The 142,996-nt window shown below is 35.9% G+C and overlaps 8 protein-coding genes, 2 long non-coding RNA genes, 1 other non-coding gene and 1 pseudogene across 23 annotated transcripts in view; 6 read left to right on the forward strand and 6 right to left on the reverse strand.

Annotated features, from left to right (window-relative positions):
• Positions 1 to 14,538: 14,538 nt before the first annotated feature.
• On the reverse strand, positions 14,539 to 19,122 carry LOC142610897 (putative E3 ubiquitin-protein ligase BAH1-like). 3 transcript variants are annotated; one of them, XR_012839897.1, is made up of 7 exons: positions 18,721 to 19,122; positions 16,790 to 17,034; positions 16,437 to 16,685; positions 16,200 to 16,337; positions 15,550 to 15,691; positions 15,125 to 15,183; positions 14,977 to 15,052 (listed from the first exon to the last, which is right to left on the reverse strand). XR_012839897.1 is itself a non-coding variant. In XM_075782872.1 (6 exons), exons 1-6 carry the CDS (start codon positions 18,899 to 18,901, stop codon positions 14,956 to 14,958), a joined length of 969 nt encoding a protein of 322 aa, XP_075638987.1. In that variant the 5' UTR covers positions 18,902 to 19,122; the 3' UTR covers positions 14,539 to 14,955. The 3 variants fall into 3 exon arrangements, 2 of the variants coding, with proteins under 2 accessions (XP_075638987.1, XP_075638989.1); XM_075782872.1 differs by lacking the exon at positions 15,550 to 15,691 and having other exon boundaries at positions 14,539 to 15,052; XM_075782874.1 differs by lacking the exons at positions 15,550 to 15,691; positions 16,200 to 16,337 and having other exon boundaries at positions 14,539 to 15,052.
• Positions 19,123 to 27,485: 8,363 nt separating this feature from the next.
• Positions 27,486 to 30,306, reverse strand: LOC142609481 (putative E3 ubiquitin-protein ligase BAH1-like; annotated as a pseudogene).
• A 1,904-nt stretch (positions 30,307 to 32,210) lies between these two features.
• Positions 32,211 to 39,811, forward strand: LOC142609371 (uncharacterized). Its single transcript, XR_012839590.1, has 2 exons — positions 32,211 to 32,460; positions 38,713 to 39,811. It is a non-coding gene; the product is annotated as an uncharacterized LOC142609371 (long non-coding RNA).
• Positions 39,812 to 42,385: 2,574 nt separating this feature from the next.
• On the forward strand, positions 42,386 to 46,790 carry LOC142610952 (amino acid transporter ANT1). Its single transcript, XM_075782940.1, has 3 exons — positions 42,386 to 42,880; positions 43,394 to 44,041; positions 46,337 to 46,790. Exons 1-3 carry the CDS (start codon positions 42,647 to 42,649, stop codon positions 46,739 to 46,741), a joined length of 1,287 nt encoding a protein of 428 aa, XP_075639055.1. The 5' UTR covers positions 42,386 to 42,646; the 3' UTR covers positions 46,742 to 46,790.
• A 14,373-nt stretch (positions 46,791 to 61,163) lies between these two features.
• Positions 61,164 to 68,130, forward strand: LOC142609664 (putative glutamate carboxypeptidase AMP1). 2 transcript variants are annotated; one of them, XM_075781319.1, is made up of 10 exons: positions 61,164 to 62,304; positions 63,132 to 63,374; positions 63,456 to 63,608; positions 63,802 to 63,870; positions 64,869 to 64,956; positions 65,465 to 65,548; positions 65,662 to 65,750; positions 66,633 to 66,782; positions 66,936 to 67,070; positions 67,775 to 68,130. In XM_075781319.1, exons 1-10 carry the CDS (start codon positions 61,378 to 61,380, stop codon positions 67,955 to 67,957), a joined length of 2,121 nt encoding a protein of 706 aa, XP_075637434.1. In that variant the 5' UTR covers positions 61,164 to 61,377; the 3' UTR covers positions 67,958 to 68,130. The 2 variants fall into 2 exon arrangements, with proteins under 2 accessions (XP_075637434.1, XP_075637435.1); XM_075781320.1 differs by lacking the exon at positions 67,775 to 68,130 and having other exon boundaries at positions 61,236 to 62,304; positions 66,931 to 67,039.
• Positions 68,131 to 72,539: 4,409 nt separating this feature from the next.
• Positions 72,540 to 72,612, reverse strand: TRNAR-CCU (transfer RNA arginine (anticodon CCU)). Its single transcript has one exon. It is a non-coding gene; the product is annotated as a tRNA-Arg (tRNA).
• A 92-nt stretch (positions 72,613 to 72,704) lies between these two features.
• LOC142611004 (uncharacterized) lies at positions 72,705 to 76,991 on the forward strand. Of its 3 annotated transcripts, none has more exons than XM_075782996.1 (8): positions 72,705 to 72,943; positions 73,028 to 73,228; positions 73,346 to 73,508; positions 73,739 to 73,809; positions 73,977 to 74,027; positions 74,115 to 74,227; positions 76,182 to 76,287; positions 76,688 to 76,991. In XM_075782996.1, the coding sequence occupies exons 1-8, from the start codon at positions 72,832 to 72,834 to the stop codon at positions 76,780 to 76,782; spliced, it is 912 nt and encodes a 303-aa protein (XP_075639111.1). In that variant the 5' UTR covers positions 72,705 to 72,831; the 3' UTR covers positions 76,783 to 76,991. The 3 variants fall into 3 exon arrangements, with proteins under 3 accessions (XP_075639111.1, XP_075639110.1, XP_075639109.1); XM_075782995.1 differs by having other exon boundaries at positions 72,726 to 72,943; positions 74,115 to 74,167; XM_075782994.1 differs by having other exon boundaries at positions 72,726 to 72,943; positions 73,349 to 73,508.
• A 1,161-nt stretch (positions 76,992 to 78,152) lies between these two features.
• Positions 78,153 to 92,598, reverse strand: LOC142609669 (ubiquitin C-terminal hydrolase 12). Of its 2 annotated transcripts, none has more exons than XM_075781325.1 (32): positions 92,400 to 92,598; positions 92,003 to 92,069; positions 91,643 to 91,793; positions 91,372 to 91,529; positions 90,280 to 90,545; positions 89,971 to 90,189; positions 89,785 to 89,893; positions 89,574 to 89,689; positions 88,718 to 88,816; positions 88,267 to 88,376; positions 86,967 to 87,041; positions 86,665 to 86,743; positions 86,404 to 86,550; positions 86,217 to 86,297; positions 85,991 to 86,110; positions 85,601 to 85,723; positions 84,390 to 84,467; positions 84,160 to 84,248; positions 83,955 to 84,063; positions 83,766 to 83,834; positions 83,543 to 83,653; positions 81,226 to 81,281; positions 80,943 to 81,120; positions 80,751 to 80,852; positions 80,568 to 80,639; positions 80,143 to 80,208; positions 79,942 to 80,007; positions 79,643 to 79,729; positions 79,397 to 79,513; positions 79,165 to 79,239; positions 78,931 to 79,017; positions 78,153 to 78,674 (listed from the first exon to the last, which is right to left on the reverse strand). In XM_075781325.1, exons 1-32 carry the CDS (start codon positions 92,427 to 92,429, stop codon positions 78,633 to 78,635), a joined length of 3,354 nt encoding a protein of 1,117 aa, XP_075637440.1. In that variant the 5' UTR covers positions 92,430 to 92,598; the 3' UTR covers positions 78,153 to 78,632. The 2 variants fall into 2 exon arrangements, with proteins under 2 accessions (XP_075637440.1, XP_075637441.1); XM_075781326.1 differs by having other exon boundaries at positions 91,643 to 91,790; positions 92,400 to 92,561.
• A 14,308-nt stretch (positions 92,599 to 106,906) lies between these two features.
• LOC142611163 (uncharacterized) lies at positions 106,907 to 114,670 on the forward strand. Of its 6 annotated transcripts, XR_012839966.1 has the most exons (7): positions 106,918 to 107,702; positions 108,060 to 108,471; positions 108,903 to 109,050; positions 113,058 to 113,130; positions 113,581 to 113,716; positions 114,058 to 114,178; positions 114,318 to 114,670. It is a non-coding gene; the product is annotated as an uncharacterized LOC142611163 (long non-coding RNA). The 6 variants fall into 6 exon arrangements; XR_012839962.1 differs by lacking the exons at positions 113,058 to 113,130; positions 113,581 to 113,716; positions 114,058 to 114,178; positions 114,318 to 114,670 and adding an exon at positions 109,861 to 110,869 and having other exon boundaries at positions 106,907 to 107,702; positions 108,060 to 108,154; positions 108,903 to 109,612; XR_012839961.1 differs by lacking the exons at positions 113,058 to 113,130; positions 113,581 to 113,716; positions 114,058 to 114,178; positions 114,318 to 114,670 and adding an exon at positions 109,861 to 110,081 and having other exon boundaries at positions 107,100 to 107,702.
• A 9,438-nt stretch (positions 114,671 to 124,108) lies between these two features.
• LOC142608931 (uncharacterized) lies at positions 124,109 to 125,728 on the reverse strand. Its single transcript, XM_075780586.1, has 3 exons — positions 125,591 to 125,728; positions 125,021 to 125,398; positions 124,109 to 124,855 (listed from the first exon to the last, which is right to left on the reverse strand). Exons 1-3 carry the CDS (start codon positions 125,726 to 125,728, stop codon positions 124,109 to 124,111), a joined length of 1,263 nt encoding a protein of 420 aa, XP_075636701.1.
• A 4,911-nt stretch (positions 125,729 to 130,639) lies between these two features.
• Positions 130,640 to 133,830, forward strand: LOC142611398 (uncharacterized). Its single transcript, XM_075783515.1, has 4 exons — positions 130,640 to 131,030; positions 132,125 to 132,228; positions 132,887 to 133,005; positions 133,488 to 133,830. Exons 1-4 carry the CDS (start codon positions 130,757 to 130,759, stop codon positions 133,576 to 133,578), a joined length of 588 nt encoding a protein of 195 aa, XP_075639630.1. The 5' UTR covers positions 130,640 to 130,756; the 3' UTR covers positions 133,579 to 133,830.
• A 1,896-nt stretch (positions 133,831 to 135,726) lies between these two features.
• LOC142611306 (rhomboid-like protein 15) overlaps positions 135,727 to 142,996 on the reverse strand; it is a 12,126-nt gene continuing 4,856 nt past the window's right edge. The window contains exons 3-13 of one of the 2 annotated variants that reach the window (XM_075783414.1): positions 142,715 to 142,996; positions 142,452 to 142,484; positions 142,265 to 142,356; positions 142,076 to 142,149; positions 139,643 to 139,737; positions 139,500 to 139,569; positions 137,701 to 137,879; positions 136,995 to 137,043; positions 136,841 to 136,897; positions 136,177 to 136,251; positions 135,727 to 136,058 (exon numbers count right to left, since the gene is read on the reverse strand). The exon at positions 142,715 to 142,996 is cut by the window's right edge and continues 22 nt beyond it. In XM_075783414.1, coding sequence (XP_075639529.1) covers positions 136,053 to 136,058; positions 136,177 to 136,251; positions 136,841 to 136,897; positions 136,995 to 137,043; positions 137,701 to 137,879; positions 139,500 to 139,569; positions 139,643 to 139,737; positions 142,076 to 142,149; positions 142,265 to 142,356; positions 142,452 to 142,484; positions 142,715 to 142,996 — 1,012 coding nt within the window. In that variant the 3' untranslated portion in view covers positions 135,727 to 136,052. Of the gene's footprint in view, positions 136,059 to 136,167; positions 136,252 to 136,840; positions 136,898 to 136,994; positions 137,044 to 137,700; positions 137,880 to 139,499; positions 139,570 to 139,642; positions 139,738 to 142,075; positions 142,150 to 142,264; positions 142,357 to 142,451; positions 142,485 to 142,714 lie in introns of those variants that run through there. The other variant, XM_075783413.1, reaches the window with a different exon arrangement.

The raw sequence follows: 142,996 nt of genomic DNA on the forward strand, positions 1-142,996 counted from the left end.
TATAGTATAATTTTGCACCATATGTCCCATCTAATATAAGTTTTTAAGTCTTTGTGTCATATGAGTTAATTTAATGTAAAAATCGGATTTCAATTAGAGTTTAATTTTGCAACATGTGTCCCATCTAATCTAAGTTTTTTAATTTTTGTACCAAATGAGTTAATTTAGTGTAGAAAACAATAAGTCCAATATAAATAAACCATAAAAAAAAAACATAATTTTTGAATGATTTTATATTTATGAGCTTTTTTTTTTGTAGAACTAAAAACAATTCAAGTTTATAAGTAATCTATATATATACTTATATATATAGATATTAATAAGTAAAACTGAGAGAAAATCTAATTAGATTTTAAATTGGAATTCAATTAGAGTCAAATTTTATGTCACATGTCCCATCTAATCAAAATTTTTAAATTTTTGAACCAAGTTAGTTAGTTCAATGTAAAAATTGGATTTTAATTAGAGTTTAATTTTACAGCATGTATTCTGTGGGGAGTAAAAAGACCCTGATGGGAATGTGGGCCTTTGGGCCATCCTAAGGAAGGCCGACCTGCTCTTGGGTTTGGAATTTGTTAGTACTATGGGTTAGCCCATACACCGAGGATCCGAGAGTACAGCCGAGGGTGAATTTATCCTCGGACGGACATTGGAGAACCAGGGACTTCATGGTAAAGGTTGGGGAATGACACGGCCAAGACCAATGGTTAAAAGGGGTGAACCCTTGAATGTCCTGGAAGCACCGATGTTAGGGAAATACCAAGGATAAAGGCTGCCACCTCCACATTAAAGACCCTGCACCTACCACCCTGGCCGCATTAATGGGGAAGTGACACCTGAACAGTGGAAGGGAAACTTCTGATTACTATTCAAAGGCACTGAGAAAAGAAATATCTAGGCTAAGGGGGAGTTAGGGCAACACGTGTACAAAGTATCAAAAAGAAGAGTATTTAAGGAGCAACCTAGAACAGAAAAGGGGGACTGACTCTTTTGTAATCAAAAAGAAAAAGAAAAAGAGGGTAAGAGATAATATAAGAACAACTCTCGGCTTACGTCCGAGGAGGTGGATTTACAATATTCCTTGTTGTTTTCAAGTGTTAGTAATCTTTGACTTGTCATTTGATCCTTAGTCACTTCTAACCTGGGTTTCAAGCCCACACTCTACAAATTCATATTGTTTAAGGCTCATTGGGCCTGAGCCCGTAACTGTTCTTGGGGCCAGGTGCAATTGTGCGCTTACAATTGGCGCCGTCTGTGGGGAATCTAGTCTAGAAGAGGTAGGGATATTATGGCAGGCTTAGGCCCTTACCATACAGAGTCATAGGGATCACAACCGGAGGACCATTTCGAACGTCTTGAACATCGAAGGGATCGTGAGGGGAGTGTCCATACTGAGTACCCAGACGCCAGCCATACTCATGGTGGGAGTAGCACCACCCACGATGAGGGTTCTAAATCCATGCAGAAGGAAATTAACCGTTTAAAGAGAAAGCTACGCCGCGCCAAGCGTAGGTTTTCACCGTCCTCATCTAATTCTTCCTCAGAGGAGGATAAGGGAGCTGGCTATGGCTCAAGGTCGCGCTCTCCCACCAATGCAACATCCTCCGGTGAGGAGGACGACCGGCTAACTCGCAGACGTAAGAAGCCTCATTCTAGGGGCTTAGGCAACGATGCTATGAGTAGGGCGTTACACCAGCTCTCCAAATCTCCATTTGCACGGAGGATTGAGAAAGGAAGGCTTCCCAGAAGGTTTACCCAGCCCTCTTTCACCATCTATAATGCCCGGACTGATCCGGTGGAGCATGTGAGTCACTTTAACCAGAGGATGGCGGTGCACTCTCACAATGAGACCCTGATGTGTAAAGTTTTCCCCTCTAGCCTGGGACCTGTTGCTATGAGGTGGTTCAACGGCCTTAAATCAGGGTCTATAAGTTCGTTTGGGGAGCTCACTAGAGCATTCGCATCACGGTTCATTACGTGTAGTAGAGTACCTCGGCCATTAGACTCGCTGTTGTCCATGACCATGAGGGAAGGGGAGACGTTGAAAGCATACTCCGATCGTTATTGGGAGATGTTTAATGAAATAGATGGCGACTTTGATGAGGTGGCGCTTAATACCTTTAAGGTAGGCCTCCCTACAGATCATGACCTGAGAAAGTCTTTGACCAAAAAGCCTGTTCGCAGTGTACGTCGCCTCATGGACCGTATTGACGAGTATAAGAGAGTGGAGGAAGACCAACAACAAGGAAAGGGAAAGGAGAAGGTTATCCCGCAGGAGAGAAGGGATTTCAGGTCGGACAGATACCACAATAATAGGCCGAGGAGAGATTACGTTGGGCAGTCCGCCTCGGCAGCACCTCAGGCCGTGAATACTGTATTTCGGGAACCAGTACATCAGCTGCTGGAGAAAGTTCGTAAGGAACCCTTTTTTAAATGGCCTGATAAGATGGCAGGAGACCCTGCGAAGAGGAATCGTAACCTCTTTTGCCAGTACCACCGGGATGTGGGCCACACTACCGAGAACTGTCGGACCCTATGGAACCATCTGGAGCAGCTCGTCAGTGAGGGAAAGTTAAAGCAGCACTTGTGTCAGCCCACTGGGCAGGTCAGTCAAGTTGGCTCAAATAACCAGAGGAACAATACATCTCGGCCAGCATTGGGAACAATTAATGTTATCTTCGCTGCCCCTGGTAGGACCGGCTCAGGTCCCACTAGGGTAATGGCAGTTTCCCATCCTTCGGCCGAAGATGTGGGTCGCAGGCCGAAGAGATTGAAGGGCACTTTGCCCGTCTTAGATTTCTCCGAGGAGGATAAGGTGGGAACTATCCAGCCCCATGACGATGCTCTTGTGGTCACCCTCAGAATAGGGAACTATGATGTGAGGAGGGTGATGATAGATCAGGGCAGCGGTGCAGATATCATGTACCCTGATCTGTTTAAGGGGTTAAGGTTGAAGTTGGAAGACCTTACTCCTTATGATTCGCCGCTTATAAGCTTCGAAGGTAGAGCCGTTGTGCCGAAGGGACAGATCCGTTTGCCCGTTCAATCCGGCTCAAAAACGGTTGAGGTGGATTTCATTGTGGTTGACGCGTACTCTCCATATACAGCCATCCTCGCCAGGCCTTGGCTACACGCGCTTGGAGCCGTCTCCTCTACCTTACATGTTAAAGTTAAGTTCCCCTCGGGGGAATGTGTTGAGGAAATCCTCGGCAGCCAATCGGTAGCTAGGCAGTGCATATCGGCTGCAGTATTGCATCAGACAGAAGCCGAGACTTCAGCTTTAATCACCAAAGACTTGTAGCAGTTAACGGCTCCTGATTCATCTGGAGTGGTGACAGGAGATGAGACACATTGCGAGGGGTTAGAGAAGTTTCCAGTAGCCGATGACCCAGAGAGATTCTTCCAAGTCGGTGTACTTTTGCCACGCCAAGAGAAGATGGAATTGTTAGAATTTTTGAAGGATAATGTTGATGTTTTTGCGTGGGATCCTTATGAAGCTCCAGGCGTGGATCCGAGCTTCATTTGTCATCACTTAAACGTCAACCCAGCTATCGTTCCGAGAAGGCAGCCACCTCGGCGATCTTCCAGGGAACATTCCGAGGCTGTGAAGGAAGAGGTTCTTAAACTTAAGAGGGCTGGTGCTATCAAAGAGGTTTTCTACCCCGAGTGGTTAGCCCATACTGTTGTTGTCAAAAAGAAGAATGGAACGTGGAGGGTATGTGTGGACTTCACTGATCTGAACAAGGCCTGTCCTAAAGATTCGTTCCCAATGCCACGTATTGATCAACTGGTGGATGCCACTATCGGACATCCTCGGATGAGTTTTTTGGACGCCTTCCAGGGTTACCACCAGATTCCCTTGGCATTTGAGGATCAGGAGAAGACTGCCTTCATTACACCGACGGGGAATTATCATTATAAGGTTATGCCATTCAGCTTGAAGAATGCTGGGGCTACCTATCAAAGGATGATGACCAGAATGTTCGAACAGCAAATGGGGAAAACCATTGAAGTATATGTCGACGATATGGTGATGAAAAGCAAAACAATACCCTCACATGTGAAGGATTTGGCCGACACTTTCCAGATATTGAGAAAGTACAAGTTACGCCTCAACGCCTCAAAGTGCTCTTTCGGCGTGGGGTCTGGAAAATTTTTGGGATACATGATTACTCATAGAGGCATAGAGGTAAACCCGGTGCAGGTCAAGGCTATTCAGGACTTGCAGTCTCCTCGGAACCCAAAAGAAATCCAGAAGCTAACGGGAATGATTGCTGCCTTGAATAGATTCATATCTCGGTCAGCCGACCGGTGTCGTCCTTTCTTCCAACTATTGAATAAGTGGAAAGGGTTTCAATGGACCGAGGACTGCGAGTTAGCTTTTCAACAGCTCAAGCAATATCTTTCTCGGCCACCCATTTTGTCTCGTCCGGAGGCACATGAGATTTTGTTTGCTTATCTGGCAGTGGCCGTCCACGCGGTCAGCTTGGTCCTAATAAGAGATGATAACGGGGTGCAAAGACCGGTATATTATGTTAGTAAGTCTTTAGGTGAAGCCGAGGTGCGTTATCAACCCTTAAAGAAAGCGCTCCTAGCCGTGGTTCATGCCACGCGAAAGCTTCCCCATTATTTTCAGTCTCACACAGTGGTTGTTCTGACCCAATTGCCCCTCAAGGCAGTGCTACGTAGTGCCGACTACTCGGGCAGGATAGCAAAGTGGGGGACCATCCTGGGGGCTTTTGGTGTTAAATACAAGCCTCGCACCTCGGTGAAGGGCCAGGTCCTCGCTGACTTGGTGGCGGAATTTGCCGAGCCATTGCTGGAAGAAACTCTGAAAGAGGCCCACATGGGTGAAAAATCAGCTGGTGTGATCACAGCTGCGGTGTCTCCGATTTGGGAAGTGTATGTGGATGGGGCTGCTAATCAGAGAGGGTCTGGTATTGGACTTGTTCTAATGTCCCCTGTGGGAATTGTCTTGGAAAAATCTTTAAGATTGGCCTTCTCGGCTACTAACAATGAGGCCGAGTATGAAGCAGTCTTGGTAGGTATGCAGATGGTACGTAAGATGGGTGGAAAGGAAGTCCATGTCTTCTCGGACTCTCAACTGGTGGTCGGCCAGGTCACGGGGACCATGGAGGCTAGAGACCCCAGAATGCAGGAATATTTGGCCCAGATCAAGCGCCAACAACCTGAATTTGACTCCTTCGCCATAACTCATATCTCTCGGAGCGGAAACACCCATGCAGACTCCTTAGCTACGCTGGCAACTACCTCGGCTCAAGGTTTACCTAGGGTCATCCTCGTTGAGGATTTACTAGAACCCTCTGTTGTCATTGCCAACGCGCCTCGCATCCATCTAATAAGGCCGGGACCTAGTTGGATTGACCTGGTCATATCTTTTCTTAGGAATGATGTCCTTCCTGAGGACAAATCTGAAGCAGATAAGATACGCCGAAAGGCGCCGCGTTTCTGGTTGTCCGAGGACCAGAAACTGTACAAACGATCCTTTTCAGGACCGTACTTGTTGTGTGTACACCCTGATTCAACGGAAGGGCTTCTGGAAGAATTGCATGAAGGAATTTGTGGCAGCCACACTGGGGGAAGATCCTTAGCCCACAGAGCTCTAACTCAGGGTTATTGGTGGCCCAATATGCAAAGGGAGGCTCAAGACTATGCCAGGAAATGCGATCAGTGTCAGAGGTTCGCCCTTAATATTCATCAACCTGGAGGAGTTCTTAACCCCATTTCTAGTCCTTGGCCCTTCGCACAGTGGGGACTAGACATAGTTGGGCCATTCCCGAGGGCAACAGGTAACAAAAGATGGCTTCTCGTGAGAACGGACTATTTCACTAAATGGGTTGAGGCTGAGCCCTTAGCAAACATTAGAGATGTTGACTCCAAGAAGTTCGTCTGGAAAAACATCGTCACTAGATTTGGTATACCGCATACACTCATCTTAGACAATGGTGTTCAGTTCGATAGTAAGGCTTTTAGGAAGTATTGTGGTGACATGGGTATCATAAATAGATATTCCACTCCAGTTTATCCTCAAGGAAATGGGCAAGCCGAGGCCGTTAACAAGGTCATTGTCAGTGGGCTGAAGAAAAGGTTGGACGATGCGAAAGGCAGATGGGTAGAAGAGCTCCCTCATGTTCTGTGGACGTATCGGACCACACCGCGCAGGTCCACTGGAGAGACGCCATTCTCTATGACTTATAGGGCCGAGGCGGTGATACCTTTGGAATACGGTTTTCCTACCCTAAAGACAAGTTCTTTTAACCCGGAAAACAACGATGGACTCCTGGAGAAAGGTCTCGATCTACTTGAGGAACGACGCGAGGCAGCTATGGTTCAGATGGCTTACTATCAACAGAAGCTAAAACGAGGATATGATGCCCACGTGAGGCTAAGGCCACTTACACCTAGTGATCTTGTGCTAAGAAAAGTTGTTGGCACCTCTAAAAACCCAGCATGGGGTAAGCTAGGACCCAACTGGGAAGGCCCCTATCGCATTGTGTCAGTAGCAGGCATAGGGTCATATCGGCTAGCTGACCTAGATGAAAGAGTTGTACCACGCCCATGGAATGTAAATAATCTTAGAAGATATTATCATTAATGAAATGTGCTTTTGTCAATTAATATTTCAAAGTTATGACTACCTCTGATGCTTGCAGCTACTATCTTTAAGAATCAAACAGAAACTTGGTTAAGTGCAGTCCTCGGACCACGAACCTTGTGGAAATTGATGTCTTGTCATTTGTTAAACAGAACCTTAGTTATGCCGGGTCCTCGGACCTCCTACTTTGGGGAAATTAACATTTGAAGCTACTATCTTTAAGAATCAAACAGAAACTTGGTTAAGTGCAGTCCTCGGACCACGAACCTTGTGGAAATTGATGTCTTGTCATTTGTTAAACAGAACCTTAGTTATGCCGGGTCCTCGGACCTCCTACTTTGGGGAAATTAACATTTGAAGCTACTATCTTTAAGAATCAAACAGAAACTTGGTTAAGTGCAGTCCTCGGACCACGAACCTTGTGGAAATTGATGTCTTGTCATTTGTTAAACAGAACCTTAGTTATGCCGGGTCCTCGGACCTCCTACTTTGCGGAAATTAACATTTGAAGCCACTATCTTTAAGAATCGAACAGAAGCTTGGTTAAGTGCAGTCCTCGGACCACGAACCTTGTGGAAATTGATGTCTTGTCATTTGTTAAACAGAACCTTAGTTATGCCGGGTCCTCGGACCTCCTACTTTGCGAAAATTAACATTTGAAGCTACTATCTTTAAGAATCGAATAGAAGCTTGGTTAAGTGCAGTCCTCGGACCACGAACCTTGTGGAAATTGATGTCTTGTCATTTGTTAAACAGAACCTTAGTTATGCCGGGTCCTCGGACCTCCTACTTTGCGGAAATTAACATTTGAAGCTACTATCTTTAAGAATCGAACAGAAGCTTGGTTAAGTGCAGTCCTCGGACCACGAACCTTGTGGAAATTGATGTCTTGTCATTTGTTAAACAGAACCTTAGTTATGCCGGGTCCTCGGACCTCCTAGGATCACAAATCTTGTTGGTGTCCTTACCCTTATCACACATGTTAAGGAAATCATTACTTCTCCATTTGTTAAAATTGGATCTTCGGTTCTTTATTTTTGACTGTCAAATCTGTTCAGATTATAAAAGTTTGATCTTTATGTGAGTTATTTGTACGGTGACACTTTTTAATATCTAAAGTTATATGATAATTTTTGAAGTCATGATGGTTTGCATGGTAGAGTGACATTCCCTGTAATTACTTGTTGTTACAAACTTTCATGGCAAACACGAAGAAAATAAAGTAAAGTAAAGGCAACAATAATGAAGGCCGAATAAAATGTTTTTCATTAAACGTATACAAAAAAGGGGAATACAAAAATTCCTAGACTAGGCCCTAAGCTAGGGAAAGAGAGCTTCATGGGAGCTGCTGCCAGCCTCAGTACTCTTCAATTCCATTTCAAAGGTTGATAATGCTTGTTTTCCTTTGTCCGTTGAAGGCATGAGGGGCTCCATGCTTAGGGTTTCCTCCTTCTCGGCACCATCACGCTTGTCCTCCTCTTTAAGGGAACCTTCAGGTTCTGTAGGAGTAGGAACAAGCTCTTGTACCACTGGAGGAAGAGCAGGAGAGGCAGGGACAGGAGGGTCTTCAATTTCTTGAATGTCTAAAGGAAGCCAAATATTTTCGGGCTTCCTCATTTCGGAAACTTTAGGAACCCCTGCCATATTCATGGCCTCCCCCCAGACTTGCTGACAGTATTCACGGCACAAGGCCGCGAAGGCTTCTGTCAACTCCTCTTGGGTTTTGGTGACCCCCTCCTGGTAACTGGCCTTCTTCGCGGCCTCCACGGCGTGCTTGTGGGCGTGAGCTTCCTCTTTAGCCAGCGCAAGATCCTTTTCGAGGTCGGAGCGTGCCTGTTGGGTTTGGGCAAGCTCGTCCTCCTTTTGACGGAGGAGCTTACACTGCGCCTCCACTTGACTCTCCATTGTCTTCAAGCTGGCCTTGTCACCGTCTCTCTCTCTCTTCAGATCGGCCAGCTGTGAAGTGAGCCTTCCTTTCTCTGCCAGGGCCTAGCCCAGAGACTTTTCTGTTTCTTGCCTCAACTCCTGCTCCATCCCAGCACGCCTCCGAGAGTCCTCTACGAACTTCTCGGCCGCAAAAACTTCTTGGATGGACTGAGAAAGGGTTAAAAAGGTTAAATGCAACGAAATGCTTATAAATAAGTGTAGAAAACAAAGTGTACGATTGGAGTTTACCAGAGCTAAAACCTTTTTTAATGAGAGGAATAGCTGCGGATGGCCCATCTTCTCCAAAGACTCCATGTCCTTGGGCAGCAGAAGAAGACGCTCCAGCACCTCGGCTAAGTGGTGGGCGTGGCCTTGTTGCACGGCTCTTATGCTGGAGTGGCAGGGAATAGGGGCGCCGTCCAGTCTCAAATCAGGAGACCAAGTGACTGGCGCTCGTCTCACCTCAGCCACTTCTCTGATCTCCCCACTCTCAACCGAGCGGGCGCGCCCTTTGCCTTTGTCTGGCTTCTGCTGCTGGGCCAGAGGCGGTTGTTGTTTTATTTTCTTTGCCCTCTCCCCACCAGCCACCTCGGCGTCCACCTTTCTCTTCTTCTTAGGTTCGTCGGTAGGAGGCTTAGTGTCGGCTGGAGGAGGAGGAGGTGGTGGCAAGGAAGGATGAGCCTGGGACCCCCTTGCACCCTTCTTTGCCACCCGGGCACCTCTGTCGGACATGAGATCCTTAAGCGTGTCCATTTCTTCTTCGGTTGTACTATCGTCTGGACGCGCTATCACTAGACCTGCAATTCCTGAGGCCTCGGCTTCTTCTTCTTCCTCCTCGTCGGAGAGGATAACAAATGGGTTTCCGCGAGGTCGTGGAGAGCCCTCGAACTGAAATTGCTCTATCTCCTCGTCCAAAGTGTTGGAAGAAGACACTCGCTCCTCCAGGATGGCAACGCCCTGAGAATGTACGGCGAGGGGAACTGCCGCTATGGGCTGGTTGTACAACACGGTGTGGGGGGCGTCGGGGAGATCGCGGTCGTCCAAAAAGTTGGGCCGGGCTACGTTTATTTTCCTTCGCCTTCGGTCACCTGCGATTATAGCGTTTTCTATCTCCTGGAAGTCCGAAGAGATGGGAGTGTACCCTAGAATCAGATGAGCGGCTCTGAGTTGTAAGTCCTCGCTGACAAACACCTCAGAGCGAAGGACTCGGTTTAGATCGGCAACACTGCAGTGGCTCAAGCGTGGACGCACGTGTTGTTTATCTGCAAAGAAGGATGTGAAAGTGAACGACATGGTCAGATTCACATGGCAAGTGATAAAGTTAAACAAATATAAACACATGTTAGTGTGCATGTTTGTGAATATTAAGGGAAGTTGTGAGGTGGGGAGGTTAATCCTAAGGTGTCGCACCTGGATCTCCCCACTCAACTGGGCAGTGGAGGCCGTCGTGCCAGTTCCCAGAGACGATCAGGTAGTCGTCCTTCATGCCTTTTTTGGATTTGGGCAGACAGGAGATTAGCCTAACGACACTGGAGCGAGACTTAATGTAATAACCTACATTGGAAAGTTTATGTGACTCGTACAAAAAGACGACGTCGTGCCAGGTGAGGTTTAAACCCATTTGCTCGTTTAGAGCATCGATACTACCCAAAACTCTAAAAACGTTTGGGAGGCACTGATCGGGACACAACCGGTGGTTGCGAAGGTATTCCCTAGTGACAGGTCTCATTGGGAGGGTCATCCCACCCTCTATAAAGGCTATCATTGGGATGATCACTTCTCCCTCTTTTCTAGAACCGGCCACGGCTTCTGCCGGGCAATATTTTAACCCCACATCACCAGGAATGTGGTACTTGGCTCTGAAGCCTTCCATTCCGGCGGCGGTATCAACTAGACACTTAAACCTACCCATTAGAAAAGAACAAAAAGCTAAACTCTAAAGGGGAGAATATCTACGAAGGCAGCCGAGGACTTTAGCCGAGGAGAAAGGGTTAAGAATAGAGAGAGCAAGAACTTACAAAAGTTGAAGGTATGCAAATTTCCACGGTTTTGTGCAGGTAAAGTATGATTACTGATGTTTTGATGGGATTAGCCCCTGAGGAATTAAATGAAGGCGCAGGTTCCCGAAGCGCCACGGCGTGCGGAAAAGCGGCCTCGAAATTATATTTATCCCGCCCAAATTTTCGTGGAGTAACGAGGGCCGTTGGATGCCCATCTTGCCGTTGAACGTGGGGGACAAAGGGTAACTGGCGGTAATAAATGCGCGCGTTTTGAAAATAAAACCGCCAAGTGGCATCTCCCGGGACGCGAAACGGTTTCCACACGTGCAATTATTCGCAAAGTGTGTGGAGTAAGTTCTTGTCGGATCAAAACCCTATTTTTCTCCTCGGACGTCGAAAATTAGAGTTCTGAGGGGCTATTGTGGGGAGTAAAAAGACCCTGATGGGAATGTGGGCCTTTGGGCCATCCTAAGGAAGGCCGACCTGCTCTTGGGTTTGGAATTTGTTAGTACTACGGGTTAGCCCATACGCCGAGGATCCGAGAGTACAGCCGAGGGTGAATTTATCCTCGGACGGACACTAGAGAACCAGGGACTTCATGGTAAAGGTTGGGGAATGACACGGCCAAGACCAATGGTTAAAAGGGGTGAACCCTTGAATGTCCTGGAAGTACCGATGTTAGGGAAATACCAAGGATAAAGGCTGCCACCTCCACATTAAAGACCCTACACCTACCACCCTGGCCGCATTAATGGGGAAGTGACACCTGAACAGTGGAAGGGAAACTTCTGGTTACTATTCAAAAGTACTGAGAAAAGAAATATCTAGGCTAAGGGGGAGTTAGGGCAACACGTGTACAAAGTATCAAAAAGAAGAGTATTTAAGGAGCAACCTAGAACAGAAAAGGGGGACTGACTCTTTTGTAATCAAAAAGAAAAAGAAAAAGAGGGTAAGAGATAATATAAGAACAACTCTCGGCTTACGTCCGAGGAGGTGGATTTACAATATTCCTTGTTGTTTTCAAGTGTTAGTAATCTTTGACTTGTCATTTGATCCTTAGTCACTTCTAACCTGGGTTTCAAGCCCACACTCTACAAATTCATATTGTTTAAGGCTCATTGGGCCTGAGCCCGTAACTGTTCTTGGGCCAGGTGCAATTGTGCGCTTACATATTCTATCTAATCATTTTTTTTGTGCCAAGTAGTTTAATTTTGTCACATGTGTCCCATCTAATCTAAGTTTTTAAATTTTTGTACCAAATGAGTTAATTTAGTGTACAAAATGAGGAATCCAATATAAGTAAACTATAAAAAAAAAACATAATTTTTGAATGATTTTATATTTATGAGCTTTTTTTTTGTAGAACTAAAAATAATTCAAGTTTATATGTCATCTATATATATATATATATATATATATATATATATATATATATATTAATAAGTAAAATTAAGAGAAAATTCAATTAGATTTTAAATTGAAATTTAATTAGAGTCTAATTTTGCGCCACATGTCCCATCTAATTAATATTATACCTAATAATATTCTTACAAATTTTTTTAAAGAGTTAACAAAATATAAAAAAGACTATCAATAGTATTTAAATTGTATATATAGGAATTATATTATGCATTTTATTATATATCTTTAAGTGTCCATGCATATGCATGAAGTTACATTCTAGTACATATTAATAGGCAAAGCTGAGAGAAAATCTAATTAGATTTTAAATTGTAATGCAATTAGAGTCTAATTTTGTGCCACATATCCCATCTAATCTAAGTTTTTAATTTTTTGTGCCAAATAAGTTAATTTAGTGTAGAAAACGATGAGCCCAATATAAATAAACCATAAAAAAATCTAATAATATAGCTAACTTTATATATAAAATTAGAGGAAGAAAGAGTTTGAATAATTTTATATTTATGAGCCTTTTTTTGTATAATTAAAACAATTCAAATTTATAAGTTATTTATATAATATACCATGATTATGTATAGTCCATTACTAACTAGGTAGTATATATATATATATATTTTTTTTTCTAAACAAAAGTCTAGAGAAAATTCAATTATAATCAAAATTGGATGTTGGTTTTGTTAGATTTCTATACAAATTAAGTTGTTTAGATTTTTGCTGTTATTTTTCCTCTGAACTAATAAGCATATTTTTTATTTTTTATTCTATTCAAATATTTTGTATGCGAAGTATTAAACATAACAAACTGTAATTGAGCTGAACAATTCCATACACCTATCCTCATTCAAATTAAGAGATACTATTTCACAAATTTATTATTTAATTTTGTGTTGTATTTTGTAGAATTTCACAAACAATAACTGTGAATTGATATTGTATATGTAATATCCAACAGTGATTTTCGAAATTATATACATAATAGCAATGTAATGAGAAATTTGGTATAACTAATATCATAAAAATTTTAAGGAAAAATTATATTAGTACGTCCAAATGTCCTGGTCGAACTATATCCTATATATTTAATAATCCAAACTAATATCTATAGCACCACTTCAATTCATCATTCCTGTGCGTAAACATGTGTTAGATACTACTACTCTAATAATGCAATACATTAGTGTAATCTATTATAATGTAAGAGAATGGAGTACAACATTATGGTACTTTTTAGAGTATTGTATAATTACTGACATTCATAATCCCTCGTCACTAGAATATTGAAGTCCAAATCTCCTATTTCTTTCTTCTCAAAGAAAAAAAAAAAAAAAAAAAAACTCCTATTTCTAACCTAAATATATTGATGTCACTTAAGTTAAGCTCAAAGTTAATGCTTCCACTTGTTTGTTATCTCGCCTCTCTTGTGCATCCCTTCGATTGTCAATTATTGAAATTCAAATAAAACACTAGTTATAAGAAAAATAAAACACGTTTTCATCCCCAAAATTTTCTCTAACTAGTTTCTCTTTCCAATTATTAATGTTTTCATCTTTTAGCTTCTTGAACATGCTAGATGTGATGTACATTTGGGCGTGCTAATGGATTTGGAAGTATGTAGTTGTGGCGGCCAAGGATCTTTTCCAAAATCCAAATTCTAAATTGAACTCCCTTAATTAAGCTAAAAGGTCACGGGTTTAGTCTTCAATCCGTCCTTGTTTATCATGACAACGCTAAAGTCAATATCATATTTGCCTTTTTCTCTGTGAGTAAATAGTGTCCCCCTTTTCAATGAATGTAACTTTACTTTTTCACTTTTTGGCTCTACCATAAAAATTCACTTATTTTACTATTTAGTTTATTTTTGCTATTATTTATGGTCTTACGGCACTTTTTAATACTATTCATGAATTTTATTGTACTATTTCAACTAACTTTTACATTTATCTATAGTAATTTTAGCAAAAAAATTTTAATTTTAACAAAATAAACGTATTCCAAACAAACTTTAAGTATAGTTTTGGAGTCGATTATAAGATTCAAAATTGCTCCCACTTCCTTTAAATAAAAAGCAAAAAAGACCTCAACCCACAAACTTTATGAGTTATAAACTTATGATCCTTGTCGCCAAGAAAAGAAAGAATTCCAATAAGAAATTAATGATAAGATTATAAGGTTACACTCCTCAGATCAAACATACCTCAAATCTCATATGATAAAAAAGGTGTACAATTTTTGTTACAACTCTCCCACTTGATTGATTATTATTGGGGAATAAAAAATAATGGGTCCTTGTAAAAGTGTCAGTCGTCTCAATTTGCCAAGTTGCGGCAAAATTTGTAAATTTATCTATGGTGGTAGAAGAATTCTATATACCTACTCATGTAAAGCACCAAAATTTGCACCGGCATGTTGATCACAACACATTGCACTCTTTTTTTTAAGAAACAAACGCATACACACCTTAGGAAGAAAGAATGAGATTATGATAACGTATTCTACTATGATCGCATATTAAATAAGCACATTTCTTTGAAAGGACCGAGGGGAAACAAACCAAGAAAACCATGCTCACACCAAATCTTTTTATTTATTTCTTTTTAATTTTTTATGAATACCTGAAATATTTGTATTAAGAAGAACTTAAAGGAACAGAGTGAGATGAAGAAGCCCCTTCTCCTCCAGTAGGATTCAAAACAAAATCCGGGATGGTGGAGATGGAGTGCCTTCATCAGATTACACCAAATCATTATTACATGTCAGATACACTCAAAATCATATATCGAGCAACCATTCGATCGCAGTGTTTTCATACCATATCAATTTGGTAACCAGGAAAAAATAGACGTCTTCCTCAAATGTTAAAGTAAAGCAATTTCACAAGCTGCTCACAAGTAAACCTAACTGAAGATGCTGCTAGGCTCCAAGCTACAGCCAAATCCGCCACAATTGTTTAGGACTACATGAATTTTCTTGTTTTATCAGATAAACACACAGTCAATACCCATATGCATACTTGGCCCAATGCAACTTAGATTGAGCCAACATCTCAGCACGTTCTGCAGTTAGTCTCTCCTTCCAATAGTCTTTGCACCTGTAAGAACTTTCAAGGGTCAATAATGATAACGTTTTCTTATACAAAGAAAGGAGGCTTACATCTCTTTACCTTCTTTTTAAGAGCATATCCAGTTCTAACATGTGCACTGCTTTTGAATATACTCCAACCTACACAGAGCATTTTAAGAAAGAGATCAAGTAAATAACTTAAATGTTAAATCTTCGTTTTGTTTAGATCAAACAATTTGCATATCAAAATAAACATTAGAGGTTAACAGCGACATAAATTTTATATTTTTTTGAGAGAGAGAGAGAGAGAGAGAGAGAGAGAGAGAGAGAGAGAGAGAGAGAGATTCAAAAGCAAATTTAGCATCAGAACTCAACTAGTTTGCTACAGAAAATTAACTCAAGAAAGATTGTAAGGATGATATTTTATCAAATCCATGTAAGTTAAACTTCAGCGTGTTTAAGTACAGAATATAAACTTGCACCACAAAGAAAAATCCACCACATAATGCAAATTTCACAACTCACTTTTGGAGATCATCAATAAATTTTCACATGTAGGCTATTCAACACCTGCTCTGGAACTCTGCTCCTTTACTAGAAATATACTTTGTTTTAAAAAGAGGAAATCATGAATTATAGGTAGGAAAGCATCCAATGATTAAAACAGCTGCAGAAAGATAGGAGAAAGTTAAAGGACAAGGCTCTATCAATTTGTATAACAAAGTGATTATGTTTATTAACATGTTTTTTTAAAACACAAACTTGCACCAGCCAACTGGCATGTCTGAGCATACCAGAATTACCTAACTACAATTTCGTATTTCAATTGGTTATTAGCTTGAAAAAAATTAGAAACCAATTGTTTAAATTTCAACATGTGCTATGGAACTTTGCTCATTTACTACAAATGTAATTTTAAGAAAGTAAATCGCAAACTTGAACCAAGAAAGCATCTGTTATTAAAATGGAGAAAGCAAGTGAGAAGGCCCTACCAATTGTCTAATAAGATCAAGTTTATATTTTTGCATAAAGTGGAATGCCAAATTGTAATTGAAAATATCAATTTTTTTCATTTCCTAGAAAAAATAAAAATAAAAGACAAGAAATGACATAGAAAGGGGTGTTTTTTTATATCAATTAGTGCTGCCCAATTTCTTCATATGCTAAATACAAACCTCTCTGCATATTGGACACTTCGACTTTGGACTAGCTGCTCTGAGGCCTTCAAAGAGAAACACAGAAGCAGATGAACAAGCACAGGACTTACAGAAAAGATGACCACAACTCAAAGCATATGGATTAAAAACAATATCCTGTAAAAGTGTAATGAAATAGATATAAGACTATAAGAGAACACATATAAAATCCAAAATTTTGTTTTGTTTGCAGTATGACTGAAAGTAAGATCTCACCAAGCAAATAGCACAAGTCAGATCAAATTCTAGCTTTATCAGATGTGGAAGCATCAATGTCATTACAGGTGGGTTCACATTGAAATCACAGGAAAAGTTACTAGAAAACTCCTTAAAGTCCCCATCATCTGATCCATTAGAATTTAAATAAAAGGCGCCCAATTCTATAAGCCAAGGTGATTGCAAAAGCTCAACATGTTCAGCCCGCAACTTGGATTTGAAATTCCTTCCGTTTACAGATCCATGAATCTAAAATAGAACATTAAAATCACCGAAATCATTGTTTGATACAGAAAAAATATCAACAAAATCAGTAAGTCTAATTAGTAGATACAGACAAATTGGGGGCATACTTTATCATACTTCTTAAGAATCTTTCTGATTGCAATCGCATTCATGAGAGCGTATTCAATCAGCATCCATCCTTCTAGTACCATGGCTTGCTGATCATTCCTGAAACAACGACGCAAGTTCAATACATATCTTTGCATTCCAGTAGCAACATGAAGATGAAGGAGATGCCTGACTCTTGAGCTAAAGCATCCAGCTATTTGTGAAGCTTCCTTCATCAACTCAGAAAAGAACTTCTGATCACACACTACAAATTCCACAAAGCTTCATAACTTTTAGAGTATGTCAAAGAAGCAAAAAATCAATCATGGCACAAACAAAAATTTTATATGTATATATTATAGGTCTCAATAAAGCCTTATGCACATGGTTGTCAAAATCGCGATCTGAATCATAGTATCGCATGATTTTACGATCCCACCTTACCAAAATATTTAGAATCGCACAAGGGTCGTAAAAATTATAAGATCACATGTAGGATCGTATGTGATCCTATCGATCCTACCAAAATGTAAAAATCAGTTTTTTTTTAATTTTATTTTTTATTTTTTAAGTTTATCTTTATAAGTTGTAATTTGTAACCTCAAGACTAAGACATTGTACTTTATAAATGTATCAACTAAGTGGTGGGACTCATATGGAGATGACTTTCTTGAATTTAAAATTTTTGCTATAAGAATATTGAGCTTAATGCTCTTTAGGTTGTGAAAGTAATTGGAGTACATTTGGAATAATAAGACCAAATAACTTTGGTATATTATCCCCCAGTTGAGAATTCTCTATTAAAATTGGTACAACTTTAAGTACAATAAAAAAGAAGAAAATTATTTAAACCAATAAAAAAAATGAATGAGTTGGTATTTGTTATGTAAAACTTGAAGATAAAAGAGAAAATACCTAAACCATTAGGTGCAAAAGAAGAAATTGTGCAAAAGAAGAAATTGGTTTGAAGAACTTGTCTTTGGATGATGAGTGGATAGCAAAGGGTGTTGGCCATAAAATGATTATACAAATTTTGATGAAGATAATGAAGTAACAATTCTAATGCCTTCCTTTATAGATTAAAAAAAAAAAAAAAAGTTACATGTGTATAGTGTGAATATGTGATCACTGTTGTATCATTTAGTTATTAATGTTAGGTAATGATGAGGGTTCAAGAGCTGCTACTAAAGGAAAAAGTGTGCTAGTATTTTGGTACTTGGTTAGTTTCTAATTAAATATTCACCAAACTTTTTAAATACAAATATATTTGTTTCATTAGTATAGATGTAACGATGTAGGACATGCAAATTATATCATATTATCAAAATCTTTATTTTTTTTATGGAAAATTTATAATTTACGTGATTATTTAATATACAAAGTCACTATCAATGTGTTTTTTGCTTCAAATCTGAAAATAGATAGGATCTTATGATCCACGATCCTACCTCCTACGTAGGATCCCAATTTTGACAATCTTGCTTATGCAGAATTCTCACAAATGGGAATGTAATAATCCTACAAAAAATTCCTCTTCCTTCATCCTTCAGATACTCTTAAGCAGAAATTATTTCACATTTAGTACATTTAAAAAAAAAATTAAATAAGACAATAACATAAACTTTTCAAATACTTAAGAATGTCCTATAACGGTTGACTCCATTTAAAACTGACATTTCTTAGTCCTTTCCTCAAAAACTAAAAACTCAACTTGGATTGGAACTTACCCATGATTCTTATAATTATTTAGAATACAGAATTGACCTTTCACTGTTATTTGCTTCATCAAAAGAAACTTTTCATCATCATTTCCCTATCTCTTAGATTGGAGAGCTAACCCATTATTGAACAAGGATTTTTCTATAAGAAAAACAAAAAAGCTAAACTATCATCAAAATCATCATCCCCATAGCTGAAAAAATAATTCTGGGTAAAAAAAAAAAAAACTTACATGGGCAAGATTGGCATTGACAGCCAGAAGAATCAGAATTGCAAGAGTCACGTAAAGCGTTGCAGCTCCGACAGGTGTTGAGTACTTTCTTGAGAGAGTTATATTCGACATGCCCACATTTTTCCAAGAACCTGTCCTGTTCTCCATGCAGGTACTCCGTGAACGCCTCTCCAAATTTCATATTTTTTTTTTCCCAACTTTTTTTCTATTTTTTTTTTTTCAATAATTAGATTTTGTACAGCTTGAATGATTTTAATATTTTCACCAGTACTTGGTTTTCTTTTTTCTTTTTCTTTTTTAAAACCAGTTGGTTGATGAAGAAGGGCGAGAAATTTTTGAAAACTTCTTTTTTACCTTCCTCAGTTCTTTCTGTTTTTTTTCACTGAGCCTTCCTCGGTTCTCTCAACGATCAAAAACGCGGTTCGGGTGTGAATATATATATATATATATATATATAGCCAACTCAACCACGCGTTTACTATCCTAAAAATATTGACTATATATGTAAACGCGTGGTTGAGTTGGACCAAAATTACGATTTCTCTAGATTTTAGGGCATTGGCAATATATATATACGCGAGCCATGAGACTTTTCTTTTTTAGTGGTTCTTGTTAAAAAAAACTGTATTTAATTATTTTATATATATATATGATTTTTATTTTAAAAATCTAATTTATAAGTGAATAAATCAATTTAAAAATTAATAGGAGAGTGATCCTATTTTTTAGGCAATATCTTAGTAAGAGTTGGAGTTGCATTTTTACCAGATTGTCCTTTAATTTTGTCTCTACTTAAACATAAGACTGTAGGGGCATTTTTGAACTAAAAAAATGAGTTTTTACCGGATTGTCCTTTAGTCTTGTCTCTACTTAAACATAAAACTGTAAGGGTATTTTTGAACTAAAAAATGTGGAATCCAAACAGAAAAAGCCTCTTAAATAGTAGTATAGATATATATATATATATATATATATATATATATTTTTTTTTAATAAACACGCATAGAAGTAAGAGAATACGTTCGCCTGCGAACACTAAAATTGTATATTGCAGTTAGTGTCGCAATATCCTATTTTATTATATCAAAAAGTTATTTTATCAATTATATTATATTATTTTATAACACATTCAACATTTTTATTTTTATTTTTCTATTCTACTCATTAAAATAATATATTATATTCCAATACAACTCTCTCTCTTCTCCCCATCCCTCTTCCACCTTATATTTAATTTAAGATGGCACTGTAGCACAATTGCTAAAAAATTTGCAATTCTGGCATTTTTCAAATCCGATTGCCAACACCTTTTTGTGTCTTGATTGTATTTTTCCTCTACACTTCTCATTTGCAATTACCAATGAAAATGCTCTTAGAGTATGTGCTTGCTCTTCTTTCTCAAAGATAAAAATAAAAATAGTATTCGGTTGCTCGTGCAATTTTTTTTTCTTTTTTTAGAATGGACAAAGTTTGATTCCAAAAATAATTAGAACCATCTTTTCTAATTATTACATGATACTTTATAAAATTATCAATGTATATATATTATTTAAACTATCCTCATCATACACCTTTTACCCTACAATGAGGCTCTTTTAGTGTAATTTTCATTGGGCAAATTACAATTTAACTGTTGGATATTTTTATTCAAATATCATATTTTATTTTAATTCCCGTTTAAGTGAATTGAAGAAATCTCTTTTTTACATAACGCCAAATACATTCTTTGCTAAATTTAGAATTCAAATATAAATTAAAATTTGAAAAGCAGCTGTCAATATTTTTAGTTATGGAAATTTCTAAACATTAACCCGATGTTTAATACCAGGATTTTTAGTTTTATTGCAATATATACTTTCTATTATAATCTTTTTACTTTCAAACGTGCTTAATTGAATTATTAAGATGGTAACGTTAGTAGATGGAACGTTTTCAACCACTTAAGTGTACAACTATTTTCTAAATTATTTATATGCTATAATAAGTTACCATTTATATAGACATTTACTATTTGGTTTAATGAAAAGTCATCGGGCTAAGTAATTCAATCCAAGTCTCTAGGGTCAAGATTTTGAAATAGTGTGCTCTTGTGAGAGGTTTTGTTTAGGGAGAGTGTTTGATTTGTTTTATGTTTTGTTTTTGGTTTAAAAGGTGTTAGTCTGACAACAAATGCGGAGCTAGGTTAAGGACCCCTAATGAAAACGGTCTCAGATACGTAAAGTGTCAAAATTCAACAAACAGGTAGGTAAATTGAATTTCAGGCAAACCACAAGTAGATAAATTGTAATTTTCCCTTTTCTATTTATCCAATTTTGAAGTTTATAAAGTTACTCACTTAAGAGTGTCATGAGGCTACCTTAAAAAATGAACAAATTAAGATGAGGAAAATCTATAATATGAGATATTTAAAGATGCAATGCCTACTTTTATGAAGGCGATGGATAGTGTCGGAGCTAGGAATTTATCTTTAGGTGGGCCATGTATAATTTTTTTTTTTTTTTTTTGTGTATGAAATCTAAAATAGTAATATACAATACTTCATAACTCAATATGTACTATAAACAACAACTAAATACATGTTAATATAGCAGTATGTATGTATATTTTAATCATACTAACCAAGTACATTTATAAATTATAATGCCATACGGTATATAATATATTGATTATTATAATAACAAATAATATATTATAAGGAAATCAAAACAAAGCAAATGAAAAATAAAGTAACACAAGAGCACTGTATAGGGGTGAGGGGCCTACAGTCTTTTACTCTTTCTTGTCTAGTCTAGCAGCAACTATAAAAAAAAAAAGGAACTAAAAGGATAAAAGAAGAAGAAGGCTAACGCCAACATAGACAGAGAGAGTCACTTATGAGAGCACTAAGAGCAAAATGTTCTGCAATTGTGTGGAGAACTTGGTGGTGCGACGAATCAACAAAGCTTCTGACCTTTCAATTTATCTATTGTTGTAGTACAAGTAAGTCCTATATGTGTTAGGATGAAAATTAGAATTTTTTCCCTTTTATTTGTTGAGGTAATTGTTAAATTTCCTATGTGTTCATTTTAAAGATGCTAAATGTTTAATTATTATAATTTTTTGACATATATATTTATGAATTGTATTCTATTTAAATGAGAGTTATGTTTATTTTTAGACTTTCTTATATATATATATGTATGTATGTATGTATGTATGTGTGTGTGTGTGTGTGTGTGTATTATCAGGTATGGGGGGCCAAAATGATAAAGTTCATTTAAAAAATTTCAAATTATTTAAGATTTAAAAATTTTGGGGGAGCCAAGGCCCCCCTTGGTCCCACTAATCATCCGCCATTGGCGATGGAGTAGTTAGAGAAATAAAGACAAAGAGACAAAGAAAGAAATATAACAAAATTTATTAAAAACAAATGATATGTTCATACCTTCTTAATTGAGTTTTGAGTGATTGACTTCCTTTGAAATTAGTGGGAACGTGGGAATAGATGTTCAAGATTAAATTTGTTTTTTAGAAATTGAAGAAGAAATATAAAGGATGCTAAAGATGGAGAGACATGTAGAATGAAGTAACTACATGTTATTGGGAGTATAAAGTTAGTGTAAATGTGGGAGTAGGTATGTTCAAGAGAACAAAAAAAAAAAAAAAACTATATGTAACTTTTTATAAAAAGAAAAATTGTTTATTGGTAAGCTGTTTTTTTAAATTTATCTAAAATTTAGGAGTTTTGAAATAAGTAATTTTACATGTCTAAAATGTTAAAACTTTCTAAACATGTGAATTTGAGAGTATTTATGGCATCAAAAAATAGGAATTCAAACAAGAAAAACCTCTTAAATATTAGTATAGACAAGTCACATAATTCATTAAAAAAAGTCATATGACCAAATATACACATGAATTGTGTCTTCAATTGCTACATAATGGGTTAGAGGAAGATAGCTTCAAACATGTTTAAACCAAACTTTTTTTCTTTTAGCATAAGAACCTACTTTTTTTCTACTTTACATGACCACTTTTCAAAAACACTCACATTAGATTATCTATTTATATTGTCTTTTGAGTAAAAATATCAATTTTCCTTGGGGTTTTAATTGTTTCTCTCTCTTCACGCATCATAATCACTATCCATTCTCTTCATTCATTCTCAAGAAATGCAAAAAATGAATAAAAATGCATATACACAACTATAGTAGTTAGAGAACTCACATCAATGAGTGCATAGTAGAAAAAGATGTAGAATTTACACAGTTTTCCTTAAAATTGACCCATATCAACTTATTTAAAATTGTGCAATTTACAAAAGAGCTACAATAATTGTGTATACATTATTTAATTAATTTCCTTTTATCACTCTTCTTACTAGAGTCCTCCTATCTCTTGGTTAGTTGGTCTCTTTCCCCTTTTTTTTTCTCTCTCTCTTCGTACTAGACTTCCCTTCTCCCTTGGTTTCTTACCAAAAAAAAAATTTCTCTTTTCGTACAAGACTCCTCTTCTCCTTTGATCCCTCTTTTTCTCAATCTTTGTTTTCCTTCCTTGTTTATTTCTCTTCCCCTTCATTCTAGAATATCACCCTAAACCAACCACAAAACCATTGCCTGACCCAACCTCTTTTATTGCCTAACTAAAAACAAAAACCAAACAAATAGGTCACATAGTCAATCAAGGGTGTGTTGATGGAGGCTGGTTACTTGATAAAGGGTAGGTTGATGATGGTTACTTGGAGATAAGTGGGTTGATGATAGGTGTGGGGTTAATCAATTGATGGTGGTTGGGTGGGCTGATTGTGGCTAGTTGCTTGATGATGGTGGGTTGATAATGGGTGTGGTTAATCTGTTGATGATGGCTGGTTGCTTGGTGATTTTGGTTATGTTAGATCTCTAAGAGAGAAAGAGCAATGAGAGGATTCTAGAAAGAAGGAGAGAGTGTGAAGGAAATAATAAAAAATGGAGGCAAATGAATATTTTATTGAAATAAATTTTTAGAATAAATTATCTGTTATGGTTGTTTTTTCAAAAGTAATTATGTAAAATAGAAAAGTATGTTCTTTTTGTTAAATAGATAGAAATTTTTAGAAGAGCTAATGCGAATGCTCTTAAAATAAAAAATGAACCATAAATGCATGACTTTACACAGACTGATATGGGTGATTTTTAAGGTTGATTGGCCAAAATTTTGCATTTAGGCCATTTTGCATGGACTGATGCAAGTTGTCTCTTACTTGCTTGGCACATGTAATTCTTTTCTTTTTTTTTATTACTTAAAAAAAAAGTTTATGTTCAAACTTTAGAGTTATTTTCCTCCAAAACAATATGTGACAATTAAAGAAATTATCCATGTGTAGTTTAATCACATAACTTTTTTATATAATACACATAAATAGTCCTATAAATGAGCATGTATTGGGTTGGAGGAAATCCTCCAAAAACCGAGAACAACAACCAAATTGACAGTTCTACACTTGATTGATAGCTTTTGATGGCTTTTGACTACCTTGATGGTGTTGGGTTATCGATTGCCGTTTATATGGACAAAGTTTTCATCCAAATCAATTTGAAATAATCTCCTTTTAACTCGCTATGTGGTGATTTTATAAGATTATCTACGTGTATTATTTAAACAAGTCACATGGCTTGTTAAAAATGTCACATGACTAAAAATACACATGGATAGTTTTTTCAATTGTCACGTAGTGGGTTGGAGGAAAATTCCTTCAAATCAATTTAGAGGTAAACTTTTTTCCATTTATTTATTCCTCTCTCCCTAAATCAATTTGTCAAAATGTTTATTTTCCCTTTGTTGGTTGTTCTCAACATCTGGGGTTTTGGCCAATTTGTCAAAACATTACTTAGATCTAATACTAAAAAATATGCATAATATTTTCTACAACTCTCCCACTTGATTGATTATGATTGGTGAACAAAAAGTAGTGGCCTGTATAAAAGTGTTAGACAGCCGTCACAATTTGTTGTGTAGGAGAGTTGTGATAAAAGTTGTGAATTTGTTTGTGGTGTTAGAAGAACACTACATATCTACTCATGTCAAGCACCAAAATCTACAAGGGCATGTTGATCACAGCACATTGTAAACTTTTTTTAAAGGCAAGACTTAGATACAATACTTAAATGTTGTTCCTTAGGTTATCATCTTAAGATCAATCATAGTAGCCTTTGTAAAACTTTGCAAAATACAAATAGCAACAAATTTTACACATTTTTCCCAAAAAAATCTTCCGCATCAGTCAAGCCAAAGTTGTCTAAATATCCAAAGTTGCTGCAGTAACCACTGTTACTATTCATTTGCATTTTATATTTTATTATTTCTTTCTCTCTCCACAGATCCGATCTCTCTCTCTCTCTCTTCCCCTCACTCTCTTCTCTATCTACCTTATAAGACATGCTCTCTTCTAAACACAAAGGGTCTGTTTAGTAGCAGTGTTTAAGCATTGTTGTTCAGTTTTTAGTGTTGTGGAGATACATGTTTGAGTGTTATAGAAATAGGTGTTAGAAGTGTTATTATTGTTTAAACATGAAAAACTGTTGTTTAAAAGCCACTACCAAACAGGCCCAAAATCTCCACACATGTCCATCATTAAATACTTCAGCTACAGAAATCTGTCCCTCTAAACATAAAATTCCCACACAATCTTAACATCAAATACTTCACCTACACACACACCCATAATCAAGACCCACACAATCTAAGTTTTTCCTCTTATTTGGCTTCAAGGTTGGTGGACTTTTGTGGGTTTGTTGGAATTGATGTTCAAGTTTGGGGAATTTTGTGGGTTTGTTGGAATTGATGATAGAATGTGTGGGTTTTGTTTTGGTATTGATTTGGGCCTCTGCCTTTAATTGGGTGTGGTTGATGGGGGCGGTGAATTGAGGAAGATTGATTGAGGGAACTGGGAAGATAGAGAGAGAGAGAGAGAGAGAGAGAGAGAGAGAGAATGATAAAGAAGAAGAAGGAGAACAAAGAAAAAGACGAAAAAAGAAAGAAGAAGAATGAGAAAAAGAAAGGGAAAGTGTTAAGAGAAAATGAAGTTGGCGTGTGTGTTAAAGTTGGTGGGCCATGGCTATGTGTGAAATAATAAAAAAATGTGAGAAAAATTTTATTTAAATAAAAAATGGTGTAAAATAGACAAACTGATGTGGGTGTGTAAAATATAAAATGTATGTTTTTTTGCAAAATAGACAAAAATTTTACATCCATAAATGTAGATGCTCTAAGATTTTGCCATGTGGATTTTTTCTCATGCGATTCAAGTATATTTTTTAATTAAGTATTCACATGGTTGAATCTTAAAAAAAGAACCTAAGTAACAACAATTAAGATATTGTATTTAAATTTTATCATTGTTTTAAAGTAAACACATATACACACATAAGGGAGAGTTAAAGAGGCTCTAATAGCGTATTGCACTATAATTGGGGTAAAATTGGCATTTGCTCCAAATTTTAAAACTATGTAGTAAAATACCCAAATTTTGAAACTATTTAGCAAAATGCTCTTATTTTTTAAACTCGATTTTAACAAAATCGAGTTTTATATAAAACTCAATATCCTCAAAATCAAGTTTTGTGTATATTTTTTAGTGTAATTCGACATTAGCAATGTCGAGTTCCACTTAAATTTTTTTTTAAAATTAAGTGATTGAACTTACCTAAAACTTGATTTTCTAAAAATCAAGTTTCATTGAAACTCAATTTTTAGAAAATCAAGTTTTAAACCAACTCATTTATTATACGGGTTAGTTATGTCGACCTGTTTATTAGATTTTCTCAAAATGAAAAAAAAAATTAGTATTAACCAAATTGATATGAATTATGAAAAACCAAACAAATAAATATTTTTAATATAATTTAGAAATAACGAGTAACTGTATCACAAATAATCATTCAAAACTAAAGTATTTCTCAATATCATATATAATCAATCATAATATGTCAAAGAAAATAAACAACAACAACTAATAAGTTTATATACCTAGGGTTTGAAGGGTATATTAGTAAAATGTCATTTAATTAAACGGATCAAACAGGTTAAACGAGTTTCATGTGATGGACATTGATCCAACCCCATTTAACGAGTTAGTCATGTCAACCCAAATATGACACGAACCCAATAAGTCTCAATCAATATCTTACTAATTTCGTGTCGTGTCGTGTCGTGTCGAGTTCGTGAGTTGTGTCCAATTTTGTCACCCTTACAGAGACACGTTGCTTAATAGTTTCAAAACAGAGACATTATGCTAGATATTTTAAAAAAACAAGGGTGAAAACTCATTTTCCCCCTATAATTGCATATTACGCATATTTCTTTGAAATGACCGATGGGAAACAAACCAAGAAAACCATGCTCACACCAAATCTTTTTAAATTTATTTATTTATAAATACCTGAAATATCTGTATTAAGAAGAACAACTTAAAAGGAGCAGAGCGAGAGGAAGAAGCCCCTTCTCCTCCAGTAGGATTCAAAACAAAATCCGGGATGGTGGAGATGGAGTGTCTTCCTCTTAGATTATACCAAATCACTATTACATGTCAAATACACACAAAATCATGCATCGAACACCAAATCATTATTACATGTCAGATACACATAAAATAGATGTCTTCCTCAAATGTTAAGAGTAAGGCATTTTCACGAGCTGCTCACAAGTAAACCTGTCTGAAGATGCCGCCAGGCTCCAAAGCTAGAGCCAAATCCACCACAATTGTTTAGTTACCATTTGAATTTTATTGTTTTATCAGATAAACCACACTGTCAATACCCAATTGCATTCCTGGCATGTGTACCCCAATACAACTTAGATTGAGTCAACATCTCAGCATGTTCTTCAGTTAGTCTCTCCTTCCAATAGTCTTTGCACCTGTAAGAACTTTCAAGGGTCAATAATGATAACGTTTTCTTATACAAAGAATGGAGGCTTACGATTCTTTACCTTCTTTTCAAGAGCATATCCAGTTCTAACATGTGCACTGCTTTTGTATATACTCCAACTTGCACCAGAGTATTTTAAGAAAGAGACCTAGTAAATGACTTAAATGTTAAATCTCCATTCTGTTTAGATCTTACAATTTGCATAGCAAAATAAGCATTAGAGGATAACAGCGACATAATTTTTTTTAAATCTTTATTTTTTTTTTCAAAGGTGAGAGAGATATTCAAAAGCAAATTTGTCATCAGAAGAACTTTCAACTAGTTTGCTAAAGAAGATAAACTCAAAAAAGATTGTAAGGAATATATTTAATCAAATCCATGTAAGTTAAACTTCAGCATGTTTAAGTATTGAATATAAACTTGCACCAGTAAGAAAAATCCACCACTTATAATGCAAAATTCACAACTCACTTTGGGATATCTTCAATAAATTTTCACATGTAGGTTATTCAACACCTGCTCTAGAACTCTGCTTCTTTACTAAAAAATGTACTCTTAAAAAAAAAAAAAAAAGGAAATCATGAATTGTTGGTAGGAAAGCATCCGATGATTAACGGACAAGGCTCTATCAATTTGTATGACAAGGTGATTATGTTTATTAATATGTTTTTTCAAAACAAAAACTTGCATGTCTGAGCGTTGGGATTACCTAACTACAGTTTCATATTTCAATTGCTTATTAGCTAGAAAAAAAATTAGAAACCAATTGTTTAAATTTCAAAATGTGCTATGGAACTTTGCTCATTTTCTACAAATGTAATTTTTAAGAAAGGAAATCGCTTATTTTAATTGAGAAAGCATCTGTTATTAAAATGGAGAAAGCAAGTGAGAAGGCCATACTAATTGTATAATAATAAGATCAAGTTAATATGTTTGTATAGAGTGGAATGTCAAATTGCAATTTAAAATATCAATTTGTTTCATTTCCTAGAAAAAATAAATAAATACAAGACAAGACAAGAATCACATAGAAAGGGGTGTTTTTTATATCAATTAGTGCTGCCCAATTTCTTCATATACTAAATACAAACCTCTCTGCATGTTGGACACTTCGACTTTGGACTTGCTGCTCTAACGCCTTCCAAGAGAAATACAGAAGCAATTGAACAAGCACAGGACTTACAGAAAAGATGACCACAACTCAAAGCACACAGATTAAAAGCAGTATCCTGTGAAAGCATAATGAAATAGACATAAGAGAATGCACACAAAATCCAAATTTTCTTTTTCTTTGCAGTATACTGAAAGTAAGATCTCACCAAGCAAACAGCACAAGTCAGATCAAATTCTAGCTTTATCAGATGTGGAAGCATCAATGTCATTACAGGTGGGTTTGCATTGAAGTCACAGGAAAAGTTACTAGAAGCCTCCTTAAAGCCTCCATCATCTGATCCATTAGAATTCAAATTAAAAGGCACCCAAAGCCAAGGTGATTGCAAAAGCTCAACATGTTCAGCCCGCAACTTGGATTTGAATTTCCTCCCATTTACAGAGCCATGAATCTAAAATAGAACATTAAAATCACTGAAATCATTGTTTGATACAGAAGAATTTCAACAAAATCAGTAAGTCTAATTAGTAGATATAGACGAATTGGGGGCATACTTTATCATACTTCTTAAGAATTTTTCTGATTGCAATTGCATTCGTGAGAGCATATTCAATCAGCATCCATCCTTCTAGTACCATGGTTTTCTGATCATCCTTGAAACAATGACGCAAGCTCAATACACATATTTGCATTCCAGTAGCAACATGAAGATGAAGGAGATGCCTGACTCTCGAGCTAAAGCATCCAGCTATTTGTGAAGCTTCCTTCATCAACTCAGAAAAGAACCTCTGATCACACACTACAAATTCCACAAAGCTTAATAAGAAGAACTACAAACGACCCACATATAAATATACACAAACAAACACATGAAGAATGTATAGTATGGCAAAGAAGTAAAATCAATCAGGGCACAAACCAAAATGATTGCGTTTGACTGACATCAAGCTTAAAGTTTTAATTTTTTTTTTTGCCTAACCATAGAAAGCCATATGCTGAATTCTCACATAAATGGGAATGATAATGATCCTACAAACATTCCTCTTCCTTCATCCTTCAGATACTCTTACAAAGAAATTTAACATTCACATTTAGTACAATTTAAAATAAACTAATTAAATACAAAGGACAATTGAAAAAAAAGATACAATACTATAAACTTTTCAAATACTTTTACTTGTGTCCTATTACAGTTTACTCCATTTGCGAGACCACAACTCTTGTGGCCAACATTCATAGTACCTCAAAAACAAAAACTCAACTTAGATTGGAGCTAACCCATGATTCTTATAATTATTTAGAATACGTAATTGACCATTTCTTAAATAAAAAAATAAAATAAAATAAAACTAAACTATTATTAATACCATCATCCCCATAGCTGAAAAACTAAAAAAACACTTACATGGGCAAGAATGGCATTGGCATTCAGAAGACTCAGAGGAGCAAGAGTGACGTAAAGTGTTGCAGCTCCGACAGGTGTTGAGTACTTGCCTGAGAGTCTTGTAAGTTGTAATTGACATGCCCACAGTTTTCCAAGAACTTGTCCTGTTCTCCATGCAGCTACTCCGTGAACGCCTCTCCAAAATTCATTTTTCCCAATACAAATTTCATTATTTGGTTTTAAATAATTAGATTTTGCACAAGTTGAATGGTATTTATATGAGAAATTTTTTGAAAACTCTTCTACCTTCCTCAATTCTCTCAACGATCAAAAATGGTTCGAATGTGAATATACTTATTCTTTTTTTTTTTTTTTTCAAATACCGATCGAATCGAATATGAAGGAATAAAAAATCAACATTTTCAGACTTGGGGTTGTAACTTGTAACTTGTTGACCAAACAGGCGATTTCCTTGGGGTAAATAAAACTGTGTGCCACTTGAAAATTGTAAGCCGGGATAATTACAGTAGTTTTAGAGTATCCGGATATGCTCATGCATTTTATTCTTCTTTCTTCTTTCTATTTTAGCGGGATAAAGTTTGGTTTTAAACTTATTTAGAAATATTTTTTCCAACTTATTACGTGACAATTTATAAGGCTATTCATGTATATTATTTAAACTAATCTCATTACATACGTTTCGAATCATGCATTGAGGCCTTTTTTGGGGGGAGGGGGTTTAGTGCTATAATTTTTCATTTATCCTGATTTAAAGTTTACACATTTGCTCACTCAAGAGTGTCATGAGATTAGCTTAAAAAATGAACATATTAAGATCAGAGAAACCTGTGTACGAGAGATTTAAAGATGCAATGCCTAAGGTGGTGTAACAATTAGAGAAAGAAAAAGAAAGAGAAAGAGAAAGCAATATAATAAAATTTATTAAAAACAAATGATATGTTCATCTTTATATATTATCTCTATATATTAAAATGATTCATCTCTATATATTAAAATCTCTATATATTAAGAGGATTATGAGAGTTAGTTATTTCTGCCTCTATTGACTAAAACACCTTTAATATAATATCCCTTAACATAATATATATATATATATATATATATTTTTTTTTTTTTGAAAGAGAGAGTTTCAACTTATGGTTTTTAGATTTCTTATTCAACTATTAGAAATTTTATCAGTTGAGCTAATTAGAACCCACTTAATATATAATATTATCATTACACTTAAGAAATAAAAAAAATGGGGCATATAAGGAAATTCAATAGCTAAATTCAAAAATAAATTTAAAAAAACAAAAATCAACTCCTACATATAACCCCACTACCAAGTAGTTACACAATCCTATATTAAGAGAGAAAGTAATAAGGTTGCTCATAGTCTAACTAGATTTGCTATTAATGTTCCAAACCTTCTTATATGAATAAATGATATTTCACCGCAGTTTATTTATTTACTTCAGGCTAATTTTGCTAGTTTTATAAACCAGTTACACAATCTATTAGCGAAGCTTTAGGATTTTGTTTTTTAAACTCATCTATAATGTACATATCATTATCTTTTCCTTTAAAAAAAAAAACACTTTTTACGGGATCTTTATCCATAAATACGTGATGAACACTTCCCATATCTATCTATTTATTTATACTACTAATAATATGATTTTTTGTTTAGGTTTCATTATTTTGCACACTAAAATATCCTTACACAGGTCTTAAATTCTCTAAAAATACTTCTATTTCTTAATTTAAAAACATAAACCGGTTAAAAGAGTAATTATCATATTTTTAAAAAGTTTTTAAATTTTAGAAAAAAAATTACTAAATTTTATTTTAAATTCAAATGTTCAAAAACTTATCAACTCTTGTATGAAGAAACATCTTATTATAATTTACACAATATTTTCATAACAAATTATAAATAAATAGTTGCTATTGATTCACTTAACATTGAAATTACATTTTTACCCTAATAATAATAATTAATAATAACTTACCGCTTAGTATTTATTGTAAAAATGTTATAAATATTTCGCTTTAATTTATGATAGTATCTCCGGCACATTTTTTAACAATACAGGTATGCGCTCAAAATAGGGAAAAGTGGAAGACTGTAAAATATGAAAGGGCATATTTAGAAGAAAAAGAAAAAGAAGAAGAAGAGGGAAGAAGATCGGCTGATCAGCTCTCCCAAAGAAGAAGAGGAGGAGATCGGCATTAGAATAAAAAAGAAGAAGAAGAGCCAGAGGAGATAGGCGTGAGGGATTGAGACTGGGAGAAGGAGAGAGATCGATTGAGAGGAAAACGAAGGTGCCAAGGGATACTCTCAAAACGCAGCGTTTCAGGTTAGGATTTTTACTTCTCTTTTTTTCCTCTCCTCGCCGTGTCCGATTATCTATAAAAAAAAAAAAAAAGAGGAAGGACACGCTTGTAGCCGTGTCCGGTACTCGCACGGCAGGCAAATTGCCGTGTCCGTGCTTTCTTGAGCACTAATGCCATGTTCAAGTTCAACTAAGCAGATGGCCAAGCTAGATAGGTTGGAAAGGCAACAATTGCTAATATCTAATATCTAATATCTAATATCTAATATTTGTGTCTTCCAAGGTCTTGTTTGTCGTATGACTGAGCAATGTATATACTTAAGCTGAATGATTAACTATGTAAAGATGGTTTTAAAAAAGGCAGTATGGTCTTTTGCCAATTCATAGGGAGATACATGTATTATACTATTAGTGGACCCACAACTTATGTTAGGAAGAGTTTGCTTTTCTCTGGATGAGTTGATTGTAGGGATGCTGGCATTTTTTTTTTTTTAATTCAGCCAAGAGCAAGTTTATCAGGAAGGCATTGTCTTCACAAATTCTTTCAGGGTGCAATACAAATGGTTTATGCGAAGTAGATCATGAGCAGTCTCTTCCATCCAAACAACAACTTCTTTTTTTTTTTTTTTGGGTGAAATTCACAGAAGCAAAAGGAGGATTCCAGTTTTAGTTTAGGACCATTTGATTTTTGGGCAAAGCAAATTACAATAACAGAATACACCTTCTATTGTTGGGTTTGATACATAAGAGTATACATAATTTGGTAATCAAGTGATGGGAATATAAGGATACTACTAAAAGAAGAGGTAGGGGTCTTTTCTTGCAATTGTCATGAAAATTAAAATTACTATCCTGGAATGTATGTGGTTTGAACAATGGGGAAAAGTGGCAGAGGATCAGAAATTTATCGAGGGACTGGAAGGTAGACATTGTGTGTTTCTAGGAAACCAAGATGGAGTACATAACTAGGGAAATTGTGAGGATTTCAAAAGGTAAACATTCTGTAGACTGGACCTGTTTGCACTTTGTAATGTGGTATTCTGGTGCCCCGGGACAAAAGAATGGTTAATATTTGGGAATTGGCAGTGGCAACTACTCTGTTACCTGTAAATTCAGAGACATTGATGATGGCTTCCTTTGGGTTTTTCTGGGTATTTGGCCCCAATTGTGGTTGGAAATGGCAGAGGTTTATAGTTGGAGCCTTGGAGGGGAGTCCCATGATGCACGGGGGAACTTTAACGTCACTCATTTCACTAGTGAAAGAGTGGGAGCAGAAATGGTTGCCACTGCCATGTGGGATTTTAAAAAAAAAAAAAAAAAATTTAAGATCTTGGGTTTTTATTTTATTATAATTATTATTTTTTATAAGTAACGAAAATTTTATTAAAAAAAACTGCAAATAAGTACACCAGGGGTGGTCCAAGGTTTATAGAGATAAAGCTTCAAGCCTAGATGGCCTTCATTCAATCATGCTGGCATATTCTAAAGCTGGAAATTATGGAGTTACTTTCAGAATTTTCATGCCCAAGCTATTTTCAAGAATTGCCTTAATGCTTCTTTTCTGGTTCTTATTCTAAAAAAAGTGGATGCTATGGATGCAAGAGATTTTTGGCCCATTATTCTGGTTTTGGGGGGGGGGGGGGGGTGGAGTTTACAAAATCATTTCTAAGGTTTTGGCTAATAGGCTTAAAAGGGTCTTGCACAGAATTATTTTGGAATTGCAGAATGCCTTTGTCGTAGATAGGCACATCTTGGATTCCATTTTAATTGCTAACAAGTGCTTAGATAGTAGATTGAAGGCAGAGATTCCAGGAGTGTTGTGTGAATTGGATTCGGAGAAAGCTTTCGATCACATGTCTTGGGACTTTCTTATGTATATGCTTCAGAGATGCGGGTTTTCAGAAAGATGGATGAAGTGGATTATATTTTCTGTATTTCTATTGTTCGATTTTCCATTTTGATAAATGGCAATCCTAGTGATTTTTTCAGGAGCTCTAGAGGTTTACAGCAAGGAGATCCCTGATGTTGTCTGGCATTGTGATGGAAGCTTTGAGGTGTTTGTTGGCGGTAGCAATTAATGATGGGCTTATCTCTGGCTTCACAATTGGTACCACAGACTATAGGTCTTTGATCATCTACTAATTGTAGATGACACCTTGATCTTTTGTGATGCTGCTTTGAGTCAAATAGAAAAATTATGGGATATTCTCTTGTCATTTGAAGTGGTATCGGGTCTAAAGATTAACTTGGGAAAATCATAGTTGGTCCAGGTAGGGGAAGTGATCAATTTGGGAGAAATTGTGGCTTTGTTAGGATGTAGACAGTCTTCTTTTCTGATGAAATATTTGGGTTTTCCTTTGGGTGATAAATTCAAGGAGAGGACAGTTTGGAATTAAAGTCTTGAGAGGTTGGAAAGGAGGTTAGCAGGGTGGAAGCAGCTTTATTTATAGTAGGGTTACTCTGATTAAAAGCACGTTCTCAAGTCTACATACCTACTTTCTTTCTCTCTTCCCTATTCCAGCGAAGGTGGCCAAACATATTGAAAAACTTCAGAGAGATTTTGATGGGGAACGTAAGTGGCAGCCCACTTTGAAGACCTATAAGAGACGAAAAGCTGGTTCTAATGCTCAAGCCTTAATTTGGGACGTTTCAGATGATGGGACGCTCCCATGGGACCTTGCTTAGTCTTATTTTATTGTTTAGTTGCTGCTGAATTAGTTTTAATTAAGTTTATTAGAATAATGGCAATTTGGTAATTTCCAGAAATTTGGAATGGGCTGTCCTTGGCCGTACCAAAGGCCCATGAGTCTTATTTTATGTTTACGTATTATTAAGTCTTTTATTTAATTATTATTAGTATTTCTATTCATTCTAGGAATAGGTTATTTAGAGTCCAAGTCCTACTAGGAAAAGGATAACTATAGCCTCTATATAAAGGCTCTTTTATAGTCATGTTATTTTAGAATATTTTGATTAATAAAATTCAGCTGCTTATTTCAAGCTTTGTTTGTGTGATGCAAACTTCTCCGAGGTGTGATGGCAAGGAACCCTAGGTGCGATGCTTAGGAAGACCTAGGTGTGATTGCCTAGTGTTTTATTTATGCTATTTTCTGTTTATCGCCTGTTTCAGCCCCAAACAGCTGTCAACATTCATACTTTTCTAACCTAAACTCTTAAACAATAATGCTTATTCAAGAATTCATCAAGAAACCTAGTATAGTGCTGAACTTCTTAATGGTCCTGCATCAGATTTTAAATGGATTGGGATTGGCGAGGAGCATAAATTTCACCTAGTTAATTGGACTCAGATTTGAAAACCAGTTCGAAATTGGGGGATTGGGTATAAGTAACTCTTGGCTTAATGAACTTACCCTTATAAGGTGGATCTTTATGTGGTCTAACAATCACAAGTACATTTCTATGTCCAGATTGGACAGGTTCTTTATCACATCAGATTAGGAGGAGCATTTCTACAATTTAGCTTTGAGTATACTCCAACAAATGTTATAAGACCACTTTCTTATATTGCTTGATGTGAATGGGATTAGCAGAGGGAAAGGATCCTTAAAATTTGAAATATGTGGATTAAATAGGAGGGAGGGGTTTGTGGAGCAAGTGAAACAATGGTGGAGTTAGTTTATGGGATACCTAGCAAAGCCTTAAAAAATGATTGAGGAATCTAGATCAAGCAAGTGTTCAAGGATGTGAGGAGAACGAATAAGATATTAGTGGAAGATATACAGGATTTATTGTTTAGAAGAAGTGAGAATATTGTCCATGAAGGAAAAAATCAGATGGGAAAATGCCAAAGCTTTTTTGATAGGTAAGAATTCAATTTTATTGATAAAGAAAGAAAAACCTTGTGCTCACGATGATGAACACAAAGGATCATAAGAATACAAATAAATCAAATGCTAGATCTAAGAGAATCTAGAAACTCAGAAAAAGCATAACAATGTGTAGAACCCCAAGCCTTGGACCAATCAAAAAGAGTACGAACAAACAAAGATTTTAATTGATTTAGGTTTTTTCATAATTTTGTAGGAGACTAGCTTTAGACGGAACTCTCATGCATTATTGTTGAAGGAAGAAGATAGAAATACAGGATTTTTCCACAGGTTGGCTAATTCTCATAGGTGCAACAATTTCATTGGGAGGTTAAAAACAAGGTGATGCAGAAACCTCCAGTCATGAAGAAGTCTGGGATAACATTGTACAATTTTATGGCGATTTGCTCCACAAATCTGTATTATTGCGTCCCATTGGTGGTTTACTTTTGCCTAGCTTGGAAGCTACAGATGCTGCCCTGTTGGAGTAGCCAAATACCCCTACCTCAACATGACACTCTATCCCAAATTGAGATCCTAGCTCAACTATTAGCAGGCTCCATCCATGAGGTCATATGTTGGGCTGTCTTCTCTACTTTCTTTGGGATGGCATAGAAGATGATCACAAAAATCCATCTAGTAAATTGGCAAACAATATGTCCTCTGCTTTAAACTGGAGGTTTGGGGATTAAAAGCTTTTGCTTTTTAACTAAGTTCTACTTGGCAAATGGCTGTGGAGGTATGCGGTAGGGAGGGATGCTCTTTGGAGGCAGGTAATAGAAAAAAAAAAATATGGCTCCACTAGGGGCTCCCATGGAATTCTCTTATGGAAACACATTGGAGGGGGTTGGAATAAATTTACTAGTTTTATGAGATTTGATGTGGGAGATGGTACTAGGGTTTGTTGTTGGCACGGAGATTCTTCATTCTTGGAGAAGTATCCTGAGCTTTTCTAATTCCTAGAGACAGATGCAAGAGTGGTATATAATATATTACATATAGAGGGCAAATGTAAGTTTTCATTGGAATCCTTTTTTCCGAAGTGCGGTTCAAGATTGGGAGGTTAAATCATTAGATAATTTCTTGGAGGACTTATATTCTATCAAACTCAGACAAGTGGGAGAAGATAGAATGGTTTGGCTTCCTTCAAAAACAAAGGGTTTTCATGTCAAAAGCTATAGTTTTTGCGATCAGGGGATGACCATTCTTTTCCCTGGAAAACTACATGGAAGGTAAAAGTTCTGTCTTGGGTTGTGTTCTTCACTTGGGCCATGGCTTTGGGGAAAATTCTAAAAAACAGATAATTTACAGAAACGAGGCATATTTTTGATGGATTGGTATTGTATGCGTAAATCCGATGGGGGAGTCTGAACCATCTGTTTCTTCATTATTCAATGGCTTGAGAGATGCAAACGCTAGTGCTAAGCCTCTTTGGGGTAAGCCGGGTAATGCCAGGATTTGTAGTGGATCAATTTTCATGTTGGAAGTGGAGTTTTATTAATCATATTCGTACAGTAATTTTGGGGTCAATTCCTTTTTGCTTTATGTAGACTATTTGGAGAGAGTGGAATAGATTGTAGGAAAAGAGACATTGACAGTTAATTGAAAATTTATTTCTTAAATCTCTGTATGAGTGGACATCAACTTCAACTACTTTTTCCATCTAGAACCTGGTGGATTTTTTTTGGATAGGTAGAACCTGGTTGATTATCTAGTGGACATGAATTTAGATAATACTCTTAAACCATCTCTTATCTTTCTTCTTTTTTCTTTCTTTTTGGCTCTTCCTTTTGTATACTTATTGTGTACTAGGGTTGCACCCCTTTCTGAACCTTTAATGGAATGCTTTTAAAAAAAAACTTGGAGCCTCTGTAGCATTTCTGGGTGCAAAACCTCAGACATAAAAACTTGATAGCACCTTTGTAGTTCACAGGAACTCTCACTTGGATCGACTCTTCTCATGTTTTGTCAAACTTTGTTATATTTGTGCCTTAAGATTAAGTAGATGGAGTGGACCGCTCAATCTGGTTCCTAGATAATACAAGGATTTAGGAAAAGATCTTGTTTCCTCCCCAGTATGTTTTGCATGTATTTAAATTGTTATATTTTGAACAAAGCAATTCTTGTTTGGTCCATCAGCTACTATGTCAAAGTTGTATTTGTTGATTTGTTCCACTGTCAAATAAGAGACTATCTAGGACTACAAGTTTTTGTGCCACAACTTTGATGTGGCAGATTATGAGGGTGGAGAAAAATAGTGGGTCCATGTGAAAGTAATAGGCAACTTCTCACAGTCTCTCCAGCACTCATAGTCCGCCACATTTGAGTTGTGGCAAAAGTTGTGATCCTAGAAGAACTCTTTAGATAATGTCATTATTATGGATATCGCTGCTTGAAATCAAATGAATGTATTGAATTCTAAGTCTATTGCACAATTTATGACTAGCAGATTCTCTACCGATGGTGAGATCAAAGCAAAGACAGCTTACGGCAATCCGTAAAAAAAAGAATAACACTCCAAATGGCCACATTGATTCGTCAAACTTTAATAATGATCTGGACTGGCTGGGAGAAGATAGTTGGGTGATTGTGAAAAGGCAGAGAATCACCATTTTGGTGCCTCCTCTACCAGCTGCTAAAAATTTGACAACTCAAAACCAGGGACCAAGTCAGCTACAAGCTGTACCCAGAAAAACAGTGAGTAACCAAATACAATCTCCCATTGATATATGTCCCAGAATGCCATCAGTTGACGAACATGAGAAATTCATATATAAAAAGGGTACTCGGTTTACAAGAAAAGCTCCTGCCCAAGGCATGCCAACATTAGCCAAGGCACCAAGGCTAGATTTAAGAAGGGATCCAGAAAATCCAGATCAAGCTGATACTCCAATGATTTATAAAAGATTTGGGGTATCTAACACCCCAGGAGTTATCAAGCGGCAAAGATTATTACATTGCCCCATTAGCTTTCTTGATGGGGGAAAGTTGCTGAATCAAAGGCTGAGGGCGTCAAATCTTGAGAGGAATCTTCAAAAAGCAGGTGGGTTGAGCAGGTGGTTAGCCTCACTTGGACTAGCTCAGTTTGTGAGGATTTTTCAGAGGAAGAGTGTGAATAAATTTCAGTTAGTGAATTTGACAATGAAGAAGCTCAAGGATATGGGAGCAAATGCTGTAGGTCCTAGGAGGAAACTGATTCATGCTATTGACTGTGTTTGCCAGCCCTATAGTTTTCAGACCATCTGAATGTTCCTGGGATCTTGCAACAATTGAAAATAGGGAAGAAAGAAATCGTAAAAATGAGCAGCGTAATTGTGTTAGCCTGAGACATGTCTCAACAATTAGATATGTTATGACTTATGACAAACTAGTTGGGAGAGAATAGAAAGCACGCTTTGCTTTCAGGAAAAAAATTGGTAATGGGCATGACCATTCTTGCTGTATAACTTATGAAAAATGTATGCAAAATCATGACAGTTTTTCATACATTAGCATGAGCTGTGTTCTTGGTATAATTGATCATTGAAGTAGAATCCTTTATGCATTGAGTTATAATCTGGCTATTACTGAGCATTATATTGCAAGATGCTGAAATGCAGTCATTTCAGTTGTGTTTTACCCCAGCTGAAATTTCCTAAATCTCTGAACCAAAGACCCAAGTTTTGTTGGCCCAAAGCCTGTCCACTAGACCACCTGCCACACTGATGAAAGTTATGAATATTGTAAAGAGAATTGTTCGCCTTAATATGTACATGTGGTAACAACAATTTTACGTTTGCACTAATAACCTAGAACCAAGAACCTATTATGAGCTGTAAAAAAGCAAGCCGTGCCTTTAGACTTTTAAGAGATCCATTCCCACCCCTCATAGCAACTTTCTCAGAATTTGTGGGTCTTTATAGGTCAGTGGAGTCTACACATTGTGAGAAAGATGATACATCTATAGGATACATAGATCATTTTTCTCTTGTGGGACCTGCAATTCCAGCGTCTTTGGAATGGGTTGTGAGATGAGATCCAAGTGGTGGGATGGTAAGTTACAGAAATAGAAGGCCGACTGGGGCCATTTAATTATAAAGGTAAAGGTCGACTGAGGCCATCTGGTTACAAATGTAAGAACCGACTGGAGTAATACAAGTGTAAATTGGGGTTGCCATCTGATTACAAGACTAAGGGTTGTAATGAGAAGGGAGGATGTTTTTGCTAAAACTAGCCTTAAAAACTGGATCGGCTTCAGAATGGAGTCTTGGCTGCCTTATATAGCTGGAGGGAGCCTTGGATTCTTCTGAAGATTGCTGAAATTTCGGAAGGTGAAATACTTTCACTTGAGGGTGAAAACCTTTTCCTCCGAAAGCAAACAATGCTTCTGGAACATAGTGCTGGATACTGTTCATGAATAGTGACTTGTCTTCGTCTTTATACGGCTTCTTTTGTCCAGAATTGTTCATCAAACAGTGACTGGTGCTGTAGACTTGGCTATATATATATATATATATATATATATATAAATAGCCAAATTTGAGAGAAAATCTAATTAGATTTTAAATTGGAATTAAATGTGCAATGTGTCTCATCTAATCTAAGCTTTTAAATTTTTGTGCTAAGTAAGTTAATTTAGTGTAAAAATTAGAATTTAATTTTGCGCCACATGTCCCATTTAATCTAAATTTTTTTAATTTTTATGCCAAGTGAATTAATTCAGTGTGTAGAAAACGATGAGTCTAATATAAATAAACCTAGGTAATGTATGTATGTATGTATGTATGTATGTATGTACAAAGCTTAGAGAAAATTTGATTAGAATCAAAATTAGATTTCGCATTTGTTAGCTTTTCATACAAATTAAATTGTTTAGATTTTTGCTGTTATATATTTATTTATTTATTTTTGCTGAACTAATTAGTATTTTTTTTTTATATTGTTTCTATTTAAATATTTTGTATGTGAAGATCTTGAACATAACAAACTGTAACTGAGCTAAACGATTTCATGCATCTATTCTCATTCAATTCAGGAGATATTATTGAACCAATTTATTCTTTAATTTTGTGTTATATTTAGTATAATTTCACAGACATTGATATTGAATTGATATTGTATTTGTAGTGTCTAATAATGATTTTTAAAATTATAAACATAAAAGTAATGTAATAAGAAACTTAGTGTTATCAATATCATATAGAACGCAAGGAAAAATCATTTTAGTACCTCCAAATTTCCTAGTCGAACTAATGTCCTACGTATTTAATAACCTAAACTAACATCAACATAGCACCACTACAATTCATCATTCCTATGCGTAAGTACGAGTTACATACTAGTAACCAATAACTCTAAAACAACAACAATTTTGACAAAATATTTCACAATTGTTGAGGTAAAAAATTGTTAACTATAGCTAATAAATTGATATCAATGGTAGTCCTATAGTTCGATAAGTATCAATAAAAATTTGTTAAAAAATGTTTTGAAAATTACTCATCTATCTATATGGTTTTTTTTTTTTCCCTGAAAACTTTTTAGGGGCGTTTTTCATGCTACCACCAACCATCCAAAATTGGAGTATTTTTTTTTAGCTAAAACGGCTTCCTAAATTGTGCCGGTGGGCTATAATTGAATGGATTGAGATTAGGTGCAATACTTAGGGCATTGCACCTGATGCAATTGTAATCAATGGCTGAGATTGAAAATTAAAAAAACAGTTTTCAATCTCAACCATTAAATAAAATATATTAAAGGAAAGTTAAAATGTAAAAAATGTATAAAAAAAAAATTTAAGAGAAAGTGGGTGAATTGCATCAAGTGCAATACCCTAGGAATAGAGACTAGAGTGTCACCTTAGGAAGAAGTCAATCTCATTCCAAACTTGCTTTGGCTTGCGTGGGATGATTGGGATCTATATTTTATCAAAATTCCTTCAAATGCATAAAAAGAATAATTTTTATCACAATTATCTACATAATAAATGGTAAATTGTGAGTGATAGAGAAAAAATGATTGGTCTATAAGAAAGTGACAGATAATCAATTACAGTTTGCAAAAAAAATAAGAAATTTATATATATATATATATTTTTTTTTTTTCATGCGATTACAGAATTACTAGTCAAATATTCTATACACACCAAACAAAACAACCACAGAAAGAGGCAAATTGGTTCACGACTCAAACGGTGAATCCAAATCCCACCACAAACTTTTCTCAAAAAAGAATCCCACAACAACCAAAATCAGATCCCTCCTACCAAAACGAATACAGCACTAATGAAACTACCTTTGATGCCTTAGCAGAAGTCGAGTAGTCCTATAAAACACAAGTAGATAAGAGTGAGCAAAACATAGCAGTTGGGATTTTTTTTTTTTTTTTTTAATTTATTTTTGACTATGGATTACGAGCAACAAAGAAAGGCTGGCTCTTCTTCTTGTTCGGTTCCTTTGCTTGAATCTTCTTCGAAAGGAACAGCTTCAATAGCTCAAACACTTGGAAATATTATAGTGTCTGTTATTGGTACCGGTGTGTTGGGCCTCCCTTTCGCTTTCAGAATTGCCGGTTGGCTTGCTGGATTGTTTGGCGTTATCATTGTTGGGCTCTGCAGCTACTATTGCATGCTCCTTCTTGTCAGTTCATTCATCTCTCTCTCTCTCTTTGTTTTTGCACCAACTTTTTCTTCCTTTTAATCTTTCTTTCTTTTGCTAGTCATAGATAGATTGAGATTTGGACTACAGGCTCTTGAAATTGACTCACGGATGATTATTCTGTGAAAGACTATGTTTTTACTCCCGAAGTTATTTCTTTAAATGTTTTATCTTTTGTTGTTTGTTGAGCAAAAAGATGTTCATATAAGTTATTTGATTTTCAAAGTTGGAATTGAACGGAGCCGAATTCTCATTGTACATCATTATTAATGTTGATTCTGTCTTTTTTGCTACAAGTTCTTTAATTTATAAGTTGTATGAATCTACAACACTCTTTTAAGTCTTAAAAGCCAGAATCAACAAGTTAGCTGGTGAGTTTAGATCCAACTTTTCACTAAAAACTTATTTGCTTATTTGTTGAAAATTGGTTAAAAGTGCTATGAAAAGCTGCAACTTTTGAAAATTCTTATTCAAATGTTACATTTACTTCAACAGGTTCAATGCAGACGAAAGTTGGCATCAGAAGAAGAATCAATACATCTGAACAGCTATGGCGACCTGGGCTATAAATGTTTGGGAAGGACAGGTCGATATGTAACAGAATTCCTTATTTTGATTGCCCAATGTGGAGGTTCAGTGGCATATCTGGTATTCATTGGACAAAACCTTTCATCAATATTCAAAGGCTATGGCCTCAACTTGGCGTCTTACATATTTTTGTTAGTGCCAATTGAAATTGGCTTGTCATGGATAGGCAGTCTATCAGCTCTATCACCTTTCAGCATCTTTGCCGATATTTGTAATTTGTTAGCTATGGCAATTGTGGTGAAGCAGGATATACAAAAAGTGGTAGGAGGTGAATTTGCATTTAGAGATAGGACGGCGATCACATCCAACATAGGAGGATTGCCATTTGCAGGAGGGATGGCAGTGTTCTGCTTTGAGGGGTTTGGGATGACATTGGCATTGGAAGCCTCTATGAAAGACAAATCCAGTTTCCCAAAGTTGCTAGCTACGGCTTTCACAGGGATTACCCTTTTGTATGCTTCCTTTGGATTCTTTGGTTACATGGCTTACGGTGATCAAACAAAAGACATCATAACTCTTAATCTCCCCCATAATTGGACATCTATAGCAGTTCAGGTAATGTGTTACCACCTTGTATATTGTGTATATGAGTCCTCATTCTACATGCTTTTTATTTTTTCTTGGCATATATTCTATATCTTTGGCATACGCTTGCTATGTATGGTGCCCTGCCCTTTGCTGTTTCAGGGTTTCTTGTAGAATTAAGAATTGTGAGGTGATGATTCCCAAACCCCCAATTCTTTCAGCTATGCACTCCATGCTTTGAGTTTAAGCAGAATGCTTACGTCACAGTATGGAATGAATAAGTGAAAGATGGTGTGAACATAGGACTAACTTAGAAGAGTAAGATCCAACTTCATTCACCTACTACTGTAATGACTAAATATATGAATGCAATGACTAGATGTTTATCTTTTGTCTAATGATGTCTTGTCATTTGCATACAATTTATATGCATTCAAGTTGTCTTATAAAAATTTATTGGACACGTGCACATGCTTGGCTAAGTAACGACACTTTTTTAATTTTATAAATAATGCACTTAACTCTGCAATCTATATCAATTAATAATAAAAAATGTGCCTACCCATGTGCCAATAAAAAAAAATGTGTCTACCCATGTACTCATTAGTCATTATACTGTGTTTTATCGAACTAAAGAACTTTTTAAAGTATTGCTAAAAGGATCTCCTAGTATCATTTTTCCATACAATATTAATAGTTTGGTAAAGTTTAAACTATCACTTCAGATATGTTTTCCTCTCTGAAATTAAATTTGAGTAATCAACTTCTTATTATCACTCAAAATTTCAAATGACTATCATTTTAGCAGCAAATTACTGGACAACTATGCCACCAAAACAACCCCCAAAAAAAAAAGAAAAAAATTTCTTCAGTTTCTCCTTTTTGTGCAGGTGTTTTTTTCTTAATTTAATGGCTATTGGAGTGTTAGGGGGTATTCAGAATTTTTAGCAACATTAGGTGATTGATTGCTCAGTTAAAGGTGGATATTTGCAATTTAATTTATTACCTTCATCCATATATATATATATATATATATATATATATATATATATATATATATATATATATATATATATATCTAGAGAGAGAGAGATAGAGAGATGGGCTCAAATTACACTTGGTGTAACTCTTTAGAGTTACATCTTTTTTAAACCATTGAATTTAAGTAGATTAAACAGTAAAAAAAAGATCATCATTAATGCCAATATTTTAATTGATTTCATTTATTATCCCTTATTTAATACATTCCATACTTGTTTTTAATCCCAAAAAAGACTATACACTCTCTCTCTCTCTCTCTCTCTCTCTCTCTCTCTCTCTCTCTCTCTCTCTCTCTCTTTGCCGTGTTGTTGAATAACACATTCCATACAACATAAGTGTTGTATTCTATTTCAACGTCTCTGGTCTGTTGTGTGCTTCTTCTTTTTTTTCTTTATATATATATATATGAACGTCACTGAGTCTATATCTACAACTATATGAACGTCTAGGAGTTGATTAATCGTTAAAAAAAAGGACTAAAAAATTGTAATTTAGTCAAATTCCATCAAGGTTTAAATATAGATGCAATGAATAAAATATCAATGATAGAGAATGATAAAAGCAAAGTCTAATATAATTTATAAAAAAAAAAAAAAGATTTCTTATTAGTGATTCATGTGAGAAAAAAAAGTAAATAGGATGAACGTTGTCCCTCTCAATGATTATAGTAATAGAATAGTAATCAAGTTGTTTTTAGCTTGCAAGTTGTTAAAAATGGCAATGTGCCCTTTAATCAAGCAAAATAAATAAATAAGGAGAGAGAGAAAATACTAGTATTAATTATGAATGAGATGGAAAGTAATAACATTTAATGATATTTTTTTAGCTGTTAGATCACTTACAAATCTATGGTGTAAAAAAGGTATAATTTTACAAGAGTTATACCAGGTGTAACTGGTGCACTTTTTACTAGGAATTAAGGTTTGGTTTGCTGGGTTATAATTTATTGATCTAGTGAATTTTGTATTATGGACTTGTCAAGGATTCAAGTTCATTTAATCTTAATGAGCTTGTCATATGTGACCGTTGGTGCAACATGTTCCTTTGTCTCATTTATCACTGTAGCTTTTAAGATAACTGGTGTTTTGTAGCTTAAATAATTTTATTGATCTAGTGAATTTGTACTATAAACTTGTCCAGGATTCAAGTTCATTTAATCTTAATGAGCTTGTCATATGTGACTGTTGATGCAACATGTTCCTGTGTCTTATATATATTCACCAGTGTAGTTTTTAAGATAACTTTGTTTTGTAGCTGAAATGATTTTATGATGTCTACTAACAGGTTGGCCTGTGCTTGGGAATAATCTTCACATTCCCAATCATGGTACATCCAATTAACGAGATTGTGGAAAGGAATTTAGGGAAGGGAAAATGGTTTCAGAAGCTCCACCATAACAGTGAGTATTCAACAACAAGAATGGGAAAGTATGCAATGTATATGACTCGTGCAATTTTGGTGGTGGTTTTGGCAGTCTTGGCCTCGTACGTACCAGGGTTTGGTGTATTTGTGTCGCTTGTGGGGAGTACTGTTTGTGCACTGATATCGTTTGTTTTGCCGGCCTCATTTCACCTAGTATTATTTGGTTCTTCTCTAAATTTCTGGCAAAGAGCCTTGGATATTTGCATATTATCATGTGGATTGCTTTTTGCTGCTTATGGTACTTATAACGCTGTAGTTGGAGTTTGAAGGGTATTTGGACCCTATTTTATAATGGATTGCAGCCCTGATTTTTTTTTTTTTTTTTTTTTTGATGGAAACAAAATGGGTAGAGGGAGGACGACCTGAGTTGGATAACCAGAGATCTTCATGAAATAGATATTAGGATAACCAAGAGAATCTATCTCCAAATTAGTTCTTTTTTCTGGGTTTGAAATGGCAATGTGTACAATTGTAATTTCCTTCTTAGTGGCTATCAGCCTTTCGTAACCAAATTGGGCTTTGGAAGCAAACCCAATTAGATGCACCATTTGGTGAGGAACGTATTTGGGAAAAGGCAGAAATAAGAAGAAAAGATTTCCACGTCCACAGTTTTGTTATTTTGTACACGCATTGATGTGTTACAAAATCCCTACGGCCCTACGCATGTAATTTTATATTGATGAATATAGCTGTTGGCTGTTGCTAGCAGTTGCCTTTCTTGAATGTTTGATTGAGATGGTCATAGGGAATAAAAATGGTACTTCTGTTTGTTGAAATGTAATAAAAACTTTTTTGTTCCACTGTAGAGACACCTAATTTCATACCTAATTTTACGACTTGTTGACTTGTGTGACTATGAATAATTGACGTTTTTTGCCAACTAATTATATGGATTATGGACAATCCTCGAGGGGGACTTAGTGGGTCCTCGGCTTTCTAAATCCAACTTACCATGGTGAATTAAAAACATCCCAACTCATCCTAACCTATCACAAGTATCCAACCCAACTCACATGGGTAAGTTGGATCCATAGATTGGAATTAAAAAAAAAGAAAAAAAAAGAATAACAACAGTATTACAATTATTTGTTGCCTTGCCATCTAAAAATTCTAAATTGTAGCACCACCAAATTCAAATTATCATATCAATAAAATATCCAACCAAATGACATTTAATTAGTATGAAATCAAATAGTTCTATCCCATCTCAGTCAAGAAAAAAAAAATTGAACTAGTTCAATAATTAACAGGATATACCAAATAACTACTCCCAGCTCCGTTGAGAAATAAAATAAACATAAACTAATATTTCCATCTTATTAAATTAGGGAGAGGGGCAAAGAGTAACTAACAAAAACATATGATATATATTTAAAATATATATTAAACATAGGTGGATTAGGTTGGACTGAGTTATGCGGATTTATAAATCAACTAATCTGAACCCAACCCAACCTATAGCCAAATAATGGCAATTTGACCCAACTCATTAGATTGGGTCGATTTTGACGAATTGACTGATTGGTTGTACACCTCTAAGAGGGAGTTTGGATAACGTTGGGAGTCTGTGTTTGTGCGTTTTACTGAAAAAATGTGGGTCTCACAACACTATTCACAGACCCACAAAAGTCATTCAAACACAAATTTCAATATAAATTTAGGTCTCACAGCATTATTCACACATTTAAAAATTATTTTGCTATAGTATTTTCAGTTTTCAACAAATAAGCAGTATCCAAACACACCTTAAGTGGGGTAATAATTCAATCTAGGAGTATGGTAACACTTTCTACCCACTATAATCTACAAATTATGAACCTATCATTTTTCATCGATCACAAACAATTACATGAATTAATAAATTATAGAATTAGATATGCGATCAAAGTGCTGAAACAATTCAAAGACTTTTGGAGGAGATCAGTCCCAACGAGCAGAAACTTTGCGTCAAAGTGACTGCTTCATTTTATAGGCAGTTAGGCACACCTATAACGTCAACTCAAACAAGGCTAACCGGCCTAACCCCAATCTCTAATTGTCTTCATATGCGAGTTGGGCTGATTGGCCTTTACACCTTATCATCATGTAGTTTTAGTATATTTTTTGCTAAATGTCAAGTAATGATGATTAAGGTTTAAGGACTTGGGACCACTAAACATCAGATTATACAAGAAGCCATGTATCAAAATCAATCTAAACAAAGCAATTTGTTATGGATTATAGGTTGGGTCTATAATTGAAATCATTTTTTTACTTACTATTAACAATTTGCTATGAAGTTTCTCTGCAAAACAATAATACCAGTATTATAAATTCACATACTTTACCATAATTGTTTTACATGACAGATTGTAATTAGCTGTTTATCACTATCACATAGATCTATCATCTTTTCGTTATTACTCACAATTTACCACGTAGGACAATTGTGAGTGTATGATATATAGAAAGTATTGTAAAGGTAGCTTTATTCTCTAATCATCCAATAATCTAAGATATCCAGATGGAGCATTGAGATTGGGCTTTCAAAATCTCTCTGGACCCTGAGGTCTTCCTAATACTTTCCCGCCTGAAAAGCACCTTAAATGATTGCCTTAATTGATGTTGACGCATCTTTTGTAGTTGAGAGACAAAAATGGATGCTCGAAGGGTAATGCTTCCCCCACTCAGCCAGGCATGAACGTCCACTCTGCTTTGGCTTAGATTATAAAGTGCAATAGAGCCAAGTGAAAGTGAAAGGAAAAGGGAGACATCGATTCTTATTCTCCTTTCACATAATAATTAAGCAAAAAAAGAAAAAAAGAAAAAAGATGAATGAAGATCCAAAAAAAGTTCCTTTTGTGTGGATTTATGGCCACAAATTGTGTTACATATAGAATCTGTAATAAAGATATGTCTCTGAAAACAAGAGTATCATGTTGTGGAGAAAGTACCATCTATGGAGAAAGCATCTCTTGCCTATAACATAATTCTCAAGTGCTTGCTGGTATAGACCCACCAAAATGTGAGATATCAAAAGATTGGTAATATCTCATTTCAAAAGTATCAGCAGATTGGCATGTATCATGAGTATAATCAAAATGGGGAATAAAACTAGGATATTTTCAAGCATGGAATTCTGATTCTTTACACGCTTAGGTTGTAAACAGTGATCTGTGACATTTAAAGACATATATAGTTATTTTTCAAACCAATCCAATTGTACATAGTAGGGCTGTCCACGGGTCGGTCCGGGTCGGGTTTGTGCCCAACCCGGAACCGACCCGCCGGAATCGGGTGGAGAAAAAACGCACCCGTCGCCGACCCGCCGGAGTAATCGGGTTGGGCGGTTCAGGTCATCAACGGGTGGCGGGCGGGTCGGTCGGAATCATAGATCTGAGAAGACGACGAGTAATCGGTGAAAAAACACACAGTCCGGCGAAGAAACCCAGATTCCGGCGAAATTTTCCAGATACCGGCGATATTTGTCTTAGATCCGGTGAGATTTCGCAAGATCCGGCGAAAATCTCACCGGATTTGATGAGATTTCGCCAAATCCAGTCAAAATCTCACCAGATCTAAGGAAATATATCGCCGGAATCTGGGTTTTTCGCCGGAATCTGGAAAAAATTCGCCGGATTCTGGAAAAAACTTGCCGGATTCTGGAAATTTCGCCGTGATCTGGAAATCTCTCGGTCGGGTCGGTTAAAATCGGTTTCTCAGCCTCAAAACCGCCAACCGACCCGCCGTTTTCGGGTTAAGGAAGCTGAGACCCGCCGCCGACCCGTCACCGACGTCGGGTCGGCCGGTTGTCGGTCCGGATCGGACGGTTTTTGCGGGTGGGTCGGGTCCCGGTTTTGCTTGGACACCCCTAGTACATAGACATATTATATCCACTCCATCCATTCTTTAACAACAAATCTATCAACCTTTTCAAATTACATCCACATCATCAATTTTAAGCCATATAATATCAACCCAAATTTATTTATACTTTTTTAAGAATAAAGACGACAAAAATGTTGGGTTATAAATTGTCCCTCGTTAATTAAATCAATTACCCAAGTTGATGAATTATTCAAATTTTATGCAAACATATAAAGGCACCAACAAATCACAAATCTAATTTAGAGTGCAATAGAAATTAAATTTGACACGGCAATTTGTTGACTAATGGGGAAAACTTTTACATGCAAAAATCTCACTAGGTGAATTTTAAGTCACCACTCTCAAGAATCCACTAATCAATAACAAACGGTTACGAGTATAAGAAATCTTACTACTACCCTTCCTATCCCAAACTGACAACCTATAGTTGAATCTTTACACTAATGTCCAATTAGACTTGATCGTGTAGAGACTTCTTCAATGCATAAATCTTCAATCTGTGACCTAATTCCCAACAACTTGAAGTTTGTTGTTGGATGCAAAGTTCTTTACTACACACTTGTAGACTTGAAGACAACTTGGTTACAAAATCCTAAGGTGCTTAAGTACGCAGCATCTTCACAAAAAGTATGTAGATTTTCTGTATATGTCTCTGTATATGATAAGGACTGTAAAATAAAGTTTTTATACCATCTAGTAGGTTAGAAAATGAAACCCTAGAAAAGCCTTGTCATCATGGACCAAAAATTAGATCTGAGATTTCAGAATCTGTAAATCTCAATAGATCGAGAGGTATCGAGAGGTGTAGAGATTCATTAATTCTCGATAAATTGAAGGCATTGACCTAGGTGTCAAGATCCCAGTTTTTCAGCTTTTCACCACTTGTTTCTTTGTGTAGCCTTCATGTCTTCTATACTACTACTTGTTATACTTCTTCAAAGTACTTCATGATACTCTTGAATCCACTTAGATCTACCCAAATACAAGTAAAGTGTATTTTGTCATAGAATATGCAAATTACATTACATAAAAATATGACCCTAATAAAAAAGAAAAAAAAAGGATTCACCAATAAAATATCCAATTTAAACAATGTAATTAACAACATAAGACGGTAAGAGATGAGCATTGCAATCTTTTTTGGGTGGTGGCAATTAATAATAGGGTTTTTGGTGGATTTTATTTTTTAAGTGTTATTACCTAGGTTAAGGAATAGTTATTAACACACCTCTTGGCAAGAAATATTTGCTCCCCATTTAAAAAAATAGTTATTACTAAGGAATAGCTATATACCGTAATAAAAATACAACGAAACACCCTATGAGCACTCCAAACCATCAAGTGGCCCTTGGATACCATTAAGTGCTCGCCATGTGATTGACTTAGCTTGGGTGTTGCATGGTGTGGCTCCATCCTCGAAATGGAATTGGAAATATATCACTGACCTTCGTTAGGCCAGAGAATGGGAATCACCACTTGGTTTAAGTCTATAATTCACTTAGGACCCTTATACAAGGTTTAACAAACCATACTGATTTAAGGTATGAGCTTGGAAAGATATTAGGCATCCAAGCTTGTTTGACTAAATGGATCAACCTACAACTAGGGTTCATATATACTTCATAGCCCATTTTTAAATAAAGAAAATATTAAGGTGGACCCCTATCCTAAAAAGAAAAGCTCCTTTACTTTGCGAAAATTCAAAGTAAAAGAGATATCAACAAAAACACATTCCAATATATTAATAAAAAATTAACATTAACAAAAACAAAGACAAATATGGTTTATTTTTTCCTATGGTTTATTCGTAACCAAACATTTGAAATTAAGAGGAAAAAAACGCTAAACATATAAAACATCAAACAACTGGCGGATAAAACTGTATAAACAAAAAGAAAATTCAAAATGCACAAAACATAATCCATAAATCAAACCCACCAATAAATAATGCAACAAAAAAATTAATGAACAAAGAGCATGTACCTTTTGGATTGGACTTGAACCCCACCCTTATCCTTTACACCCCATAAGAATTTATACTTAGAGTAACCATTGCATTATGGGAAGCGGTGGTTATAGTGTTGGATTATTAATAATGCAAAAGCCTTGTGATGCCACTAAGTAATTTTTCTAGTTTTTTTTTTTAATATTGGTTTGATTAGCCATCTCTCCTTTTGGAATTTTTTTTTTAACTCTCCGGTCGGCCATTGTGAAAGGAACATTTTTAGTATTTTTTTCTGTAATTCTTAGTTATTATGCATTTAATGTTAATTACCGAATGGTATTATTGAAGGAAATTAATGCTAATGTATTACTATAATGCCACCAATTTTCCTTTAATTTATATCATGAAAGCTGAAAAGTTTCCTTCCTGTTTCAATAACCTTCCATATGTATCATAAAAACTCCATTAAATATGCTAACTGTTAAGGTTATTGTATATTTTTATTTTGTTTTTTTAGAATCTGCTAATGTTATATCAAATGCGAAGGTTATTACTCCCTCAAAAAAAAAATGCGAAGGTTATTATTATTTTAATTATTTTTAATATTAAAAAACCTGGGATGATCACCATTTTTCCCAGGAAAGAAGGAAAAAAAAATTTGTAATCCTCTCTCCAGAGGGAAGCCATGCGGTGCAGAAGCTCAAAATTAAAAGTTAGGAGATTTCATATGCTATAAAATTTTTGTATCATATTAGTATTTAGTAATGCATTTATTTCTTTATGTTTTAATTTTTTTACCCATGTCATTGCCATATGTATTGACAAATGTCAAATGTGTTAAATTATGAGCAAATTGCTATTTGCCATGCAGTACTATTTGTTATTATCATTCTAAATAGATAGAATATTGCGGCACCTATCATAGTTATGTATATCCATCAGTTGGTAATTATCGGGTAGGCTATTGTAAAGAATTTTAGTTTTTTTTGTAATTCTTAGTTATTATGCATTTAATGTTAACTATTGAGTGGTTTTATTGTAGGAAATTAATGCTAATGTATTACTATAATGCCACCAATTTTCCTTTAATTTATATGTTGAAAGCTGAAAAGTTTCCTCCCCATTTCAATGACCTTCCATATATATCATAAAAGCTCCATTAATTATGCTAACCGCTAAGGTCATTATTTATTTTTATTTTGTTTTTTTTAGAATCTATTAATGTTATTATCAAATGCAAAGGTTATTATTATTTTAATTATTTTTTTATATTAAAAAGACATAGGATCACCATTTTTCCCAAGAAAGAAAAAAATAAAATAAAAAAACATTGTAATCCTCTTTCAATAGGGAAAGCCATGTGGTGCAAAAGCTCAAAATTTAAAAGTTAGGGAATATCATATGCCATTAAACTTTGTGTGGGGGCCCGAGGACCGAGGATGGAGTTTATAAGCCAGAGTATGTGGAGGCTCGAAGACCGAGGATGAAGCTCAAGAGTCACAATACAAGGCGACAAGGTCAGGGTCATTGGTCCAAAGAGGAGGGCTGCTCAGGGAGATGTAGGAGTGAGTCCAAAGGCACTCTAAGGCCTACCAAGAGGGAACCAAGGGCCAAGAGGTGAAGTTCCTGGTTTCGGGTAGTTTGTGGCCTCCGCATTTAATGTCCTGCATTTGGTCTCCTGGCCGCATTGAATGGTGGACAATAGCTTTATCAACTGCATTAATTAGGAAGTGACCTGAATAGTGCAGGTCACAGCTAAGCAAGTTCTTTCTACCACTTTCCTCAAACTGTAGGAAGGGACAAGTCTCAAGGGAGGAGGCTGGTTAGGTGAGAAATGGATGGTTGAGATGCAAGGAAGGGAGGAGTATATATAGGAGGAAGAGAGATTGCAAAATGGACCCAAGAAAAATATCAAAAAGATAGAGTGAAACGAGAAGAGCATTAGGAGAAAAAGGGTAGAGTGAAAAATATCAAAAAGCTATTGTTGTAATAGCTTTAGCCTCCTCGAGAAAGCTTGTAAGGGGAAATTGGTTTACTTAATATACATATTCTGCCTTTTTCTTTCCAATCCGACCCTCAGATTGGGCTATCTCTTTGTTGTGTAGTTCCTTCTCTACAAATAATTTGTTTTGGGCCATAGATGACTTGATTCAATCACTGTTCGAAGTGGGCCGTGGGCTTTTAGATTTTCTTGCCCTTACACTTTGTATCATATATATATATATATATATATATATATATATATATATATATATATATATATATATATATATATATATATATATATTGTAAAGCAACTTTGTATCATATTAGTAATGCATTAATGCTCCCAAATAATAATATAAATCAATGAATTTATTTCTCTATGTTTTAATTTCTTTAGCCATGTATTGCCATATATACTGACCAATGTCAAATGTGTTAAGTTATGCACAAATTGCTATTTGCCATGTGACACTATTTGTCCTTCTCACTCTCAATAGATAGAATATTGCGCCATTTGTCATAGTTGTATGCATCCACCAGTTTTTAAATCTAACTTTTATAATATACTAGAAAATATCTCGCGCAATACATGGACTACTTGACAATTTCATTTGAAATCATTTATATATATATATATATATATATATATTAAGACCTACATATAATACTTATATTGTTGTATAATATTTATGTTTGCCCACAATATTAATACTTTGAAACTTGTATATCACTGATTAAATGATTTTGGAATCTTTAAATAAGAATTTAAAGCATAAAAATACTTATATATCTTAAAATTACATAAATTTAAGGAATCTCGCAAACACTTCCTTAACCACTCTATTCTCACAACCAAATATGGAAACCTAAATCGCAAACACCCAATTCATTATCTCAATGAAATTAATGAAATCATTTTATAAGAATTAACATAAAGAAAACGTGATGAGACAAAAAGAAATTGTTTAAAAACACATCCAATTATCTTTAAGGGTATGTTTGGTAACTGCTTTTTCCTCTATCTTTTGTTTTCAAAAACAATTTTCTATTTTTGAGACTAAAATACTTATTTGGCAACCCAAAATGGATAGAAAACAAAAATTGTTCTCAAAACTCAATTTGTGAAGAAAACTGAAAACATGCAAAAAGCTATTTTCAATTTATAGTTTTCAAAAGTCTGTTGTAGGAATAAAAGGCCCAAAAATGCATATTGGGCCATGGGCTATGTCTGAAGGTATTCATTGGTCCGAGGACAAATAAACAGTAATGAAAATGTTAGACCTAGAGGTCCGCGAGCAAGTTGCAACTGAGGAAGCTAAGGGAGGTAGGTTGAGGAGGGGTGTCTCCTCGGCAAAGCGAAGCAAATGTCAGATGGTATGTCCTATTATCTACAATGACATTCCAGGAGATTCTATTGATGAAAATATGCTTCATAGGAGCACAGAGCAAAGAAACAGTTATGAAATATCTAAGAGAAAGTTGCAACCACCGCATTGAATGCTTTGTATCCAACTTTCTGGCCGCGTTAATGAGGAAGTGATATCTAAACAGTGATTTCAGCCTTACAGCTGCTCCCAAAAACTTTAGGAAATGGCTGACGGGACAAGAATCAAGACCAGCTAATAAGTCTACACGTGGATGGCGGAGATGGAGGATGAGATATAGTATAAAATAGAAAGATGTCCCTAAGAGAAATGAGGGGAGAGATTTTTGTAATGAGACTAGAGAGAAATATTTATAAGAACGGATTCTCCCGTATTGAGCTGAGGATGATTTTCTTTAGATTTAATCAGTTTATCTTCACTTTCTTGTCATCTGGATCCATTTTACTTATTGTCTAACTCATTAAAGCCCAGTTTTCCAACCCACTCTCTACAAATTCATTGTATTGGACACTTTGGGCCGAAGTTCATCCATCCTTTGGGCTTGGGAACCAAATTGCGTCCTTACATCTATGAAAACACATATTTGATTTAATGAATCTATCTCATTTAATGAGTTAGTATTAGAGTTCAAATCCTAGTAACAATATATTTTAGTATATTCTATTTTTTTCTTCATAAAACTATTATGTTTTTTTTTAATTTCAACTAACCAAACATGTTTTTGAGTTCAAAAATACAAGAAAATTGTATTTTCTTTATATTCACAAAAACAAGTTTATGAAAATAGAAAATAAAAACTGTTACCAAACATAACCTAATTGTCTTTAGTTGGGCTTCCATATCCTTGAAGAAAAAAAGAGGAAATTACTTTGAAATCATCATTGATTTTTATTTTTATTTTTATCACTATGACTCATATCACACAAAATAGCAGTAAACAAATTATGAGTTATTACATAATTTTTTTAAAAATAACTAACTTCATAAATAATCAATTAGAATGTTTCTTTTTCTTTTTCGTTAGTTCTAAAATAAAATACATTTATAAATTTTCCAAACCAAAACCTCAAACACCCAAAGACTCAAAACAAATCACAACCTTCACAAAATCCATAGCGTCTGACTTTAACATCAAAACCGTAAACCACTATCACTGAATAAAAACGCAAGCCTTCTTCCTTAGTCATAGCCTACTTATACAGATTGATCATATGATACTGCAATGTTGAAGTTATGTAGGTGTTGTTAAAAGGTTGAAGGCAAATGACATCGTTTTTTTTTTTTTCTTTTTTTGTATTTGAGATGGGATGACATGAAAGACTGTGGACACATATATAAATGAGTAGAAGTTAAAAACGTGAATGGAAATGCAAAGAATTTTTTGTGTGTGAGAAAGAGGAAAAGTTTTAAAAAATTGAATCAAATGAAACAAATAGTAGTGTTAAAACATTGAATAAAAATGTAACAAAAAGTAGTCTTGAAACATTGAACCAAAAGAAATAATGAGTCTCTATTTTTTAATTTGTTTTTAATTCTGATGTGACTTAAGAGTATTTCTATTCTCTTCATAGAATGCATCACATGGTAGAACCTCATACTCTTCTGTATGAAATCTTTGCTTATATATATATATATATATATATATATATATATATATATATATATAGATAGATAGATAGATAAACTAATTGATTGATTAATGAATAGTAAGTTGCTCGTGCAACATAAATAATGTTGTAACATTTTATGTAAGATGGTTTTGGATAATGTTGTATCAAAACTTTGTTAGTACTGAGTTCATCATAAGAAGCAACAATTATAAATTGTACATATCCATTATAATGATTTAGTTCAAGTAATGAGAAAAAAAAAAAAACAATTTTGGAGGAATATTGTAAAATAAAATTTGATATAGAATGTGTCTTTCTATTTCTCCTTAATTCTAAAACAAAATGCACATCTTAAACATCCACGATTAATCACATCCTTTACAAAACCCACAAGTTTACAATAGCCGGCCTTAACATCAAAATTGTAATTGCCGCTGTCACTCAATATAAAATGCAAGCACCCTTCCTTGGTTGTAGTCAACTCATATATCCTAGAATTAGATGGAACAACAATGTTGGATATGGTAGTTGTTGAAAAATTGAAGGTAAATGACATTGTTTTTGGTTTGTGTGTACTTGACATAGGATGACATGAATGGCTATAGATAGGTATATATAAAGGAGTAGAAGTGCAAGAGGTGAAAATAGTGAATTGAAATACAAAGAGTTCTAGTGTGTATGTGTGAGGGAGGAAAAGTCTTGAAATATTGAACCAAAGGAAACAAAGAATATTTATTTTTTATTTAGAAAAATCTTGAAACATTGAACAAAATGAAACATATAGTCAATATTTAATTTTTTTCCTTATCTCTGATGTGGCATTTGAGAATATTTCAATTCTCTTTATATAGAATGCACCACTTGGCAGAACCTTATACCTGCCCACATGAGGTTTTTGCTTTTACACACACACACACACACACACCAGTGCTTCTGTTAGAATGAGCAAGAAAGAAAGAAATAAAATAAAGAAACAAACAATTAATTGAAATATGGTTCGCCAAGGATCTTGTAGCTGAATTAGAACTTTCACATGCACAACGGCCTAAGGGTTTAGGGGGGAAAGAGCTCGAGCTACGGAAGTTGCAGCATATTGTAATTATTTAAAAAAAAAATGAAATATGAATTATACATAGATCATATGTGAGTTTGAATGTAGCAAGACAAGTGATAATTTAGAGAAACCATGAAAGTGCTAAGCAATTGTGGTAGTTGCTAGGGTTTTGAGGTGGGAAGAAAGGAGTCCTAACTCCCAAAGTGACTCTCTCTCTCTCTCTCTCTCTCTCTCTCTCTCTCTCTCCTAAAGTAATTTTCTCTAATAAACCCTAATACTAACGTGAGTCTCTCTAATATTTTAGTCTAATTGAAGAAATAAAAAAATTATAATGAGGTATAAATTTGTGAGGTTTGCAAAGCTAACATGTCAAATTTTAAAAAGTTAACAAAAAGTCAAAAATTTTGGTTTTATATTATATATAAATTATAGCTAGATAAACGTAGAAGCAAAAAGAAGACGACCAAACTGGTGGTCTTACGAATGGAATCGGTTAATTATTGGACCATACCTACCAAGTCCAACCATTTAATAATTAGTGTTTATTTATGTGTTTTGTTTTGTTTTGTTTTTTTTTATTGAAGCACAATTTGAAGTTTAGTAAGAAACATTCAAGAATGATAATAAAACTTTCTTTAATTTTATGATTGATGCCGGCCCCAATCACGCTTGGTGTTCACTTTAAGCAACCCTAGGTTCTGACACCTATTTTCGTATATTTTTTGTCCTGCATCCATCCAAATAATGATACGTCTAATGTGTAGCTGCACTGGACCTATCTAAATAATGACATGTGTCTAATAGTGATGTATCATTTGAATGAGTACTGTGGAACTAGTTACTCACCAAATCCAAGTCCTTAGAGCATCCACATTCATTTATCCCAATTCTATCCTATTTTACCATCTAAAAAGTTACTTTATCAATTATACAATACAATTTTACAATACTTCCACATCAAAACTTCTATTTTCCTATTCTACTCATTAAAATAATATTTCTGCATAATAAAATAATATATTTCACAACATTATTTATTCTCTCTCTTTCTTTCTTTCTGCTCAAGATCCACCATCACCTCCACCGCCGCACCACACACACCTGCCCCCTCCACCAGCAGCAACCCATCAGCAACCCATAATCTACCGTCAACACCAAAAATAAATAAATAAATAAATAAACCCAAACTATCAAACCCTCTCCAATCATCAACACCACAAAAAAAAAAAAAACAGCAACCCATAATCTACCATCAACACCCAAAAAAAAAAAATACCCAGACCATCAAACCCTCTCCGATCATCAACACCACCAAAAAAAAAAAAAAAAACACACACACACACACAGAGCAACCCACAATCTGCCATCAATCACTAACCAAACAATCTGCCATCAACCCACAATCTGCCATCAATCACTAATCAACCCACCGCCACCCACCAACCCAAAACCCATTCCATCGCTAACCAAACCCAGCCCAGCCCACCGAGATGCCGATCCAAACCCAGCCCGCCACGATCTCCAACATTTTGTTGACCCACGCGGAGACGCCGATCCAAACCCAGCCCACGCGGAGATGCCGATCCAAACCCAGCCCACGCGGAGATGCCGAGATGCCGATCCAAACCCACGCGGAGACGCCGATCCACGAGAGAGATGTGAGAAAAGGAGTGAGGAGGGAGGAGCTGTTGTGAGAGAGATAGGAGCTGTTGTGAGAGAGAGAGGAATTGAGAGTCAGAATGAGAGAGAGAGAGATGAGAGACCGTGGAGAGAATGAGAGAGAGAGAGAGATGAGATAAAACTTTTAAGGATAAAATATTAATATTTTTTTTTCCCATTGAGCTACAGTGCGGTTCTACATTTAGAACCGCACTGTAGCTCAATTGTATATTTTTTTACAATCCTGACGTTTTACAACATTCAATGGAGGGAGCATTTGGGCCTAAAAGGGTTTTTCATGCTTAAATTTGGAATATAGCATTTTTGATGCTGATGCTCTAAACAAATTCTGTTTTTGTATTTGTACGACAATTGATAATATTTTATTACTTAGCCCCTACCTCCCTACATCTTTTCATGCCGCTAGAGACTAGAAAGTGACATAGAAACATTCAACAAAAAATTTTCCCTCCTTCCAAGTAGATTTTTTATTAATATTTTTGTAGTGCCGTGCACATAGATGGATGAAGTACTTTCAAACAGTGTGCCTTTGTTTGGATAAAAATAAAAATTATTTTACTATGTAGTTTATTTTTACAACTATTCATAGATTTTATTACACACTTTTGATATTATTGATGAATTTCACCGTATTATTTCAATTAATTTTTATTTTTATTTATAGTATTTTCAATAATAAATTTTTAATTTTAACAAAATAAACTATATCTCAACCTATCCTATATATCACTGTAGGAAGGTGCGTTGTCGGTGGCTCATCAAATATTTTTATGGCAATATAGCGAGCTCAGAATGGGGGAGCTTTGTCTTTAGACGGGTTTTCCAAACCGATCTCACATAAAATTAAAAAAAGTCGATGTGGGACTTAGCCAAAGCTCTCACTTTAAAAAAGAGTTTCATCATATCAAGTCATTTTCGCATGATTTCCCCAATCGAACAAACGCGACAAAAGCAAGCATGCTTCATAACGCATCCAATTGTACACATCTATCAAATAAAAAACACTCACCAAATCACCACCAAAAAAATCAAGATAAAAAAAAAAAAAAAAATCATAAAAACCCCACCACCTTAATAAACCAATCATCAAACCCGACACATGAATCGAATTGGTTTCACTTTCAGCCTTTCGAACCATTATTCATGTCACAACCTTACCTCACATCACATCCAATCAGAAAAAAATAAAAAATTAGAGCTCAAAAAAAAAAAAAAAAAGAAGAAGAAGGAGAAAAGGAAAATGAATGCCATTGATAAAACTTCCTAAATAAACTGATAACGCCAAACCCCTAAAACTCACTTCCTCTTAGTTCTTATTGTTGTGTCTGAGTCTGAGTCTGAGTCTGACACACTTTGTTGTTTCTCGTCTAACAAAAATGGTAGAGACTGTCTGGAAAGGGACATCAAAGCCTTCGGCCTTATGTACCTTCCTGCTACTCATTCTTCTCTGCATTTTTGGTTTCTATAGTTTACACTACCCGCACTCTACAGAAATAAATCCGAATGCCCCAAATGCCCTCCGCTTCCGCCAGATATTCCTCTCCTCTGCCACCAACTACACCATAGCTGCCTACCTCCGCGCCCTCACGCTGCACCCTCACCTCGCCGGAACCGCGCCCTCTTTAGCCACCGTGAACTACGTCGTTTCCCACTTCAAAAACCTCAGCCTCCAAACCCACACCGCTCAGTACAAAACCCTACTCTCCTATCCTACGCACTCCTCTCTCTCCGCGCATTTTACCAACGGGACAGTCCACGACCTGTCGTTGTCGGAGCCCTCGAAGAACGACAACGGTGACGACGCTGCTGTAGTACGACCTTATCACGCGTACTCGCCGTCGGGTACGGCGTTCGCTAAAGCGGTGTTCGTGAATTACGGGAGGGACGTGGACTTTGAGGCGATCAAGGAGTTGAATGTGAGTGTCAAAGGGTGCGTAGTGATTGCGAGAAGAGGAGATTTGCCTAGAGGGATTGTGGTTCAGAAGGCGGAGGAGAATGGAGCTGTGGCGGTGCTGATGTACACTGAGGGCGAAGAGGTCAAAGGGTTCGAGAGAGGGACTGTGATGAGTGGCGTGGGGGACCCACTTAGTCCTGGCTGGGCTGCAGTCGATGATGCCGAGACTTTGGAGTTGGAAGACACTCAAGTCTTGAAAAGATTTCCCAACATTCCATCCATGCCCTTGTCGGTTCGGGCAGCTCAGATCATTTTGGACTCACTCGGTGGCGCTCCGCCGCCGGAAATATGGCGGGTTCACCTCCGGGCTGTCGGGCCGGGCCCGACTATCTTGAACTTCACTTACCAGGTTGGTGATGTCTGATGTGTTTCTTTCTTTTTCTTTTTTTGGTAGTGGATGGTTTTATCATTCCCCACTCGTTGGAGGGACTTAGACTTTTTTTGTTTGACTTTATATTTAAAGTCAAATGTTGTTAGAAAAAAAAAAAAAAAAAAAAAGGAAAAATGATGAGTTTTGTGGTGGGATGGAACAGTGTTTTGACTTTGATGCTATGTTTTCTGTTATTGTTTGTTCTGTTTGTTAGACTGGTAGTTGAGTAAAGTTTCGTCAAACTTTGGATGTGGGCAATTGTCTTGCTTTGGTTAATTTGATTGTGGATTGGTAGTTTGGCAGTGGATAGTAAAATTTTGTACTATATTTGGGAAAGTTGGCCTTTTTGGAGTTCTTCATTTATTGAGCCAACATTTTATTCAAATATGGATGGTGGGTGGTTCAGTATTTGTTCAGTTTTTGGAAATTTTGGAAGCCTTGTGCTCTGGCTCATGATTGCTAGTTTTTGGAAAAGTTTGGACTCACCCGCAAAATAAATTGTCATACATGAATTTAAATTGAGTTTCTTGGACTTTACTTTGGGGAGGTAACTTCAGGACAATACAAAGGAAATAGTTCAAGTTGTATGGAGGTAGGTAGGTTTATCTTGGCCTGGTGCGTGCATGGATATTGGCTGCATGCTTTTTGTGTGCAGTCTCATAATGGGATTTGGGGGATTGACTTCTTTGCACTTGTGTTCTTCAATTGAAAGCTGAACATCTTCACATGTCAGATTATTGCTAAAGGGTTGAGACCACTGACATAATGTGCTTATGAATCTTTTTTTTTTTCCTCACATTTTTTAGGGGGAGAAAAAGGTAGCGACTATTCATAATGTTTTTGCTGTCATAAGGGGTTCGGAAGAGCCTGATCGCTATGTGCTGCTTGGAAATCATAGAGATGCATGGACTTATGGTGCTGTTGACCCCAACAGTGGAACTGCAGCGCTGCTTGACATTGCTCGTAGATATGCTCTTATGATGCGCTTGGGGTGGCAGCCTCGAAGGACAATAATTCTCTGCAGTTGGGATGCAGAAGAGTTTGGGATGGTGGGTACTGTTTAATTTTCTCTTGGACTATGTTCATGTATAAGACTTCTAAATTTAGTATGTATTGGTTTGTCCTTTCAGATAGGATCAACTGAATGGGTTGAACAGAACCTTGTGAATCTGGGCTCCAAAGCAGTAGCCTACCTTAATGTAGATTGTGCGGTTCAAGGTCCGGGTTTCTTTGTTGGTGCTACGCCTCAGTTGGACAGTCTACTTCTTGAGGTCACAAAGAAGGTAAAGTGTTTAATAAATAAACAATAACCCATGATCATCTTGTTAGAATTATGATTAAATAATTAAATTCACAATTTCCTAATAACTTAAGTATTTGGGACAATCAGTAATTTAACACATCTCATTGGATACGACTTGGTCTTTACTCTGTATTTGAGAAAAATGACTCAACTAATATTCAAGCTGATTTCAGGTAAAGGATCCTGATTCAGAGGGTTCAACAGTCTATGAGAAGTGGGCTGCCACAAATGCAGGCACGAATGTAAGTTTACCTATTTTTTTAGCTTTCCCATGTTTCATTTGGAATGTGTCTAGGATCCAAAGTGGCAATGCTGTTACCCTTTTATTATGATTGCATCATTTTCATACTTGTGCCAATAAAAGATAACACATAGGAAATGAAAACACTTACATGGCTTAAATTGTTCTCATCCTTGCCGTCTCTATAGTGTAAATAAGATTTTCTTCAACTGGTTTATTTTGGTGTATTTTCTAGGATGCACATTGCTGCAGAACTGATTCATTTCGGTGGACTTTCAAAGATATGATGTAGCTATAGAAACAACTGACTCATGCGTGATGCTGCTCATGATTTTTTAGCTGTTCCAGGCTTCCAGCTTGGGTTTGGCCTTATTAGATTTCTAAATGAGATTAAATGGAGCTTGGTAAAGTACCCAGCTCTGGTGGTTCTCAATTTTATTGTCAGATTATTTCTCCTACAAATTAGACAACTTGAGTTGGTTTGACTGAGGTTAATCTGAGATTCCCCAGACGTGTAGATGGCCACCAATATTAAATCTTAGGCATATATGAAGAATCAGCTAGGGTAATCTACTTTTTCATGGTCATGTGCTTGGACTAAATGATTATTAGACAGTTCTACTAGGCCTTGTTTAGGCAAATTTTGAAATATTTGTTTGAGTGAGTTTAATGAAAAAGCTTGAAAATGTTCTAGAAGTTCAAAATCATAACCAGATGGTATTTTAATATTTTATGCATTTATAACCTTAAATGCAAGCCCTCCCCCCCCCCCCCCCCTTCTTTTTGGTCCTATTATATGCTTGCTACCAACTTATGTTGCTGTAGTATTTCTGAAAGGGAAAAGTGGCCAAGGCACTGTGATTGGCTTCTTGAAAGTAGTTTCTTGTTTGGGATGCAAAAGAATTGAAATTAAATTGCTTTTCTTGGTTGGTGCTTTCATTTTTAATGTTGCAAGACTTATGCTAGTTTTTTAACCGCAATTGTCTTGGCTGGCTGTAGATCCAAAGACTTAGTGGAGTGGATTCTGATTTTGCTCCATTTGTGCAACATGCAGGGGTTCCTTCTATTGATATATACTATGGAAGAGGTAAATCTCTCATACGTGTACATAACAAGTTTTATGTGAAGAAATTGAAAGTTTTGCAAATAATGCATATCACATCTAGTTGTAGGGGCAGGCAGGTACACTCTTGTGTATGTCTGTGCAACACTATGAGTTCCATATTTCTTTTCCTTTTCCTCTTTGACACTTACACTATTTTTAGGAGTTTTTAAAAAGAATGAATGTCTTAGAGTTTATGAAATGTCAAATCAGATTCTTGCTCCTATATATACTGAAGCCATTACAGAGGTTGTATCTGTGTTCTCTGTGGGAATCAGAATTGCATTGATCAACTTCTGTAGGCTGTTTAAACAATAACATTACTATCTGGAGAAAATGAATTTTATTATTTCTTGAAATTGCTTATCCCTAATGAGTTATAACGTTAACATACTTGCTGTAATAATCTGAACCTCAGTTAAATATAATATTAGCAAATTGAATTTTGATGCTAAACAGTTTGGTGAAGTAATGAATCTTCATTCCTATTCAGATTTTCCTGTCTATCACACTGCTTTTGACTCATATGAGTGGATGACAAATAATGGAGATCCGTTGTTTCATCGGCATGTGGCTGGTTAGCTCTCTTTTTAATTAGCACTTGTCCATAAATGGATTGGCACTTCAGTTTGTCTTAACTAATATTAAGCCTCTTCAAGATGATGCCATTTCTGTTTTGTGTTGTTTCAGTTGCAGGAATTTGGGGTCTTCTAGCCCTTCACCTGGCTGATGATTCCATTCTACCATTTAATTACCTATCTTATGCTGAACAATTGCAGGTACTCATCTAATCTTATTTTGGTCATTTTAGGAATTCTTCTCTGCTTGTGTATCTCTAGTGTGTGTGGTTTGGGAAATATTGATTAATTAATGGACAAAGTTTAACTACAAAATTAGTTGTAGCCTTGGGCTACAAACTTATTTAATATCTTTTTATTGGAGATTAATTTTGACAAATCCACCATTGGATTACATATTCTTCTTATATCCTTCATACTTGCAAAATTTTAAGAAAATTAAAGATCAATAGCTGTGTCATCAATAAATTTTTTAAACTGCAAGTTTTTGTAATTTAAAATTATGCACAAAATATAAGCTTATCGATTAATCTTTGTCCTTAATTAATCTTGTAGTTGGAATTACTTGTGAAAAAAGAAAAAGAAAAAAAAAAGAAACATGTTTTGTTTAGGATTAAGGCTATCTTGTGTTGTGTTGTGTTGAGAAATTGCCATTTGGTCAAGGTGGCTGCAATCTAGCTTCTACCCGGTTGATGTGACCATGTGATGTTAATTTAATCTTTTCCATGACCTGCTTCGAGGTTAATAATTCAATTCTTGGCGTCAAATTTCCCAGACAGTTCCCTTCTATACGCATGGAAGCAATGGGAAAAGAGTTTGTACGTATGGACAACCAAACGAATATTATATGGTTGAACAAGAGCAGTCATAAGTTTTTTTCTATGTTAAAAAATCCCAATGAACTTTGAGGAAGATGCTTATCAGACATTGATGTTGCATCAACATTACTAACAAAGCCTTTGTTTAAAAAAAATAAAAAATCATTGTTAATGATTAAAATTATTCGAACCTTCAAATATAGCAATGTGTTGTTATTTTTGTAGATACTACATATTGAAATTTTATTTTTCCCCCTATGGCCAGAGGTATAAACGTATCTTGAGCAACTTGTTGGATGAGAATGTATCCCTGCATCCCACCTATAAAAAAAAAAAGAATGTATCCCTGCATCCTCTAACAACGTCAATTCAAGAACTTGTCTCTGCAGCTAAAGAAGCTGAGGATGAAGCCAAGGTAATTTCAATACACTATTTTTGGCTTGCATGTATTAGCGACGATAAATAAATCCCCTACGTAAATCTCCTTTCTTTATCTTTTGAATTTTTATTCCTTTTTAATTTTGGTATTTTTAATTAACCATGGGGCATTTCTTGTTCTGAAGAGCAGATACTGAGACAGCAAGAAACTACAGGTGATTCTGTAGTGTTGAAAAAGCGAGCACTGAATGATCGGCTGATGCTTGCTGAAAGAGGGTTTTTGGATGTGGATGGGCTTCAAGGAAGGCAGTGGTTTAAGCATCTCGTAAGTTCTTTCCTTTGATTCATTGAAAATTTTGAGTGATAACTGTGTAAATCAGAAAAAAGTTAGGTTCTGTTTCAAAATAAGTGTGAAGAAAATTTCCAATTATACTTTTATTTTGAATTTAGGAGACTTATCATTCTTCTTTTCTTAAAAACTTGTTATGGAGAAGAGCAGGCTAAGCACCAATATGCCACTTCTGTTCTGACCCATAAAAATGACCTTTTTTGAGATTTTTGCAAAGCAGATGGTCCTTCATGGCAGGAAAAATGAGGAAGGAAAAAGACCATTATATAATGCTTATAAAATCAGATTAAGCAATTTACTGATTATCCATCTCTTTCCCTGATTCTTTCTCACTTTTGAGATTCCTAAAGAAGGGTTCATAATTTGTACCTTTTACCAACTTGAATCCATATTTTGCAGTTACTACTGTCTAAAATAGACTAATAAGTTATATTTGAAAATTAATTTTGACATATACCGAATTTGTTTTATGTGTTGTATTGTGGGAAGCAATTATACCAAAATGTGATGAAGACATAATGAGTACATGTATGTACACATTGAATATGGAGCTCCTGGCCCTTTTAAATGATGCCTATCTATTAAGAAAACAATCAATAGGTCTACCCTTAGTAAGATTCCTGTATTGAAGAACTAAATATTTCCCATACAACTCATTCTGATTTTGTTTTTTGGGGTAGATTTATGGGCCTCCGGGTGACCATGAAAGCAAGTTGGATTTCTTCCCTGGGGTAGCAGATGCTATTTCCCAATCTACAAGAATGAGTCAAAAAGAAAGCCAAGCGGCAATTCAGCATGAGATCTGGAGGGTTTCCAGAGCAATTCAAAGAGCTGCCAGAGCTCTTGAAGGGGAACTTACCTGAACTAGTTGCAGGAAAGCTCACAAAAACTCATAAACATGGAGAGAGTGACTGCGATATCTGCTAACTTGTATATATGAGTAGTAATCTCTCCTTTCCTGTTTCTATACATCTGGTTTTTGTTTGTTGTAATTAAATTCTGTGAAATGGACAGTTCGTTTTATGCCTCTTGTAAATATGGTTTGCAGAGAGTAAAGCCTAGCACAAATCTAGTTTATGTTTTCTTTTTCTTTTTCTTTTGGGTTCACTAGGGAACCATCTGAATAATGCAGGCACAGGCTGGGAGGAAAAAGAAAAAGAATAGTGTGTATACAATCAATGACTTAAAAAGTGAGCTAAGTGGACTTAAAATGTTACTCTTTGCGCATAGCCCTCAGCCTCGATATAACTATATAAGCAATGGCCTTGGATGAGTTGGGCCAGCCAGAGTTGTTTCTTATGAACCTTTAGAAGAAAACCATTTGGTAACCTTCTTGCCTGAACAGGCAGAAGCTAAGAAGGAAAAATAACACAAGAACACAAAGATATGAATATGCCTATCCTCTGGACACAATACCAGGATTTCTTCATGGAAGGCTCTGAGAATTGGAACATTTTCGGGGATGTTTTTGTAACAAATGCTAGAACAAGCCCAAAACTCTTCCTTGGGTTCTTTAAAGTGTGATTAAACGGAGATATTCAAGCCAAAATTCCAATGTTCAATGTATAAGACTAGTGGTGTATTGCAAGAACAAAATCAAAGTGCAAAACAACAAAGAGATAGAAAATATGCATAATACACTAGGTTTGAAATTTTTTTTTTCATATAGCAGGAAGAGGAATTTGAGAGGTAGTGAGGGAGAGAGAGAAAACTCATTAGTACCACTATTTTCACCCTTGGGCATCAAAAATCGTGTAAATCCTTGATGGCTATATGGAATAGAGTGGGTGGAAAATAATGGAGAGAAAATGAGTTGGTGTGTTATTTGGTAAGGAAAAGGGGGAAAGAAAATTTGTGTGGGGCCCACACAAAACTTGTCTCTTCGAAATGAAGAGAAAATAGGTGTGAAAACGCCTATTAAAAAGAAGAAAGACAAAACTAATTTTACTTTTTTGCTCTCACATACCCCACCTAATTCCCACTTTTCCAAGAGCTCTCATCATCAATCTTTTTTTCCACCTAATTCCCACTTTTCCAACAGCTCAGCAGAAATAATCTCAACTTCTCTTCTTTCTTTTTTTCCTTCTTCTTGTCCCTCCATTGTTAATAATCTCAACTTAATCTTCTTTGTTAATGTTTTTTTTTTCTTCTCCATCCAAAATCAGATATATATATATACCTAGTGGAAGAATGTGTAGGGGTGTTCGTGGTGTAGTGCAATGCAGTTTTGGACCATTTTTAGCACCACACTTTGCAGTGTGATTTAACTAAAACTATAATTGTACCGCATCTTATTTTTGTGATCACATGTGCGGTGCAATACGGTTTAGAGTTTAGTTAAAACCATAACCGCACCGCACCTCATTTTTATGGCCACATGTGCGGTGTTATGTATAAGATGCAATTTGAACATATTGAAATCAGTATATTTTTCAAATTCTGAGTTTTCCCTACCCAGTACAAAACTAATCTTTCCCTTTAATGTCGATAAGGGAAAAAAAAGGCAAATAATGAGAAAACAAAAGAGAGAATGTCGATAAGGAGGAGGGAAAAAAGGAATGTCATACCTGGTTCTCAGTTGGAGAAGACAAAAAAAAAAAGAAGCAAAGAATAAATTAATAACAAAAGAAGATAATGACAGCAAGAGAGAGAGAGAGAGAGAGAGAGAGAGAGAGAAGGGTGATACCTGATTTTGGTTGGAGAAGGAAAAAAAAACATTAACAAAGAAGTTTAAGTTGAGATTATTAACAATGGAGGGACAAGAAGAAGGAAAAAAAGAAAGAAGAGAAGTTGAGATTATTTCTGCTGAGCTGTGGAGAGGATGAAGTCTGAAGATTGATGATGAGAGCTCTTGGAAAAGTGGGAATTAGGTGGGGTATGTGAGAGCAAAAAAGTAAAGTTAGTTTTGTCTTTCTTCCTTTTAATAGGCGTTTTCACGCCTATTTTCTCTCCATTTTGAAGAGACAAGTTTTGTGTGGGCCCTACACAAAAATTTTCTTTCCCCCTCTCCTTACCAAACAACACACCAACTCATTTTCTCTCCAACCAAAATCAGGTATCACCCTTCTCTCTCTCTCTCTCTCTTTTCCCTTGTTGTCATTATCTTCTTTTGTTATTAAATTTTTTTTTTTTTGTCTTCTCCAGCTGAGAACCATGTATGACGTTCCTTTTTTCCCTCCTCCTTATCGACATTCTCTCTTTTGTTTTCTCATTATTTGCCTTTTTTTTTTCCTTCTCCAACCGAGACAAGTATGACCTTCTACACCTTTTTTGCTTTTCTTTTTATTCCTAGAGTTTTTTTTTTTTTCCAGATTTTTTTCCTTCTATATCTGAACTTTGTGCTCTTTTTATTTTTATTGAAAATGCAGATAGAAAACTCAGAAGATAATGTAATATTTTGACTTGCACTGTGCTATGAATGAGTGTAATTAATATCATTTCATGTTTAACATGATTGCTTTGGCCACCTCGTGGAAGAATGTGTGTCTATATATATATTTGTTGATAAATTTATTTCGAAAGAGGTGAAGAATATGTAAATATTCGTTGAATAGTGTGTTTTTTTTTCCAAAAAATCTAAATATTTATTGAATAATATGTTTTGATGCCCAGGTGAAGAATGTATTAAAATCTAGTTAAATAGTGGAAATTTGTTGCCCATGTTTTTGTTGCCTATTTTTTTTTTCAGCAATATATATATATATATATATATATATATATATATATTAGATTGTATTATATATAATAATAAAGAAAAATAATATAAATTTATATGTATGATGTGTTAATTTTTGTATTATTTAATGAGTACAAATAAATTTATTTCTTACATATTATGTAACAAGGACATAATAGTCAATTTATATAAACTACATTTTCTATCCACCCACTTTTATCTTCAACCAAACAAGAGTTTTCATTCCTCCCACTTTTCCACCCTTCCACTCTTCCTGCCACTTTTCCAACCAAATACACATGAGGGAAAACTAAATCTTTCTATCTTCCTACTAATTTTTTATCCTCTTACTTTTCCACTCCTCCAACCAAACAGACCTTAAAGGCTAAAATGGGCTAGGTTAGAATGTTCAACCACATACAATAGGAGCTAGAAACCTCCAATTGGGCGAAAATTTTGGGTGCTAGACCCTTTCCATGAGCCTTAAGTATTGTAAGTGTCCCCAGCTCACTTTACAACATGCATGATTTGGGCTCATACAAAAGGTCTTAAAAAAGTCTACTTGTACCTTTCAAACCACTCCCTCACGTTCTCCTTATGTTACATGGGCTTGGGGCATGTCTAAAAGAAAAAAATAAATTATGATTCGTGAATTAGACCCATAAAAAAGTCGGACTTTACCTACTTAGGCTTGTAGAAAATGCTTATCAACAAATGGTTGATATTTTTCTTAGACTATTATGGTTTGAATTAGAGATGAAGCTGTACACAGTTAATGAGGCCATTGGTGTATTGAATGACCTGTTTTCTCCTAAGTCTAATTGTGCTTGTAGACATTTCTTTGCCTCAGGGAAATTAGGTCATTTGGGAATAGGGGTATTCACCAAACCACAAAAACCGTACCAAAATGGCATAACTGCACCATACACTCTCTATAGATTAATTTATTTATTTATTTTTAATATTAAATATAATATTAATAGTTTAATAATCATAGTTTTCAAAAAAAAAAAAGTTTGATAACCCTAGCAAGTGTTGACTAGGAAAGCCAGTCCAAAATAAAGAAAAACTAGTTTAATAGTTTAAAACTTGGCCAAAAATAAAGGGAAAAATTAGTTTTGTGCTGGGTAAGAAAAACTCAAAATTTGAAAAATATACTGACTTCAATATGTTCAAACTGCATCTTATACATAACACCGCACATGTGGCCATAAAAATGAGGTGCGGTGCGGTTATGGTTTTGACTAAACTCTAAACCGTACTACACCGCACATGTGATCACAAAAATAAAACACGGTATAACTATAATTTTAGCTAAATCGCACCGCAAAGTACAGTGTTAAAAATGGTCTAAATCTGCATCGCACCACACCACGAACACTCGTACACACCCGTACTTGGGAGTAGCTAAAATATTATCAGTCTAACTCTTCAACGCATGCTGCTCGACAATATTAGTCGTCTTCACCCTTTTTTTTTTTTTTTTTTTTCAAGTTAAATACAAATAAAATAAAATAAAATAAAATAAAAAGCACTTGGTCGCTTGCTTTACTTCAATTTGATTTACAGGAAATTAGAAACACCTCTGGGTTGGGAAATGCTTCCTTACTTCCTGCCCAAAAAAATTAGTAAGATAGAAAAATGAAGGTTCTTTAGTTTTTGATCTTCACTAACAATCTATCAGGAAAAAAAAAAAAAAAAAAGTGGTCTTCACTAGCAAATAGAAAAAAAAAAAAAAAAAATTTGAGGGAACCAAAATATAGAGAATGCGCGTCAGGTAGGGGTCGAACCTACGACTTTCTGCTTAGGAAACAGACGCTCTATCCACTGAGCTACAGACGCTTTCTTATCGTTTAAATTATATTTATTATTATATATATACATAAAACCCACTTAAAAGTGGATTTCAGTAGAAGTCGATCGAAAAGTTCACTATATGACGCTGCAATTCCCGCTCATAATCCTAACGTAGCATTTCAAACTGCCAAAAAAAAGCGTCCCATTCCCATACAATTCGATACTCCGAATTCTGAATTCCAAAGATTTGGCTCTCGAGAGAGAATGGAGGAGTCGATCCGAAGCTTTTGTGGAAGCTTAAGTTCATTCTGCAACCACGTCGAGTCCAGTTGCGACGCTCTCAAGCAATCCATCGATCGCCGTCCCATTCCTCTCGGTCTCTCCCTTTTCTTTCATTTTTCTTCGTTTCTGTTTTCTCTGCCCTTTTTTTTTTTTTTTTATATACTATACCATGTCACAGATTCGGCTTCTTCGACCTTCATACATTCCCTCAATCGCCGCGTATCGATCGCAACCGACGATCTCAACCTCCTCGATTCCATGACTTTCGCCACCGTCTCTTTCGAAGAGCTCTTAGGCCACTGCAATGAGGTCTACAAGAAGAACCAGTCCGATCTCACCGATCTCGAACTTCGCCTCAAGGACTTTGGATACAATCCCGGTACAATTCAATTCAATTCAATTTCACGCTCAATTCCTGTTTGTTTTTTAGTTTCTGACAAATAATTTATACAAAGCATATTGCCAATGTTGATTTTGTTACTTTCTTTTGCCGTAGAAGTTGAGATTGATGATGAAGATGAGGTTCGTAGTATATCAACACCGCATGGTTTGGAAATGAAGGTTTCGGATTCGAAGGATGGATTGGATTCATTGTATTCTTATTGTAGACCGGACTCTATGACCAGTTCTATAGTGAAGAGTTTGGAAGAAGATGCATTGTATCCTTTTGCTTATGCTTCAATTTTTCTGTTACAAGTCTTGAATTTCACAATAATTTCGATGAATTGCTTAATTCTACATTTGATTGCCGATTTTTTTTTTTTTCTTTTTTCTTTTTTCTTGAGGAAGAACAATGGTTTATGAAAGCAAAATAGGTACTCGACTCAACTAGGCCGAGCATGTACTCGGCTTAATTGATAGATTTGTGTTGTTTCTTAATATTCTTTAGATTGGATGACTCACTCAGTTTGAAAAGGCTTGGGCTTTCTGACGCTTGCCTCGCCACTTTAGCATCTGAAGGTTAGTCAACAACAATTGCTAATTGTTGCTTTGTTTGAATTGATTGCAGTTTTGATTGGTCGTATCTGGCTCTGTGCGTTTATTATGGTTAACTTAAATTATAGGAAGTAGCTGCTGCTTTTCTATCTGTTCCTTATACTACTAATACTGCATTCTCTCTCGTGCAGCTACTGGTCAGATTGATGATGTATCTGATCATAGAAAACACTTAGATTTTGGTAATTGAGGCTGCCTTTCTTTGTTGGTAATTAAAAAGCATATGACTGTAGAAATGCCAAAATCTGATTTCTTGATTTGAAATGCAGGGCAACATGAGGAAAAATTTAAGTCGATTGAAGTTCAAAAGCCTTTAATAAAGGTATCAAATGATGATTATGAGAGTCTTCCTTCCTATCTGAAAGGTCTAGCGCCGTGGGAGGTACAAATTTCTCCTTATACTTATTGATTTTACCTTTCTTATATATGCGTATTTGATTTAAAATGGATGTGTTGTGATTGAGGGGTTATAAGATATTAATTAAAGGCAGATGTGTAGTTCTTATATTTGGTAGTGCGAGTAAGTCGCAACAACTTAATAAGAAAAAAAAAAAAAAACCTTTAAGGGCTGTTAATTGAACTTAATGCTTATTATGTTCATAGATTTTGTATTCCCTTCGCATCTTGTGGTCACCGGGTTGTCCCCCCCCCCCCCCCCCGCAATTAAACAAGACAGTTCTTGTTTTTACTTGGGAGGTTTTCGTTTCAACCTGCCAAAAAAAGTTGGGAAGCTCTTTGACTCATCATACTCATAGATTTAGACAAATTGTGAATCACTAAGGCCTAATTACTGTGGTAGTAATACATTTCCTTTGAGTGTATGGTATGTTACATTGCATTGTTTTGGCTTATAATGCTGCTATGAATAGTCATTCTTAATGGACTTACATTTGACTTTTAAGAACTTCTAACATGAAAGGCTACCCATTTAAATTTGTGAGTTGTAATTCCTTTGATGCCCGCTTAAACTTGATTTCTCCAGACCTGAGCCCAGTCAAGATGACTATTAGATTCTTAACAGCCACAAAAATAAAAGAGCAGTGGAGAAGAGAAAGTACACAATTTTGACTAGACGTCTTTCTGTCATTTAAGCATTTACCTCCTTTCTCTAATTGTTATGGTGATGATTCTACAGTTTAATGCAAATAGCTAGAGCAGTTACTCAGCCGGATGAAGCATGGGTTCATTGTTTTCTTTCATGTTCTGTTATATACCCATACTTCAAGGTGTATGGGACTAGACTTGGTTCTTTTTAGGCCATCAAGGCTACTGATTTTTTCTAAAAGAACTTTGCAGCAAATATGCATAGTTATGAGAACTGTATTAGGCATTCACCCAAACAATGATTTGGTGAACTAATTCACCCACTATAAGTCAGTTGTTGAACTGCTGGTTTAAGCAAGAGGCTGTGTATAAAAATCATGCATCTGAGTTAATTCTTGATTTCACTTAATTTATCTTCTAGAAGAGTTCTTAGAATGACGAAATAAATAACACAGAGATTGAAATATCATTATAAAAGTCATAAGTATGAAACAAAAGAAAAGTAACTGACAATCTTAACACAGTCTAGTGGGTTGCAATCTCACCTATGGTAATAGTTGAGACTTTGAATTCCAAAGCGAGAATAATGGCTGGCTATTTAATTTTATCCTCAAGACATGTAGCAAATGTTGTTACACATGTAGTTGATTCAATTTACTTGCTTCATGGTTTAGCTGATCGGACCATGGGCCTGCTGAAATTCTAATTACTTATAAATGGACCCAAAATGTGAGACTTCATTTAAAGGACATCATTTATACAATGTGTGGATGACTAGGTCTTTTCTGAAGTTGATCAGCTCTCTCCCACCTTGCCCTCATAATTTTCACTAAACAAGCTAGTGAATGGCAGTTGTAGTGCCTAAATGGGTCTTTTACAGCATAAATATGCGTGGTACTTTTTATGCATATTTTGATGGAATTCTGTTCTCCAATTGCTCCATTTGTGAGTTAGTGGAGTTAGTGGCTTCCAGTGAATAACATTATTAGGGAAGAACAATGATGCAATGGGATAGTCATGGGAAATAGTGCACTTTAAAATAAATAAAAAAACAAAACCCAAGGGAGGTAAGTGCCTGATAAAACAAACTAGAAGGGAGGTAAGTGTCACAAAATAAAACACAAGGTAGCTCCATGTTTTAAGGGTATACCACATGGATGATATCTGTAATTGGTGCTATTTTGTTGTGAAGGCTTACTTTCTTATCAATATATGCTGTTTGGTAGCCAGTTTGGTTAGAACTTTTATAATTAGATTTGGTCAATGTTGTTTTGCTGAATTTCACCTTGCAGGAGCTGCTTGATGCTATTGAGAAGATCAATTCAAGCCTGATCAAGAAAGAGAAAACAAATGGATGCAACTATTTCCACCAAGATGAAATTTCATCATTGGGATTGGGTAATGTCCCTTCTTTCATTTTCTTTCTGCTCCATAGATCCCTCTGGTTTAGTAAGAAAAACTGCAATGTTAATGCATTCTGGAGATATATTCAAAATGCTGCTAGTTTATAAATGCCTCTGCCTTTTTGTATAGACAGAGAACTCCATTTACTATCTTTTAGTTACCTAAATGACCTGGCCGGGATTACTGCTGGTCACAGGCAGCTGAGTCTGATTCAGCTTTCATTGCCATTCTGCAAAATTCCTGAATAAGAATGCATCTTTCCATGTGGGAAAGCATTGTGAATACACTTCTTAAGGCCTTGAATACTAATCTGCAAAGGAACTGTTATGATTAATTCTACGTAGAGCTCTACTTTTTTATGAAAGATTAATGACACGCTTCTGCTCTGTTTCAGGTCATAAAGCAAGATCTTATTTGCTGCTACTTGTACGCTTGAATCGGTTAGTTGTTGAGACTATTGATGGATCAATATCCTATCGAGTTTTATAGACAACATAATGCAGTAGAAAAATTGTACTCAAACATCTTGTTGCCTTACTGGTTATTGATATGGCCATTAGGTGGGCATCACATAGTATATTAAAGCACATATTTTCAGTTTGTAACTTGAAAAATCAATGACTGAAAAGAAATATGTTTTAATTTTTTTTCTTTCTTTCACCCTTGCTGTTAATGTTCAATCAAATGTTCATTGTCCACTCGTGTTTTAAGGCTTGAGGGGGTCCCATGAACGGGACAAAATTCCTCCCTATAGAGGGAGGCTTGTGCATGTGAAAAAAAAAAAAAAAAAACTGAGATCATTGCTTGTCAATATGTGATTAGACTACAATACTTACACATGAATCACCGCTAGTACTCACTGAAAAAGCTAATTTAAGTGTACCAATCACAAGGTGACACTTAAACATGTAAATTTGGGTAAGCATTTGGGTCTCTCTCTAGAGTTTATCTTGAGATGATTAGGGTTCTGCATCAATGGGTCAGAGAGCATCAACTTTCTTTCTTTTTTCCCCAATATTGCGGAAGCGATATTTCAAATTTGAGACAATTTCTTAAAGAGACTTGGGCCCGTTTGGTGGTAGCCCACTGTGAAGTCAATGGAGGAATTGCTGGGTAGATGGATATCAATGTGGTTTCTCTTTTATCAATTTTTTTTTCTTTTCTTTTCTAGAACGGAAGAAACTTGAATTAATTAAAAAAAAAAGGCAGAGTAACTCATGGTAAATTTGTGTTACAAACGTTTCTACCAAACCACTGGCAACATAATAGCTCAATCTCCATCAAATCCCTCCTTCAACGTCCTCAACACGTCAAATGATTTCATCAACTGATTCAAACCACTAGCTCAGGGTTTGAATTCTGCCTACAGCAAAAATTAATTAATGTGAACGATTAAGTTAAAATTCTATTATAGCTTATAAAACCAAAAACAGGAGAAGTTCCTTTGCAGACAGAAAGGCTTTGGACAAAGACCTTAACATTGTCCAAAATTTTAGAACGTGGGAGTCGAATTTGTCTCGTACTCAAAATCCCTGGTTTTTCATTTTTTGAAGAGGCTGAGTTGCATGCGGAGTTGTGGAGATGTATTTTTCAGAGAATAGAAAAAAGAAAACTAAGAGAGTTATTCTCTTAATAGTAATAATAGTCTAATGGATTAAAAGAAGTGGACACAATATGTGTTCGAAAATAAAAGGGATAATTTATAGATCAAATGGAAGAGGATTGATTAGCAGTATATTTATTTTACACATTCCTAGGACCATACAGGTGGATTTAACCAACGATTTTACAAACCCATCCCCAACAGAAAAAAGCGGTAAAATAAAATAAAAAACCAGTAAGGGAGGAAGAAAAATGGATAAGGACAAAAAAAAAAAAAAAATCAAATAAAGCCAACTGTACGCAATATACATATCCCTTTTGTCAAAATCTTCTTATGTACTGCTAAGTTACACTAGAGCTGTATGTGGAAAAGCCACCAACCTCAAACCAAAGAGGTTAACTTAATTAATTAAGAAAAGAAAAAGAAAGAAGGGCAGAGCAAAAGCAGGGTGCGTTTAACATTATAAATACACTAAATCAAGGGAAAACCTCTCCCCTTTGCCACCCACATCGGAGAAAGAATAATACAGCCTAAAAATCAATAATCAAATCTTACGGAACTCAATGTGAGCTTCACTTGTATCCTTCAACCGAAAAACTTGTTCTGATCGCTAGCTTCACTTGTATTCTTCAACTGAAAAACTTGTTCTGATCCCTCCATTTCCACGTAACCAAGGTGAGACATTGAAGGATACTCAGTATAGCTAATGTGCTGGTGAAGGATCATCAGCTCTAACCTAGTTGTATATTTTAACTGGCTTCTCAAATGTGTGACGGTTCTGCAAAATTTTGAGGCAAATTAGTGAGGAGATATATAGAGATCTCCATGTGAACCTGACCATAGTCTAGCATAAGCACAGGGCTCTAAGCTTTTCAGTAAAAGATGCAAAGGTAAGTGAGCCAAATGGCTTGCAACACATAAGTGGACCATATCAAAAGCAGTTCTTGCTAAATAGTTCAGCATCGACTTTTGTTAGTGGTGCAAATTCTACAAAGGTGACACCATGTATGAACTTCAGTATGGAGGCATCTTACCTGGTGTACTGCATAAGCCCTCTTTGGGGTATTATCAGAATGCTCCAATCCAAGGTACTGCTCCCAAGCACCATAAACATCTCTTCTCTGAGGAAAACATATTAACACATTCACTTGTTAAAATAAATAAATAAATCAAAGCAATCAATTTATATGCTGAGCCAAAACAAGACCAATAAAAAACAGTCGCACTGGTGCTCATCACCTAGTGTTTACAAGTAAACATAGACACACCTGAAAACGGTTAGATACAATGTCAGAGTCTTGCAGGTACTCTGGGCGACCCATTGACAAAAAGGCAAACTTCCACTGAACAACCAAAAGGATCAAAAGCAAATAATAATAACAAAGGATCAGTTTTCAGCTAGATATGTAACTATGGTACAGAAAGAAAGCAATACCAAGTTTCAATGATATTAATATACTATACAAATTTGCAAGCTTCCAAGCAGCATAAAATCAGTACCTTTGAAAACTCTTCATCTGGAACCTGCAATTTCTTTTGGACGCGCACTTTAACTTCCTCTAAAGTCTCACCTTCATGTATGACCAAGAAAAAGGGTTCCCCAAAATTTTGTACTTGCTGTTGCAAGAAACATAAAATAAGATCCTTGAAATTTTCCATGCAACCAATTGCCATTTTTCACTTAAATAATAAAACATCTTGAAAAAATGTAATAGGGATATGAACCAACAATCCGAATTGCAATACCATTTGGTTTTGCGCAGTATCTTTCGTGAAGTGATAAACGTGAATCAAACGATCATGGGGCCCAAGGTTTTTCTCCTCTTCTGGAATCTGAAACTCAATAAGTACACATGATCATGATCAGCCTCAATTCTAAACCACTGGCAACTATGTATGCTGAATATTAAGAACCAAAACCCTAACTATTCAACTAGCAGAGAATCTATCAACTGTTCCCCCAAATAAGAGGGAATAGGTAAAACATAATAAATAGATAAAAACTAATGAGTACATTCCAAAAATAGAACTTAGATAAAACTTGCCTCCTCTGCACGCAATGTCCAGTATTGGTCATTTATATTCTCAATTTTTTCATGGGGTGGAAAGATCTGCAAGCAGCAGAGAGAAAAATAATGGGCACATACAGTGTACAACATAACTAACATTAATATTTTAGAGAATGAAGAAGTTTCAGATGCAGGCAACACACGCTGCTATTTCAACAATGAATTGATAGTCATTACCTTATAGATCTTGTGATAGAAAACCTCAAGTAGTCTAAGTTCAGCATTTGGATGAGACAACTCTACCTGTTTCAAGTGACCATAGAGGAGAATATTAATCATATTGGAACTATAAAAGATTTGACATAGGAACATGAAGTAAATTGCAATATATAATTGAAGGGTGCAAATTGCAAAGCTGCAAGTTATGAATAGTAAATTCCTTGAGACTCTTTTTACTAAAATAGAAAGAGGGAAAAGAACCTTAATGGCCTGTTTGGATGGAATGGAGAAGGAGGGGGAGTGGAGGGGTAGAGTAGTGTTGGCTAAAAATAAGCTAATTTTGTGCTAAATCTACTCTACTCCCCCTTCCTCCCCCTCAATCCAAACGGACCATAAAAGAATAAACACAAAGCATGAATTCATCAATTATAGCAAAAACTTACCTTCGTTTTTAATACATTAATCACATCTCCAACAGTGCTCTGTTTAGGCAATCTGATGTTGTGTATTACCACCTGAAAACAATTTAAACAAGATTACAAGGAGAATCAGATATATAAGCATGATCCATAAACACACACACACATATACAAGGAAGGGGTGATGGTTATAGATTTCAGACGCACTTCATCCTTTGTAGCATGATGAAAAGCAACTTTCAGATTTTTAAGACCTTGCAATTCAGGCAGGGGGATGTCCAAGACTTCATAGTACAATATATCTGAGGTCTGCCAAATGGAAAAACAAGAATAATTTACACCCGCCAATAAGAGTAAAAGAACATTTCAAGAACTCAAGCCACGTGACAGACACCACACCTGATTGTAATGGACTAGCATATCTGATAAATGTTCTGCTCCCCGATATTTAATAGGTTGGGGCTTGGGTTGCTGAGAGTAGCAGTTGTGAGATGTGAGTCTTATTTTTGAAGGATCATCCAAACCAATTCGTCGTGCCACTCTCTCCACAACATCATCATAACTGTGTACCTTTGACCTAAGAAAACAAAAACAAAAAAAACGAAATAGGTAATAAAATCAAAAAACACTAGTGATGATGTTCCTACTGCACAGAATAATTGTATCAGATGGAAATACTTACAACTCTAGACAAAAATCATCCTCCTTCGGTCTCTCCAAAGATCGAAAACGAACAACCTATTAAGCATCACATCATAAAGACGTAAAATTGATGCCTTGGCATAATAACAAAATATTTCAAAATTTACATTTGACAGGACCACTTAAATTTCTAAAGTGGACAAGGGGGGTCACAACCATGCCTAGCAAACAATTACAAATATTTCAATAAACGACCGTAGCATGTTTACTGATTTGAGATCTACAAAAACCAGAGGACTGGAAAGAAGATGCATATTAATTGCACTGTACAGTGACAAGATTTAATGGTCACAAGTGCTTTCTCTCTTTTTCATTTTCTTTTTTATTTGGTTTATAAAGTGATGACTAAGACTTGAAATGATTGCACGCTGGAAAGGGAGGTCCAGTAATCAAAACTGTAGTAAAGTTTTAAGTACTGCTACGCTTTGCCTTATGCATAATCCAGAAACTATTATCTTCCTTTCAGATTTTCTTGTTCTTTTGAACTTTACATTTAATTCGATACAACCCTGCATACCTATTTTCCATCAACAAAGTCCTTATTTCTCAAAAATATAATAATTATAGCAGAATTGCTACTCTTACAACAAATCTTCTAGCCCATTAAGGATACATGGATCTTTAAAAATATTGGATCCACAATAAAAATACAAAATCTAGTTCATCCAGACTACCATTTCTAACATTTATCTGCTAGATTCCAGCAAGGATGACCACGGCAGGGAGGCCAAACAGTAATGCTTGATCCAGTTCCACCTAAACTGCATGATAGTTGAATAAACTTCTATTCTCACTAAATAGTATTAACAACATTTCTTTTCCCTACAAGAGTAACTACAACCTTATAGACCAGCTGAAATTCCCTCGTCAATGGCTCTAAAAGACAAAATACCTAACAGCAATTGAATCATTGATACTTTTAAGGAATTATATCAATTTTATCATATACTTTTGTTTTAACATATACCAAATGACATACATAGGCAAATTCAAATTGGATTGATAATTCTCTGCACATCAACAAGGACAGCTTATTTTTACAACAAGCATGTTATTGAATGTAATTTAGGTTATTTACTTTTGGATATAAAAATTCGGGACTACAGCATGGCTACTGTATTTAATTTCAGATGAAAGGATATATTATCCTACCTTTATTTTCTTTTATTTAGCTGCTTTATTGTTATCCTAGATGGAGCCATGAAGGGGTGGTCCAGATCAATTAAGCAGTAAGATTTACCTTTTAATCGTAGACCTCATCTTTTGATCAAATATTTCTTGTTTAAAAGCATGGTGTTCCTAGGGAGAATTTTGGTATATTTGGATGGAGGAAGAGTATAGGGGAGGTGGCTAGAATTATCTCCCTCAATCCAAACATAGGGTTTAAGGATTAGAGTAAGAGAGCCTTGCTTGTCTCATACCAAATTTTCATGGGACAAATTAGGAAAACTGCCTACAATTGCTCCTATGATGGATGCATATGATTCCATAAGGGATTTATGATTGAAAGATTATTTATATTTAGAAATGCACATGATTTTGATGGTTAAAATTTGCAACATTCTGGAAATTATGTTTGTTGGAAGTCTTGACAACAGCAGGAATAGATTTTATGATTTGAAAGGCTATTGACAATTAATAGTTAGGAATAATATGTAGGGTTTTAAAGTCTAAGGGATAGGGATTTAATTGGTTATAGGCTTGTGAAGAGTTGCAAAGGAGATAATAATCAGACAGAGGGCAGTGAACATTGCACATGAACAGTAACAGAGGAAGAGAGCCAAAGAAAAAAAGGGAAAGAGAGAAGAATAAAACAAAGGAACACATGCCTTCAATAACCAAAATACTCGATATCTATTAATCAAAATATGAAGATTACAAAGGTACTTATAGCCATTGACTCTTGTTCAACTAGAGGTAGGACCCAAGAAATAACACATATGACTACTAGCAAGCCCTTGAAAACTCTAAACTTGACATGAAAGACAAAATAAATCCCGATTCTACCCCTGCACATAAAAACAATCATAACTCTTAAACTAATGACTAATATTAACAAATGTACATGTTTTAACCCTAAGACACTGGTGATATGACCTCCAAAAGTCAAAACCATGTACATCTTCCTTCATTTGGACATCGCATGAAAGCTCCACAAATGAAAGCTCTAAGTTGCCAAAACTGACAACAACTTGACCTTTCTTCCATTGCTGCATCACAATGTCCTAGAAACTACAAGAAGCTAACAAACTTTATAAATATCAGTAATCAAGTTTTAAAATTTTTGGCAGATTGACCTGGCGATTATGCACATATTCCAAAAATGATGGAACATCTGGGTATCGGCATTCTTCTTCACTTTCAAGTGGAGCAGATTTCTGGAAGCAAATAATGTCCCCATCTTCAATCTAGAAAAAAAGTAACGAGGTAAATTACTACTCCAAATGCCATTTTACAATCAATATATATATATATATATATATATATATATATATATATATATCCAGACATGCGGTCTACCTGACTTAATCGAAATGAGGTCCTCTTATCAAGGTGCTCGCACATGACACAAGGGTCAAACTTTATTTCCTGAACCACAATTTATAAAATATATTGACTAAGAATTTTAATTTGAACAACGTGATTAACCATAGAGCACGAAAAAATAGGATGAAACATGCTGAAAAAATAATTTTTTGGGATACAAACCTCGTAAAGCTCTATCTCCTCATCAGGGGCAAAGCCAGCCATTTGGTTAAGTTTTTCTAGTATTTCTATGGGCTTACCAGAACTCTTCACAAAGAACCTACCAACATATCTAGCACCATGAAAGAAATTTGGTGTCACAAAGCATTAAAAGAATAAACTCCCAAACAATCAAAAACACAGTAAAATGGAAGAAATCACTATATACCGTAGTTCTCCTTTCTCAGGGTCATAAAACTTGAAGAAAAGAAGAATGTCTTCTTTAGTTTTCTCAGGAGGAGGAATAGGACGTAGATCCTGAAATACCATATTTGAATTAGCAAAAGTGTAGAAGAATTATTTGTAATATTTACTGTAGCATTGTAATTTCAATGGCTGTTCAAATACACAGGTAAACAATGACAGGGTAAACTCCCTGTATCATAAAAACAGCATTACCAGACCAATCTCCACTTCCAAAAACAACTTTAGTTCTGCATTATGTGTCTTATTTGAAACCTCCCTCAACTGCCCAACCTACAACCAGCAAATGGTTATCATTAGCATCACAATACAAATTTACCCAGTTATGCAGACATAAAAACATGCACTTTTTACATAGTATTGAGCATATGATGAGTCATGACAGAATACAAGAATCCAGCATAACCCTTGACAAGAATACTGAGGACACGGTGGTTAATTGAGAGAGGATTAATCTAAACATAAACTAAAAGTGTCAGATGTATGTGCGTGTTTATGTGCCACCCATAATTAAATCAAATTTAGATGCATTTATAATATATTAACTGAACAAAATTCAAAATATACTCAGAAAAAAGAAAAGTTCTTAAAAAAATTAATTACTAATCACAAATAATAAGAGTTTTTTAAGTGCTAAAACATATAAATTAAAAAAAATTTAAAAAGAAAGAAAGAAAGGAAAAAAAAAAAAACTTTTGGACAGAGAAAGGATAAACTCAACCAAGGAATTAACCAAAAATTGGTAAAAACCCCACCGAGAGTTAACAAAATTACTGCACACAATGAAAACTTTCATGGATACACATGATAGATACAATCCCCCTCAAAATATCAAAAAATAAAATGGCAGTCTGAGAAAGTTGTTTTGCACACTTGAGATGGTTTTACAGAATGATTTCACCTCTACCATTGTTGATCTTCCAGCACCCAACTTTTTTTGAATGACATATTAAGAAATATGCAAAAAGGGGCACAACCTTTTTTTATATATATATGAAAAGGGGCACAACCCTAAAACGTGGGATGTATACAAAAAAAAAAAAAAAAACACCTAAAATGAATCTAGCCTCTAAAATCCAAGAGGTCAATAAACTCCAACAAATTAGAAAGAAAGAAAAAAAAAATTAGTAGCAGCCCTCCAATCATGCGACAAAAATTGACGCTTCAGTTCCAAAACAGAATCTTCACGTCCCACACAATTCATAGCATTTTGGTCCTTCCAAATACACCACATAACTTAATAGTAGAAATATCTTATTAGATTTAGATCCCATGTCAATATGGAACAGCCATAGGTACTAAATAACTTACAAGAATAGCAAGCCATATTAAGTACCTATGCCCTTATAAGTTATAACTATTAGAAAAGAAAACATAGCACAAGAAGCAAAGAAAGATGCACTTACAGATTGTGATTCCTCCTGAGGTAACAATGGTCTATTGGGACGATAAGTATGGTTTTGCCTCTTTGCCCAAATCCAAAATCGCTGAAATTGCACTGGTATGCCAAACTCTTTAGCAACGTCCTCCTGTGAATCACCTCAAGATTAGAAAATGGGAAAATAAAAACTAAGTTTCATGACAAAAGTACTGCACAGTGGCAAATAAGCAACAACAAAATGCAGAATTCACTAAATTTAAAAATACCAATACCCCCTGTAAAAAACGCAATTGTCAAATAATTAAGAACAAAGAGAATGCACAAAAGCTCGGAGAAAGATAAATAGAATAATTGCCTTAAACAATTAATTTCAACCGTTTTCTAATCACATTCAAAGTAGAAACATCTATAGTACCTTGAAAACATTAAAGGGTGTCTGTTTCTGAATACGAAAATTATGAACTTTTTCATGATCCACGAGGTCAAAATATATATCCCTTCCAATCTGATCTGAAAGGTCCTCATCTCGTGCAACCTGGATTCATTAATCAATAGCATAAGTCATGAGATTCAGAAAGAGACACCTAAGCTAGTCATTGTAAAACAATTAGCTTAATACAAGAACAGAAAGGTAAGAAAACCTTAATGATAGTATACAAGTGGGCCTGTGCTTTATATCTTCTCTTGTCCTCCTTCTCTTCTTGTTCTTTCTTCAACCTTATCTGAAATGAGACATTGTAAGCCAGTTTAGATCCACACATGCAGTTGGATGCTCTCAGAATGGAGCGATATCATTTAAATCGTGAACAAATAAAACTAAGCATTTACCCTTAGATGCTCGGCTATATCCTTCTCATCAACATTACATATTATTTTGTCCTTATCACTATCACGTATGTATACAAGCATATAGGCGTTTGAGTATTTTGTAAATTTGAAGGGAGTGTTATTGAAGCCAGGATTGGTCGGTGGCAGCTGATCAACATAATAAAAGACAACGTCAGTTGAAAAAAAGATGAGAATAAAAAATAAAAAAAAAAAGAAGAAGAGCATTTAGAAATATTTATAGAGGGGAAAAAAAAGGAATACCTCTTCCTCACCACCATACTGCTCTTCCAATGCCCTCTTCACATCCTCCTTCGTCACCCGCTCATCATCAAACTTGAACCTAAAGGACAAAATATCGTCACCACAAATTTAAGGCTCTTCCTATTGTGCATTAAAATCATGTACAAACAAAACAAATGAATATGCACTAACATTTTGCACGCAAATTGTTTAGGCAAAAACTGAAAATTCAATGAAATTTTTTACTAATACTTATGCATGCACAGTAATCCATTACATTACAATTTGACTGCAAGAAAATGGATTCCTTAAAGGATGCATACCACTGATCTGAGAGGGTTGGCCTTATAAAAGCATAATAATGTCCACCATGCACCCCACCACTATGGACCAAAACACTGCAATAGAAGAATTGAGCACATGAAGATGCAAGCAAATCCAAAGAGTAAATAATCCATACCAGTTAAATTATCAGATGCAAAAGCAGACATGAGAAATAGCTTCTAATTAACAATCAAGATGGGGAAAATTGAGATTGATTATTGACACTCAGTTATGTATCACTCAACAAGAAAATGGAATCAAAGTCTTTCACTAAAGAAAATACATTTAATAGAATATAACTTGTATGGGTCACAAGAAATAGTTGGCACAAAAGCTGAAACAACAATAAATTGTGACAGCAGAAACAACATTATATGATCCATGATTTAAAAAATAATAATTATAAAACACATTTTATTGAGAAGAGAAATCTTAAGTACACAGGAAATTAGAACTAGGGGAAAAAATTAGGCTCTAAAAAAAAAAGAAAACCTATGAAATCTACAACAGAATGCTCTTCACTATATCCAAGAGTGTGAGACCAATCAAACATCAATCCCAGCCAAAAAGAAATCAACATTAAATGATCAATGATCTAACAAGACCAGTAAAAGAAACAGGCTTTGCCTTAATAATTTCAACAAAGAAGAGATTCAAAGCCTCACACAAATAATGAACATGTCCTTGAACAGTATAGCATAGCACGGTCATGTGCAAATGGAAATTGATTAATGCATGGTAGGAAAGAATGAATCCAAGTTGATGGAGCAAAATAGGTAGAAGGAGGCTAAAACTAATATGGATACAAATAGTGAAGAAGGATAACGCTAAACTGGGAAGTTACGGAGATTATAATATTACAATAGATAGGATGATGGAAAAGCATAGATGTGGTTAACCCAATTAGTTGATAAGGATCCATAAAGCCAACCCAATTTAATTAGGAATGGAACATAATTGAAGTAAGTTGAATTAACAGTACGGTATAACTAAGCATGACCATCACTAGAACACTTTAGACATGTGGTTAACCCAATTAGCTCATTGACGCTTTAGATATGAAATTTTATAAAATATATACTTTTTTAATAAAAGGGAAATAAAAATTTAAAAGAAGCAAGCCTTATCCAAATCACAAGAAGTCAATAGAATGCAGACATGCCAGAAAACATTCATCTAGCCAACACCGATCAAATGAAAAAACAACATTTCAGCAAGTTGTTCAATGAAGTCATTGGCATACATCATACAAACTTCTTGAAAACAACAAATTTGTAAGTCAAAAGAAATGACTAAAACCTATGAAGTGTGTAAAGGTTGCGGACACTCCTATCTGCTTCAGGTGACAGATATTTTCCATCCTCCCTATCAAGGTCAAGTTCAAGAGGAAATTCATAGCGGTCATTTATCTGCAAAACCAAAAGCATCCAGTAAATAAAGAAGGAAATATTAACCAGCAAAAAAGGTTGAATGCTATATAAGACTAATAATTTAACCACTGTAAGACAGACTACCAGCATGGGGCATACCTAAACAAGTTCAACCCATTAGGTAAAGAAAGCACACAGTGAGTGCTTATTTAAATAAAAAACTAACAATACTACTGACCATAAGGGACCTATCTTTAATGCAGACCCATAATTATAGATTTATACACAGGACAAAGGTGATAGCTGCAATATGTGAAGAGATGGACAGGAGTGCGAGCACAAACCAAGAAGAAGCAGTAAGATTAGTTTCCGAAACTGACCTTAACCATAGTGTCCCGCATGAAATCATATTCAAATCGCTTTAGCTGAAGTTGAAGAACTGGGGGAAAGTCAATAAACAATACACCCTTCTTAGCATCCTGAAATCAGCATTAATCAGTAAAATCCTTGAGAAAAATATTTAAGAAGTTCATTACTAAACAAGAAAAAATTCTACATAAATGATGGCTTATGAAACTATTCTACGGGAATGATGCTGACTATGTACCACAACAAGAGTAAGTACAAAATTATCTCCACAGGCAAACCCAAACTCCATTTGTTCAATTAAACCCCATGCAATTTCTATGTATATATTACTCTTGGAGAGAATTTATAATGCCTTTCTTTGTGCTTCCAAAAGTACTCTCTCAACACTATAAACAAACTCATTTGCTTCTAGGTCAATTTTAAATTTTATAAATTTCATGTGAACCCTGATAAGTCCTTGGTGTGTCCAAAGTAAACCCCAAATTTTGGGACTAAGGCTTGGTTGTTGTTGTTGTTGTGGTAGTACATATTTCATGTGAAATGAAAGAGAGCATCAGTACAGGTGCATGCAGCCTGAGCACGAATACAAATCACTTCACTTAAACTTAGAATTATCTATGATAATAGGAATCTGTTTACAATCATAACATTTGCTTTAATTTTACCACTTTAACCTAGATTCAAATGGTTTGCTTCAAAGTGCCAGCACAAAACAAGAATGGTTTTGCTGGCCTATCATGATCCTCCCAAAAGAGCTCCTATACGTGCCTTAGAAATTGAAAGTATGAATCATCTCAACATATTTAGGTTGTGATTACCCAAATTTCATACATTTGGTTACCCATCAAATAACAAACAGTAACTCACCTGCAAACCATGTTCTTCAGCATGGTATTTATTATCACCCTCAAGACGTTCCACTTCCACATATTTGTCAAAAGAAGCATAAACATCCCGACAGCCTTTGACATCAAGTTGGAGGTCTGCAAAGTAAATATAAGTTTTGATATCATGCACTGCAACTAAAAATGATTTCTCAAAACCCCAGACAATTCAAACTTGCACCAAGAGTAAATACCATAAAATGATTCTTTTCTTGTAGATTTGTAGTCCACATTGATGCATTCAATGTAATTCATGTGGTGTCCTTCAAATAATTGCTGTATTGTCCCCTCCACAACAGTCCCCTGGACCAACAGGGCAAGGATTAAAAGAGCGAAACAAACATAAATGTTTATGGCAGAATTTGTTAAACCTCATATACCTTCATTTTGTCTTCAAGCTTTTCACAAAGGACTCTATTAAGTTCTTGCACATCATGTTGCATAAAAGAATCATATGTATCCCATCCAAAAGACTTGGTCAATTCTTTAGTTGCAACACTGCTGTCATTATATTGAAGCTTATAGAATAAACTCTGTAACGCCAAAGGAATGCTTCCTGAGGGCATGTCATTTTCAGTTGTTGGCATATGGTACACAGCCTGATGTCAACATTCCAAAATAAGGTATTTCCATCTATATAAATCGACATAATTCACAGTGACTTAGGGAAACATGAAACACATTTTGACCTTTCTAAAGTAAGGAATATGGTAGAGAGTCTGAAGAAGTGAATTCATGTAACATGTTGCTCCTTGGTTCTTAAGTCCGACATAACCAGTCTCCTTTTTCGAGTCATAAGACCAGTAATCCAAAACCTTGCGAACAGCAACCTCAGCTTCAATGACGCATGCGTCATTGACAAGGTACCCTCTAGCAGGGTCATAAAGATCACTAAGAGGCATGAATGATGTGAAACCCCAATCACTCTCTCTTGCATTGAACTGATGTTGTGTGTCTGCAAAAAACAAACATGAAGGTCTAAAATTATGGCCTTTTTTTTTATAGGTATGAAGGTCTAATTTATGGCCCTTTTTTAATATATATATATATATATATATATATATATAGGTATGAAGGTCTAAATTATGGCCATGTTTTACATATTATAAAAATAAAAAACCTTAGTATTCAATCTACCAGACAATTGGACTAATTTAGAGGAAGAGCTTTTCTTGGTTACACTAACTCACTTAAGCTTGAAAAATTAAAAAGTGCACAGAAAAAGAAAAGGACACAAATGTATTAACTACCTAAAAGCTTAAGCTGATAGAGAGCAATATCATTTAGTTATTTATATGTTCCTATAACACCCCCATCCCTAAAAAAAAAAAAAACCATTTAGCATGAGCCATCCATGTGAGCGCACGCGTATATAGCTGCTCACTTCATACTGTACACATGGATGTATTTCTGGATTATCAGAAAACATGGGTCTTGAACCCAATATGGTTAGTTTTAATACCATATTAATATTTTTGCTAGTTTCTCTAAAAGCTTAAGCTGAAAGAAAAACAGCAAAATTTTTACTGTTATATGTTCCAACAATAAATTGCAGGAACTATTCATATCAACAACATGGCATACTAACACAATTATAGAACAAGAAATTGTACATTAAAAACATTCATAATGATCGATAATTATTTGACAATACAACATGACACTGATAGGAGAAATCACAAGTTCCATCAGACAAAAAACCCTTTGCCTTAAATGTCAAAATGACAAAACACACAAGCCTGAACAGAAGGAAAGGACAATAACAACAGTAAAGAACACACCCTTTCGTATCGAGTACTTGCTGTGAACCTGATTAACCACAGCCAAGCTGAATTGAGCGTATCTACTCCAGCCATATGGCAATGTGGATGAATCGGCAACATCCAAATACATTGACAAATGATCCACATTGTTCCCTTTCGGAAAAACAAGTATCCTCCTGATAAAAACACAACAATAGCACGTCCAATACCAATCACAACGCGTGAATTAAACAGCATGCTACCAATGTTTACATAACTTTAACAACAAACAAAATTCAAATTCAAATACCATTTATAACTGCCGACGACAAAAACCTCCGAATAGTGCTTCTTGGTATTCAACCTAGTGAAATTATCAATTGTCCACGTGAATTTCATAGACGGTGGATCCTCAACTTGCTGATTCTCCACCGTACTCGCTGGCTCCGCTTGCGCCACTACTATCAAATCAATACAAATAAAAATTCAAATCCACCAAAAAAGGAAGAAAAAAAAAATCCAAAACCCTAACTTCATAACCGATCAAATTATAAAGTCTACAACACTGAATCAATGAAACTCATAGAGAAGACCACAAATTCTGGATCAAATAAGATTTTGATGAAAATTTAGGGTTTGAATGAATGTGAGAGTGAGAGAGAGAGAAAACCTTCCATTGGCTGAGGGCCTTCGACTACTACATCTGAATGCGGCACGAGCATCTCGTCTTCCTCTTGCTACATCCACAAAAATACGCAAATCAGAGCTCTGATCAACCAAAAACCTAACCCAACCTAAAACTAAAAACCTAACTCCCAACTCTAGCGAATCAATCAAAACCCTAGCAAACCAAACTTCAACGAAGTGAATTTCCAATAATAAAAAATAAAAAATCTAAGCCATTTCGATGCCTCTGAATCGAACCGGAAACCCTAGGATATCAAAATTGAGCCAAATACCAGTGACGCCGATAATTGCTATATATATATAGGGGAAAGAGATACACAGAGAGAGAGAGAGAGAGAGAGAGAGAGAGATACAGAGAGGGAGAGAGAGTTGGTATGTACATCTAACGGCGGAGGAGTCATCATGGTCATTGGTGGAGAAACCTGGACCGTTGGATCGATGAATCTGAGATAGTGAGTGAGTGATTGAGTGATGAGAAGAGAGAAAAAAAGCCAAGCGGGCTTGGCGAAGAGAAGAGGGACTGTGCCGAGGGAGAGAGAGAGAAGAAAGAGAGAGAAAAGGCTTTGGGAGTGTTGGAAAGGGTAGAGTTTGTGTTTTTCAGGGAAACCCGAGGGTGTTTTTGGGAGCTCTGAAATTGATGGCGTGTGGTTAGTCTGTGTCCTGGACGATGGTCAATGACCAGTGAAATTCCGACACGTAGTTAGATTTCGTGACGTGGGAGCCTTTCAGGGTCACGTGCGTGTACACTATTTTATGACTCTATAATTCATGTACTGCTAGTCTTCTATTCCTAATAAAATTTGTTCTTTTTTTGTGGTTTTACTTTTACTTTTTGTTTTTAGATATTTTTTTTGTTTTTTTATGCAAATGATTTTCCTTGTACTACAAACACCTTTTTTTTTTGTGTATTTATTTATTTATTTATTTAATGTTAATGATCTCCTCCTATCAACCGACACTATAAAACTACGTATCAATAACCATAATTTATATAAATCTCTTCAGGAGGATTTTGTGGGATTCTATGTTGTATTATCATTGATTAAGATGGTTTTTACAAGGGGGAGTTTTCTGAATTTTGAAAATCAATAATAAAAAAAAGAAGATATTTTTTAGGGAAAAAAGAAAACAAATTAGTAGTCTAATAGAAAACAAGTTTTTAGGAGTCCATTAGTGACTATGCTTTGAGTTTGAATATGATCCCTTTTGGTATAAATAAAAATAAGATAAGAGAGGAATATGGACTTTAATAAATGTTTTTATTAAGCCAAAAATACTAGTACTAATTTTTTTGAGTTTGGCTTACCTTCGGGCTCCAGTACTTTTTTTAATTAGATATATCTTTTTATTTTAAATATACAATGGTAAATGGTAATGAGTTTTAAATTTTAATCTCCACCTTTTATTTAGTTAGTGGGTAATATGGCAATCTCTCATTAAAATAAAAAAATATTCATTTTTAAAAAGTACTAGAAGTAAATCTTACTCAATTTTTTTATGAGATATATTGGTCTTTGTGCCAAACTATAAAACAAATTAAGATTCCTTTTATGATATATATCTATCATAAAATTTTATTTCAAGATAAATGGATAAAATTATAAGAACACCATAATAGATTCACTCTTAGTCTAATAAACCCCTTTGAAAATTTCATGGAATGATAGAATGAGGCATGAAACTTAGAATTTTTCTAAAGGGACTTGTCTCTAGGGTCATTGTTTCTTAAAATTCCTTTTCTTTATCAAGCAAATAATTTTATATATCCCAATGGCATTTTAGGGGAGAGGGGTGTTGATGGCTAGAAAATGATATAGTGTGTTAATGGGGTGGGGAATAGTGGGAGTGGTATGATGTGGTAGTATGACCAAAGAAAAAGAAGATACACACTAGCTTAGAACAGGACCATGGTGATGGTGCAATATTCGTAGGAGTCTTCTCAATGATGACTGTATTGTAGTGGATTTGATTGAGGTAGCAGCATTGATAAACTGATAATGGGAATTCGCATTGGTTGAGGTAACTGTAGATTGGGCCAGACTAGGATCGAATTGGATTGGACCAATAAAGTGCGTAAAATAATTTGTTGTAGGCAAACTTCAGCTCAATCCAAGTTTGGGCCTCGTTTACGCAGCTTAGTCCTAGCCTTGGTGATATATGGATGGGCCCATGCATGGGTTCCGCTCTACATATTGTGAATGTTACTGCATATGTATACATAAACATCATAGTTCTATTGTAATAACTAGAATGAAACTCGTACTTACGCACGAGAAATGAAACTCGTACTTATGCACGAGAATGGTGAATTATAGTGGTACTATTTATATTAACTTGAGTTATTAAACATATAAAGAATTAGTTCGACCAAAACATTTGAAAGTACTAAAAATAGTTTTTCCTTGCAATTTTCCCAATATTGGTTATGCCAAGTTTCTCATTACATTACTATTACTTATATAATTTTAAAAATCACTATTAGATATTATATATACAATATTAATTCACAATCACTGTTAATGAAATTCTACTAAATATAACACAAAATAAAAGAATAACTTGGTTCAATAGTATCTCCTAAATTGAATAAGGATATGTGCATGAGATCGCGTACAGCTCAATTACAATTTGTTACGTTCAAGATTTTTGCATACAAAATATTTGAATAGAAAACTATATTAAAAAATATGTTCATTAGTCCAAGGAAAAATATAATAGCAAAAATCTACACAATTTAATTTGTACCAAAAACTAATAAAAGCAAAATCTAATTTTGATTTACCTAGTTAGCAATGGACTGTACATAGTTATGGTATATAACATAAATGATTTATAAATTTGATTTATTTTTTGTTAAACAAAAAATGGCTCATAAATATAAAATCATTCAAATTCTCTCTTCCTCTAATTTTATATATAGAGTTTTTTTTTTTTTTTTTTTTTTGAGAATCATATATAGTTAGATACATGATTATATTTTTTTAATGGTTTATTTATATTGGATTCCTCGTTTTCTACACTGAATTAACTCACTTGACACAAAAATTAAAAAACATATATTAGATAGGACATGAGGCACGAAAGTAAACTCTAATTAAAATCTAATTTTTACACTAAATTAATTCACTTGACCAAAAAAAAAACTTAGATTAGATGGGACATGTAGCACAAAATTAAACTTTAATTGAATTTCAGTTTAAAATCTAATTGGATTTTCTTTTAGTTTTGTCTATATATATATATATCAACTAGTGTGCACATTCTATTTTGTAATGATTGAGTAAGGCGGAAATACATTTTTCATCCCTATATTTTGACCATATTCTCATTTTGGTCCATACTTTTTTATTTTATCATTTTTAGTTCCCAAAATGAAAAATGCGTTCCTTTTTAGTCCCTACGTGGCAGATGAAATGCATTATTGGAACACTAAATGTTAACGTGGCCATTAAAAAAAAAACTTGTTTCTTTGAATGATAATAGACAGCTAGTAATGAAACAAGTTTTTCTTTATTTCCTCTTTCTTGGAATGGCTGAGGAGCCTTTATACTGAATAAAATACCAGATCTCACTCTTGTTTACAGTGTTCTCCCTTTTCTCTCTCTTCTCAAGATCCGATCCCTGTACATGAAGGACCTCTTCCCTTTTATAATCCCATTGCTTCAATTTTGGCTCTCCACGTAGATGGAGGATATTCTTTCCCTTGGATTCTTGTCTCATCTGTCTCCTCCCCTTCTTTTAAGGCTGTCTTGGGTAGGAGGACACTGTTCATGTGTCATTCGGCCATTAATGTGGCATGCCAAGTTGGTGTAGTGTATTTAATGCAGAGGTGTTAGTAGCTTCACCAGGAAGTTTCCTTTGGCACCTATCTAGGACAATTACCATTACCTTTCTTGGACTAGACGTGCAACCAAACACAAAAATCAAAATTATCAATATAATTTACATAAACCCATATTTGAAAGTAACATATAATTTCTCCAGCTTTGTCCTCTGCCTTGAAAATCTTACGGCTATGGTCTTAAATTCTAAATTCTCTTCCCACCGACCAAATGTCATGACTCTATCTCTCTTTCCTTATGACTTCTTATTCTAGAGCCTCTCTCTCTCTCTCTCTCTCTCTCTCTCTCTCTCTCTCTCTCTCTCTCTCTCTCTCTCTCTCTCTCTCTCTCTCTCTCTCTCCATTTTGTCCATGAAGGTGAATTTGGAAGTGGGTATGGTGAGTATTTGTTCTAGTTGAAGGCGATTTCATGATGTCTAGCTTTGATCTTAGTTTTTGGCTTGGACTTAGTGGCCAGAGCAATTTGATCAACCATGGCAAAGCAACCCCTTGTTTGTTGTTGTCACTCATCACCACCACAATTCCAGGTGGTGGTTCTCGTTGCCCATGGCCAAACTCCACCCACTCTAAACCCGATCTATATCCCATTTCTCTCTCTTCGATCTAAACAAGGAAAAACCTCCTTGCTCTGCCGTGACACTCGGATGTCCATAAATCTCTACTGAGTCATTCCACCGTCAAACCTTTGTCGCTGATTCCGTGTTAGAGAGAGATCAATGGGTCAAACCCTAGCCACATTAAATTAGTTTCTTGTTGGATTTGTTGTCTTTTCATGGGTTATGGGTATATGATGGCCTTGTAATGAATTAGTTTTTTTGTTAGGTAAAGAGTCTTTAGAATGATAATGAAATATTGGTTTTTCTTTTGTGGATGGTCATTTTTGTTTCAGGGAATTTTCAGAATCTAAAATTCAATCAAGCATATTACTTGGAAATGTGATCATTAAAACAATATTTTTCAAGTGGATTATCTTTTGATTTTGGAAGAGAATCTAGGGTAATAATTCAAAAAATCTCGTAATAATTTTAGCAACTGATCTAATTCTTTTATATCTCTTTGATTTCACATTTTTTGGTTTGATTTTTTTAATTAGATCCATAATTTGAATTCTTTACATTTTTTTGTTTCTCTTGTGTTTGGTTGTCAAGAAAATGTTAGAAAAACTAAAAATGTTCTTTCATTTTTTTTAGCATCTTTAAATTTGAGAAATTAATTTTATTTTTCCATTTAAGGGCTGGGGTGGCATTTTTAAAAATCTATTAAATATTTTATTTTATTTTATTTGCCGCATGAGCGTCAAGTGTGCTAACTATTTAATCTGTTAGTCACATAAGCATTTTCTATTAGTGAGTAACTGATATGGACTAAATTGACTGTAAGTTGAAAATAATATGGACCAAATTGATTTCTACCAAAATGCAGAGACTAACTATAACCCCAAAATGTAAAAACCAAAATGGTGTTTTCGCCAAAATAGAATGATGTCCTTGCTTCACATATTTCTTCTAAAACTCTCTCTCTCTCTCTCTCTCTCTCTCTCTCTCTCTCTCTCTCTCTCTCTCTCTCTCTCTCTCTCTCTCTCTCTCTCTCTCTCCACCAAAACAACACTAATGCCTGCATTGATCATTATTCATTACTACTTTAACAACATTCTTCGCTACTATATATTAAAACCTACCAAATGCCTTGTAGCTGAATTGACACTTCGAGCTATGGAGTTAGCGGCATGTTGTAAAACCTCATCACTACAATCAAGATCCAATTTGGCCGCTATCAAGGCTTTTCAAATTTATTTTAAAGTCGTGTAATTCAATTAATTAGCATCTCATGGTATGTCCGTAAGAACAATTTTTTTTTTCTCATAAATTAGTTAATTTATTATCTTTTTATTATAATCAATAATAAACGTAGAAGAAAACTCGAAAGATGGCTTTAACTACTTATTACACGCGGTCAAAAAATCTACCCACATTATGGAGTTTTGGTTAAAAAGATAGATTGCAGGATTACGTGAGCAATTTGATTCAACATTGGCTCATAAAATCTCCTTCTCCATTAAAAAAAAGAATGTAAGGGACTATTCACATCAAAAGGATGAAAGATGCATAATTATCCGATTGCTCTCTTGGACTTCTAGCTAATGGTTCTTTTTTCTTTTTCTTTTTTTCTTAAAATACAAATAATTTTGACTACTAGCAAAGTTTCAATGTAAAATAAATCTATGAAATTATGCTTATCTAAACAAGTTGTTATATTCAAATTCACATAAACTAAGTATTGCTTTAGTATAAAGGCATAAAATTCATTGTGGAAAACAATTGTGAATTTCAAGTTAGTTATTATGGTGATCTCTAAAAGATGATAGCAAAAACTCACTTTTAATTATTATTATCATCATTTTTATTCTTTTTATTATATTCATATTTATTGTTATTGTTATAAGGATGTACCTATCAAATTATTGGAGAAAAAAAAAATTTTGATTAAAAAAACAGAGGCTTGTATGTTATATCTATATTAAAACAATACATGATATAGTATTTCTCTAGTTAAAAAAAATCTTAACAATTCATTTTGCAATAACAGATATAGGTCAATATAACATTTTCAATAATGATATAGGTATAATTAATGTCAAGCTTGTCTTTTAAAAATTAGAATCCTATTCTCACTACACATGTTCTTTCTTGTGTTGCTACACTACACATGATCTCTCTCTCTCTCTCTATGGTGTGTGCTCGCACACACACTGTTCTTTAAAACCCCATTAACATTGTTTTTCAACATAATTACTTCTAAAATCAACAAATCAATTCTACTTTAACTATAATAATACTCGTGATGTAGAACACAATTACTGTTTAATTATTGTAATTTATTATTTTTGGTATTTTTATGTAAAAACGTTATTTTAGGTTTAGGTGATTTATTTCCTTATTTTTAGGTGCATTTAATGCTTTTTAGGTCAAATTTGATTCCTGATATGGTAAGGTATCAATTAGGAGTTATTTTATAATATATTTTATTGTCTGTCAAGTTTTATGGAGCCCTTAAATAGGCTCTGAAGTTTGTAAACGTTTTTTTATAATATTATTGAATAAAAATCAGAAAAGGTGAGGCTTTGCTCTTCTTTTGGTTATTCAAGAACTGTGAACTTATCAGGGATTCTTCCTTGTGGCGTTCAAACTTTATACCTTCGGTTCGTGATTCTTTATAATCATTGGGTCAAGGTCAACTTATACCTTTGGTTCGCATTTCGATTATAAACGTTGGGTCAGGGTTTCTATCAAAAATCTGAATTTTAGCTTTCTTGGGCAAGTATTCCAATATTTTTGTTGGGTCTCAAAACGTGTCGATTGAGGTTCGCATCATTTGGTATCAGAGCATAGGTTCTAAAATCAGTTTTCTATCATTTTATCTTTTGTTTCCTGTTATCATCAAAAAAAAAAAAAAACAAGTGAAAAAAGAGAAAAAAAAAAGAAAAAAGAAAAAAGAAGAAAAGATGGTTATTATTGAGAACATTGTGGAATATTCAATTGAGGTCAAATATGAGGATGAGCCCACAACTCACAATCCTCAAGTCTCAGTTGATTTGTTGAAGATGACTATATAATATGTTGATTTTCTTGGAGTAGAAAATTTTAATTTTATTATCAACCCTTTGTTGATTGATGTTGCAAATAAATTGAAAGTAGATGAGAAGAAATTTTCTGTTACACTTTATGAAGGATTCAAGTTTCACAACAGGATCAAGTCATTAAAGCATTCGAAGTATTTGTTTATTTGGAGTGGAAAATTTCAGATTTCAAAGATGAACTCGAGAACGAGTTTGTTTCAAGTGGAGGGGTCTGATGTAGAACACAATTTACTGTTTAATTATTGTAATTTATTATTTTTGGTATTTTATGTAAAAACGTTATTTTAGGTTTAGGTGATTTATTTCCTTATTTTTAGGTGCATTTAATGCTTTTTAGGTCAAATTTGATTCTTGATATGGTAAGGTATCAATTATGAGTTATTTTAGAATATATTTTCTTGTCTGTCAAGTTTTATGGAGCCCTTAAATAGGCTCTGAAATTTGTAAACCTTTTTTATAATATTATTGAATAAAAATCAGAAAATGTGAGGCTTTGCTCTTCTTTTGGTTCTTCAAGAACTGTGAACTTATCAGGGATTCTTCCTTGTGGCGTTCAAACTTTATACCTTCGGTTCGTGATTCTTTATAATCATTGGGTTAAGGTCAACTTATATCTTTGGTTTGCGTTTCGATTATAAACGTTGGGTCAGGGTTTCTATCAAAAATCTGAATTTTAGCTTTCTTGGGCAAGTATTCCAATATTTTTGTTGGGTCTCAAAGCGTGTCGATTGAGGTTCGCATCAACTCGCATGTCTAAGAATAGGCACTTACCACAATTATAGAATTTTTTTTAAGAAGAAAAGTTAGATTTAGAGATTATTTGAGTTAATTATAAATTGTTTTGGCATAGGCTCACAAAAAGCAAATGAGAGAGTTGCATGAATGATAATTACCTTTTTTACGTATATTGTGCCATTGTAAAATTAGGTTCTACATTTGCCACATTCCTAATTGGATGTGAAGATTGTACTTCACAGAGGCTTGAAAAGTGTGACTATTAACATCTGTTGGGTAAATTGAAGGACAACATACATAACTAAACATTTCCTCACCTTTTTATTTTTTATTGTAATTTAAAATTTCTTTTTAAAAATTGTACATTGGACAGCTCATCACTTTTTGTGACTTAATAACTCAATATTTTGTTTATCAAACAGAATCTAAGAAAACTTGTATTTGAGTTTATACAAACTAAGTATTTCTTAAACACACAAAGCATAGTTTGATGCAAACCTCAATCAACACGTTTTGAGACCCAACAAACAATATTGGAATACTTGCCTAAGAAAGCTAAAATTCAGATTTTTGATAGAAAACCCCGACCCAACGTCTATAAATGAAATGAGAACCAAAAGTATAAAGTAACAAACCTCGATCCAATGATTATTATTGAATCATGAGTTGAAGGTATAAAATTTGAATGCTACAAGGAAGAATCCTTGATAAGTTCAGAAGTTCTTTGAAGAACCAATTGAAGAAGCAAACCTCACGTTTGTCTTAATTTTCATTCAAAATTAATTCCTTGATTACAATGAGTGCATGCTATTTTAAAAAATGGCTAAAAATAGGAAAGTAGATAAATTAAAAAAGGACTAAATAATAGAAGCCTAAAGTTAAGGTCAATTTGGTCTGAAATTAGCAGCTCCTCCATGCCAAGAATAGACTAAAATGGGCAAGGAAATCACGCCTATAAAAGGCAAGTCAATCATCCAATTTATTGGTATGGAACTGGAAAGTCAATAAGCTCCTCCATGCCAAAAATTGACTAAAATGGGCAAGGAAATCACGCCTAAGGAAGGCAAGTCAATCATCCAATTAATTGGTATAGAACTGGAAAGTCAATTAGCCATTAATCCACACCATTGTTACAGAAATTACGCCCAATTAAGCAAGATCAGCCCTATGAATAACTCAGATTAAATTTATTACACCTTCATCTTTCTTTAGGTTAAGCTTGGAATTCCCCGTTTTAGAATCAGCCCAAATCTCTTGAATCAGCACATTAAATGCTTCTTTGATCTTCTTGGATCTTGCACTAGTAATAGATCCAACTGGAACATGCGATTGATTCTTTAATGGTGCTTGTTGATTCTCATCATAGTCTTTTATGGAAAATAATGTGTCAAAGAGACTTTTGTGTATGTGAAAAATAATTATGTATGTTAAGTTAGTTATTATGATGATGTTAGGATGAGGATGACAACAAAAAATTGTTGTTAATTATTGTTCTTTTTTTTTTCACTAAGAAATTATATTTATTGTATTCATTCATAAACATGTTATACAATGGGGAGGAAAAATAAAATGTATTCTTCAAGTCAAACGATGGTCTCCTCATTCTTTTTTGCAACAATAGCAAGATGCTAGAGCAACTCATTTCTTGGATTCTGGAGGACATTTCTTTGAATTATTGTTGTTTTTATTATTATTATTGTGACATTTGTTGTTTTTGTTGTTATGTTTATTTTTATTTTTATACTGTTGTAACTTGTGTTAATGCACAAAAACATTCAACTATAGTGATAACGAGGTGGTCTTTTCTAAGTGAGTGGGTGGTCATCTTGACTTTCGTATTAAATATTATAAATGAGTCATTTTGCACCAAAATTAATAATTAAAGTGGAGACTTGACACAAAATCAAACTACAATTAAAAGATAATTGGATTCAATTTGGATTCTAATTGTGCTTTGACTTTAATATGGCAAGAAATTTAGGTTATGTTTGGTTATAGTTTTTTTTTTTTTTCTATTTTCAAAAACTTATTTTTGGGAATATAAAGAAAAAAATAATTTTCTTATATTTTTGAAATAAAAAACATGTTTAGTTAATTGAAATTAAAAAAAAAAAAAGTTTTTTGAAGAAAAAAATAGAAAATACTAAAATATGTTGTTACTAGGATTTAAACTCTAATGCTAATTCATTAAATTAGATGTGGGTTTTCATTGATTTTTGAAAATTAGAAACTAAAAACAGTCTTTTGTATATTTTCAATTTTCTTCACAAATTGAGTTTTAATAACAGTTTTTGTTTTCTGTCTATTTTGAGTTGCCAAACAAGTTTTTTAGTCTCAAAAATAGAAAATTGTTTTTGGAAACAGAAAATAAAAAGAAAAAACAGTTACCAAACATACGTTAAATGTTGCTTAAAAAAGAAGAAGAAGAAGAAGAAGAAGAAGAAGAGGACAAAGTGACAAGCACAACTTAAAGATGTAAGATTCTTGAAGTGAATTGAAGAAAACTGAAGAAGACAATAATGTATTGATGTGGGTCTCCCTTGGGTGAACCTTAACTTAACAGTAGCAATTGATGGGACTTCAACTCTTTAAGACAAAGAAAAAAGTTGGGTCTTCAATTCATTAAGCAATGGTGTAAAGTGGGCTCGAAAATCGAGAGAGAGAAAGAGAGAGAGAGCTAAGAAGAATGAAAAAAGAAGACCATATCCTTGAGAGATTAAAGGGAAAAGATTTTGTTAGGGAAAAAAAAGTTACATTGAATTCTATACTTATCAAAATTAGCATTCCACTCGAAAATCATTGAAATAGGTTTAAATGGACTTAATGGTTGAAAGATATGTTTTATACATTACACATACGAGGAGGCAAATTTTGTTGTCCATAATGTAGTTAGATAGCGTCCTTTGAGCAATAATGAGAGAATGATTTATTGGGGAGATAAACACCTTGGGGAGACACCTTGAGTGGTTATATAATACAGTACATTAAGACATACTTAACTCAAAATACCAAAGCCCAATGGGTATGAGCTCAGCTATGTTATTGTAGACACCGCATTTTGTACCCGTTAATAAATTTTGGTCCCTGACCCTAATGATGAGCTTGACATAAGTCAACCAAGGGTAATTAAAGAGTTCACAATAGTTTGGAAGTAGTCACAACTCAAAAGTGCTCAAATCACTTTGAAATCGATATTAAAAAATGACATTTACTCACTATTTTGACCATTACTTTTGATTCACACAGTATTTTTGAGTGAGATTTATTTCATTGGAAAATAGACATCATGAGCTTCATTTTGAACACAAATTTTGCCTAATTAGGACATATATTGAGTAAATTATGACCATTTGAAGTTGAGCCAACTGGGCAGTCCAATTTTCTGGGTTTTAAAACTTAATTTTAAGGGCCTAAAACATCATACTTTGACATGAGCCGGCCCATAGACCATTGAGAATATTCAAAGATCATTAAAAAGCCCCCAAAACCCTAATTTTAACTTACAAATACTCATTTTATGCCTCCAATCAAAACCCTAGCTAGAGAGAGTTATTTTTTGGCCTCCATCTTCTCTAAAGTCCTAATCCTCTTTTCTAAAACTCCCACACAACACCTTATCAAGTTTTTTACAAATTAGAAACCTCTCTTTAGTTAGTTCTAAGGCAGAAACTATTTTCCCAATTTGATTTCTCAAAACCTTTTCCAAAACTAATCTTGTTCTTAAGTTGTGATTACCAAAAGCTATTGTTTTTTTTTTAATTCTCTTGTTCTCTCAACTTAATCTTTGTGTTGTAGGCACTGAGAGGCCGGTTAAATATCAAGCAAGTTGTGTTCCATAAGCATGGTGAATTTCTCTTCATGGCTTTTCCTTGATTAGAGTTTTTATAACTTGTGTTCTTGTTGTTCTTAATTGATTTATGGTGTAAATGCACTTTTATTCTCTACATTTTGACCTGAATTTTATTTTAGTCCCTACATTTTCATTTTACCACTTTTAGTCCTTAAACCAATTAACGCGTGACATTTAAGTCCTTATTGTCACCCAACTAACAGAAAATGGTGACGTGGTTGACGGCACGATAAAATAATAATTAAAAAATCTATTTTGACATTAAAAAATTGCCACGTCAGCATCGAAATTAAAAAAAAAATTATTAATTTTAACTAAATGAAATTTTTTTTTTTAAAAATCACATGAATTGAGATCTAAAAATGCCTTGAACAAGAACAATAACAACTCAAATCCCAATTTAAGAACAATAACATTTTCCTTTATTTGACATTTTCTCTTTTTTTTTTCTTAGAAAACAAACACGAGATTAAGCAAGAACACAAACACAAATCCTAACAAATCCAGCAAGAACACAAATCCAGTAAGAATACAAACACAAACCCATCAATCCATCTTTAGCAAAACCAACAACAACCCAAAAAACACAAACACAAATCCAAAGAGGTCCATAACACAATCCCCAGAATTATCGGATGGAAAACCAGGAGGTCCAGGACATTCTTAGTAAAACTAAATCAATTTTGTATCACAAGAATAAAAGGCAGATCCAATTCTCAAAGCTCATCGATCGGAGTAGATCTTCTTTGGAAATGGACTCGAAAAATGCAGCAGAGGAAACGACGCCGTCGTCGCTGTTGAGCCTCATCTCTCTCGCCTTCGCTTCTGCCTCCTCCTCCTCTGCTCAACAACCTTACTTCTCTGAGCTCCTCTCCTTCAAACTCGATCGTCTCCAAAAGGTTTTGGTTTACTCTCTCTCTCTCTTTCTGCTTTTGTTTTGTTGTGTGAGAAAATTTTGATACAAAAACTTGTAGGAGCCAAAGCTTCTTCAAGTCGATGCGGAGCGGATCCAGAGGCAAATGCAAGAGGTGGCTGTTGGTTAATCGATAACTATCTTGAATCTTTGAGCTGTTGGGTAAGCGAATTGCGTTGTTGGTTTTGTTGAAGTAATCGCTCGAATCCGAGACTACCCAGATTGGAAAGAAATACCCAAGATGGATTTGCAGACGGAGACGAGCTGAGAGTGCTTGCGCCACACCGCATTTTTGATGATCTTGTCTAACGACGGCCCTATCACACGCCCGCTGCGGGATGGACCGCCTAGGGTTTGGGAAGCTGACATTTGTTTTACTCATATTTGATTGGGATCTTAGAGTCAGATAATGAGAATGAGAATGTGAATGTCATTACATTCTTGATCATGTGGATTAGTGATTTGCTTAAGAATTCGGTCTTGAATGGTTGATTGTTGTTTTTTTTTTTTTTTAATTATAAATTTTCTGGGTTTGTGTTCTTAGATCTGGGATTGTGTTCTTGTTGCTCTTGTTCAAGGCACCCTTAGATCTCAATCAATGTGATTTTTTGTTTTTAATTTTCTTCATTTAGTTAAAATTGATAAATTAAATTTTTTTTTTTAATTTCGATGCTGACGTAACAATTTTTTAATTCTTATTTTACTGTGCCGTCAGCATTTTTTGTTAGTTGGGTGACGGTAAGGACTTAAATGTCACGCATTAATTGGTTTAAGAACTAAAAGTGGTAAAATGAAAATGTAGTGACTAAAATGAAAAAAAAAACCAAAATGTAGGGACCAAAAGTGCATTTACGCATTGATTTATATGTTATATATTCTTAGAAATATGTTTTACTTTGTTTAATTTTGTTTTGTGGTGTCTCATTATGTTTTGATTGGAGGGTTGAATGATTTGATATTTTGATGTGTTAAGTGTTGTTCTTGTTTATTGTTAAATCCAATACATGTTTAGGAATAGATTTTGTTTTGTTTATTTTTGTTGTTAGTTTAGGTTGTTTAATATCTACACTCTATATAAAAAAGGAGAGTTGAGGTGTTTGTTTGACAAAACGACTTCTCAAATGTTAAAGCGGTAAGCCCAACAAAAAGAAGTTTGAAGCCCAGCAGATTCTTTGGAACTTTAAAAACATCCACATTTGATTGAAATTACTTAATTGCCCCTACCTTCATTTGTGAGCTAAATAAAAATGGGCCATTTTTAGTCTATTTCTTGTCATGTTTATTGTGCTGGCTGCCAGACATGTACAGGTACTTTGATGTTTTTATCCTATAAAACTTTAAATCAGAAGAGTGAAAAAGCGTGGATAGTTTTGTCATTTTCGCTCTACCTTTCTTGTCTTATCTCTTTTCTTGAGGTGTTTGACATCCAAATACTTTACTGATAGACACAAAGTGAAGCAACATGGTAAGGGAGAGAAATAATGAGTCTGTGAGAGATAAGAACAAAGAAAAAAAAGGGGGTCAGCCATGACCCATGAGTCAATTGCTTCCGTCACAAGAGAGAGAAAGAGAAGAAACAAGAAAAAGAAGAAGGTTAGAGAGAAAGAAAGATGGAGATTTTGTTTTGGTTTAGCTCATTATTATTTTTTTATTTGATGAAAGTATATTTATCTTATTTAGATGTAGCTTTTGCACATGGGTTCATCTTGCATGTAGATTATTACTTTCTTGCTTGTTGGTTTTTTTGAGAAAGTCTTGGTGGTTTGTTTTAACAAAGATGAAGATTTTGTTTTGGTTTAGCTTATTCATTTCATCTCTTTTATTTATTTGATGGAATTATATTTTTTTCATTTAGATGAAGCTTCTCCAGATGGTTTCATCTTGCATGTGGATTATTATTTTCTTTCTTGATTTTTTTTTAGAAAGTCTTGCTGATTTTTTTTTTAATTTGTTATATGTAGTCATGTTTCTTTTTTTTGGTAAAGTTATATGTAGTCATGTTGAAATTATTGTGTTGCCACTAAAAAGGAGGTACCCTTTTTGGTATTTTCATCATCAGTTCTAGAGGTTTCCCGTTCCTTTTTTTTTTTTGATATATGTGAGCTGAGAAACAAAACGTTGGAGCTTGGAGCACTTTTTGGTCTTTCCCTCTATCATTTTCTGCTGACGCATTTGGTTCAAATTACTTTGTTGCTTGTAACTTCATTTGTTAGCTAGAGAAAAAGTGGGGGCCTTTTAGTCTTTTTATTCTCGACTTAATAATGCTGCCAACCATTTCAGCTTTATAGTACAGTTAGATGGGTTGCCTTTTTAGTTAAATTGTCATCTTCACTCTTAAGTACATGTTAGCTAAAGAAAAAATGGGGGCTTTTTAGTCTTTTTCCCTCAATTTTGCAGTGCTGCCAGCCGTTTCAACTTTATTGTGCAGCCAGCTATGTTGCCTTTTTAGTTAAATTACCATTTTCACTCTTAAGTACATGGGTAGGCTAAAAGTGTGTGAGAGTATTTTTATCTTTTTGCCTATTAACCCTATAATATAGATGCTTCTTCAATCTTTCCGTTTGTGCCTTCCTTGTCATTTTGTTCAGCTGCTCAAGTTCTTCACAGCCACAAACAGAGAAGAGGGTGAGCTACAGACATGAGAAGAAAAAAAAAAAGAGTCAGTTTGAGCCAACCGATAGAGAGAGAGAAGAAAGAGGGAAAAGAGGCAAGTGTTTTGTTTTTTTTTTTTTCTCACATGTTTTTTGTTTATCCATATGCACACAAAAGTCAATTTTTTCTCCCAAATTTATCACCTGGATTACCTTGCTGTAAGGGTTCAAAGAGAAAAAAATTTGGGAATCATGATTGCTTTTTGTTTAGATTTTACTGGCATACATGTTTTTTTTACTTATTCATATGCACACACAAGTCAATCTTTTCTCCTAAGCTTATCACTTGAATTACCTCGCTGTTAGGGTTAAGAGAAAAAAATTTAATGATTGCTTCTTCTCTCCATTGTCCTACCATAGCATTCAATTATCAATACCACCGCTCAAATAAGTTTTTTTTTTTGTTTATATAGATATATAGACACACTCTACCCCTCTCCCTATTTCAGACGCACGCTCTACCCCTATTTCTCTCACTCATCTGTTTCAATCACCGTTCCTCCAACCTGTAAGTTTTTCTCTCTCTTTCAAGGCAAACACAAACATAGTTTTGCAATCTCCTTCGGTTAACCTAATTTTTTTTTTTTTAGTTGAGGCAATTTTCTTTTCATTTGTGGTTGAGATCTCCTACTGCAAGGATTTAGTTTGGAATTTTTAAAGACTGAGAAACTTATAGATTTATATGCAAATTACAAGTTCTTTCTGGGATTATAATAAGATTTGTGTTAATCACACATTCTTTGTTTCGTGGGTCAATGTCACTAATTGATAACACTTTTGGGTAAGAAAAATGTCACTATAGACCAGTGGTTGTTACGTTAACAGGTCAGTTTATCTTTGTTTGTTTGTTTCTTTTATTTTTTTGTTTTTTTTTTAATTTCTTTTGATCATCGTTCAATAGGTGATTGTGTGAAGTGGATCCCAAGTAGGTTTTGTTCTGTTTAAGCCAGTGTTATCTTGGGAAAGCCTTTTCTTTCCATGTGTTTAATTATATTTATTCATGCAAAAGTAAATTTTGTATAGGCCACCTGCTATGTTATTCCCATTCTACAGGTTTGATCTGAGTAATTAATTTCATATATGATATAGATGTTGTTCAAGGGCTACAGTTTGTTATTTGAGGATAACTTTATTGTAACTAATAGAATTTATAATTTATATGAAATTTTTATTTATATTTCTTATTCAAATTATTTACTTGGTGAAATAAAAAACGAATGCGATGTCTCTCCTTTCTCCTATTCTCAAATGATTAGGATGCGGATGATTTACAATTCCATTAAGGACATTCACCCAGAAACAAGAAATTGGAAAGTTAAAGTTTTGGTGGTTGAAAAAACAATGCCACAAGCATCATTGCAAGGTGTCAGCACATATGAAAGGCTTATATTGATTGATAAAGAGGTTAGAAACAAAAAAAATTAATGATATTATACACTGTCCAGTTTATATAGGGTTATATAAATTAAATTCAAAATTGCAACTCCCTGTATTTTACAACTATTCTTCATATAATTATTCAGGATATCTGCCCTCTTTATATACAGAGTATAGATACTTTTTGAGTCATATGTTATTCAATATGCTAGAACTTTATTCTTGTACGTCAATGTATCATTATTCTTAATTTATGTTGTTACTTTAGTAATACAAAAAAAAAAAAAAAAATTATGTTATGAGTTACCTATTAATTTTGAATTTTGAATACACAGTTGTATTTAAAGTTATACAATAGCAAGATAAATAACTACTTTCCTCATTTTTGAGTTATACTAATTGTGTTGGGTTAAAATGAATTGACCCATTGCAAATTAATTAATTACCCAAGTTAATTAATTAGTCAAATTACATACAATAGCGTGGTAGCACAAACAAATTACCAAATAACTAAATGCAACGAAAAATAAATTTGGCACAGGTGATTTGTCTATGAATGGGGAAAACCAGTGAGGCAAAAGCTCACCAGGTGAATTTAAGGTCACCACTTTCGAGAATCTACTATTATCAATCACAAGCGGTTACAAGTATAAGGAATCTTACCAAACCCTATGGCCTATCTGGAAATATCAACCTACAGTTTAAGGCTTACCTTAATACCCAATTAGACTTGTATTGTAGCGGCAATCTCTCATTTTAATGCATGAATCTCAGTATATGACTAACCAATGATGCACGAATTCCAGTACGTAACTAACTCCTTTGCACAAATTTCAGTACGTGACTCATTCATACACCAACTTGAGGAAGATTGTTGGTTGCAAAGTTCTTCAGTTCATCAACAATGAAGATCAGGAAGCTCCTTGGTCATAAAACCCTCGACGTAAAGACGCAGTAACTTCTTTAGAAAGAATGATGAACTAGGTCCCAATATGCTTGTATTATGTTTGAATACACTATGCATATCTTGTCTATAATGCAACGGCCTTTAAAATAAACCTTATATATATTTAGGATTGTGAGAAAAGAAACCCTACACAAATTTATTAAAATATGCGTGTAATCAAATTTGAAAAGGCTAATTTCGTAATTCTCAACAGATACAGCTTCTGTCGAGTTTCAACATTAAATCTCGATAGAAAGGATTCTATCGAGCTTCTGTCGAGTTTTAATGAACAACACTTCTTCACTTATATCTTGGTCAGACTCGCATGGCTTCAATATTCAACTTGATGTAGTACCTTGGGCCTTTGGCAATGCCCGAGCATAGGGTGTATAGCTTACCATCCCATGTGGAAGGAGTCTCATAAAAGTAAGAGAGAAGCTTGTCTATAGACACGGTCTGGAGACACTCACAGCCAAGGTAGTCAGAATGCGCTACCCTAGGTATATGTAGTACCTCAAATATAAGATCCGGAATAACCACGATATGTGTACCTCGAATGTAAGTAGCAGACCGAGGCATAGAGGTATTGATATCATGTATATTAGAGTAAAACTCCTGTATAAACACGACGAGACACCTCAACAGACTCTCACAGAGAGAAGCCCAACTCTGGGTCTGAATGACAGCTGAAGAGGAGTGTCGGAGAAGTCCGACATGATAACTTAGCGTTCCGGATAAACGCTACGTTTTTGGAAGTTCTCTAAGAAGTCCTTTTGGGCCTTCTCATCACAGAACCAAATGTGAGAGGGAGGATCGAAAGAGGAAGAAGACCTAGAACCACGCAGAGGGTTCTAAGCCGGAGTAGATTTGCGAGGCTTGGGTGCCATAGCGCAGTTTATCTATGAGAGAGAGAGAGAGAGAGAGAGAGAGAGAAGAAACAAGAACATATCACAACCAAAAACAAAAGAAAAGAAAGGACATATGCATGAAAAATGCATGAGCATGTGACATGCAAAAATAAAAGTATCATGGGCAAAACCCAATCTAACCTAACAACACTCACAATTTTAATCAAGCACGCAATCCTAAAATTCATGAAACATAGTTATAATGCATTGAGAATGTAATGCATGAACATATAACAACAAAATCACAAAGCCCAACTCAAAAATTTCAAGAAAAACTCAAAAACCCCCAAATTTTTTTGAAAAACCCCAAAAACCTAGGTCTGAATGCATGAAATGCATGAAAAAGAAAGAAAAAAAGACTTACCAAGTGATTCTAGCTTGGAATAGGCCGTAAACTTGATGGGTAGAGGGATTGTAGAGAGAAGAAGGGTTTTGGGTTGAGAGAGAAATGTTTTCTATCGAAGAGAGAAGTGAGAAAAGAAGTCTGAATCGCATCTAACCCTTAAGCACTAAATCTCAACAGAAAATGGCCTCAATACTCAAATTGATTGTATCTTGGTCAGATTTGCATGGTTTCAATACTCAACTTGAATATTTTTTTTTTTGAAGTATTAAACACATCCTAGATCTATCTAATTACAAGTAAAGTGTATTTTGTCAAAGGATTAGCCAATTACATAAAATATGTCCTAACAAATTGTAATATAAACACATGTTAGTTAGCCCAAAAAAAAAAAAACAGTAGTATATGCTAAAAATATTTTTTTTTTGGGTCTAGAATACATTTTTAATGTTGCAAATAACGTAATTTACATTAATAGAACAATTTTTTTCAGTTGAATAACAAGTTTTTCCTCTCCCTATCAAGAGCCATAATTGTATTTAGCCCATATATATGCTTAAGTAAAACTTAGAAAAAAAAAAAACCAATAAAACAACAATGACTAACTAAAAAAACAATTGCAACTTAAGATTATAGACAACTTTAAAATTCTTGCATAATAAGATATGCATATTTCTTACCAATTTTGTTATAACGTAATAAGAACACAATCTTGTGAGAGTATAAAGTTTTCTTCACGCTTTTATATAGGCACCATGTATTTAAATTTTCTTTTCTGTTTCAAAAGTACAAGAACGAAAATTTGACATGATTTAAAATGAATATAGCTTCTAACTAATTGGTTATAAGCTTAGTTTCTCTTATAAATTAATGTGACCAAATAATGTACATCTTCATTTCATCCTTTATAGAATTTCAATCAATGATTCAATCAAATTTTTTTTTTTTTTTTAATATCTATATACAGGGCAACCGAGTGCAAGCTGTAATGCTTAGTCGTGACATTCAACAGCATGAGGATACGTTGATTCAAGCAAGGGCGTATTTTATCACCAACGCACTTGTCAAACCAATTCCTACAAAACTTTGTCTTATTGACCATAACTATCAGTGGATAATCAATACAAGAACTGTTATTGAGGATGTATTAGAGGATGAGATTTTATTTCATACAACAGAGTATAGTTTTGTTCCTTTTAATGAATTCCATAAATACATCGACTTTGATGACACTATTGATAAGATTTGTAAAGTTTAAATTCAAAAACTCTCTTTAACATAATGTTTATTCACAAAACTGTTGTGTTTAATATGTTAGATGTCATTGCTCTGGTAATAGTTGACCAACCGCCTCGACAGCTTCAAACGAGAATTGGACCTTCAACAATTCAAGAATTCACTCTCATTGGTCAACTATATGATCTATTAATTAATATCTTCATGTTTTTCATGTGATTATTTTCATTCTACATTTTATTTGCTTCAATCTAATTAGTTTATATAAATAGCCAAGAAAAATAACAACAACAACAACAACATTTTTAAAGCATAATTATTAAACTTATATTCAATATAATGAACTACGTTCTAAGTACTACACAAATACTGGTTACTATAATTGGATTTATATGTTTCAGCCTTAAGCCTGTTGGTTTAACACTGTGGGACCAATTCATCGTGAATGAATTAGCAACTATTTTGGAGGTTATCAATCATAAACCTATTATTATAGCAATTAGACTGAAAGTGGTTTTGCATAATGGTAAAATATTTCCAACATCTTTTTTCTTTATAAACTAGAAACATCTATTGAATAGGATATTTATATTCATTGTAGGAATCTCTCTGTCAACCAAGCCGTCCTTCGTCATAAATCCAAATCATTCTAAAGCAACTGCATTGGAAGAATGGTAAATTTTCAATCTATTATGAACTTCTTCCCTAAGATTATAAATTCCTATGATAGTTCGTAGCTTACTTTACCTTTTAATTTGAATTATAACAAACATCTGATTCTAATTAATTGCTTCCCATCCTCCTTTTCATGATTAATGTTCATAATTAATATCATTGCTTTAGTTGTACGTTATATTAAATATAACACGTGATTTTAATCCAAGGAGTCCCTTTCCTAGAATAAAATGACATATTCTTTGGAGGTTGTATGTAATTTTTTTTAAAAAAAACTTTTAATTGAATGGAATGATACAGTCTTCGGTTGCTGCACATAGGAGTACTTATAATCATAGACGTTTTTTTTTTGGTTGCATATTTCTAAGTCCCTACTAAGATTGTTAGTCATTTCTTATTTTTGGCATGTATATTTATCACTCTCTAATTTGTTTTTTCCATCCCCATAGGGCTTCTATGAATGAAAAGTTGCTGGAAGATATCATTGCCAAAATGTTTGATCCTGCATCTTCATCCAATACCTCTATAATGCTACCAATTGAAATTTTGACAGATATTGGTGCTATCGCAATTTTGCCTAAAATGGTAATATAATTTTATCTCTCTTATAAAAATTTTGTTTTCACAAAAACCTAGCGAGTAAGGCAAAAATTACATACAATGAATACAACAGGTAAATTTTTGGGTTAGAGCATCAGTCTCTGTCAAAAAGTTGGATAACAAATTTTGGTATATGGTCTGCAACAACTGTAACAAAGGTACTAGTGTTGAATATAATGATTTATTTCGATGCCTATTTTGCGAGGAAGAGGTTGTCGTTGAACCTAGGCATGTACACTATTAAAGATATAACCTTTCTTTTGGTCAGTAATTCCATAAATAACTTTTACTATTGGAATGCTTATTTATTACATTTATCATTTTAGGTGTCAAATTGAAGTTGATTTATGTGATGAAACTGGATCATTGCTAGCTATCATATTTGGAAACAATGCTAAAAATTTCTTGAATTGCACATCGAAAACTTTGATGCTAGCAACCACTGAGGTATAATACATGCACACTTATAAAATTCTAATTATTTTTTTGTTAAACTTATAAAGATATTGCTTAATAATTCATAAATCTCTTGTTTTGATTATGTTTGAAAATAAATGAAATTCTCACATTATTTCTCTAATGGTAGGATGGAATACAAAATTTAGAAAACATTGCAAGGCTTTCTTCCGACCAAGAGTTCATTATTCATCTCAAATTAGCAAGCTATGACGTTCATGGAGAAATGCACAATGGATTTAATATTGTTTCCATCTTTGATTCACCAAATGAAAGTGAAAGAATACAAGCTACTAGGACAAGTAAATTAATATGTATATGTGTTTGAGAACTTCACTAGAGGTTTAAAAAAAAAATTTTTTTTTGAAGATCATGGAAAACAGATAAGAGGCATAATTGTTACTCAATTATGTATCAATTTGTCTTCCTTTTTGTGGATCAAATGTGTAGATATGGATAAATTCGTTCTTTTAGACCTCTTTTTGTACACAATATATACTCATCTTTATAAACTACGCTTGTGATATTGAAGCTCTTTTTTGTATAAAGTCTAATATGATCTACGTTATTATTATAGTTAATTTATATAAAAAAAGGGTCATGTACTTAGATTTTGACATAAATATAGCATAAAAAATTATATTATCTACTTAATATAACAAATACCACATTTTTGATGTATGTGATCTTTCACAGTAAAATATTAAAAATAGTATTTGGGAGAAAGTGATGGGGACGGCTGAAATATTGGTGTCTATGTTGAAGGTAATCATAGATTTGATAATATATTTGAATATTTTGAAACATTTAATAGTATAATTTCTAAGCAATCCAATAATTAAATAATTATAAATAAATTATATTTCTAACCCTAATTGTAATCTTTTTACTGGCTAACACGTGCTCTTGCACGTGCTTCAAAACTAGTTATATTAGAAGCATGTTAGGTTGTTAGTTTATTGTTTTAGGTTCTGTTCTGTTTTCCAGCATTGCTGGTTTCTAAGCTAGGGTTTTCTAGGCGTGTATGCGTACGCATGCTTCTTGCATGCATAATATGTTTCTAGGCATGTATGCGTATGCATGCCCAGAAACTCTAATTCAAGTTTTTTGTTTCTATTTCTTTATTTCATTTATATAATATTGACTTTTTTTTTTCTAAAATGTTTTTAAGTATCCATTTCTTTGTTTGATTGTTTGTTTTTCCTTTAACATGTTAGATTAGGGTTTTATTCCAATTTTTCTTCATTCTACCATGATCATGCATTAATGCATAGGTGTTGTGATGCAATAAGGTAAGTGAGGTAAGGCATGCATTCATATGTACATGCATTTGGTCGGGATGATCTTGTTTAGGTTTGATGAATATGATATTTGAACTTGGAATATGTTTGTGTTCTTAATGTTCCTGATGCTTTCTAATAATTCTTTGATGTTGTCATGACCATGTGATATCTTTATTTGATTGCTGCCTTGGATGAGATGAGATGATATGATATGCATGATAGACGTATGTTAAGTTTGATATGAGTTGCCATGATAGATGTATATTAGGGTTTTAAGATAATTGATACCATGTTGATTGAAAGATATATGCTAGTGTGTGTGTGTGTGTGAGAGAGAGAGAGAGAGAGAGAGAGAGAGAGAGAGAGTAGATAACAATATTTAATGAGATTAAGACATAAGACACAATGATTGGAAGTCGACCCACAGGTCGAGTAGGGTGGGGTTGGGTGTCTAACAACTTCCCATCTCCATACATAAACTCCGAACCCATACTCTGGTAGTAAGATTAGTCATTCCACGTAAGAGTGCTATATTTATAGTTCCTAGACCTAATCTAGTTGGCGACTCCATTTTTTCTTCGCCCCAATCCACTCGGCTGAGGCGTACTCCCCTATTCTAAGGAAAAAATTGTTGTGCCCACAGTTATATTATCTACTCATTCTTCTCATCATTATCTAATGTGAGACTTTACTCACACATGTACACCCAATAATCTCTCCTTCATGTGTAAGTCTCTACCACTCCATGAATTTCAAGATCTCTTTGTGGGCCATGAGAAAGTCCTACTTGCCCCTTTGCCTTATGTGCGTTCCAAAATAGGGCTGCTGGGCCTCAGAGGAGTTTGGGCTCACAATTTATTTGTATAGTGGGCTTTTGGGTTTCCTACCATGGGTGGCGCTATGCTCAGCAGGCCGTTTCCTGAGTCTCCCCTCTTTTCCCACTCACACTCCCTTTTCCTCCTTGGGGGATGATTAGTGTAACTTTCTCTAATCTCTCCACCCTGGAATTGCCAACCCCTTCAACTGAATCTTCTCTGCCTATTTATAGCCAAACTTAGTGGAACGGTCATGATTATTCCCCTAGTGGGTGGAAGGAGGGGTCCAATACTATTACCCATAAGTGGGAGTTTAGTTGGGAGTGGGAGGAAATGAGAGTGGCATTGGAACTGGCTCCACTACTGGGTTTGATGCTCGGCAGGGGCGTTCCTTAGGCAATGGAAGGGAGGTCCAATACCGTTTCATCTAAGTGGATGTTTGGTGGCGGGAAGGAGAAAATGATAGTGGCATTGGGACCAACCCTACATGTAAGTTCTGTGCTCGGTAGGGGAACGTCACAGGCTGCTTTGAGCACTCCAAGCTCAAACCTCTTGGACGGCACGTGTGTTACCATGTGTGATCAGCACGGGGCTCTTATAAGAGTTAGTCTTCATGAGCCTTAGGGCGATTAGGCTTGACAGGGGGTGAGGCCCGTACAATAGCCCTTCCTTGATTCATGCTCTGCTTCAGGCGATGAATCAAGGATCCCGGGCAAGTCGTAGTGATGGCTTCTCGTGGATGTATACTCTCGGCACACGGCCAGGGCGATCGTCTTAGCGGATTCCTCGAAAATGGCGTTGTATCAGGTCGTCATGTCAATAATTAATATTTGGTAGTTGGCAAACCGCCCGACAGTTCGTGAACCGTCTGACGGTTCGTGAACAGTGCCCACACATGTGGGGGTTATCCAAGAAAGGGATTTGGGAGGGTTTATTTTTCCCACCCCTGGCCTTATTAAACGCTTCAAGGTCCTATAAATAGCCCATTCTGGACTCCTTTTTCACTTTTCGCGTTTCTCTTGCTCCCCACCCCTCCTTTGCAGAGCATTCTTCTCCAGCGCAAAAACCTCCTCAGTTCTCCACTCCCTAGAGCCCCAAGTAAGTTCTTTCTACCTCTCTTTCCCTTTCGATTCTCTTCCATTTTATACTCTAGGAATGGGGTTTTCTCACCTACTTACCCCTGGGGCTGCCTTGGCTAGTTTTAGAGAGACCTTTGGCGTCCCAGGGGATGTCGACGTTGCGTATTGCAATGTGAGCGACCTCAAACTTCAGAGGGCTGCTGACTCGAACGCAGCGTTCTTCCCGCTGATGTCAATACTCGAGGGTGGGGTTAGGTTCCCTGTAGACCCTCTCGTAATAGGTACCCTAGGGTTTTACGGCCTGTGCCCCGACTAGTTTCCCCCCAACTTTTATAGGGTTGTTAGCTGTGTCATCCGGTTAAACCACATGTTCGGGCTGCAGTTGAACCAGCACGACATAAATTTCATGTATAAACTGTGTAACAACTTCGCCCGTGGTTATTACTTGAAAACTAGAGATACACGAGTCCGGCTTATATCTTGCCTGCTCGACTCTAATAGGAACTCGGCCGGAGAGTTCGTTCGAGTGCGTGGTAACTGGCATGCCAGTGAGCTTTTTTGCCCACTCTCACCATGTGAAGTTGGTCGGTACCGACAATCCCCATTTGACTTGTTCTTGCATCTTTTATATATATATATATATATATATATATATATATATATATATTTTTTTTTTTAGCTGACCGGTTTGTTCCCAGACTTGTTGCAGAATCCAGAAGGTTCTTCCCGGACAGTTGAGTTATACATGTGCGAGACCTCAACTTCGTTCTTAGGTTGGAGATCTTCGTGCACGACGACGGGCAACTTAGGGCGTCTCATTTGATCGTCGGCGTCAACCCTGTGTACACCACTTGGCAAAACTTCGGCCAGGCGCTTTTGGTAGACAGTCCGCTCCTATCGTACATCGACGTGCGGTACAAGACATTCCTTCCCCTCGGGCTCACCACAGGCGAGGCTCGAGTAAGTGGCTCGCGCTATACCACTACAGACGACATTGCGCCGGTGAGGGATGGTTCTGCCGAGTGCGTGTCCCAGAGTCGACGAAGGCACGAAGCGATTGGACAACCAGAGGACGCTGCCCCCGTAGCCGAGGAACCAGCTGCCGACCAAGCGGAGAGAATGGTGAAGCATAGGGAGATGACCCTTTCTCGGTTCATTCCCGGCACCGGTCCTGCGGCTCAAACTCAGTCCTCAAAAGGAACGAGTCAAACTCCTCCCGGGGGCGAAAACAGGAAGAGAAAAAGGGTTGCCGAGAATAACCCTCCTGTCCTGGGTGACGCTTTGCCGAAGACCCCTCCCCGTGCAGCAGGAAATTCCAGGCTTCCGGAGGGGCCGGTGGTCACACCCCCTGTGGTTTAGGTTGGAACCAACGTGGCATCCTCTTCCCGGCCGGTAGTCGGTTGGCAACACAGCTTCTGGTTAGGTGACAAGTGCTTGCCGGAAACCGCTAGCGTCTGGCTATGGGACAGGGGTGCAGGAGGGCGAGTGGCCCAAAGTTTGGCGTAGGGCCTCATGCTGCCCGAGGATGTCCATTACTATGTGCAGGGCGATGATGTGACACTTGCCACGTGACTACAATGGCATTCCATCGCAGTAACGCTCTATTCCCCTTGACTGTGTGTATTATATTGAGTGGTCTTCTCTTTTCTTTTTTAATTTCACCATTTGGCTACTATTCTATCTCCAGGCCGCGCAGATGACCAGCATTGTGACCAGGCGATTGAAGGATGCGACCGAGGCCCTGTAGGGGGAAAAGGCGGTAAAGGTTGTTGCTGAGGCCATGGCTAGGGAGAAAGGGGAGGCTGCCGCGGCGTCGGAGAGGAAAGCGGTAGATGCCGAGAAGGCCCGGCAGGCCGCCGAGGGAAAGCTGACCTTCCTGGAGGCGAAGCTAGGGGAGACCGAGCTCAAGCTAGCGACGGTGGACAGATTGAGTCTAGCCCAAGCTAATGAAATCGCTAGCCTGAAGGAGTCCCTCGAAGCCTGCGAGGAAAAGTGGTACAATGTCGGCTTCTCGGATGCTGAAAACTCTGCGGAGCCGATCATTCACCATGGCTTCGGGGAAGGATGGTTAGCTGCCCTTCAGGCGATAGGGGTGGCTGCGGACTTTCCACTGTGGAACCCCGAGCAGATCCGTTACCCGGCCCTTCCTCCCCCTGCCGTTCAGAGTCGAGCCGAGGCTTCAAACGAGGAGGAGACTCCGAGTATGATCGACCTCGTGCGGGATATTGACGCTCATATGGAGGTAGCTGACCCAGAGGTTACAAGTAATATCCGCGCTGGGGCCGAAGCTGCACCAGACCATGTCCCATCGACAACTGTGAGTGGAACTGAGCAGCCTGTTCCTCCGCCCACACCAGCCGACCTTGCCGTTTGATAATCTAGCCTTTCTTTGTCTTTTTTTTTTGTTTTTGTTTTATTACTGTTATTATTTTTTCTTTGATGTTTGAAGAGCTCAAATCGCCGGGCTGTGGCGATGGAACAATTTCCCTGTCTTCCAGATAGTCATAATTAATGTTTTTTAAATATCGTTTTTTCAATTTATGCTGTTTAAATGCCGCTTGTGCTTCTCTATTGCTTGCTTGATAACAGCCAATCCTGTACGCGATTATTCTCTTAATGTTAATGTCGTTGGCAAATGCCATCATACCTTACTTTCTCGCTTTTGGGGGCCGGGAGTAGCCCCTTTGAATTCAAGCCGTAGGGGATTATGTCACTGGACGCTCGGCGTATGTGAACGGGTCCTTGTACCTACGTGAGACTAGCGTAAGGTTTTCACCTACTCGGTGATAGGAATCGGGCCGAGGGCAGGTCTATGTCCTTAGATAAAAATAGCGTGAGGTTTTCACCTGCTCGGTGATAGGGCTTGAACTGAGGGCAGGTTTTTGTCCATAGATAAAAATAGCGTGAGGTTTTCTCCTGCTCGGTGATAGGGCTCGAACCGAGGGCAGGTTTCTGTCCTTAGATAAAAATAGCGTAAGGTTTTCACCTGCTCGGTGATAGGGTTCGAATCTAGGGCAGATTTATGTCCTTAGATAAAAATAGCGTAAGGTTTTCACCTGCTCGGTGATAGGGTTCGAATCGAGGGCAGATTTTTGTCCTTAGATAAAAATAGTGTAAGGTTTTCACCTGCTCGGTGATAGGTTTTCACCTACTCGGTGATAGGGTTCGAACCGAGGGCAGGTTTTTGTCCTTAGATAAAAATGGCGTAAGGTTTTCACTTGCTCGGTGAAAGGGTTCGAACTGAGGGTAGGTTTTTGTCCTTAGATAAAAATGGCATAAGGTTTCCACCTTCTCGGTGATAGGAATCGAACCGAGGGCAGGTTTCTGTCCTTGCCGTGAATGAGTTGCCTTTACCCTCGCGATTCTCTTTATAATTCTTGCCTGGCGATAATAACATGAAATAAGAAAAGGGGGATATCTGAATCAATGTCTTCTTATTAAACATGCAGTAATGCCAGATTACATCAAGTTTATATCTTTGGAGGGTGTCCGGTCACTGATAGAATTTTTTCAAATTGCGAACATTCCATGGCCGGTGGAGCGGTTTTTCCTCCAAATCCTCCAGGTAGTATGCCCCTGCTCCGGCAATAGCAGTCACATAGTAGGGCCCCTCCTAGGTCGGAGCTAGCTTTCCCGCGCTCGTCTCTCGCGTATTCCCCACTACCTTTCAGAGTACCAGATCTCCCGCGGCAAACTCCCTCCTTTTGACAGCTCTATTGTACCTCCGGGCAAGCTTCTGTTGATACTCCGCCAGCCGAATGGTGGCCACATCTCGGTGTTCCTCTAGCAAGTTCAGCTCCTTAGCCATCAACTCCTCGTTCTCGTCAGAAGCGAATCCTGCAATTCGGGCGCTACACAGGTTTACTTCAGCAAGGATGACTGCCTCCACCCCGTAAGTTAGAGAGAACGGCGTTTCTCCAGTGGATCTCCTTGGAGTGGTTCGGTATGCCCATAGGACGCTTGGCAACTCCTCGGCCCATCTACCCTTGGCGCCCTCCAATCTTTTCTTCAGGCCGCTCACGATAGCCTTGTTTGTCGCTTTTGCCTGGCCGTTGCTCTGCGGGTAGGCTGGTGTGGAGTATCGGTTCCGGATACCAAAGCTCTCGCAGAACTCCCAGAAAACCCTGCTATCGAACTACCGACCATTGTCCGATATTAAAGATTTCGGCATGCCAAACCTTATTATAATGTTCCTCCATACGAATCTCTTAACGTCAACGTCTCGGATGTTGGCCAGTGCCTCGGCCTCTGCCTACTTTGTGAAGTAGTTTACTGCCATCAGCACGAACCTTCGGTTGCCCGTTGCTCGGGGAAATGGCCTGACTATATCCAGCCCCCAGCGGGCGAATGGCCACAGGCTGCAAACTGAGTTCAAGTTCCCAGCCGGTTGGTAGATCATTGACGCGTGAACCTGACATTGTTTACATCTCTGAGCATACTCGGTGGCTTCCTTCCTCATCTGCGGCCACTAGAAACCTTGGGTCATTGCTCGGTGTGCCAGCGAGCGTCCCCCCACGTGGCTATTGCAGACTCCCTCGTGCAGTTCGGCTAATAGTTCTTTAGCCTGGCTGGGGCGAAGGCACTGCAGGTATGGCCCTTCGAATGATCTGCGATATAGCTTCCGATCGGCAGATAACCAGTACCGAGAGAAAGTTCGCCGTACTCTGGCTGCCTCTTTCTCATCTTCCGGGGCTCGATCTTCTGAAAGGAAGTCAATGATTGGATCCATCCAATACTTCTCGGCTTCAGTGACCTGTAGAATCAATGCTCTGGCAGCAATACTTGGCTCGGGCACCAACTCCACCCTGATCAGCCGAGGTACCTCGTCAGCTATTGATGATGCTAGAGTTGCCAAAGAATCGGCGTGCCGGTTCTATCCCCGAGCTATCCACTCGATCTTGACTATCACAAAGTTACCCATCATCTGCTTTACTAGCCGCATATATTCTATCATCTGGGGATCCTTGGCCTCGAAGTTCCCTTGGACCTGACTTACCACGATGAGGGAGTCCGAGTATACTTCCACCTTCTTTGCCCCCAGATCCATGACAACCCTTAGTCCTGCTAGCAGAGCCTCGTATTCGGCCTCATTATTAGAAGCCCTGAAGCCTAACCTGAATGAGTGCTCTAGCTTCAGATTTTTCGGGGTGATGACCACGATCCTTGCCCCCGCTCCAGCCAAATTGGACGCTCCGTCCACAAACACCTTCCATGGCTTGACTTCTACTATGCAAGTTATGTCCGTACCTCTAGGCGAGAACTCGGCAATAAAATCCGTAAGTACTTGTCCCTTCACTGAGTTCCTCGGCTTGTATCTGATGTCGAAGGAGCCCAATCGAGTCCCCCACTTGGCTATCCTCCCCGTAAAGTCAGATCTCCTCAACAATGACTGGAGCGGGTACTTGGTCAAGACGTGGACTGTGTGGGCTTGAAAATAATGGGGTAATTTTTGGGTGGAGTGCACAAGTGCCAGCACCAGTTTTTCTAGTGGTAAGTACCTGGTCTTTGCGTCGACTAGTGTCTTGCTGATGTAATAAACCGGGAGCTGTGCACCGTTATCCCTCAGTAGTACGGCGCTCGCTGCATGCTCGGATACTGAGAGGTATATATACAAGTCTTCTCCCAGCTCTGGGGCTGACAACGTCGATGCCCGGCCAAGGTAATCCTTTAGATCTTGGAAGGCCCTGTCATACTCCTCGTCCCACTGGAACCCCTTCCACTTCTTCAGAAGTTGGTAAAAAGGCTGGCACCGATTAGCGAACTTGGAAATAAATCGTTTAAGAGCAGCTAACATACCAGTAAGCTTTTGAACCTCTTTCGAATTGCCCGGCGGTTTGAGACGCTTCACGGCTTCAATTTGATCGGGGCTGACTTCTATCCCCCGTTCAGTAATCAAATAACCCAGGAACTTGCCGGATCCAACCCCGAATGCAAACTTATCGGCGTTGAGGCGCAGCTGGTGTCGTTGGAGTATCTCGAACACTTCTTTCAGGTCACCAACGTGATGTCCTTCTTGCTTGCTCTTTATCACCATGTCGTCAATGTATACTTCCACCGTCTATCTAATCTTATCCTTAAACATCCTCGTTATCATTCGTTGATAAGTGGCTCCCACGTTTTTCAAACTGAACGGCATCACGGTATAGTGGTAGTTAGCATCGGGCATTAAGAATGTCGTCTTCTCTTGGTCTTCGGCGGCTAGGGCAATCTGGTGATAGCCCTGGAAAGCATCGAGGAAACTCATTTTCGGGTGCCTGCACGTAGCGTCTACCAATTGGTCGATTTTTGGCATCGGAAACAAATCCTTCGGACATGCTCGGTTCAAATCGGTAAAATCAATAGAAACTCTCCACTTGCCGCTCTTCTTTTTCATGACCACCGTGTTTGCGAGCCATTCTGGAAAGAACGTTTCCTTTATGGCCCCCGCTTCTCTCAGCTTCCCAACTTCCTGTCTGACGGCTTCCACATGCTCCTTAGCAGACCGTCTCGGTCTCTGTTTCTTGGGGGGCATAGAAGATCCACATTCAGCTTGTGAACTATGAACTCGGGGTCGACACCGGGCACCTCATATGGATTCCACGCAAACACATCCACGTTTTGTATAAGGAATAGTAGTAGCTGCACCCTTTCCCCATCATTCAAGCCCGCCCCTATCTAAAAACTCCTTTCACTTCCCGGTAAGATCTTTACGCTTACCAAATCCTCGGCAGCGTTAGTCCCCTCCCCCAAGGGATGCTGTAATTGCTATAGGGGCGCCTTCTCGGCTGACTCCTTCTGCTCTGTTTGTTTGATTGCCATGGCTACCAAACACTGTTTGGCCACTTGCTGATCACCCCTTATCACTGTAATCCCTTCATCAGTTCGGAACTTGACTTTTATGTGCAAGGTGGACAGCACAGCCTCCATGTCATGTATCCATGGCCTTCCGAATATTGCCGTGTACGGTGAGAAAGAGGCGACCACTATGAATGTCACCATTACCTCCCTGCCTCCCATGATAACTGGGAGCGAAATCTGCCCTTCTAGAATCACCATATGCCGGTCAAATCCCATTAAAGGTGTATCATACTTGGACAAGTCCCCCTTTTTCAGGCCGAGCCCCCTGTATAGGTCTGGGTACATTACATTTGTGCCACTCCCTTGATCTATCATTATTCTCTTCACTACAAATCCCCTTATTCGGGCCGTGACTATTAAAGCATCGTGGTGGGGCTGAGTAGTACCTTCTAGGTCATCGTCGTCGAACGCGGTGGATTGTCTACTGTACCTCGGCTTCTTACCCGGGGGTTGTTCGCTCGCACTTCCTTTCGCTGACACCACGGTCAACACCCCTTTTGTTGTGGGTGCTTTAATTGCCCTCGATGCGGCGTGGATGACCTCTATCACTCCCAAAGGGGGTGGGAGAGGGTTTCGACGCAGTCGATCAGCCTGTCCGGTCTCCTGATTCCCTGTCTCCACCAGAAACTCTTTCAAATGCCCCGCCTTCACCAACTGTTCCAGGTGATCTTTCAACACCCTGCACTACTCAATGGTGTGCCCTTTATCCCTGTGATAGGAGCAATACAAATTCTAGTTTCTCCTTGACGGGTCGCCCGCCATCTTGTTCGGCCGTTTAAAATATGGCTCATTTTTTATCCTATCAATGATGTGGTGTACGAGCTCCTTAAACGTCACGTTGACTCCCCCAACCGCTGGGCCGAGCTCTTGAATTCTCAAATCCTTCCTGTGTCTAGGGTTGAAGCCGTTGTTCCGAGGATAACTAATTATCGGCTCCTTCCCTTTAGACTGCAGCCAATCATCTTCTAAGCGCTTGTACTCTTCGATACGCCTCATCAACTGCCTCATATCCTCGGGAGGCTTTAAGGTCAACGATTCTCTCAGCCCGAATTCTTCGGGTAGGCCCATCCGAAAGGTGCTTGCCGCGATCTTTTCATTACCCCCGCCAATCTCGTTGTACAACTCCCAGTACCGACTGGCGTAGTTGGGAAGGGTCTCTCCAGCCCCCATCTTCATTGATAGCAACGCGTCCACGAGCTGCGGCACCCAGCTGCAAGTCATGAACCGCACTCTGAACTCCTAGATCAGTTCCGAAAAACTATGGATCGAGCCCTTCTTCAACCCGTTGAACCACCTTAAAGTAGTGGGCCCAAGGCTCGAGGGGAAAACCTTACACATTAATGCGTCGTTATGGGAGTGTAAGGATATCATCTAAATATAGTGACTTACATGTTCCACCGGGTTTGTCTTCCCAGTGTAGGAATTGAACGGTAGGCGTGTGAACCGGCTCGGCATAGGCGCGCTCTCGATATCTCTAGAGAACGGAGACCGAGCAGCTTGACGTAATGCTCGGCTCATGGTATCCATGGCCGTGTTAGGTGGTCACTCCGCATCGGGGGAAGTCGATTCACAGTCCGCATACTCTCGCGAGCGGTCGCGGTGCCTACGAGACCCGGATTGATGAGATCCTGCCTCACGGTGATTACCCACACTTACTAACCTTTCCCTTCGTTCTCCCTGGTCCCTTCTCCTGCATCGGCCCCGTGCTTGCAACTCCAAATCCCTGACCACCCTGCGCAGGTGCTCGAGCTCTTGGTCCCTCCATTCAAGCTCCTGGTCTCTTCTGTCAAGGCGGCTGCGGCCCGAGGCGTCAGACATTATTCGGAGGGTTTGGTATGACACCTCTCCGGGCCCAGACTCTTCTACCTCCTCATGCCTTCTGTCCTCCTGCCTTTTTTGCCTCCTTTCTCGCCACGTAGACCCCCACGACGACCCTCCAGTGCCGCTCTCTGCATGGCTTCTCTGTCCGCTTCCAGACATCCTTACGAGCGTGCCAAGATAGCACCACAGCTACGTAGGAGATTCCCATAGACGGCGCCGATTGTGCGTTCCAAAATAGGGCTGCTGGGCCTCAAAGGAGTTTGGGCTCACAATCTATTTGTATAGTGGGCTTTTGGGTTTCCTACCACGGGTGGCGCTATGCTCGGCAGACCTGTTTCCTAAGTCTCCCCTCTTTTCCCACTCGCACTCCCCTTTCCTCCTTAGGGGATGATTAGTGTAACTTTCTCTAGTCTCTCCACCTTGGAATTGCCAACCCCTTCAACTAAATCTTCTTTGCCTATTTATAGCCAAACTTAGTGGAACAGTCATGATTATTCTTCTGGTGGGTGGAAGGAGGGGTCCAATACTATTACCCATAAGTGGGGGTTTAGTTGGGAGTGGGAGGAAATGAGAGTGGCATTGGAACTGGCTCCACCATTGATTTTGATGCTCGGCAGGGGCGTTCCCTAGGCAATGGAAGGGAGGTCCAATACCGTTTCATCTAAGTGGATGTTTGGTGGCGGGAAGGAGAAAATTATAGTGGCGTTGGGACCAACCCCGCATGTAAGTTCTGTGCTCGGCAAGGGCACGTCACAGGCTGCTTTGAGCACTCCGAGCTCAAACCTCTTGGACGGCACTTGCGTTACCATGTGTGATCAGCGCGGGCTCTTATAAGAGTTAGTCTTCATAGGCCTTAGGGCGATTGGGCTTGACGGGGGGTGATGCCCGTACACCTTATAAGCTTTTTCAATCACTAGTGCATCATTCATAGACTTCCACATGTCAACATCGAACATCTATTATCAATAGGAACCTCGCACAGATCGTTTGTGTGGGCTTTTATGGGCTTAGACATTTTGGGTTAAGTGTATATCTATATGACATATTAACTACTTAAGGGGTTTCCCTAAAGTGTTTATCTCCCCAACAAGTGACATTAGAGCTCATGGTGGTATGTGGCAAAGATGGCAAAATTAAGGTTATTGAGGTCCCTTTTACAGTTAAAGGTGCATGTATTTGGATCCCTTTCGCAAATGGAGCAAGGACGAGTTTCTTTCGTAGTTGGAGTAGGGACAATATATTACCTTAGGGAGCTCATTGAGTAGTTAATATAACATATAGAGACACACTTAACCCAAAAGACCTAAACTCTAATGGGTATGAGCTCAACTATGTTATTTTATCCACTCATTGTTCTCAGGAAAAAATGCCTTGATACCCCCCCCCCCCAAAACCTTAAGGTAGTAGACCTTACACTTCATGAACTTTAATTTTAACCAATTTACTCCTTAAACTTCACACATGTGCCAAATTAGTGCTTCATGTGATCTGCTGTTAATAAACTAACGAAATACTCATGTGATAGGCAATCACCTTTAACCCATCGAGAGATGAGAGAGACACCTAGGATGGCATCTTGATGATGTGGCCAATTATTGGATGCCGACATGTCGATGATGCCACTAGGGATAATGTGTCATAATGACGTCATTATTGACATCAGTTAGTATTCTTGCGTGTGCTTCCTTCACCAGTGTGTTAAGGCAACAACAAGAATCCAGGAGGCGCGTGAGAGCGCATGTAAGCTCAGATGAGGATTGGATTCTTGTGCTTTGTAGATCAGTGGACGATAAGGCCTACATGGTGATGCATGCCCAAAAGCCGACCTAGGAGTCTAGAATCTAGAGTGGCGCGTGGAGGAATTTCCAGAACCTATGACCGCGTGTGGAGTCGTGTTTAGTTGCTGATGGAGACCGAATTCCTGGGTTTTGGTTGCAGGAGGCTGTGGAGCACATCTGTGTGGTTAGTTTCGTTAGGGAAAGGCTTGATTTGCATAGATTAGAGAAGTGAGTCACAAATTGATTGTATTTGTGGATCTTCGACACAGTAGAGCCATGGCGGTTGCATGATGCCGTGGAGTCTAGATCCAGCAGACAAGCATCTATGATTTTAGTTGGTGGTGTGCACGTGGGAAACTTCTTTGTTGTGTAGAGATAATTGTTTAATGCCAAGAACGAAGTTTAGCTTTGATACCATGTTAAATATATTAGCAACGCAGTGTGTTATACTATGTTGTACATGCTAGAGTGGATGCGAAAAGGGAAAGCATAAAATAGGAACACCGAGAACACGAGGGTTACGTGGTTTAACCTTGTTGGCCTACGTCCACGGAAGAAACCCTTAGGGGCTATATCTTTATTATGTAAGAATGAAGTACAATAACTTGTGTTACAATGAACCATAACATGAGTAAATATAAGCAACTAAACCCTAGACTACTAGTACAAGTAGGTATGAGTTTGGACCTATGATATTGGGCTAATATGTCCAATATTTGACAAAAAAACATATAAAAAATTAAAGGGAATTTTTTTTCAATAATTTTTCTCTTAAGATAATGGGAACACATATATACAGGGCCAACCCTTCCACTAGGCCAATTAAGTCAATGCCTAAGGCCCCAAGTGGAAGGGAGGCCCCAAAATTTTGAAAAAAAAAGAAAGTAGTAGAAAAAAATATTTTAGTTCAAATGAAGCTCCAAAAAATCTGATACATCTTTGTGACCAAATAACAAAAGACTGGAATATTCTTGTAAACATTGGTACCCCAAAAAAAATTTTGGTCTAAACAAAATCAGTTATCCTAAAAATATCATCCTTAACCTCTAGAAAAATCAAAATTCAACCAAATAAACTTACCCATAAAACAATCTCAAATCAAAACAAATCAAAAATCTCAAATCCCTATAATTTACTCATACCTTTTCTCTCTCTCACTCTTACTCTCCGCCTCTCTCTCTCTCTCTCTCTCAACTCTTGATCTCTGCCTCTCTCATTCTTTCTCTCCACTAGTTCTACTCTTAAATCCTTTTGTTGGTGGCTCATGCTTCCTCTGATCTGATCAGTGATCTCTAGGTATAGTTTTTTTTTTTCTATCTCTTTCTTATATGACTTTTCCTCTACAAATCCAGATGGTGCCATGGTTTTGTGGGTGGAGTCTTATAGTCTTGTCTAAAAAGACTTGTGGGTGGACTGAAGTCTTATGACTCTTATCTTTGGCTGGGCTGTGGGTCTTGGAGTTTTGTCTTTTAAATCTTGTGGGTTTTTTTTTTTGGTTATAGGCAATAGGATCGATTTTATTTTGTTTTGTTTTTGTTTTTGTTTTTTTGTGGGTGCAATCTTATCAAATCGGTCAATAAGACTTATGTGGCTTTGGGTGAAAGGAATTATGGCTGGGCCCTGGACTTTTTTTTTTAATCTATTTTTATATTTATGCAGGTTGAAAACTTGAAATTGCTAGATATTTGTTATTGTTCGGAAAAGCTAGAGCTACAATAATACTTTTTTTATATACATCAGGTTCTATTGTTTTACATTTGAAAGTTATTTTTATTTAAGTCATTATAAATATATTATAGTTAGTGTTTATTTCTACAATAGTACTTTTTTATGTGCATCAAGTTCTACAATAGTGCTATATGTAGTTTTTATTATAGATAGTGTTTACATCAGGTTCTATTGCTACAATAATGTTTATTTTAGTAAATTTGTATCTCAAAAGGTAAGAAAAATAGATTTTAAATGAAATATATTATAGTATAAAAATTTTAAATAAATATTAATTTAATTAATACATAAATATAAAAAATGCCTCATTTTAGTTCTCGCTTAAGGCTCCAAAATATTTAGGAACGTCCTTGCATATATATATATATATATAAAGTTTCATATTGTACTAATATGGACACATCTATTAAATTATTAATTCTCCAAAGAATTTAAGCTATTGAAAAATTTCAAATTTAATTATTTAACCATATAATTTTAACATTTTCCCTCTCGGTGAAATTTTTAAACGAAATGTAGGGTGGAAGAAATAAGATCGAATTCAGACTTTCTTACCTAATATCATTTTAAATTACTGATTCTTTGAAAAGGTTTCAAAAAATTTTAAAGGGTCTTTGCTTTTTATGAAGGACTCAGTTCAGCTAAACATCCGCAATGTTGTTCTAGGGTCGCCCAAAACAATACCTGGAATTGTAAACTTTTTACAGAGAAGTTATTCAGTTCAGTTACTAATTATAGGAACGTTGTGACTGTTTGTGAGTATTCTAGAGTCTAGTCTTGTTGGAAAGCTGTTTCTTAGGTGTTGTTTTTGCATGATGTAGGGTCCGTTTGAAATTTTTATTTGGTTGAAATTGAAATTTTTTTTTCTAAAAATACTATATAAAGGAAAAAGTTAATTGAAATTGTACAATGAGATTTATGAATAATACTAAAAAGTGTATTTATAGATTCCTATAAATAGTAGCAAAAATAAGCTTAATGGTAAAATAAGCTGGCAAAATTAAGCCAGGCCAGATGAAAACGTAGTTGGATATTTATAGGTGCATGAACGCCACGTGCTGCTCTCTCAATATCACTGTATCCATCTCTCACTGCCGAGTTTCATCTTAAGCCTTACACGCGGACTCCATATATACTCTCAAATGCACAGACAAAAATCCAAAGAACACAAATATATGTAGCTAGCTAGGCCGACTCAAGGTTGATCAAACTCCAAAGAGCTATAGCAATGGAGGAGACTGCAAGTGCAGGGACAGTGGCGCAAGAGCAGCCGGCAATATTGATAAACAAAAATGAGAAGATCAAGAAGCTGAAAGTAATGGTGGCAATCGATGATAGTGATGGAAGCTTCTATGCACTGAAGTGGGCAGTTGATCACTTGTTTGTGGCCATTGGTGTAGCACCTGAAATGAGCCTAGAGGAGGTGGGGATGGTGGTTCTGGTTCATGTTCAGCAGCCCTCCCAGCATTTCACCGTCGTCCCAGTTGGTCCTGGTGGAGCAGGTAATTCCCAACTTATATTATATACTCTTTCTTTGCTTAGTTTCAGAGAATTTTTTTGTTAAAGATCATATATATTGATATTTGGTTTATGTTTATTATATGTATTTTATGATTCACTTACCATCAAATTAAAAAATACATATATTGTTCTTGAAAGGATGTTTATTATTATAGTAGTGAAAATGGATGTATTAGTATCAAAGCGAATTTAAACCAATAAAAATGATGGGGACAAGTTTTTTGATGATTATCATAAATTCCCTACACACATACTCCGGACAACACATACTCAAGTAGCTTAGAGCCTTAGACCATATTTGAATGCATGAAAGAAATACAAAATTCATGTTATCCAAACAAATTATTTATAAAAAAAAAAAAGAAGGGTTTGGGGGGAACTAATATTTGTTAATGTTTAATTAGTTAGTCCAGGAACAGCCACCAGTTTGTCAATTTAAAAAATAAATAAAGAAAACATCAAACATAAATTATAACTTGTTTAAAATTAGTATAGTGTAAGAGACAATGCATAATTAGAACCAAAGATCGAATAACATTAATTTTAATTAAAGAAGATGAATGTGACAGTGAAACATAAACCGAAAAACTTATGCACAAAAACAAATGATGCCTACACACAAAAGAATAACTTTAAGGGTATGTTTGGATGGAGGGAGGGAGGAGATAGGGAGTAGAGAGGAGGTGGCTGGAAATTCCAAGGAAAGGAGATAAGCTTGTATTGAAATCATGTCTGTGTGCAAAATTAATTTAGCACTTCCAAATCTGTCATTCATAAAGTTTTATTCTTAGAAAATTTAATTTATTCGATGAGATTCCATATAAATGGATTTTGTTGCCATAATGCAATTGATGCTTTAATTTTTTGGTTTTTTTTATCTTATATCCTAAAATCGTTTCAAGCTTTTTCTTTTAATCTAATTGAGCCAACTTGTTGGTTCGGAAATGGTTCTTAAATTGATCACAAGCTGGTTGTATGCAAGATGGAAATGTGATCCAACATTAGCATATAATCCTTGATCACATTTACAGCTTAATGCCTTAATGAATAATTTATGGATTGTTTAATTATACAGTTTTTTATCCGCCAAGTTCGGTAGTGGAATCAGTGAGGAAAGCCCAGGAAGAAAGTTCTGCAATGCTACTTTCTCGTGCATTACAGTTATGCAAAGACAAGATGGTAAGCCTATGACGACTTGCCATGTATACAGTATGTACTCTCTGTCACTTATAAAGTATCCCCTTTGTTATTTGTTTTTACACGAATTTTTTTTTTTTTTTAAAGTTTGATCTATTATTATATCTTGATAAATTATCATTTGTTCCAAAAAGCTATCTTAGGCACCAGGATAGTGCCAAGACACCGTTATAAACTACTTTGTCCCAAAAGCATAAATTGTTAGAATATGGTGTCATTTAATCATATTCTAGCAGATTTAATTGGTTGATAGAAGCATTTAAATGCCAAAGTATATTTGGTTCGTTATGATGTAATGCACATTACGATGATGTGTCATTAGAAATTTTAATTTATTTTATTTTTTCTAACAGTTCCATAATTTAATATTGCAAAATATTTTATATCATTTTAGTCTCATTATATTTCTAAACAATGTAATGTTGTATTCTTGTATTGAGATTATATTAATGTAAGATTATAATAATATAATATTACGTAACATTAAAACAAATCAAACTCCCCATTAGTGAGATTTGATTAAGTTGCAATCAATAGCAATGGAAGAGATAAGAATCTTAGTTCCTATGTTGTATAGGGCAAAGTGAATCGTCCTTTTGATTAGATTGGTGGTGCATTATTGTATATTGAACATGTGCAGGTCAAAGCTGAGACCCTAGTTCTTGATGGAGATCCGAAGGACATGATTTGTCATGCAGCGGAGCAAATGCATGCTGATCTCTTGGTAGTGGGTAGCCGTGGCCTTGGCAAGATTAAAAGGTGACAGTTTAGACTTTCATAAGCCTTGTTGATCTCCATTTTATTTTATTCTTTTGAAGAAATGCAATAACTTCCTAGGCATTCATGATTTAGCATATTCTCTAAACTGATATTGCTACATGATAAAATAAAATTAGCCCACAGGCAAGCACTTTGGAACAGAGAAATTTGAATGTATGTTTGTTGTTCATAATAATATGTATTTTTTTTTTCCGCCCAATAATGGTATTTTTTCTTACATCCTGCATACTGTCTTCTTGCCTTGTTATTATTTACTTAATTTATTCTCAATATATAATATAAATGTACATAATATAACATGGAGTCGAGCAATGTGTATATCTCTTTTCAACGCAACATTTTCACAACTATATTATGTTATTTATCCATTTACCAATTTTTTTATGCCCTCTTTCCAATTTTGATTGCCATTATAAATTGTATAATACGTATCTTATTGTTAAATTATTTGCTGGTTGCAGGGCATTCCTAGGCAGTGTAAGTGATTACTGTACACATCATGCAAATTGTCCCGTCCTAATTGTGAGGCCACCAAAGGAGTCTAGCACATAGTCATGCCATGGCCTCTAGAATCTAGAGTCATATTTTTAGCTCTGTGTCTCCTTGTGCTAAAGACGTATCATGTATCTTCTTGTAATAAGGATCGTTCGTTCAGATCTTCTGTTGTGCCTATCCAATTTCTTGGCTTTGTAAATTTTGTAGAGGAGAATATTGCTTAGTGGTAACTAAGCCAAAATAAGAAATATGTAAACTGGTAACATGACATGCTCCAATGAGGCCTGTTACTTGTAAACCACCAGCCAAAAAAATTTGAACGTTTCGCCATTTGATGAAAGCAAAAGGTCTTCAATCTGCCGTGATCGTTTGTGGTGGGCTTTATCAGAAAATTGTATTATTTCTTCTCTCTATGGGTTGCTAAACCTCTTTTCTATGTCTCGTGGAAAATATTTTAGTAAATAATCCTCGGAATAATCAACAACAAGAACAAAAAATAGAGATAATTTTAGGAATAATCTCACAATGCTTTAGAATTACAAGAAATCATTGTCGTACCACTCAAAATAGAATTTGATATGAATCGGTTTTCGGGCTGAACAGTCGTCCAAGATTTTAGACTATATCATTATGGATGCATACTTTTTGGGCAAGAGAAAATACGTAAGAGAGCAAGAACACTTTTAGGAAGAGAGAGTATACTATGTTCTGATGAAGAAAACAATAATTTATCTAATAAGAAAGTGTTGTGATGGCATGTTAAATAAGCCACTGACTTGTGGTTAGATAATAATAAATAATAGGTGGCTAACCTCTTAAGTACTGTGAATTTGTGATGGTGTGTTAAATAAGTCATTGACTTGATTAGATAATAGTAAATAATAAATGCCTATCTCCAATAGGCTGAAACCAACAGTTACAAACAATTATAGAAGCTTCAGAAAACGTTAGTTATGATGGTGTGTTAAATAAGTCATTGACTTGGTTAGATAATAATAAATAATAGGTAACTAATCTCCAATAGATTAAAACTAACTGTCACACAATTATAAAAGCCCAAAAGAATCTAGAAAAGAGATTAAAAAAATAAGATGGAATAACCTGCGATATAAATAAGGTTCATGTTCACATTAGACCACATATCTTAAGATGTTAAAAGAGATTAAACTACATATCTTAAGATATTAAAAGAGATCAAAAATATTAAAATATTAAAAGAGATCGAAAATTCACAACAATTTATAAATGTGAGACAATTATTGTGGGACTCACAACAAAAACCTAGTGTTTGGAACACATTTACACCACCATGTCCTTGCCATCAACTTGGGATTTTGCGTTCATGCCTAATTTATGTCACCACTCACTTGCAATTGACATTTGCCCAGTTAAATGATATCTCCCTTTTGTTTGGCAAAATAACGCAAAGGCAAGAGAAAGGAAAGTGACAAAATAGCGCAAAGGGCAGAGAAAGGAAAGGTAGGAAAGGAGAGGAGAGAAGAAAAGACAAATTTTAAGTGTGTTTTTTTTCTTTCTATAAAAAAGAAAAAGCAAGAAAAATAACGTACTTGTGGCCTTTCACTTTGAACTTCAGAGTTTTTCTAGGATCATATATTGAACATACATTTTATCATAACTTCTTTGAATTTCAATTCGTAATTGGATTACGTCATTTAATATGGATCCACAACTTAAAGCACTCTAATCACGCAATGATATCTAAGCAAGTTTTGGCAAAGCATTTGTCCAAGCATGTGGCCCTACACTTTTTTGCAAACTTCCTCTCACATTTCTCTCAAAAATGGCAGGGAAAAAAAGGTAGACCCAACGAGCAAAATAAATGTCACCCTCTTCCTCTGTTCTTGAGTTTTGCCGGGGTCTGTGGAATCGGTTGGAAATTTTTTTTTCCCCCCTATTTTTTGTCTTGTTTTTGTTAATGAAAAGTATTATTACTTTCGGAGTGGGAGAAGAAAGAAAGAATGCCACCCTTTTCCAATTCAATTTTCCATCAAAAGAACTGGAGTGACGGACGACTAAGTCCAAATTCTTCAGGGGTTTCTTTGAATTTCAAGTTTCACATTTTTATTAGAGTTCAATTGGTATATGCTACATAGGAGAGTTGAGCCAATGATGTCTATTTTATAAAGGTCTAAATATCAACACAGGGGATCTCTTTTAGCCTTTGCTTGGATTAAAGAAATAAAGTTGAGTTGAAGCTAATTGAAGATACTCTTTTGAATTGAATCCGAACGTTCCTGTCAGTCAAAACATGTTTACAAACGTTGTCATCTTTTCTTCATCTTTTTTTTTTTTTTTTTTTTTTTTGACATTGCTTTTTAATAGCAAAAGTACAGCCTTTCCTGATTACATATTTCCTCCGTCTGCCTCATCCTATCAATATGGCTATCAGAAAATATACAGAGCACAATCCGAACCACAGAGATGATAGAAGCAGACAACTAGGCCAACAGAACTTAGCTCATAGTTGGTGTCAATGAGAAATCAGCGTAACTCATTTTTGCAATTTATCCCTATCCCTGCAGTTAAATCAGAGTTCTCAAAATAAGACCAGGCAAGAGCAGTCACCAAGAACTAGTAAAAAGAAAAATCATTAAGAGCCCCAGATGGTCAAAGCCTCGTACGCAACTAACAAACCTGTTGGCTCATAAGAATTTCCACTGCCACATTCAGATCCCCATCCGCAGCTGCTAGTGCAACTTCTACCTGTGTCTGAACAGTTCCAAGACATTTGAATTTAAAATGCCAACCATCTAAATTTTAAATATGAGTATTCTAGGAATGTATCCACTAACAGATACAAGTGGCATCCCCTACTAGTAGCGCTGCATTAGACCCCATATGCATTAAAAAGTGGTTTAAGTCAATTAAGGAAGTAACTATAAATATGACTTCAAATAGAAAAGAAAGGTGAGAAAGATTGCATGGGGCCAACCCTAATTAGTCTGATGAAGAGCCATAAATGACCCTAAAATTTTGAAACTAAAGCTTGGTTGTATTTTAGGAAGCATCAGAGATGGCTTTACCCATGTTCCTGTACTTGCCAACAGGAATGTTGTAACAAACTTTGTTGGTTAGTACAAATCCCCTATGTTGCAAGGTTGTCAAAGACGAAAGTAAAAGATCATAATAATAGCAAGGACCAATCCTACTCTAGATATCCTTTAATGGTCAACTTTTAACCTCTATATCTTTTCTAATTGTAAGAAAAATAATCAAAATCATGTGCAATCATGGATAGACATGCATATGGTGAAATGGCTTTTTAATTATGAGAGTAGGCAGAGTGATGTAATTTTACCTTTTCAAAACCCATTGCTACAAGTTTTTGGATTTCTTCATCAGTAGCCACTGAACCCTGCATCAAATTCCAAGTCGACAACAAGAAATTCAGAAACAGATTAACCAGAAGAAAGAAAAAAGGAAAATCCAACTCTTAGATTTATAAAAGAAACCTGATGGCTTGGAGGGACGCCAACTGATGTATTATCTGCTACTCGCCACCTAAAATTGTCAAGAACAAAGTAATCAATATCATTTGGCCACTAAACATGGCTTAGTATTAGTCTAGTGGACCTAATAAACTATGGACCTAATAAACTAAAGGCATTATGACAAGTTTTAATTAACAGATGAAGTCAACACCTCACATGACAAAACATGGCTCACTGGCAGATATCTTAACCCAATTCAAGACCCTCAGGGATTTGTAGGCAAGATTAGGATAAAACTAGATTTTGACTAGACATCATCGTTTAAATATCAGTATTTCAAATGAAAGTGTACGCATCCTTTGATAATTGATTGTTTTTTTAAAACCAGCGCCACCATTGCCTGAACAATAACTGTTTATAGTTTTCTTAAAAACTAAAAGGACCTCCACCCATATAAATCAACTTTCACTGTTCAATCCTCTCTTCTTCTTTTTTGGGAGCAGGGGAGGGGGGTGGGTGGGGAGGCTGACATGTGATTGCCCAGCCTGATTTTTTCAGTAGGTTTCAAAGTCAGGTAAAGAAAAGATTATCAAAACACATTTTTTTATATAAGTTATCAGAACAACCATTTCATAAAACCAAGCACTAATTACTTCAAACCAACAATCAGGTTGATCTACCTAGAGGTATCAATAACTAGATGTGCACCAAAGAATTTTTCTAATACCTTCCATCAGACTGTTGTCTTGCACCAGTTGCTGCCAAGTCTGATGGACGATCTAGATTACGATTATCCAAGAGTCTAGCCTGTAGGTTTGAATCAGAATTATCAGCAGAAACCATTTGACTTTGGTTGGATCCAAGTGTCCTTCCCGTTCCAGGAAATCTATGACTGTCTTCTGCTGACTGCATGTGATCAAAAAGAGCATATTCAATCCATAAATTTACATAACTTCGCTGAGACTTCTTTTTGATAATTCAAAAGTTACAACAATACGGGGAGGGGGGATTCGAACCCTAGTTCTCCTCATAAAGGAGAGCAGCCAATGCCATTGAGCTACAAGGCTCTTGGCCATTACTTTGCTGAGACAGTTGAGGCTAGAGGACCCAAAGAGAAAATAAACAACAGTTAATAACAAAAGGAAAAGAGGAAAGGTTTTGTCAACTTAAAACTAAAAGGAGGATATAACTTTGAGTGTTGTTTTCTCCAAGTTGATTCTCTAGTAACATTCAACATTTCCCCGAGTTCATTAGGGCTTGACCATCACTATATTTATTTATTCTAAATGAATGGATTCAAAACTTGAATTAAAATTACATATATGATTCATATGAAGCACTTTTCTATGATTCTAGTGCTATTGCAAATATGATCCAAAGCAAAAATATAAAACCCAACCAAAAGAAAGAGCTTTGCATGAGTAGACTAAGGATTTTGTTATATAAGAAGCACAGGTTTAATTGGTAAAAGGACAACATACTATTTGAAAGCAAATGCCAACACAATCCATGTCAAAAGAAGATTTTGGCATTCAGCCATAATGAAGTGAAACTGGAAACCCAGAAAAGTGTTCCCCTCCAGCACTATCTTCTAATTCCACAAACCAGATGAAGACCCCTGATCACATGGTAGGCCAAAAGTAACCCACAGCCAGTTGGGCCCAATTGATTTAATGGATCTTGTTTAAATTTATTGCTTTTATGTAATTGGCTAAGAGTTATTTCCTTTCCTACTTGGCTTAGAAATTTATTTCCTTTCCTAACTTGGTTTGAAAATTAATTACTTTCCTACCTTGGTGTGAGGGGAATGCATGGACTTTTGAGGGACGGGAGAAATCAATGCTTGATCATAAGCTTCTTCTTCTCAGATCTTTATTTGAGTTGATGAATGCTTCCTCTCTATTTTCTTTGATCACACGTTTGAGATGCTTGATTATTGTTCTTTTGGTGCTTAGTTTGTTTGTAATCTGTGAACAAATCCTGTGTACATGGTCTACTTTTTTTATTTTTAATAAAATTTTATTACTTATCAAAAAAAACACTTAGGGAACCTATTTAAAGGCCCAAAGTTCAGTATGGTGATGCTTGTTTTGATTAATAAAATTACTATTAATTTTCTACAATAGCTTGGTGTTGATTCCAGGCAACCCTAGGTACTGATTCCTAGGTTTTATTTTGTTTCACCTATTTGTTTCTCTGCGATTTTCTTTGATATTTTTCTGCAGGATCAGATGTTTCCTTAGAATTCTCACTAAACATACCCTGAACCCTAAAATAAATTAATGGTGAATTATTAAGCTTATGAAATAGGAGATTAGCTATCCTAACAGAAAAACATGTTCTTGAAAGATCAGATCATGCATTAGATCTCTTCAAAGATAAACTTTGAAAGTAATTTGCTAAAGTTGAGGCTTGCATTATTAGTGCATTACAAAAAGTGAACAACTATATTGACATCATGAAAAAAAAAAAAAAAAAAAAATCCTAATGCCTTAAAAGATCCTGAAAAGGAGATTCACTCAATACCTGAGCAGACGATTCCCTTTGAGGCATCCATGAGGACAAATTTCTCCAAGTATTTCCAGAAAATAATCCACTGCTCAAGAAATAATATCAAATTATGATTCTAGGACATCAAATAATAAATGACTTTGAAAAGCATAACATACCTAGATGCCGTATTTTGGGTTGTATATGTAGGGATGTAGCCCGTGGAATTCCCGCCAGTGCACAAAATAAATTTAGGCCGCCTCACACAAGATGACTGAAAATCATATTTAAAAAGATCATATTCACAAAGGCCTATCTGTATTACAAATACATGGTTAGAACAAAAGGGTTGACCAATACAGGCAGATACCTCCATGTATAGCATGCCATTTTTATTAACCAATATATGTTGCACAAGAACATCTTCACAAAGAGTAAAAAGTAAAAACTGAAACTTTAAAAGAGGAGAATATTCGATAGTCAACATTATAAGGTTTCCTAGCTATTCATGACGTTAGTTAATAGAACTAAAACAATACCAAAAGGTTGAAATGAGATACTCCTAAATTTGTATAAAGCAGGCTACTAATCAGTGGGAAGCCTGAACAACATTAATCAAAGTATAGTTCAATATTAATATTAAACATTATGCAAACTGCAGTTCAACATTATTATTTGAGGGAAATATTAATAATATAACATTATGCAAAGTACAGCTCAATACTGACAATTACAGTGCCTCACCTAAACTATTACTTAACAGAAATCCTGCTTTAAAATAACAGCCTGTCAAAAGTTCTTTCCTGAGATAATTACCAATTCTAGTCTCTTAAGACAATAAATTATGCATCTGTACGCAAAATGTATCAGACTTTCAACTGATGTGGTAAGATTATATGTTCCCTTATGATATTACATGGATAATGACATGAAACAAAAAATAAATAAATAAAAACTAAGATGTTGAATAAAAACAATATGGCACAGTTAGAGCCCTAAGCAGAGTAAATGGCAGCAAAGGTTTAAGGAACCCAAAATGTGATATACAGGGCATTTATGAGTTCAATTTAGTTCAGTGATAGTGGATGTCCACGATGTGCATTTTATGGTTTGTGTGTAGATATATGCACGCATATCCATTACACACACACATTATATCTATTATAATAATAACTTAACAGAGTGGAAGCTTGTAAAAGCCAGTAAGTTTGAAGTTCATTCTTATTATGAAGCTTTGATGGGTAGGGGCAAGTTTTCCATAGAAAAGTATCTGGCAAATCAAGGTTCCTACAGGTGTTGCTTTCTTTGCATGGACAGCAGCACAAGACAGAATTTTAATGGTGAATAATTTGTGGAAGTGTGACATGATGATTGTCAATTGGTATTGCATGTGTAAGACTGACGGAGATCAGTGGAACACCTTTTACTTCATTGTAGCTAGAGATATTTGGTCATTTCTGTGGGTGTTATTTGGACTGTCCTGGGTCATGCAGAAGACAGTGGTGCAAATGCTAATTTTTTGGAGAGGGAGTTTTCAGAGTTGGAAATTCTAAAGCCTGGGATGCTATTCCATTGTGCATCTTGTGGATAATTTGGGGATATCAAAACTTGCGAACTTTTGATAGAATTGAACAGCCAACCATTATGATCAAACAATCATTGTTACAGTGCTTGTATAATTAGATGATTGTGCTAGAAAATATTCCCTCACATTTGGTTTTAGATTTTGTAGATAGTCTGAATTTGAAATTGTAAGATCTACAATGTAGTATGTAATTTTCCTTATCGGCTTTGACATATAAAATCATCTTATTTATGTATTCTATTTATGAAAAAAAGAATACATAAATATATAAAAGTATTAATTGGCTCTATTGAAATAAACCATTAGCTTTTCAATACTACTGTCTAGGACAATTCAAGATCATTCAGCAAAAATGATAGTTGGACCATAAATGCTGTAAGGTAAGAGATGCTTAGGTCTTGAAAGGTATTGAAACTTGGCCAACTCCTAACTCTTGGTAAAGTTATGCAATAGTAATGCAGGAAAATATTGATAACATATATACATAGAAGCACCTAAAAGAAATGCTAAGTCCTTTGAATTCTGGAAATTAGACTCAACAGAAAAGCATATCAAAACCTAAAAAATGAACATTGAAGGTACATGTGGGAAGCTGAGCCAATATAGAAGGAAAATACAGAAGCATTATTCTAAAAACTGAAAGGTATTAAGCATAAAATTTACATCCAACAACGTCAATTTCTTTTATTTTGTAGTAGCATGCCTTGAAATATTTTATTTCACGCTCCAATTTCAATTCTGCCAGGCTAGCCATCAAAAGATATTGGACTATTGTATTCCGAAGTCCAGAAAGCCCTCATATTAGCAATGGGTAGAGACAAATTGGGTGGACAAAGTGTAAGGGATCCTTGAAAGGTAAATCCAACAGATAACAAGGAGTATAATAATCTAGGGTTATCGTCACTCTCAGTTCCATGTCCTTTGATAGCTGAAAGGCATTTATACTACTTTCATGAAAGAGATCAAATTATAATTCTTTTCCCATACTGTTTCTGCAATCAAAACGCAATTTCGTAAAGATACTTACAAGCCAAGAGGAGGCCTCAATGGCAGAATAAAAGGATGCTCCAGGTATCAGGAAGTTGAATATGCCATATGTATCTGAAATAAAAGACAAAATTATAGAATTTCTATTGTGTTCCTTATGAATATGGAAGTTCAGGAAGGAGAAGGGGAAACAAGAGACAGAGATGTGTTGAACTGGGAGGGAACTTACATGCAAATCCAGACAAAATGCCACATAGGTGTCCAAGCAATGAGACATTTGATGCAAGAAGCTGGAACAGTATCAACAAGATCCATGCATACCTGGAACAAATCATTCAAAAAAAAATACGTCACATCTTCAATAAATTATCTAAGGATAATACAAACAAGTTAATAGACATTAGATGCGCATTTACCATTGAGCAGACACATTGAAGAGTCCAAAGACACTGCACAATGATAGGAAAAGGTTGTAAATCAGAAGTCACCAGGAATGGATGTACTTAGGAGAAACCATGCAATGTATACTGGATAATAATCATTTTTTGATAACTCTACTGGATGATGATAATAATAATATTGAGCCAACAGGATCCTATCATGCTTATGAAATATCATGAGTGTAAAAGTACACATGAAATTGCATGTATTACTAAATTAAGTATCATAAATAACCAACCTCCTAGATGTGATTCCATTCAAACTTGTTTCAATCACGATCATAGAAAATAAGATCCCTGAAAAGCCTATTGCACACTCATTCATGAGATACAAAAAAGGATGAAAAGGATTATGCCCCACCAATAGTGCAATGAGAAGATGAAAAATAGCATTGGTTGTAGCCAATAGAATTATCATGTACAACAAACGGACAGATCCCATAATTCTCTCCAATTCAGAACCCAAAGGAACCAATGCCAGCATGTTGAATAGAACATGAAGCAGTGAACCATGAAAAAAG

The sequence above is a fragment of the Castanea sativa genome, chromosome 9 (genome assembly GCF_040712315.1).
Source record: "Castanea sativa cultivar Marrone di Chiusa Pesio chromosome 9, ASM4071231v1".
Lineage (NCBI taxonomy): Eukaryota > Viridiplantae > Streptophyta > Magnoliopsida > Fagales > Fagaceae > Castanea > Castanea sativa.

Coding starts and splice junctions, on each gene's coding strand:
- LOC142609664 (XM_075781319.1), top strand. CDS start 61,378: ATGGTAGAGACTGTCTGGAAAGGGACATCAAAGCCTTCGGCCTTATGT. Junction 62,305..63,131: donor TCTTGAACTTCACTTACCAG/GTTGGTGATGTC, acceptor CACATTTTTTAG/GGGGAGAAAAAGGTAGCGAC. Junction 64,957..65,464: donor TGATATATACTATGGAAGAG/GTAAATCTCTCA, acceptor ATTCCTATTCAG/ATTTTCCTGTCTATCACACT.
- LOC142608931 (XM_075780586.1), bottom strand. CDS start 125,728: ATGGATACCATGAGCCGAGCATTACGTCAAGCTGCTCGGTCTCCGTTC. Junction 125,399..125,590: donor AGACAAACCCGGTGGAACAT/GTAAGTCACTAT, acceptor TGGGTGCCGCAG/CTCGTGGACGCGTTGCTATC. Junction 124,856..125,020: donor ACGTGACGTTTAAGGAGCTC/GTACACCACATC, acceptor CACCTGGAACAG/TTGGTGAAGGCGGGGCATTT.
- LOC142609669 (XM_075781325.1), bottom strand. CDS start 92,429: ATGACCATGATGACTCCTCCGCCGTTAGAT. Junction 90,546..91,371: donor CAAGTACTCGATACGAAAGG/GTGTGTTCTTTA, acceptor TGTTTTTTGCAG/ACACACAACATCAGTTCAAT. Junction 79,240..79,396: donor CAGATGAAGAGTTTTCAAAG/GTACTGATTTTA, acceptor TTGGTTGTTCAG/TGGAAGTTTGCCTTTTTGTC.
- LOC142610897 (XM_075782872.1), bottom strand. CDS start 18,901: ATGAAATTTGGAGAGGCGTTCACGGAGTACCTGCATGGAGAACAGGAC. Junction 16,686..16,789: donor TTCTTAAGAAGTATGATAAA/GTATGCCCCCAA, acceptor GTTCTATTTTAG/ATTCATGGATCTGTAAACGG. Junction 16,338..16,436: donor TGACTTGTGCTATTTGCTTG/GTGAGATCTTAC, acceptor ACACTTTTACAG/GATATTGTTTTTAATCCATA.
- LOC142611004 (XM_075782996.1), top strand. CDS start 72,832: ATGGAGGAGTCGATCCGAAGCTTTTGTGGAAGCTTAAGTTCATTCTGC. Junction 73,810..73,976: donor CGCCACTTTAGCATCTGAAG/GTTAGTCAACAA, acceptor TCTCTCGTGCAG/CTACTGGTCAGATTGATGAT. Junction 76,288..76,687: donor AATTTCATCATTGGGATTGG/GTAATGTCCCTT, acceptor GCTCTGTTTCAG/GTCATAAAGCAAGATCTTAT.
- LOC142611398 (XM_075783515.1), top strand. CDS start 130,757: ATGGAGGAGACTGCAAGTGCAGGGACAGTGGCGCAAGAGCAGCCGGCA. Junction 131,031..132,124: donor AGTTGGTCCTGGTGGAGCAG/GTAATTCCCAAC, acceptor TTAATTATACAG/TTTTTTATCCGCCAAGTTCG. Junction 133,006..133,487: donor GGCCTTGGCAAGATTAAAAG/GTGACAGTTTAG, acceptor TGCTGGTTGCAG/GGCATTCCTAGGCAGTGTAA.
- LOC142610952 (XM_075782940.1), top strand. CDS start 42,647: ATGGATTACGAGCAACAAAGAAAGGCTGGCTCTTCTTCTTGTTCGGTT. Junction 42,881..43,393: donor ACTATTGCATGCTCCTTCTT/GTCAGTTCATTC, acceptor TTACTTCAACAG/GTTCAATGCAGACGAAAGTT. Junction 44,042..46,336: donor GGACATCTATAGCAGTTCAG/GTAATGTGTTAC, acceptor GTCTACTAACAG/GTTGGCCTGTGCTTGGGAAT.